Genomic DNA, 122,244 nt, shown 5'->3' on the forward strand with positions numbered 1-122,244 from the left:
TCCCCCCATATGGCTTTATTCTGTGGTAAACCTTGATTCTCAAAGGCTTTGCAAATTGGCATATTTCCTATCTTATTTTGGCAGCTGAAAAAATGCAGTGCCTGGCAAGCAACATTGGATGCCAGGAGAAAGGTTGAGAGGGAGATTTTTTCCCATGATTTTTTCTTTTTCTGTTTTTTTTTTTATTTTTTTTAAGATTTTTTATTTACTCATAGACACAGGGGAAGGGAGGGAGAAGAGAGGGAGAGAAACATCAATGTGTGGTTGCCTCTTATGTTCCCCCTACTGGGGACCTGGCCTGCAACCCAGGCATGTGCCCTGACTAGGAATCAAACACATGACCCTTTGGTTTGCACACCAGCACTCAATCCACTAAGCCACACCAGTCAGGGCTTTTAATTTATGTTTTATTGTATTCTTTACCATTTATCCTCTTTATTACCCTTGCTCCCCACAAACACCACACTGTCGTCCATGTCCATGAGTCCTTTTTCCTCGATCCCTCTGCTTTCTAACCCACTCTCCAGAGCCATCAGCCTGCCCTATGAGTCTGCTTCTATTTTGCTTGTTTGTTCAGTTAGTTCATTAGATTCCAGATATGAGTAAAATCATATGGTATTTGTCTTTCTCTAACTGGCTTATTTCACTTAGCATAATGTTCACCAGGTCCATCCATGCTGTCCCAAAAGGTAAAAATTTCTTCTTTTTTACAGCCAAGTAGTATTACATTTTGTAAATGTACCATAGTTGTTTTATCCATTAATCTACTGAAGGACACTTGGGCTACTTTCATATCTTGGCAATTGTAAATAACACTGCAATGAAATTAGGGGTGCTTGTGTTCTTTCAAATTAGTGTTTCTGGTTTCTTTGAATAAACTTGCAGCAATGGAATTACTGGGTTATAAGGCAGTTCTACGTTTAATTTTTTGAGGATCTCCATATTGCTTTACATACTGGCTGCATCAATCTGCATTCCCATCAACAGTGCAAAAGCCTTCCCCTTTACTCACATGCTCACCAGCACTTGTTGTTTGTTGATTTATTCATGATAACCATTCCTATCAGTATGAGGTGATATCTCATTGTGGTTTTAATTTACATCTCTCTGATGATTAGTGACATTGAGCAACCTTTCATATTTCTATTGACCATCTATATGTCCTCTCTGGAGAAGTGTTTATTCAGGTCCTTTGCCCATTTTTAATTGGATTGTTGGTGTTGGATTTTATAAGTTCTTTATAAATTTTGGATATTAACCCCTTATCAGATGTATCGGCAAATATGTTCTCCCATTCAATGTGTTGTCTTTTCACTTTGTTGATGTTTCCTTTGCTGTGCAAAAACTTTTAGTTTGATGTAGTCCCATTTATTAATTTTTTCTTTTGTTTCCTTTGCCTAAGGAGATATATCAGATAAAATATTGCTATAAGAAATGTCTGAGATTTTATTGCTTATGTTTTCTTCTAGAATTTTTATGGTTTGGGGTCTAACATTTAAGTCTTTAGTCCACTTTGGAAATGCCTAGAAACATACAATATTCCAAAACTAAATCAGGAAAAATCATAATCTCAATAGACATGTTACACCTAGTGAAACTGAAGCAGTAATCAGAAAAACTCCCAACAAACAAAAATCCTGGACTAAATGGCTTCACAGGTGAATTTTAGCAAACATTCTGAGAACTAACACCCCTACTTCTCAAACTATTTCAAAAAATTCAAGAGGAGGGAAGACTCCCAAGCTTATTTTACAGGGTCAGCATTATCCTAATTCCAAAACCAGATAAAAACATTACAAAAAAAATTATAGGCCAATATCCCTGATGAACATAGGGCTAAAATCCTCAACAAAATATTAGCAAACCAAATACAGTGATGCATCAGAAAGATCACACACCATGATCAAGTGGGATTTATTCTGGGAATGCAATGTTAGTACAACATTTACAAATCAATAAATGAAGGATAAAAGACACATGATCATATCAATAGATGCAGAAAAAGTATTTGATAATATCCAGCACCCATTTATGATAAAAACTCTCAGCAAAGCGGGAATAAAGGGAACATACCTAAACATAATAAAGGCAATATATGACAACCACACTACCAACATCATACTCAAAGGGCAAAACTACAAGTGTTCCCCTTAAGACCAGAAACAAGACAGGGATGCCTGCTTTCACCTCTCTTATTCAACATAATATTAGAAGGTTTTTCCATAGCAATCAGACAGGAAGAATAAATAAAAGCTATCTAAATTGGAAAGGAGGAAGTAAAACTGTTTTTATTTGCAGATGACATGATACTGTACGTTGAGAAGTCTAAAGATTCCACCAAGAAACTACTAGAACTGATAAATGAATTCAGTAAAGTAGCAGGATACAAAATTAATATCCAGAAATCAGTTGCATTTTTATATAGCAATAATGAACTATCAGAAAGGGAAATTAAGAAAACAATCCCATTCAGAATTGCTTCAAACAGAATAAAATACCTAAAAATAAATCTAACCAAGGGTGTAAAAGATCTGTACTTGGAAAATTATCATACACTAAAGAAAGAAAGTGAACAAGATTCAAATAAGTGGAAGCATATACCGTGTTCATGGATAGGAAAAATTAACCTCATTAAAATGTCTATACTATCCAAAGCAATCTACAGATTCAATGCAATTCCTATCACTATATTAATGACATATTTCACAGAACTAAATCAAATATTTTAAAAATTTATATGGAGCTGCAAAAGGCCCTGAGTAGCAACAGTAATCTTGAAAGAGAACAAAGTTGGAGGACTCATGCTACCTAATATGAAACTATATTGTAAGGCCACAGTATGCAAAACAATATGGTACTGCCATAAAAACAGACATGTAGATCAATGGAACAGAATAGAGAGCCCAGAAATAAACCCATGTTTTTATAGTAAATTAATATTTGGCAGAGGAAGCAAGCACATACAATGGGCTAAAGGTCGTTTATTCAATAAATGGTGTTGGGAAAATAGGACAGACACGTGCAGAAAGATGAAACTAGACCGCCTTCTTACACCACACACAAGAGAGGGAGACTTTTTATTGTATGCATTTTTTAACCTTTGAATTTTGAAACTTATGCATCTATTATCTATTCACAAATGTATAAAATTTAAGTAAGATGACACAATGGCAACTTAGAATGCTGCTCTTTATTCTGCTCTTATTTCCCTCCTTGTTTGTGGTGAGAATCCCAACATTGCTTTGCTTTGTTTATTTTTATAATATGCTCATTTGGCAAAATTAAAAGTTAGCAACTCTATGTCATCCTTCTTTACTCTATACTTCTTGACTTTTTCCTTTAATCTAGGTTTAAGGTTCTGACTCTTATTGAATCAGTGCCTTTTATTACCAACTGCCTCAGATTCTTATTGGAATTAGGCTAGGTATAAACACATAAATACAAGCACGTAGTACATACGTATACAAAGTCACACACTCCAATCCTAGTGTTAAAGTTCCCTGAAGAGCTCTTGTTCCCAAACCCTGACCTGGTGAATGAAGAAAACCGGCCAGCGGGTATTCCTATCATCCCCTGTTAATTGTCCACAATTCCCAGTCTATTGTCCTTTCCATTAACATTGAAAATACATTTTAAAGCAACACTCTACAAAAGGACTATTGCAGTGGTTCTGGACAAGATGGAGGCATAAATAGAAATACTTTGCTTCCTCGCACAAACAAAAGAACGATAACAACCAATTTAAAAACAATAAACAACCAGAACTGCCAGAAAATCAAACTGCATGGAACTCCAACAATCAAGGAGTTAAAGAAACATTCGTCCAGACCTTAGGAGGTGCAGAGACAGGCAGCTGGACGAAGAGGAGCTGTGGCAAGGCAGCCGACTGTGGGTGAGGTGGAGCTGGCTGATGGGAAAACTAAAGACTCAAAACCTCTAGCTCTAAAATCCTGTGGAGGTTGGGAAGGTGGGAGAAACTCCCAGCCTCACAGGAGAATTCGTTGGAGAGGACCCACAGGGTCCTAAAGCATACACAAACCACCCACCTGGAAATCAGCACCTGAAATGGCAGTATCAGCTTGTGGGTAGTGGGGGAAGTGATGGAATAAGTGGGGCTAGAGTGGAGCCAGTGACGGCATTGTTCCCTCTCTGGCCCCTCCCCCACAGACAGCTTCATAGCACAGCAAAGGGGGCTGCCCCACCCTGGTGGATACCTAAGACCCTGCCCCCTTACAACTTAACAGGTGTGCCAAGACAAAGAAATATGGCCCAAATGAAACAACAGATCAAAACTCCAGGAAAAGATCTAAGTGATGAGGAGATGGATAACCTATCTGATGCAGAATTCAAAACACTGATAATCAGGATGGTCACAGAACTGACTGAGCTTGGTCATAAAATGAAGGGCGAAATAAAGGCTACACAAAGTGAAATAAAGGAAAATATACAGAGAAAAAACAATGAAGGAAAGGAAACTGGGACTCAAATCAACGATTTGGAACAAAAGGAAGAAATGAACATCCAACTGGAACAGAATGAAGAAACGAGAATTCAAAAAAATGAGGAGAGTCTTAAGAACCTCTGAGACAATTTTAAGAACTCCAACCTCTGAATCATAGGGGTTCCTGAAGGAGAAGACAAAGAGCAAGAAATTGAAAACTTACTTGAACAAATAAGAAAGAAAAACTTCCCCAATATGGTGAAGAAAACAGACTTCCAGGAAGTCCAGGAAGCTCAGAGAATCCCAAAGAAATTGGACCCAGGGAGGAGCATACCAAGGCACATCATCATTAAGTTACCCAAGATTAAAGATAAGGAAAGAATATTAAAAGCAATAAGAGAAAAGGAGACAGTTACCTACAAAAGACTGCCCATAAGACTATCAGGTGATTTCTCAAAAGAAACCTCATAGGCAAGAATGGGCAGGAAAGAAGTATTTGAAGTCAAGAAAGGCAAAGACCTGCATCCAAAATTACTCTATCCAGCAAAGCTATCATTTAGAATGGAAGGGCAGATAAAGTGCTTCCCTGATAAGGTATAGTTAAAGGAGTTCATCATTACCAAGCCCTTATTATATGAAATGTCAAAGGGACTTATCTAAGAAATAGAAGAATATCAAAAGCTATGAACAGTAAAATGACAGCAAACTCACAACTATCAACAACTGAATCTAAAAACAAAAACTAAGCAAACAACTAGAACTGGAACAGAATCACAGAAATGGAGATCACATGGAGGGTTGTCAGTGGGGAGGGGGACGGGGAGAATGGGGGAAAGGTACATGGATTAAGAAGCATAATTTGGTGGGCATAAAATGGCGGGGGGGGGTGCGGGTAAGAATGGTATAGGAAATAGAGAAGCCAAAGAACTTAGGTGTACAACCCATGGACATGAACAAGGCGGGGGTCGGCGGGGGGAATGCTGGAGGTTGGAGGGTGCAAGGCGAAGGAGAGAGAAAAGGGAGAAAAAAATTGAGACAACTGTAATAGCATAATCAATAAAAATAAACTTTTAAAAAAAGACTATTGCATACCACTTGGAATAGCCTAGTAATTGCAAAAGGTATCTCTAAGAACTAATATTCAACCTTATAGAAAAATGAAATGAGCCCAGGTATATGTATTTTATTCTTTAGCAGTACTATTTATAGTCAGTAAGTTGTATTACTTTGAGGAAAAGACATTAGCTTAGTCAGTTTCTGCTCTGCTGGTTTCTCCCTCCCCACCATCATAAGCTAAACTACGCACTGCTTAGCACAGCCTCCAGGGTCCTTTAGTTTCCACTCTCCAGCCTCAGCTTTCAGCTCCCTGCTCCCCAGCATACCTAACTACTCCTGGGTCCCTGCGCACGCCATTTCTTATCACATTTTCATGTGTCTGCATATGCTGCCCCATCCACTGGGGACATTTGTCTTCCACCGAAACCACCCTTCCCCTCCATAACTCTTTGGTAAAGATTCAATGTCACTTCTGGAAAACATTCACCTGGCCCCACAGATATCATTGGTTGTCCCCTCCTTTGATTTCCCATTAACACTTTCTAAATACCTCTTCCAGCATTTATCTCACTGTACCATGAATATTTATGACATTTGTCTCCCTTATAAAACTGTACACTCCACAGCAGGCCAGCTCTTTTTCATAATTCTCTCCCCCTTTTCTACCTGACATTGTGTTCAGCGTATGGTAGGTGATCAATAAGTATTCCCAGAAGGAAAGGAGGAGGAGAGGGAAAAGGAGAGGTCATCATTCGGGATACAGAAAGAAAAAAGCTGTCCTGCATGTTCCCCTTTGGATTGTGGTCTAAGTAAAGAATGTTTGCCCCATGGCTAGTGGCCCAGAAATAGCTGCTTAAAAAGAAACTTTACAGAAAACGGTGCATTCTTGGCCTTGGATAAGAAAGAGAGCAGACACACTCTTTGCTGCCTTGTTCTTTTCTTCATGTCTAAGCACATGCCTGGGAGCTACTGCTTCGTGGATCATTCGCCTTGCCCTGCTTTGGGCTCCTATTAGCCTTCAGCACTGAGTGATGTGCAGAAAGACTGGAGCTATGCTTACATAATGGCTATTATACACAAAAGTGAGAGAACAGTGAGTGACTTTCCAGCCCATGCATGATGTAGGCCACCAATGCGTTTCACTGCTGGGCCTAGTCTCTTGAACTTTACTTAATGACAGTAGTTTCTGCAACTGGGAAGAAACAAAAGAAAAAAGTAAAGTCTGACAGCTGAGTTCTAATCCCCGCTGTGCCATATGACTGTGAGCCCATTTTTCCCTCTTTCTTCTCATTTCCTCCTCTGTGAAATTAGATGTCTGCACTAATGGCTTCCCACAACTCTTCTTGATCTAAAGACTATGGTATTGCACCAGAGTATTTTGAGGATGTGGAATTAGACACTTAACCAATATTTATTGCATTCCGATGATGTGCAGGCACAGTACCAAGCACAGAAGTGTATGTGAAGGACATAAAGAAGTCTTAGCAGTGGCCCTCAAAGGGCCAAGAATCTAATCAGAGCATTAAAACACAAAAGGTATGACAAATATTATAAGAGCAGATGTACGAAGTGCCAGCTGAGGCGAGAGATGATGAAAAAAATTTTGATACATTAGCAAACCTCACTCATAACAGAAGAGGAAGAGAATGAACCATCGGAACACTGACAATAATCCAGTTAGCTTCCCCATCCTCATGATGTTCATAAGTCAGGGAATAATCCATGGTTTTCTGCTAGGCATTTTAAATCAATTTCAGCATCAAATTTGAAAAGTGAGAAGATCCCTGGCCAGTGTGGCTCAGTTGGTTGGAGCATCATCCCACGCACCAAAATGTTTCAGGTTCAGTCCCTGGTCAGGGTGCTTATGGGAGGCAACCAATCAATATTTCTCTCTCATGCTGATGTTTCTCTTTTTTCTCTTTCCGTTCCTCTCTCTCTAAAGTCAATAAATATATATTTTTAAATGTTAATAAATAAAACTAATTGTACTTATTAATAAAAAGAAAACAACCCTCCAGCATTAACCCTCAAGGCCCTAATAAAAATAATGTCAGTAATGGTAACGACAGCTTTCCAAGGGCCGGTTCCCCAGCCATTGATAAGCATGTGCACCATGAAAAATCGGGAGTCTTAGATCCGTTTTCAATGACTTTCTCCGATGGAACATGCTTCCCTGACAGATGCATCTACCTCAATTTGGGGCTGGGGGGATACATTAGTTTTGATATATCCTGCCTTGGTCGTGACAAGAGCTTCATTTCCTTTGGCTGTGTTTTGAGAGTTACCCCTCCTTTCTCTTCCTTTTCCTCCTCACGTTTGTTACCCACATACCTCACGTTTCTCCCACGTCTTGCTGGCAGGACTGCCTGCCTCCTCTAACCTATTTAATGAGATATTATGAGAACCAGAGCTGCTTACAGGCAACTCCAATTTCACATTAGACGGGTTTTCGTACAACTTGCAGAATTGTGCCATGCAGAAGCGTGGGCTGGATCTCACCATGTTGAGGTCGCACCACACATTTGGGAAAAATATACTCCTGATTCTTTGAGTTCATTTTCAGCTCCTTATCTGTGAGGTAGGTTGTCTTTTGGTTGTTTTTTTTTCCCCCTTTCTCATATTGAATTATACTGCTTTGGTGGCTGAAATAGTACTTTTTCGCAAGTATAGGTTGTAACTCTGAAACTCTATAAAAAGGATTAAGTGTGTTGGTTTGCATGGCTCCCTAATTTCTTCTGTTTGTCTGTAAGGCTACTCATACCTCATTATCTCACAATGTAGAAAGCAAAATGAAAAGAGAAATTCCCTGTCAGATAACTAATCCTGAAAATTAAAATATTACCATCTGAGTATTGTGTTAGTCTCCTATTTGCCTTTTAACTTAATGGAGTTAGTAAACTAATTTCCTTTATGCATTTTGTCCAATCACATCATGAGTGACCCATTATTTTGCTAATATGTTAGGACAGTAATGCAGAGAAGAGCATTTCTAGTCACATGGTCAGCACTCCCACATAAAAAGGCTAATTTTGAGGCCCCTCAGCGGCTTTCTGTCACCAGAAAACCACATCCTGGTGGAGGGTGCCTGCCTGGGCGCCAGTTCCCAGGGGGTCAGGAAGGCGCTCCAAGCTGCTCTCGCCCCCTCCCTACCATGTGACTGCCTGTCTGAATTTTCAGAGTTGGTGAGCAAAACTCAAGTTTCCTTCCCGCCCCACCCCCCTCACGAAATGACACACAGCCACCATTTCACTATGTCCCCTTTCACATCTGAAACTCCAGAAGAAAATGGACTATAAACCTGGCAATCTCTGTGTGAAAGTTGTTCCTTTTTTCTACTTATAGCCCATAACCACACTACTGAGCATGTAATTTTTCTTCGTATGCTTGCTTGAGCTTCGTTTTATTTTAATGCCTCACAAATCCTGGGCTCAGGGTGGCAGTTGGGTCATGGGGTGGGAGTACAACTCGGAGTCATGGAATTATTTAAACTCCGACATCTGGGAACTTCTGCCCTAGCTAAAGCATTAGTGGGGCGGGGGCAGAGGGGCAGAGAGCTAATTTAGACATTGCAGGTCATAGTTGGAGATATTTGTGGAACTCCATGTGCTATCTATAGGAGATCTTCAAGCCTAGGGCCAAAAGAATAAGCAACATTCTGCAGCAGGAACTGCTACTTTTTATTAAAAGAAGAGAAAACGAAGTAAAATCTAAGATCTAGAGTTTCGGAAGCAGAGGACTGATTTTAGTTTTCCTTCAGTGATGCAACCACAAGTCCCCAATTTCCTCTTAGATGAAAAAGGAGAAAACAAAGCACCATTTTACCAGGATATTTCCAGAAAGGGCATCAGAAGCCATCATGTCACTCTCTTAAGCTGTCAAAGTGAATATCTTAGTCTTGGGTATCTCCACATTGCACAAAAAAGATGTGAAATAAAGTAGATAGGATCAACAGCAATGAGCAAAAATTCCCTCTTTCTCTTTTTTCCTCAGACTCACAGGTATGTGAAATCAGCAGTGTCTGGTTTGAAGTATAAATAAGGAAATCAGAATGAGAGAACCAAAATAAATAAAACACCAATCTGTTCCCTAGTCCAGCCCCTCTACTTTGGCGATGGAGGTCTGGAATTAACCTGGCTCCCCAGTGCTGGGTGTCTCCATGGGGCTCCACCACCCAGCAGCTCTGCCCCTCTCACACGCACGCCCCATTGGGTTTCACCCTGCCTTCTCCTCTACTCCCTGGGACTGTGCTCCACACTTGAACCTCAGCTACTATGGTTAAACGCTAGCAACCTGACACTCCCTCTTCTTGGGAGGATACACCTTGCCCCTAAACCCTAACTGCTGCCCCAACACCTTAATCTTTCTTTAGAGGTTTCATGGAACTCTTACGGTTCCAAGGAACACAGTTTGCTCTACCAGGGGTGTCCAACCTTTTGGCACCTCTGAACCACGCTGGAAGAAGATTTGTCTTGGGCCACATATTAAATACAAAACACCAACGAAAACTGATGAGCAAAAAAAAAAAAAAAGGTTTTAAGTAAATTTATGATTTTGTGTTGGGTCACGTTCACAGCCATCCTGAACCACATATGGCCCATGGGCCACAGGTTGGACTCCCCTACAGCAGTCTAAACTTTCCCAGAAGAGGGTAGGTACTGCTCTATCTGGAAGCACCTTTTTCTTTGGAATTCTTTCACATCACACTTTTTCCCTAACACCTTTTAAATATCTCTTTGGTTCCTTCTTATTCCATTTTGAAGGTTACTTTTTTTTCTCATCCCAAACTGAACTCACCATCTTCCCACACCAGATCTGACCCTGCTTTTAAGTTCACTCATGCCCCGGCCTCTGCCCATCTCTCCAGGCCCATCCCAGCCCCCACTCCCGCTCTGCCCTTGCTCCTCAGACTGCAGCCAGACTGCACTCTCAGATTCACCATATGCGCACTCCCCTCCTTACACATGGAGGTGCACACAAGCACACACATATATCTTTGCCTAGGTTAGCTCATCTTTTGTGTACCTCTTCTCACAGGAAGCCTTCCCTGCCTGACTATACCTCTGTCCCCTCCAGCTACATGGCTTGCCCCTGCTGTGCGCTACCAGAGAGCTCTAGACAACTCACTTTTTTGTAATTGTCATGTGCACTGTGAAGTAACTGTCACCAAGTGAAGTGAATTAAATTGCTCCTTCTGCAAGATGAATTTTCTGAAAAGTGAATGGAAAGATGATCTCAGAAACAGCCCCAAGAAACACATCGTCGTGTGCTCTTTAAGGATGTTGTTCATCATTTTTCTTTATGATGACCTGGGCTGGGGTGCTTCTTTCTGCTCTCGGATTCAGCAAACAGTTGTACTTCTCCAAACAGGACTGCTTTTATCTTGGACACATTTTCAGTTGTGTGAGAATTATGTAACCCTTGCTATGTCAGCCGCTAGAAACATGGAAGATAATTGTGGCCCAGGCTATCCGGGATGAATTTTATGAATTTGTCTCATTTCTGTTTCACGTTTCATACCTACTTTCAAATCATAGTTTCAAGTTCACTTGGTATATGTTCTTGTTGCATAATTACAATGGACCTAAACCTTTTTTTGGAATATGTTGTAGTATAATCCATCAAGTAAACAAATGAAGTGATAAAGGAGTAGAAAGTCGAACAGTGAAAAGCGGCTTCTAAAGGGATGTACCAGTTAGTATTCTTTCATTTGAAAGTCACTGAAACCCTAAACAGGCTTAAAAGGAAACAAAAAAATATTAATTTAACCTGAAATGTTCAATGGGAGGGTGTGTTTTCAGATAGTGTTCGATCCAGGGACTCAAATAAGATCCAAAAGCCTAGAGACTTTGGTTTACTGTTGAATTTCCAGCAAAGAGATACATAAGTGCTCAATAAATATTAGTTGAAATTACCGTTGTGAGATTTCCAAGAGTTCCTGCAAAATCCCAGGACCTGACTGGGGTCACATGCTAATCCCTGAACCAATCTTCTGATCAAGGGGTTCCAGTGCTCTAATTTCCCAGGACAGGGTCACATGATCCTAATTGCAAAACCAGGAATGGGTCGCCAAGGAAACCACTGACAGTGGGGGAAGGTGGTTCCCCAAAGGAAATCTAGGGCATTACAAAAGAGAAACAGATGCTGGACCGACAAAACAACAAATAAGCACATCAATGGACTATCAGAGAAGGCGATGCTTGGTTTGAAATATAAAGGATGAGCAGGAGCTAGCTAACAGGGCAGTTTTTAGTAGGTAACATTGTAGGTGTGTTCAAAGTATGCAGGGATAGACTAGCTTGATGCTTTTGAAGAACTGTAAATAACTGTTATGGTTAGAGCAAACAGAGTGGGGAGTGGGAGGAAAATAAACTAGAGAGAGAAGGAGAATGCAAAAATGAGGCACCTTTCTAAAAAAGATTTTATTTATTAATTTTTAGAGCAAGGAAGGGAGGGAGAAGGAGAGAGAGAAACATCGATCATTTGCCTCTTATATGGGCTCCCACCTGCAACCTGGGCATGTGTCCTGACTGGGAATCGAACCTAAGGGCTTTCTGCCCAACCAACTGAGCCACACTGGTCAGGGCTATGAGGCAATTTTAGGTTAATCCAAGGAGTGTGCACTGGGTCCAGAAAGCCCTGGGAAGACTGTGTAGGATTTAGAGCAAGGGAACATAACTATACAGCTAAGCCTAAGCAGGTCATAACACGGTCAAGACTGATTCACCCTGGAAACACTCAGTGGGGCTGAGTCTGCAGGCTGGGGAAGGAGTCCCAGATGTGGACAAACTAAAGAAACATGGACAAAGCAAAAACGAGGAGTCAGATGGACATGGGAATCAAATGGCCTGCCACACCATCAAGCTTTTGTTTGTTTAAGTCCCAGTCTTGTGGCCCAAACTGTTGTGAACTCATCTTCACAGGAAAGTACACTTCAATGAGCCAAGAGGCATTCATAGCATGACTTGGCTGGATGTTGAATTCATTTGCTAGGGTTGCTGTAACAAAGAACCACAGACTGAGTGCCTTAAGGACAGAAATGTATTGTCTCACAGTTCTGGAAGCTAGAACTGTCAAAATCAAGGTGTCAGGAGGGTTGGCTCGTTTTGAGGGCTGTAAGGGAGAATCTGATCTGTGTTTCTCCCCCAGCTTCTGATGCTTCCTTGGCTTGTAGACACATCACCCTGATCTCAGCCTCCATCTTCACATGGTGTTCTTCCTGTGTCTGTGTCTGTTTCCAAATGTTCCCTTTTATAAGGATTCCAGTCATGTTGGATTAGGGTTTACCCTAGTGACCTAATTTTAACCTGATTTCTTCTCAAACGGCCCTATCTCCAAATAAGGTTAAATTCTGAGGTATTAGAGAATATTTCAACATCTGAATCTTTGGAGGACACAATTCTTTTTTAAAGATATATTTGTTATAAAGGCTTTAAGAGAAAAGCAGATGCTACCTAAGTGAATTGATTTATTTATAAAAGGTACAGTGGTACCACTTTGGTTTGTAAAGACAAAGAAAATAATACCATTAATACAGAAGACCCAGAAACAACCCAGCAGTCCACAATGAAGATTTGTTTTTCAGATTAAATTTTAAAATGGTTCTTTTCTAACTTGCAGGGTTTCGCACGGAGGCTAGTGTAAAGAGGGGTGATTGTGAGAAGATGTCTGTAAACTGGCATTACGTAAACTTTCCACCCATTCAGTCTTTTCTGCACACCTAGCACTCAGCCTTCCCAACAGTTCCCAAAGGGGGACATTACTATTATTCTTACAAAGAAACTAAGCATCTCCTCAAGGTTAACTGCATTATTCTAGGCTACGCTGGGTAAGCCATGGGATGAGATTTGATTCAGACAGCTCTGGTGGCAAATCATCACAGGCAGCACCCAAACTAACTTTAGGAGAGTCCAGGTTGAAGGCCATGTGTCACAGTTGCATTGACTATGGAGGCGTTGCCCAGTACACACTTGTCCAAAGAGGCAGTAAGTCTCTTAGGGGAACAACTGTTGGCCCTACAGTGCCCAACATGTTTGCTCTGTGTAATAAACAAAACCTTTATGAAGTCACCACACAGCTATTTCCTCTGGTATCGGTATTATCATAAGAAAGGAGCATTTTCCACAATTAATAGAGAGACCCAAATGCAAGCTCTATACATATTCTCCTCAGGAGCTTCTCCATACCTAACCCTGCCTGCTACTAATGCTTACTGGTCCACGGAAGAGGACTTTCCCATGGAGATGTGGCTGTAGAAATTGAATGATGTCATCCTCTACTCCATCTTCCACTGGTTCTATTCCACTGCCATGTAGTTGGTTGGGAAACTGCTTTCATTTGAAGGTCCTGATTGAAACACTTAAACAGATAAGCACCCAAACATGCTAACAAGGAGACTGGACTCTTTGCTCTTGAAAATACTGCTTTTCACTACCTCCATGGATGAACTAAACTATTTTGTCAGTCTTCTTGGGCAGTTTTGCAGTTTAGATAGAAGCTAAAAATGTATCGCCTAATGGAAGCATCTGTAACCCAGGCAAGATAAACAGACACAACTTAGAAAGCAAACTCCAATAAAATGCTGAGAAGCAAGACTGCACAGGTTGTTTTGCCCATCAGTCACCAACACCACTGAGCAAGTAGAGTTACTTCAAAAGCAACATCTTTGTTTCATGAGTAATCTGTGCTCAGTGGTTTAGGAAAGCAGCCCCAGTATCTGCAGGGGAGTGAGTTTCTACAGTGCAGGGGAGATCTGAGTCACAGCAAAAACATTCCCCTGGATTTGTAGCGTTTTCTCCTCCTCTTGCCTTTAGATGTTATTACCTTACATCTCTTTCAATTTGCTCAGGTTTTGCTGAGAATTCCCTGTTTCACTCCCAATGAAAATCAGTGAGATTTGGAACACCGAAGAAAAAATCTTAAATTGGAAGTTTTGATTTTTCTTAAAGGAATAAAAATTGCATAAATCAACACCCTCCGCATTACCTTCCAGCCACTCCCCACGCTTCCGCGCGCGCGCGCTCACACTCACACACATACACCCTCATCTTCATGGAAGATAAAAACAGTATCTTAAAGGACTATGGAAGCGGTTGAGTGGTCAAGAAGCCCCAGGTTTCCAGAGACACCTGTCAAGTTGGGGTTAGTAGCTGCTGCCGTGGGGTCTGCTCTCTGCCACGGGGTGTTGGGGGTAGAGGGGAAGTACCCACAGAGTGTGAGACTCCACTGATCGGGAACTGGAAAGAGGGAGAGGTTTTAGGATGACACAAATGTCAAGGCAAAACTTTCAAACTGGCTGAGTTTTAGTTTATTCTGGGAGACTGTGCCTGAGAGCCCAGCCCTGGGAATTGGGCGGACTGAAAACATGGAGAAGAGTTTAACCAGTGAAAAATTATCGTCGTGATCAAACTAATACTTTGAACACCACTTGCGGTGCGCCCTGCTAACTTAGGTCCAGCTCTGAACATTGGGGTGGGCTGAGGTTTTCGCGTGCACTCCCCACACTTGAAGGTTTTCTTGGAGATGAACAGAAACGTCGAGGAGGGAAGAGAACGGACTAGAGGCTTAATCTTCTTCCTGCTACAAAGCAGTGCCTGTGGTATCACACCGATAGGATCGCGTCCAGGTGGGTCCCCGGTGCAGCAAGGCGCGCCGGAAGGAATCTAAGAGTTTAATTAACTATCTACCCACCCACCCACCCACACAAACCAAAGGAAAAGAAACCCAAAGAGGCAACCCTCAAACCGTTTGATCTGAGGAAATTGGCTTTGTCTTATTTCCCCTTCCAGTCTTTCAATCTATCAGGATTGTTAGTTAAAAAAAAAAAAAAAAAAAGGCATAAGATAGGGGGCGGGGCAGAGAAGACACGCCAGAACAGCACTTGAGAACCTAAGGCTGTGCCTGGGTGAACTTCTAGCAGATAACCCGCCGCCAGCTCAGTAGGGCCGGCTGCGCAAAGAGCCTTTTCTGCCCGCCTGGCCGCCCGCCCGCCCGCCTGCCTCGCAGCGCCGAGCACCGACTTCGCTTTTCTGGGCCGAGCCGGGGTGCGCGTAGGCGCGCCAAGAGGCCTGGATCCCGCTGTGGTGTCCGCGCTCCGCGTTTTCGCTCCCGCCCGGCCCGGGCGGCCGAGGGCGGGGTGAGCGGCGGCGCGGCGGCGCGGGGCTCGGAGTCCGAGAGCACTCTGCCTGCAGCCGGGTGCCAGCGCCGCTTCCCTCCAGCGGCCGCAGCCGCCCGACAGCGCGCCCCGGGACGTGCCAGCCTCGCGCCGTCTGCGCTAACTTCCCCGAGGGGCGCTGCGGCTGGCACGGCGACTTTCTGGGCTCTGGATGGTTCGCGTGCTGCCCACCCTCGCCCACCCCTGACGCCAAGAACCGCAGCTCCGCAGACCCGGCGCGGCGCGGCGCGGCGGACCGTCCAGCCGAGTACTGTCCTTCGCGCGGGGTGAGTGGCAGCCCGGCTCCGGGTGCGCTCAGCAGAGGGCTGCGGGCGCGGCGGTGGGGAGCGAGCCCCGCAGGGGAAGTGCCGGGCACCTTCGGTGTCACTGCGGGAGGGTCTGTGACACTGAGACTGGACCAGCGTGACAGAAAATAAGGGAGAAGGTCATGTTCGATTTGTTGGGCTGTGTCGACAGTGAAAGCAGATATTAGGCTGCAGCACCGGGAGGGCTGCAGATAGGCTGCCCGCATGGCTCTTGTTTGCTGCATCACAACCAACTCTTCCCTTGATTCTCTCCTGCGCGGAAACCCATTCAGTGGCCCCAGAGTTGGGGTGATGCTGCCGCAGGAAGGCGAGGGTGCGTTGGCATGCCCGCCGCTTAGGATCGCCTGTCACCTACTGGCGTCCGGAGGGAGGGTGCCGATCCTCTCCAAAGGCTCTAGGGTGAGGGCCGATTGCTTCTGGTCCGGGGCGCATCAGCTCACCGCCCCCCACCCCCTGCCCGGGCAATGATGTTTTCTCAATGTAGGACGTATATGGGAAAGAATGCGAGCGTCTTCCTCCCGTTAGACAGAAAAAGTTAAAGAAACTGGGCATGTTAACGATTAGCAGGACTGGGGCTCAGGATGCAGCAGAAAGCTGTTAAATTTTCATTGCCCTCTAAGAAAAACAAACGGCATCGCCAGTGCTTATTGGCAGTGCCGTGTTATTTTGGGACTTTGGGAAAATTGTCCACAGATTGTCTTCCGGAGGCTGAAGAACGAGGTGGGGAAGGGGGAAGGTCGGATGGCACCGCACTGAGTCCCAGATTGCCCAAGGAGGGTTCAGAACCACAAGACAAACACGTTTGCTTGCTGATTTTAAAACGCGGACGGGAGGCAGAACTGCAGCCATGAACAACGGGGAAGAGCACGCCATGGGGACCTGCATAAAGAAACGAACACCTTGCCTCTCGGGAGGAGTTCAGATGCATTTGTGCTGTAAAAAGCATGTGTGTATACGTGGCTTTTTGGATGAACTTTATGAAGGACAAATTATACTTAATGAAATTGTCTCTGTGCTCGCCAGACAGTTTTGCCTACCTCCTCATTTTAATCAGTACCTCAGAAGGTGGTGTCTGCAGTTGATATTACATAATTGATGGGGTTCACCATCAGATATTTTTTAATGCACTTTGGGAGTGAAAGGAACTTCCATCTGTCCCTTCAGACAGGCCCAAGGTTTAGACGGGCGAGGGTTGCTGAATGTTTGCCCTGATCCAGCTCCAGATGTGTGAGCTCAGCTGTTGCCTGTCACTTAGGTGACAACTGGCCTTTTCCCACTAAGCCTTTGCTGTCTCCATTATCCTCATGAAGTGTCAATGTTCAGCCTCCTTCTATTATCAGGAGTGGACTCCAGCCCCCTTGGGAGGTGGCAGCCTTGTTTGACCATCCCCAACAATATGTCTGTTTTCAGACTCGAGGAAGAAAAAAACAATCCCATGACAGCAAGATAGATACATTTTGAATTAAGCACCAACTTAATCCAAAGATTCTGCTTTAATCAAGACAGCTCTGGAAGGATGATGCAATATTTGTCAAGCCTTTTTCTCTGGAACAATATTTACTCCCACCAGGGGATTTTAAACTTAAACAGCAGCCATTTATCTTGCTGTCTGGTGGGGCCCTGTTCGGTTTGCCTCCGATGGGGTCCTAGCCTAGGTGGCTGGGCTTGGCCTGGGACAGAAATCTGTCATTGTAGCCCAGCTGGAGCCTGAAGAAAGCAAAATACAGCACCTGCTGGTACCAGAGGGTTTCTAAATGCCATCAACTGGTGAGTCAGGAAACACAGAAGGAGATATTTTACAAGCTCTTCCAGAAATGTTTGTACAAAGGATTTAAAGGTTAACAATGCATGTGCTCTACATATGAAAACCAAAAGGTGCTAGAAATAAATGGACGTTACCCACAGTTAAGAGTCAGCACACTTGCTGATGAACTTGAAAAATCTCTGCTTTAATACATCATGGCTAACAATAGTGACTCATTCTTGTGAATAAGCCCAGGGAGGAAGGGAGGGAGGGAGGAAGAGAGGGAGGGAGCGGGGGCAGGGAGGATGGAGAGGGAAGGAGGGGACAGGGGAGGAAAAACTGGGTGCTACATAGAGGTAGCCATACTGATGTAAATGAATGGTTTTCCATTCTTAATTTGGTACTAATTGGTGTTTCTCACTCTGTGAGCCTGTTGATTCATAGGTTTTTTAAAGAAATGTGATATATTTTATTAAAGTAACAGAGTTAATCAGTCCTGCCAGCAAAACCAATGAACTTTAAAAGTTTACCATGTTTCTATAATCAAGGTCCATGGAACCATGATTTGTTTCTATAATAAAGTAGGTTGTAATGAGTGAGCTTGGGTCGTCCAAATAAAATCTAATAGCAACTGTGGAGAAAAATTTCTTACAGGGTTAATAGCTAAACTATTAAGAGTCAGATGTGGGTAAAGTCTGGTTGTTCATAATATCCTCTCCTATTGATAACTCTGAAAAGACAAAAGAAAAAGGTAAGCTTAAATCTAAGTTTTACAAAAATGACATTTTAAGATAATTTCTCTAAAATCTCTTATGACTTAATAATATCACAGAGTTGAGTATAAGTAGTCACTCATAGTACTCAAGAGATAGAACAAGAATTTAAAAATATATATTTTCTAGCCCTGGCTGGTGTGGCTCAGTGGACTCAGCACTAGCCTGCAAACAAAAGGGTTATGGGTTTGATTCCCAGTCAGGGCATTGCCTGAGTTGCTGGCCAGGTCCCAGTGGGGGTGTGCAAGAGGCAACCACACCCTGATGTTTCTCTTCCTCTCTTTCTCCCTCCCTTCCCCTGTGTCTAAAAATAAATAAGTAAATATTTAAAAAAATAAGAAATTGTTTTCCAGAAATTAAGTAACTTTTAGTGGCCTATCCCTGTACTTTGGGTTGCCCAATATTATTGGGAAACTATTTTCAGGAAAGATTATCATTGTCAGTATCCTAGTTATTGCAGTTAATTTCCTGGTTAGAGTCATTTATGAAGAATAAATTTTTCCTTTTAAGGAAGGATAGTAATTTTAAAAGTCAAAGTGAGTCTCACTGGGGATAGAAATGTTGAAGATGTCACTTGACCAGGTTAGAGTGGCCTTCCTCTTAGAACAATGGCTCTCTCTTATTTCCCTTTCATTTCACATAAAATAATATCAATTACCTAACTCTTATTAGTGTAAGAATATTTAATTTGCTTAAATCCAGGTGTAATTATTCCACAATAAGTAAGAGCTGGGAAAGTGAATGAGCTATGTTTTTTGGTTGGTTGGTTGGTTAGTGTTTCATGCGACCATTCCTGCTTTCTCTTGTGGTCACAGAATAAAACATTACCCTGTTTTACACTAATATCTTTAGAAGGTTGGCGTGAGCAAATGAGTTGGGAGGGGAAAGTAAAATAATCCAGGTGCCAAGTCATGCACTGGTGCAGTTCCTCGAAACCTCAGGCAGCACGTGGAGCCGTGGAGCCGGTGCTCCCAACCGGAGTGCCTGGAGTGCTGGGGATGGAGGTGGCAGCAGGAGGTTGCAGCAGCCCCAGCCTCTGGACCTCTCCATCCTAGACACACGTTCAGTGTTGCAGCCTCCACTTCCCCAGTAAACAGTGTTCACGTCTTCTTGTTTACCGCTGTGCTGGACTGGAGTAAAGGACATTAACTACATGTCTGTTAGTGAAGCAACATTTTGGAGCAGTGGAAAAGGCCTGGCCTGACGTAAGGATCCACCTACACCTTCCTTTCCCCCACTCCCCTCTCCGCTGAAGGAGAGATGGTGGGAAGAGACATGCTTTACAAGTTGGAGCACGCTGATGTCATGACACTTCTGGCGCGGAGATACGAAAGAATAATCAGATCCCTTTCCTGTGTGCCAGAATGACACGATTTTTCCAAGAACTGTTCCCGAGCCAGGGGTCCACTGGCACTGACTGTTCACATTACTGGGGGGATCAGACCTCTCAACGAGAATGTAATAATTCTTCCTGAGTCTCGGTTTTGTGCACATGTTTAGACTGAACTCAATGCATTTTGGTCACTTTGGAAGGGACCTCTCTCTAGGAACAAGAATGATTGCCCAGCCTGAACTGATTAGACCCTTTCAGGGTCATTTCCCTATAAAAGGATATTTTAAGTTTAAAATAAAAAAAAATGAAGACGTTAGCAAGGCAGAAGCAAATGTAAACATTTTAAAACTTAGAGCTGTACACTAGCAAGCAGCTGTCATTTACCTTTACTTAACTTTTTCCACCCCTGTCCATCACTTTGGTCCTGAGTGATCCTAAAAAACAACCGACTAATTAAACTGAAGTTGCATTTTTCTCACTGGTGGAGTTGGGGTAAACTCTTGGGAAAGATGCCTTTCACTTCTAGTGGATTACCCTTCAGGAGGGAAAAAAAAATGAGTTGTGTTATTTCAGTTGTTCTAGTGCTGAAGTGTTGTAACTCCTTTCTAAGAGTTGTGTCCCAATTGCTGATTTATAGCACCCACCAGCTTTCTTTGTGTGTGCTTCTCTGTTTCCTTCTTCTCTCTTTGGGCCTCTGGAAAGAAAGATTTGTCAATAATACGGTGAAAATATTGCAGTCAGATGCAGACCCGTAAGCAGACTCCTCCATGCAGCGTGCTCTCACTCAGCTGCCCTTCTTTTATCTGAGGCTCAGATCCCACAGCTCGCAATTATGGTCTTTGACTTCGGTAACAATTCTGTTTGAAATGTTTCCAATTACACACAATATTGGCGGCATGCAGCAGCTGCATGCCAAAAAGCATTTCGAAGTGTGTTCCAAGAATCAGGCTGTGATTGCTTTTAATTTAAATAAAGGCTATTTGGTTTCCTGTGAAGTTTTTTATAACCACCTTCACAGCACCCTCCCCACTTCTGTTACCTTTTTAAAAAGTGATATAAAGTAGCCATCACTTAATGTGATACAGTATTGGCCCTGGTTTGCTCAGACAGCCCTTGGCTTTGAGCAGCCATAACCGAACTGTTCAATAAAGGCAATTTGAAAGAAAACATTGTATAGCAGTTTGGGTTTCCCCAAAGAAGAAAAGGGGAAAAAAAGGTTATCTGATAGCATACTATAAGTAGCTAATGTTTTCAAGTTTTTCCCCACTGTTTTTAAGAATCCGTCATCATAATTATCTTTTTAGGTCACTGAAGAGTATTTGGTATACTGTCTTTCCTTCGAATTCCTCTATTTTTCTTCTTGTGAGCCCATGAACGTGTGTTAGAAATGCACTGAAAGGGTAGAGAGAAGTCAATAAGGATATTTTTAAAACGGGAGATGGGGAGAACCAAACCCTCTAGATTTGCCCCCTCTGTGGGCTTGAAATCTCGAAACACTGAAACCTTTAAAACAGAAATGGTTTAAATCTTTTAATAGCTACCAGATATACTTGACTTATTAAATCTGAAAATAAGAAAATACACATTCTCAGGACTGAGAGTGGAGGGATTGGTTACAGGACTGGGGGCGGAGTGGGGTGGGGGTTCTGTTTCCAGCTAGTTGGCCCATTTGAAACATAACACCCCAAGCTAGAGGCTATCCAATAGCAAGGTGCTAAGATGGTCCTAATTAAGGTGTTTTCACATAGGCTCTTTCAATCCTGGCAAAAACATCCTATAGAATATAGTGCTTCTTTGGATTGAACAGTAGTTGACTTGCATAAATGCCAACGTCTCTTCTGGCATTTTTGGAACTCTTCCATCGTGTAATAAATAGTGCTGTATAATCCAAATTTGTAAATGCCATGTTTCATGTAGCCCCCGTAGAGACAGCTGAAATTAACCCAGGCTGCAGGGATCATTGAGACCCTGGAGGTTAGGTTACCGCCTAGCTCCAAAGAACCACCACTAATGAACCATAGTGGCGGCCTTTGATCAAATCTAGGAGAAGGTGTGAGGTTAGGGTTAGGACAGCAGTGTACTGTGAAGCAGTGCCCACCAACTGCTGCTTGGACATTTCCTTTATTCTTGGAAGCTGTCACTCAATTAAGCAAAGCTTCTTGGAGGAAATTTGCTCAGCTCAAGCTAAAATGAGGCTTATGTTGCCTTACCAGCTGAGCACCCCAGCCTGCCTGACGCGCACCCCACACAGGCCCATTGCTATAGTGACAAAACCCACAGTAACTATTGTTGAAATAGAACATCTGTTAAAACCCTTTTCTATATTGGCCAGCTCCTCTGCCCTCATTAAAATGCTGTTTTCTGGAAACACACCTATGGGCATGCGTGCAGCACACATATACACACACACACCACTTTCAGTCGAATAACAGGAAACTGATTTAAAACATGTTACAGTTTCACCAAGGCATGTATACTTCTTTTTTCATGTAGCTCACTGATAAGCAAATAATACAGTAATCTTCAGAAGAAACTCGTAACTTGTTAACTGTAATTGATGTTTCCAACTGTTATTTACATACTTGAATAATCTAAGTTCCTGAGTTAGGATCTGCAAAAGGGCTAGAGAGTGTGGCATTCATTTTTATTTAAAACATGTCTTCTAAACAATTTAGGGAATGGTTAAATTTTATTTAAGAAGACTGCTTAGGGCTCTGGTGTTGAAATACTTGTTAGAATGTGTGTTAAAAAGAAACGGCATTTTAAATTCTTCTGTGACTATGTAATTAATAAGTATGTTCAGTGCTTAAAGTGTATGCATATTACATAATTTTTAGCAAGAGATAAAGTTAGGCCTGAAGTGCATTAGAGAATCACAGATGTTTCTTGTAAGGAAATACATATGCTCCAGAGGAATTTTGAACTGCTTTCTGATGCTTAGCTCTGTTCATTGCAAAGATCATATGAATAATTTCATTGAGTTGCCTTAGTTCTTATTTACACAAGCCTTGAGAAAGGAGCTGAAGTGATAAATAGCTGGCCCCCCTCACTTAGTTCTGTAGTGCTTTACCCTTTTATGTTTTTGTGAATGTGGAAGGAGGGAATAAAATATACAGAAAAGACATTTGTGTTTAACTAAGTTAATCATATATGTTCCCTCAGTGGGCCTTCTATAAGCTTAAACGTCTTGGCAGGCTAATGGCCAAAAACACGTCCTCAAATACTGCCAAACGTGTTAAAAGCAGACTGGGCTTTCTGCATATTGAGGTATTGGAAATGGATTTTTTTAACCTTCTGAATTTTAAGGAATAAGCCAGGGGAAAAAATCACACTCTTCTTTTCCTTCCTTACCCACAGAAACCAAAACTATTATTCATTGCAGTGCTGAAATGAGACATTGATAGGAATAATGCTATTTGTGTGGGAGTGTTTTACACTGGTTTGATTTGGCTGGTTAAACAGGAAGCAGCCAGGTTACTGCGGTGTATGATGAATCTTTTCTTGTTATATATATGTTTGTGTTACCTGTAGACACTGGCTTTTTAACTTTGGTGCAGTAACTTTTAGCCAAGTAATTGTCATTCATCCTGCTTCTTTTTTGCGTAGAGATTCAATAGACAGTAGTGATGTGGTGTAACAGTACCAAAAAAAGACTGTTGTTCCATAGTATCTTTCTGAAAATCAGAAAACTTAAATTGCAGTACAAAAACTGTAATCTCAGGTCAGCCTCTGAGCTTCTCTGGGCCTCTTTTTCCTCATGTATAATGTGAGGGAATTAAACTAGATCAGTGCATTTCAATCAAAGGTGTGAATTGTATACACCTTATGGAGGTTTTTAAAAATGCAAATACACAGAAATTTTTAAGGCAGTAGGTTTGGGGTTGAGTCTTGTACATTTAACTTGGAAAAGCTTCCTCAGCTAATTTGATATATTAAAGAGTCGCTAAATTAGATGATCTCCAAGATTGCCTTCCAGTTCTAAAGTGTTATATTTCTAATCCTACTAGGCTACAGTTTGCCTGCCCCTCCCTCCCTTTCTTCTTTTCTTCCTTCCCCTTCTTTCTTTCTCTTTTGTTCACTTGTTCATTCATTCATTCATCCATCCATCCATTCTTTTTTCTTTCATTCATTCATTCTTAACAGCTATATATTCATTCCTAATTTGCTGTCAAAATATTATAGATATCAATGGGGAAAGAAGGGGAAGGGGCAAGCCAAGGAACTCATGGGCACGGGTGGGATAGGGTGGGGTGGGGTGGGGTGGGGAGGGGAGGATTGACTGTGGGAGCTTGGGGGCCAGACAGGGGTGGATGAGGCAGGGGAGAGCAATGCAGAAAGAGGTGGGACAACTGTAACTGAACAATAAAAAAAGGAAGTGGGGATATTCAAGTTCCCTACTAAAATGAATGAATGAATGAATGAATAAAAGGTGTTTGCTCATATCAGCATAAAAATATGATAGATATGACTTTAACGCAGCTGCAGGAAAATCTTTGTTCTGCTCCTGTGAGTAGGTGGTAATTAATGTGGGGGAGGAACCACTTTTGCTCACCGTTGCATACCCATGGTCTCACACAGTGCCAGGCACGCAGTAGACACTTAACATCTCTGGAGAGCCCCAAAAGTCGGGAAAATTTTTGAAAATGTTAGTTAAAGTTAGTTATGTTTTCAAATAATATGCTCAGTACGTTCTTTTTTTTCCAGTCTCCAGATACCTTTTAGATAAAATGCCTCTAAATTTAAAACAAAAGGTATAATTTTTCATCTGGAAATACATTATTTTCCTTATGTTCCTAGACTTTTGGGATATTCTATAGTGTATTGATTGTATTTTTTTCAGATTTACAATTGCTTTAAATGTGGAGGTACTGTACCTTATCTGAAAAGATGGATGATAGCTGGAGGTTGACCAGAAAAAAGATATTAAGTGTATTTTTTAAAATTTTATTTATCGATTTTCAGCTCTGACTGGTGTGACTCAGCGGATTGGGTATCTTCCTGATCAGGGCACATGTCTGGGTTGTGGGGCCAGGCCCCCAGTTGGGGGCATGCAAGAGGCAACCAATTGATGTTTCACTCTTTTTCTCCCTCCCTTCGCCTCTTTCTAAAAATAAATAAAATCTTTGCATTTTATTTATTGACTTTGAGAGAGAGAGACAGAGAGACACCAATAAAGAAGTTGTTCCACTTATTTATGCATTCATTGGTTGACTCTTTTATGTGCCCTGACCGAGGATTATTAAACCTACAATCTTGGTGTATCAGGACGATGCTCTAACCAACTGAACTACTAGGCCAGGGCAAGCATATTAAGCATATCACTTGAAAGTATAATCAACATGCTGTTGAATAATAGTTAGTCTTATGTTCGCATACTTTTCAGACTCCTGCATTTGTTGAATGAATGAATGAATGTTCAATTTTCTGTGGTCATCTTAAAGTGTGGCCATTTAAGAAATAGACCCACCCATATCACCATTAAGGTTTCAAAGCTTATCTGACAAATTTACAACTTTATTACAATTGTAAATCTTATTTTTAAATATTTTGATTTACATAGATAAAATATTTTAAATATATCTTTATAAGGTGGGGGAAAAGTAGGTTTATAGTTGTTCACATAGAATTAATAAATAGTAATATAAGAATAAACTCTGTGTTTCATGTACTCACAACTGTAAACCTACTTTTGCTCCACCCTGTATTAATGAAAGTTTTTCAATAAAATGTGTATGTGTGTATGTTTATGTGTGTGATTAAGCCCTTTGTCCTTCTCAACAACAGAAATGCTGATTTCCATTTCTTTGGATTAGTGAGGCAATCTTAAACTAGCTAATCATAAATTATTTTTTTAGTTAGCAATTATTCCCATCTTTCTACAGTCATGATTCAATATTATATCTGTAATATCATATAAAGGGCTTGAAAACTGTTCATATCAGAAGTTCATTTCCACAATGTATGCATATTTTTGTTCTAGGTAAGATAAATCAGAGAGTCTCAATAAAATGTTCGACACACCCAGTTTTTCTCATAACAACTACGATGTGTCTGAAAGTTTTATTATCAAGCATGGAAAATTCTGTTGCATAGTTTTGTGAAAATTGATTGAAATGATTTGTTGCCCATTGTGTTTCTTTGCTTTTCCTTCTTTGATCTTTGAAATTTTTGGTTATTTCCTATCATTATCTGTTATCACCATTATTGTAGAGCATAGATAGACACAATAAAAAGAACTTAAACCAGTCAATACTACTACTGACTGTGTCCTACACAGTTCAAAGGAAAGGAGAAATTTGATACCTAGTTTGCTTGCTGTTGTTGATGTATGTGCCATTCTTGGGGGGGGGGGGATTGTTTTTAATTAAAAGAAGAACTTTAAAAACCCACCATTCTAAAACCCATGTTACTGCCCAGTTTCCTTTGAGCTTCTTTGCTGTGTAGACATGGCCAGTTGCAAAGTCAGCTGTTTCAACATCTTTTTCATCCTGTATACCCATTGCCAAATCAAGTAATCAGGGCCTCAGAGTGGACATTTCTACCTGAATTACCTACTTAGGTTGTTTGCACAACGCAACTGGAAAACTCTCTCTTTCAGTGATGAGAGGAGGTACTGTGAGGAATTTTAGTCAGGAGAGAAGATTAACTTGTATGTACAGGGTGTAAGGATCATGGGAGATAAACTGAGAGCTGATTCAGGTATTGTGTAAAGGCTTCTTATTTGTATGTTTCACTTCCCTGAAATGTATAGCTAATCTCCTTGTCTGTGCTAGGCTTCAAGCTATAATACAAAAGGACATGTGTAGGTATCTCCAGGTGGGCTGATCGCTCACTCCATCCTCTCAGGTCTCTGCTCAAAACTCATCTGATATCAGGTAGGCCTCCCTGATCACCCTGTATAAAATAGCACCCTTGCCTTCCCTCAGACACCACCCAGCATTCCTGAACCCTTTAACCTGCTTCTCCATAGCACTTATTATGTGACAGGTGTTTACTTATATAGCTGTCAGTTTGTGAGGAAGTCTTTATGCAGTCTAGTATACTGCTTTATTCCCTGATCTCAGAATATGCCTAACACATAATAGGTGCTTAGTAAATATCTGCAGAATGAAGTACTACGGATATATTAGAAGCTAGCTATGCTTCTAATTGGAGCATCCCTTCCCCAATCTAATTATATGTAGTGCTAAGCAAGTTAGACAGTTTTAAGCTTATGGTCTCACTGTTATAGTAGGACTATGAAGTTAGCAAATGGCCACTCTCATTTTACAGAGTAAGCATTTGTGGACCATTTTAATGCTATGTGTATAATAAAGACAAACAACAGAAAGCAGTATTCTGTTTTTACCTGTGCAAAAATTTCTAGAATAGAGATTTTCGTTGTTGTTTTATGGGGGGAGGGGTGTTCGGGATTTTTTTGCAGCTAATGTTTCTGAGCTGTTTTCCCCTTTATCTGAATAAAACCGGAGAAATCTACCAGAACATGAGGAAAGAGACAGAGCAAATAAATACCCCCCTCCCTTCTCTCCTCCACAAAGCAATCAATGAAATGTAATCATATAGCAAATGGATGCCATATTAATAGAAGTAAGATTGAGTATTTGCGACAAGGAAGCTATGTGATTTCCCTCTTCCTAAAGCGCCCACACTACTCGGTAACCTTTAAAAAGAAATAGAGGCAGTAACATCGGACAGTCTTGTGGTACTGCTCTGTCTGTTAAAACAGAGTTGAGTCTTCCACTCAGGAAATCCTGACTTCAATTCCAAAGGTGGAAAGCTAATCCTCCAAGTGATTTCAACCAGCCTGGTAGGAAACCTAGTTGCTTGAAATTATTTTAGTGCCTCCGTTTCCAGAGCTAAATTGGCAGTGCATCAACTTTCCTATTAAGGGGCAAAGCCAACTTATTGGCCAGAAATTATCATGTTTTAACTCCAGGGTCCTTTACTAAAAATAAAACTAATAACCTCTGAAGTACACAAAGCACTCTCAGATTCATCTCATTTGCCCCCACTGCATTTTGTGTGGAGTTCTAACCAAGGTTATCCCCCCTTTCCTGGTGAAGAAGCTGCCTGTCAGTTCAAGTCACAGCTTCCTAAAGAGCTTTGGTTTGGCAGTTCCTATATGAGTTAAGATTTGCTGTTCAGGTTTTAGAAAGAAAGAAAAATCAACAGAAAGAGAGGGAAAATTCACGATCATTTGTAACTGATATAAAAATGTTTGATGATGTTTATTATTTTGTAAATATTGTTGTATACGTTTGTTCACAATTAAATGCTTTTAAATAGCCTCTCCTACTACTAGCTCGCACGTGATCTTGGATAAGTCACATAGTTTTCTGGACTTCTTACCCACTCTGTGCCTCAGTTTTCTCAATGATGATAAGGTAAGGAGGGACTTGATGAATGTTTTAGGCTCAAAATTTCTAAATTCTAAAATACTGGATTTGGAGACTAAGTTCAGGGGATATATGATCAATTGGAGCTGATAGTATTTTTTTATTATTAATGATCACTACATAAGTGTCTGACTAGAATTATTTAATGACCTACTCAAAATTATTCATACTACCCAGGTGCAACTTTAAAAAATGGTCTCTTTATTCATGCTTCAGTGTGGCCAATTCAAAATTCAACAATAGCTGTGTTTTAAAGATTTAAGAGAATATACACTTTCCCTTACCAAAGTCTGGCTTAATAGGTTACATTATAGTTTAATATGCAGAGTTTAAAAAATATAGTAATATTAAAGAGCAAATTACTAATCTGATGAAGTTACAACAATGGCATACTTATGTTCAGACTAAGAATTACAAATGTCAGTATCGTGTTTATGCATAGGAAATGTGGAAGGTTTTAAAAGTAGAACTCAAGGCAGTATGTTCACTTACTCATGTAATCAATAGTAATTATAACTTTAAAATGTGTGTGTTCATTGACCAAACTGGAATTAATTTGGGAGGCTTTAGAAAGAGTTTGCTGGCAAAGAAAAATAACATACATTTTAGTGACATTCCTAATATTTTTTAAAACCATAATAATATTCTTATCTCTCCCACTCTCCAAATAAAAGCTGGTGTAAATATGCAATAAATGGTGAAGCTCTTTCTCTATTAATCTTAAATACTACATTTTGGCGTATGCCACCACACCTACTGGCCTGGGTGTTCCATTTTTTTTGCAGCACTGTAATTAATTAAATCACCAATTTTTTAGCAATTTCTCAGGACCTTGGGTCTTACTCACATTCTAATGAGGCCGAGCCTGACGTCACAAATGGCCCACCAGGAAGTAACACAGCATCTGTGTTATATCTGAGCAGACAGAGTTTGGAAGCCTTTCAGATGGACACAGCAGTGAGCCAGGGCGCACCCCCCTGCGGGCTTGTAAGTGACTGTGAAGTCCTGTTCCAGTAGGAAGGACTGTATAAATGTGACATTAATAATCACCAGTTTGAATCTGGGTCACTTCAGCCATGACTCTGAGATCAAACGCTATCAGATGGTAATGAGTGTGTGAAAGTACTGCAGGAAGACGTTCCATTTCTTAATGACACCTTTGTGGGCCTTCTCAGTGACTGTTAGAGGGTGCAATCGAAATAAAGCCACACATTTCTCTTGGTCTGGAGGCCAGCCCTCCCAGTTGCAGCTGGCGCACTTTTGCAGAGATGTTTCAGGCACCGTTCACACTGGTTTCTGCTGTTGTAGCTCCTTGAGTGGATACACGGAGCCTTTCACCTTCTGCCTCTTCTCCTGACCATGTATTCACTTCAAAGTGATGGCAGCTCTTTTGCACATTCTCTGTCATCTTTCCTTTGAAAAGTAATGAGGAATTGCACTTACAAGTAAATGCGTGTCAACCATTTAATGTTAAATTTTCTTAGTTTTACTTCAGTTTGGAAACATCATTTTCATTTTGACATACCTTTATGGAGTCCCTGCGGTGTACCAGGCATTAGGTTAGGCTCTGGGAATACCAACATCAAATAAAAGAGGTTCCTGTCTTTCAAGACAGGAAGATTTGCAGGGAGGAAGGCATTTAAGCACTTACTTGCAAAATATTGTGGCAGGGGCAGGAATAGAGACATATACCAGATAAAATAGTGTCACAAAGGCAGAAGTCACTTGTTCTATGTGGATTGCTGAGGCAGGCTTCCAAGAGGAGGAGGTGGTTGGGCTGGGTATAGGAGATAGCTGAGCCATTAAATTGGAGAATGACCCAGGCTAGGCAGAGAGTGTGAGCAAAGGCAGGAAACAGAACACAGCGTGATGCTCAGTGAACTTCAAGTCTTTATATTTGGCTCTAAGATTAATTATGCTCTTGGTCGTGGACTTAACTACCACCTTTACAAAGCTTCTGTTTCTATCAGAAAGTGGATGTGAATTTTGACGTTTACTGTCATTCTCTCTTTTTCATGTGGTTGACTTTAAACTTCTGAATAAGCACTCTTTATCCTTAAATGTCGCCTCTATCTGGCCAGCCTACCAGGTATTTGCACTTGTGTATTTTCATTGCTGTGTTGGTACAATCTAAATTTATTTACTCTTCAGTTTCACTGTCAGGTTTCAATTTCAGCCTCAAGTGTTGAGACAACATTCTATAATGAGTATTTTACTTTTATGACGTTTACTTTAGTACTGTAAGAGCTTTCCATGAAGGCTAATGGTTGGAAAAAAAAAGAAGTGTGAATGTCACCAAGTGGCTTCCATATGTGTTTTATTGTGTTGGTATCTCGGTTTTTAAGCTAAAAACAAAGCAAAAAGCACCTTAGCAAGCAGGAATAGCAGACAATAGGGATGAGCTATTTTCTTCATTTCCTGATTGTTATTTTTTGAACTCCTGTTTAGAAAACTATGATTCAGCTGAAAAAAGAAGCCATAACAATGTAATTTAAAATACTGTACTTTGAAAAGCAAATTGCATACGTTTGTTTTTCAAAGATATACTCAATTCTTAAGTTGGAAGGTTCCCCTGTGTTTTCATCTGGGGTTCTTCAATGTGGTGATATTAAAATTGTGATTTAACATCTTTTGGAATTCCTGCCATCTATTGTTTGTTGAGCAATCAGTACAGTTTCAGCCAGTCTGGCGTGTGATAAATATTTCGCAGCATATGTGGCTGAACATGCCAATTTCAAAGGGCTTTACAAGCCATAATTAATTTTCACAACAGCCAGATGCCCTCTGCTTTATTAATGAAAGCCCACAGACAGTAGAGTTCAGAGTGTTGCTTGGAGTCTTCTAGCAAAGTGGTTTTCAGACTTTTTTGGGCCACCCGAACACGTTTCTCAGACACAAAATTATCTGGAATGCCATCGTGGAAAGTGGGAGTGCTCCCGCTGGGAGGCGGAAAAGGGGTTTGTTCTATAAGGGCTCTCAGATTACCCAAACAAAAACATACACCAGATGCAAAATTTGAATTTCAGCTAAACGATACTTTTTTAGTATAAATATGCTCCAGATAGTACAAGTCTTTACAAAAATTGTGGTCTGTCTGAAATTCCAGTTTCACTGGGCATCCTGTATCTACCTGGCAATGCAAAGCTCCTGGCGGTAGCTCCACCATCAGCAACTTGGGATCCTGGTTCTTCAAAGACAGTTTGAAAACCACAGATAGAAGATATCTATGCAGATGCTGAGAGAGAACTAATAATACAGATCAGTATCATTCCTTGGCTACATTAGAGAATCACCATGATCGTGCATCTATCGCTTTGCATGAAAATTTTAAAGAATTGCTGCCTTTCTTTTCCTTAGGGCAAAATATTTTAGTCCCCCAGTCTTTGGGAGCAATGCGTGTTAAGTCACCTATTCATGAAAGTCAATACTTCAACTCCTGTGAGTAAGGAGAACTGATGGTATAATCAGAATTGCAGGTTGGCCAAACAGAATCTGTTAACATACAGAGAAAAGTGGGTGGGGGAGCTTTGAGGATGATTCTAAAGCAGCCCGGGGGAAAGATGTCTCCCACCAGCTGCTTCTTGTTGCTTGGTCTAGTTGGCATGTACATGTTTTAGTGGCCCTGGCTTGATGACAACACCCATTAAAATAATGGGGTCATTTTGCTCCAATATTTTAAAGCAGCCCTTGGATAGCACTCTCATTTCTCAAACTGACTCGTCCATGGACTATTACTTATTTGGCCATTATGGTTCTCAGTGTAACTGAGTACAGTCTGATTAGGGATCACAAGCCATTAAGTTTGTTCAGGGCGAGACAATGGTCCAGTACTTAAGGGACTCCCTGGATTAACTGGTGAAAAATATTTTTTTAAATAGACAAGAAACCAAGGACCCTCTTTTGGATTTGTGGAAACCCAGGTGCCTCGGCTTTCCCAAAATTTTCCAGTTTTTCCAAAATTTGTACTATAACTGTGTTACTTTTAAAATCATAAAAACAATAGTGATATACAGGGTGGGAAGAAAAGTAGATTTATAGTTGCTTGTATGGAAGATAATATAATAATTAATAAGTAATAATATAAAAATAAACTTTCGCTTACCCACAACTGTAAACTTATTTTTGCCCCACCCTGTATTTTAAACATTTCTCAGAAATATTTAAATATGAAAAAATATTTGTATTTTTCTTTTAAATATAAACATTTCTCAGAAATGTTTAAAATGTAAAAAAGCTCATAAACAGTGTTACCATTTTTAAATATTTCAAAGCATAGAGCATCTGGGATTTAGATAATATTTTTTTAATTTGCCAATGCTCATATATATTTGAAGGTTAATTGTAATGTGAGCTCTACCCAAATGGTGTACACTTAAAATTTATCTCACATTCATTTATTTGTTTATCCATTCAATAATACTGAAGATACAAGTGTAGACATATTCTATATATCACAAGAAAGGGGATGGTGGATGGGAGGAAGAGAAAAGGGAGATCCAAAGATAGGACCCCCTGATCTCCATCCTTCAGGACTTGACTAGTTGGGGGCTGGGCTGGGGATGTACCCAGACAGATATATCTGAAATAGAAGGGATGGGCCTGTTAGCAAATGAGCTCTCTGACGTTCAGGAGGCTGTGTGTCACCCTCAGTACACGAAGATCTCCCGAGTCCTGTTCATACCCTTGCACCATAAAAACAAGTATGAGCCCCCATCCCAGGAGCTGGACCAGAAAAGCTATCAGTCAGAATCCCTGGTTGTTTCCACACCCAAGGCCTGGGCCGAGGCATCCGCCCCTCACTGCTGGCTTTTAGGTGCAGGCTAGATTTGTGCTAGACAGTTTCATCCTCCCCTAGGCAGGTTTCAGGGATTTTGCTTTTAATGAACTGTATAATATAAGCTACAGGGACATTTTCTTTTTTCTGTTGGCGTCTTTTTAAATTCTCATGGAGCAAGAAATAGCCTGTAATTTTATTCTTAGAATACCTCTTCATAAAATCTCGTTTACTGGTCTTTTTATGACTCTGAAACTCATGTGAATCTGTAATGTGGAAAAGCAAAAAATATTTGTATTTTTCTTTTAAATATTAACATGTGCAAAAAATTACCCATTGATTAAGTTTACCTCCTTTTCACGGTTCAAATAGGCTACATTTTACTCTGCATTTCTCAGTGACCTGATGAAGGTGGAATTTAACAGGCAATTTGAGGGGATTTGCATGATAAAGCCTAGGAAATTAAAGGTTTTGTATTTGCTAAGAGAACCTTTGGGTTAAGGTTCAATTCACATGAACTCTTGCATATTAAATTAAACTGAGCTGTTGTTGACATTAGCATGTAAATGTTTGTGAAAATAATCTGCCAAATAAACAAAATAGTTGCATTAAAATAAAGCTAAGTATGTTCTTCTTTAACAATGTGCATAAAAATTTATATAATAATTTTCAAGAACTTTATAAACAGACTTTTTTACTTGTTAAAATATACATTTGGATTTAATCCACAGAAATAAAAATACCGAAGAACTTTTTAAAACTTGTATTTTTCTTGTGAATAAATTAGGTATTTTCTAGAAACAAAAATATGAGTGCCATTTGGAATTGTTTGCCTAATCATAATTCTGGGAGCTGTGGAAATCAAGTAAATGTCTTGATCAGTTGAGCTTCCAGATGGAATTTTATCTCAAACCAGTACAGCGTCTTTCATACTTTAGGCCTCCTGTGCTTTTTATCACAACATCACGTCATACCCTATTTGAAAGACAGCCACTTAAGTGCAGACTATGACAGTTGTTTAACAGTGCATAGTAAAACTTAAATCATTTATGACTCATGGAATGGAACAGTATCCAGTTGAAACTTCCAGGGTAATTCAGGTAGGTGGACATAACCACCCAGGTGTTTTGGAGCGACTCCAGTTTGAATTGGCTAATGAGCTCTTCAGGCTGAGCGAGGCCTCCTACCGTTGCTGCTTTACTTGTCCATTAGCTCAGTGCCACCTAACTCCATACTGGGACATCGATTTCACATTGATTCACAGAGGAATGCCTTGGGCAACACTGTGACTATCTGGCCCATAGCAGGTGTCCTCTGCCGGACTCTGATTTCAGCATCCAGTGATCGAATCTTTCAGGCGTACTACCCAGAGCAGACTGCCCAATGCCACACTGCTCATCTTAAACGGAAACCTCGGCGGAGTGATATGGGTCCATTACCGACCCGTCTGTTCCAGGGATTACATACGTGACCACAAAGGAGTTCACTGGCCCTGTTTTGAATGTCATGTTTAATTGCACAGGTCAGCAGAGGATGACAAGTGATTGCTTTTTACTTTTCTTCGAGTCTGTGTCTCATTTTTTCTGTAAGACTGCTGAACTGCTGAACAATACAGTCGGTTTCCTTAATCGGCATAGCTGGTACCATATGAGTGACATACAAGCAGAAAAAAGTTACTGCTACCTAAACTCTGAGTTAACCGGTCCTGAAAGTTCGATTCAGCATGTGCTTAAACTGACTTGCTCACAGAGAGCCTCCCGAATCCAACAGAAAAAAAGGAGGCACTAGATGGCAGTCTTAAACAAACTTGAAATGACCTTCCTCTCTCAGAACAAATGAATTGTCTACAAGCAGCCAGTTCTGTTCCAGAGGAACTTGGAGTTTAACTCTACTTCATAAAAAACTGCAAATTTAAGGGCACCATGAAGTTTAGGTCACAGAATTTTGTTTTAATTAAAAACGATTCCAGATATACTTTAAAGCCCCTTTGCTGAACTGATTTATTTACGGAGGTATTTTAATGCCTATTTTATATTTACACTTAAAATGTTATCAGAAAGTTTATTGTAGACTTTAAAAAGCAGGGGGAAATGATGGTATGTTCAAAAGGTAGAAAATTATGCAGCTGTTAAAAATAAAGATACACAGGCAAATCGTATGAAAAGAGGTGCAGGATGCATGTAAGTAGGAAAGGTAGATTATAAAATAGTAAGTAGGGCGTGATTGGGGCGGGGGGGGGAGGATCGGGTGTGGTTATCTGTGTTAGTGTTTGTATGTGTATGTTGATCACTGGGAGATGAGATTATGGAATTTTTACTTTCTGCTTATTATTTTTCAACAAAAACCTATATATTTTTGCAGTACAATAGATTTCTTAAGTACACAAAACAGAGTTAAATTGTCTCCCTGGTTTAAGATGAGCTGCTTGAAAATACTGTCATTTTGTTTTCTGTATCAGGTGTATTTGCCACCCTACCTTGTCTGCTTCTTGATATTGCACATTATTTACCCTGGGGGATTTTTGTCATTTAAAATAATGTAGAAAGTGATCCTGGTGTTCTGAAGTATAGTGGAAAGAGATACTGCACATGTTAGCAAATTCTATACAGATCTCAAGGATGATTTATATGTGAATTTATTTTTTGAGTTTCATCTCCAGGTGGGTCCTTTTTGGACCAGATGGCATTCACAATCAACACTTAATGAACATTTTTTAAACACCAAAGATAAGCAAATCACAAATTATAATAATTGGGTTTTAAGGTTGGAGGTGAAGTTTTATAGGGGTATAATCACTTTCTCTTTCTGATATTTCTCATCTCTGTATGTGTATGCTTGTGTGTATATGTGTTTAAAGATGAATGCAGCCCTGCCTAGTGTGTCTTAGTGAGTGGGTTGGGCATTGTCCTGCAAACTCAAAGGTAACTGGTTGATTCCCAGTCAGGGCACATGCCTGGGTTGCAGGCCAGGTCCCCAGGGGGGGCCACGTGAGAGACAACCACACATTGATGTTTCTCTCTCTCTTTCTCTCTCCCTTCGCCTCTCTCTAAAAATAAATAAATAAAATCTTTTAAAAAATAAAATGGAAAGAAGTGTGATAAAAAACAATTGAAGTATTTTTTAAATTTTGTATTGATTTGAGAGAGAGAGAGAGAGAGAAACATTGATTTGTTGTTCCACTTATTGATGCATTCATTGGTTGAGTCTTGTATTGTGCCCTAACCAGGGATCAAACCCACAACCTTGGCATATTGGGACAATGCTCTAATACAGTAAGGCCAGGGCTGAAATATTCTTTTAAATCACAACAACAATACACCAGAAGTTTAATTCCATTTGGGAAATACTCAGAAACAGTCTGGCAAGACTATAAACTTCTATAGCAGACTGTATCCTAGTAACTTTTATTAAAAAAGCTCATAAAGGGCAGTTCCATTCAGGAGGGGCCAGTGCTAACTTTGGGCGACATTAGAAATTATGCACATAAAGAGAGTATCCTACCCTTAACAGAATGCTCAGCACAGACTATATACTCAATATATGAGGTCCAGCACAAATAATGCCCCTTTTTATTATAAAATCTTTTATTACAAAATCATAAGTGTGTAATTTTGTAACATAACAATATCACACTCAAGCACACCATATGACATTTTAAGTGAAATTCTAAAATTGCTGTCCATCTCGTGCGAGACATTCACATACCTTACCAACCGCACTCAAGCAAGCTTTACTTCTGCCGAACCCTATATATTGTTCACCAGTTGTGTCCATCAGGAGCATTTGGATTGACAGTCTGTATGTATTTGATTAAAAAGGCTTTAGAGAAAGGTTTTAATAAGTTTAAATCCGCTGGACATTTCATTATGTTGATTCCCCCACAAGGCCAGTTAGTTCCATTGCAAATAATTATTTTTTAAAGTTTAAACAACTTTTTAAAAATATTTTCTTTATTAATTTTTAAAGAGGGAAGGGAGGGAGAAAGAGAGAGAGAGAAACATCAATGTGTGGTTGCTGGGGGTCATGGCATGCAACCCAGGCATGTGCCCTGACTGGGAATCGAACCTGCAATGCTTTGGTTCACAGCCCAAGCTCAATCCACTGAGCTACGCCAGCCAGGGCGCAAATAATTATTTTAAATAATAATAATCTCTTTGTCCCTTATATATGGAAATTAGAATAGTAAGGAGATTATCTAACTCTTTTGCAAGGAGGATGGTATGTATATTCATCCAATTCATTCACCCTTATACCTCCATTACCCGTCTTAAGACATAATCTAAATCATCTTTTCATATTGTATTTTGAGTTTCTTGAGAATAACTGTGGGCTGCTCTTTCCTATTTTTATTTTGTTTTGTGGGTTTTTTTTTTATTTTTGTAACGTTCAGGGAGAGGTGCAAGGGAGGGAGGAAGAGAGGGAGAGAAACATCAGTGTGTGAGAGAAATTGATTGGTTGCCTCTCGCAGGCCCCCAGGGGGGACCTGACTCGAAACCCAGGCATGTGCCCTGACCAGGGATCAAACTGGCCACCTTTTATTTTGCAGCCAGCATTCAATCCACTGAGGCACGCCAGCCAGGGCTTGTTTCTATTTTTAAAATCAAGGGCATAATATGACCTTTCAATTGTTTTACTTGATGAGTAAGTAAATGTGAAGGGCAAAGTTTGGGACACCAGATTGTGATGAGTGTGTCAACCCCTGTGAGAGCCCATGCTCATTTCTGTGTCTCCGGTGGCAAACGGCACCAAGTTTGAAGAGTAGAGAGAAAGAGGTGGATTGGGGTGGGGGTTTCTTCCATTTAATTAAATGTATTTAGAGTTGAAGATTGCTTTTACAAACATTCTCATTTGATCCCGGGTCAATTGCATCATGTTATAAATGAAGAAGCAAAGACCACGCGGCTGCGAGAATCACTGTGGGTGGCACTGACTAAACAGTAGCACCCTTAGAATCCAGGTCTTCCTACACAAGTCCAGTCCATTGTCCCCATTTGCTTAGACCAACTCTTAGCAGACCCGGACCTGTACTGAGACACCAGTCACACAGCCACCTCCCCCCTCCAGCCACTCAGTTTGCCATTGATTGTCCTCAGACCTTCTGCACCATCTACATCTGTCCTTCTGGGTTAGTAGCTTCAAAAACCACCTAGTTATCCAGACTGGACTCGTGGACATTATCCTCAACTCCTCTTTTTTTTTTTTTTAATCCACATTCATTCAGCCAGAAGTCCCATCTAATTTACCTTCTAGGCATTTCTGGAACCAGCTTTCCTCTTATCTCCAAGGTTCTATCTTTTATCTTTGTTCACTAATTGACCACCCAGGTTTCTGGTCTGCTGTCTTGCCCCCTCCACACTCAGAGTGATCTATCTGAAATGAAAAGCTGACTGCCATTTCTTTGTGCAAATCGTGCTTCCCCTATGAGGCCTCCATGGCCTGGCTCTCTCATCCTTTCAAGCATCTTCCGACCCTCCCTTGCCTTTCACCATCTGGCAACACAGGCTAGATTAGTGTCCCATATAGCTTCCTTAAATTATCTCTGTCCAGGTCAGAGATATATTGTCTGCCCCCACCCCATCCCCAGGCTGTTGTTCTGGCCCCTTGTAGGTGAATATAGTAGCCACAGAATCTGACTGGAAAGCAAGAGACTTGGGTTAAAACGTTCCAGAGAGTAGCTGTAGTTCTTCCTTCAGTTCCTTTAGCTGAGTCCTTCTCCAGCACACTCGCCTCACTAGCCTCTGGGATCCTGAGATCAGAGCTGGTTTAAAAAGGGGGACGGGGGGAAAGCAGCAGCTAGGGAAACTGGCTATGGGTGATTGAAAGCAATGAGAAAAAACAGCACTTGTAAACAAATGCAACAACAAATGAATAAAACCACAGTGCTGGTCAAGCTCACCACTGAGGAGGTCTTGCTACTTTGGTGGTAAGGGGGACTGAAGCCCTAACAAAGGCTTCCCTTTTGTTTACCTCTTCCCTGTCCCTGTGCCCTCTGAGGATCCCGTCATAATTCCATGCCACTTTCTTTAAGTTCATCAGGGCCTTTAAGATCTTTGAAAAAGTACCACTTGGGGGATGGATGGGGCAGTTTTGGGGTGGGTCACTTGCTCCCATGTTCTTGCTCATCTCTCCTGTCCCCAAAACACATCCCCTTTCACACAGTACTTCCTGAAGTCTCTTAGTTCTCATGGTAACCCCAGAGCATCCCTTCCACCCAGACTGCTGCCCCCTCTCTCCCACTTGCTGCCTGATCAGAGTTTGGAGGATGCCTGTGAAACCTTCAGAGCTGATGGCCATCCTCAGGCGTCGCCCATGGTCCTGCCCTGTGGGCCAATGCTTGCTCAGCACAGGGAGCACTGCTGATCCCAAAAGGCTGCTGATACCAATGGCAACTCAGGTTTCACCAAATCTGGGAACCCCAACTAAGATATTAATGTAATATTTGTATTTGTTCTTGACCATACTGACTCAGATATTTATGAATAATATGTTTAAACATGTGAATATCTACGTTAACTCTTTTTAAGATTCTTTGTTTACTTTCTGTTTTCTAGTGCTAATGTTCTTGCCCCAAATACAATGTATTTAAATAAATGCAAATTGAATGCAGGTTAATCCTTTTAGCAGTAATTGAATTATTGTTCTTTATTACCCAGTGCCATTGAGCTCTAACTGTGGATACCTCACAGTAAATGGATCCTTTTGTTTTGTTTACATTCCATTAGGACTTTGCAATCCAAATGATTCTGTAATTGGCCAAAAAAAATTAAATTAAATTTTCTTACAACTAACTCTTTCAAGGATATTTCTTTGAATACTTCACTGCAGTTTAGGAAATGTTTGTATTCGTAGGTTTTAAAATATGACCTTGAGAAAGAGTTCAATAGCATTTTGAAAGGGACATTTTTCATCTTGTGAGAAGGGTGTCATGATGAGTTCAATTTTCTTGATGTTATTTCACTTTAGTGCTGCTGTATGTTTATGGTGTTCGTACATCCTGGTTTATGCCCATAGGCCTAACATAATTAATTGCACTGTAAAAGTGTCCTGTTTTTACAAATTTCTTCTTTGAAATTACAAAGAATTACCCTGTTTTGCATGATAAACTATATGTTCTTCCAATTTGCATTCTATTTATTTATCAAACACTTGATCAGGATTTTTGTCTGTAATTAAGTCTTGCAAAGAAATGAAAAACAATTATTGGCCTTTTAAAAACTCTATTATTTATGTAATTTGAGAAAAAAGCAGTCAGTATTCTTAACTCATCCTGCTTGACCTTGGCTTACCACAGGCAAGTTCCTTTGTGTGACAGTAACTTAGTTCTTGATCTTCCAGAGCCATGAAATTGTCCCCAAAAGCAATTTAACATTTTTAATAAAGTCTGCTGCAATTTGAATGCAGGCTGTGTCTTTTTTGGTGACCTAATCTTTCTGGCAGTAACCCCCATCTTTCCTTCCACCTTTATATAACGTGTGTAATTTATTGTTTCTCATTTCCTTCTGTGATTTAGGGAGCTGAAGCCATTCCTCACATGGGAATGTTTACATCCCTTCTCCACATGATGGACCTTACATTTAAATTTTACCTTTGTCATCTGCCTGCAGGTCTTTTGTCTTGCTTTGGTTCTTTTTCCCAGTTATTGAATCCTTACATCTTTGGCTTTTCTTACATTTATTCATTTCTCATTTCTAGTTTTAATTTTTTTTCTTATTTATTTTTCAGATGTCTTCCAGAGGTGCTTTATTTCAGAATTTACTGTAGTTGATACTTTATCAGCTGATTTCAAGTACATTGTAGTACATTAGCAACTTTCCTTAATTTCCTTTAGCTGTAATATGTAAATAATGTAATTTGAGCCTGCCTTTAAAAGAGGTTCTGGATATCTTATACATCCTCAAATTGAATTTCACTGCCTTCTACACACTCAAATGAGGTTTACCTTTTCCTCCTAATCTTTCCCTTTGTAGTAGTACTGCTAGCCAATACACTTTAATTTTCTAATACAATAAATGAGATAAGATATCTTTGCCTTTTAATTGATTTGAAAAATGGGTGAGACATTACATTTGCACCCCTTTATCTTGGAGCAGCCCTGAGATGGTCGCTCAGTGATTGTGCTAGATTCCCAGACGGTGGTTTTGAGTTAGTAACAGGCCTTGGCCATTCTTAGAGATGAGTTGTCATCGTTATTGTGCATAAGCATTGAATCATTATCACTAAAAATGGGCATCTAAAATGGAAAATAAGGTAAATTTCATTTTACACTCTGATGAAGTCTTTACTGAAGAAGTGTAATGTACATACTAGCCTGCAATTCAGAAGTATTTGGGGCTTCTAAAAATATGACCTTTACATTGAAACCACACCAGTTCATTCTTGGACAGAATGGAGTTAACTTTTTACTGTAAATAACTTACTTGAAAATACATATCCATCAGTAAGCTTTTCTGTAACTGAGTGTTACAAAATCTGTAAGTTCAGTGGTGCAGAAAAACAATAGTATTCAGGGGAAAAATTTAGGTGGAGTAACAGGAAAGCTTAGTGGCAGACAGAAGGTCGCAGAAGTAATGGGAGTGGTTCGATAGGGCTTTCGTAACGAAAAGTGCCTTTGTCTGCTTGAGACTTCTATTGTGTTATTATTATTTTTTTACTGGATCTTTCCCTCGCACACACACACAAAAGGAAAACAGACTAAAGGTTATTACTAAATATATAATCCCATTGTTGTCTCAGTACCCACCATCTTGCTGGAGCAGACAACAGTTTATTATTAGAGGTGGGTATGTGAAGGATGTTGGTTTGATAAAGTATAACCCCTGAGCCGCTTCCCTAACACATCCCCAATATCTTCAAAATGTTTCTGAGGCTTATCTCGTTCTAATCTTGTCTGGCAATGTGACAAATGCCTCAGGGAAGTGGGAAGGATATAACCTGTCTTCAGAGATTTATAGCATTTCAGGCACCACAAATCCTATGAGACATTTTTGTTCTTGGGGGGGATAGAACCGCATTAATATTTTTTATATTAATAACATGAATTAGCAGGATGATTACTGGTTATCAGTAACAGTGCATGAATTTTTTTGCATGAAGATGGTGCTTTACACCTGCCAAGACTGAGGGATATCTTTTTGCAGAATCAGCTGCACATCCGTTCTTGCCTTACCTTCCTTGTGAACAGTGGTGGCCATATGCGATGCAGCCGTCCAAGGCTGGGATGCTGGCTGAAGCCATGACAAAGCACAGATGTGACAAACAACTGCCTAATCCAGAATAAAATATTGAAATAATGCCTGTATTAAATGGAAAATTGGGTCACATGTTCTCTCTCTCACTGTTTGTCTCTGACACTATTTCCCTACTATCCAACAAATAGTCCCAGACAATAGAAATCGTATATAAATAAATTTGAACACTGAGTTCAAAGACAAAGAATAACTATATGTTGAAAGACTTCCCATTTTATCAGTAGAATCTAAAAATTCAACTCTCCACTTACCTTTGAGGAATTGTTTGCTTCTCGCCCAGTGTGTGTAGAACTATGGGTCAGCACAGTAATCTTGTGAAGTTTAGGGAGCATGGATAAAACTGTTTTATCTGCCTGCTATTTGAGGATTGTAGAGAATCCTTCAGCACAGGCTCCAAACTTACACCTGGAATATAGCTTCCCCACTGTGGGAACTTGATAAAGACCTGCGTGATTATGGTCAGTCAAATCAGGTAGAATCAGTACCAGAGCCAAAGGCAGGTCAGTTAACTTACAACTAAGGAATGAGAGATGTTTCCTTTCATACAGAAAGTCTTACATAGGTTTTATTTTGGTGCATTTTAATTAGGGCGGTGCATTTAAGCATCTTAACATCAGAATAACTTTTCTGAATACCAGGGCTCTGACAGCTCAGGTGCATTACAGTTTGAAATGGGATATGATAGCATTGACAGGGAAGGAAAATATTTTTTGGTAGTTTTTTTTTAATCCTCACCCAAGGATGTTTATTGATTTTTTAGAGATAGAAGAAGGGAGAGAGAGAGAGGGAGAAACATCAATGTGAGAAACATTGACCGGTTGTCTTCCGTATGTGCCAGCCCCCCACCTGGGATTGAACTCACAACCTTTTGCTGGACCGGAGGCCCTCCAACTAGTGCGGCCCGGGCTCTGTAGGAGTTTTGGTGCGTGTTCAGCACTTCACAGAGCTCTGAACTCATTGTTCTTTGATTTTCGTTTTGAAAGTAGAAGTGCTTCTTTTTCAAAATGCTTACTGCTTCCAATTTCTTAATTTTCTGCAGAAATGTGCCCTCTGCACTGCAGCCTAAAAGCAAAGTCTTCTCTAGCGACTCTAGTTAATAATCCTGTAATACTCGGTGTGGTATCAGATGGGTACCAGGCTTATCAGGGCGACCACTGTTTGCTTACTTTATATGTAATGTCTAATCACTGTGTTGTACATCTAACATTAATATAATATGGTATGTCAGCTGTGATTGAAAAATATTTTTTAAAATAATTTATTTTTAAAAAGCTAGGACTTCTCACAAATGAAAAGTATATATAATCAATCATGTAGTTTAGCATACACAGTTCAGTGTTGGGTTTTTTTTTTAATTTCCTGCCTGTTTGCTAGCTATTTGACTAAGAAAATTAACTAATTCAATATACTTGCACTTCCAACAGTGGTTTCTGCCTCCCTGATATGGCTCCCTTGGCTGCGGTTCATACCGTATCAACCATATATATCAACTCTGGCTCCTCCATGGGAAAATGAAGTTCTTTAAAAGAAAATAAGGTCATAAAAGCCAAGCAATAGCACTTTACTACTTCGTATAAGAAGACTTCAACAACAGAGTGTTTCTTTGTAGCTGAGTGACCCAGAGGCAACAGCAGTGCCCGTCCCTGTGGGCTGTGGTCCAGCGCCCACTCCTGGCCACCATCTGCGGGTGAGGCTCAGGGTGCAGCCAGCTGGGGTCCCAGACAGGCAGCATCCTGTTGGAGACCTTCACTGCATTTTCCACAACAGCATCGGAATTTTCCTAAGGCAATCTCACATCTGGAATTTTAAAGAAACTTTGCCCTTCAATAAAATGGTAGTAAATCTTAGGAAACATTGTGCAATTTTTTTTTGTTTTAATTAACCTGGCATTTCTGTACTAAACCATTAACGAATTATTGGTGGTTCCCTCCCTCCCTTTTTTTTTACCCTTACTGGTAATAATAGACAAAGAGAAGAATTATGAAATGCTCTTTTGTGTGTTACTTTTGAATTAAGGTGGCATAAATATTTCATAAAATGTCTTTTACATTTCTTACCTAAGAATATGTGTGCACTGATCTAAGGCATGAATATTACATTTTATTTATGCAAAATGGCATCACTCTATTATGAAGATGTAGATTTCTTATGACTGGACAATATTGAAACACACTCCTAATGGGCAGCCCGTGTGTGACATGTCTTTATTCAGTCTGCAGAGAAACTGTCTTCCCCAGAAGCCTGATTTGGAGGCTGTCGTCACTACGATATGCCAATTACTGCGTACTTGGAGTATCTGTCTAAGAGCCAATTTTAATGACTCCAGCCTGCTATTAGAATAGTGTAATCAAATTCTAAAAGCGACAGTTTATTATTTTAAAATGTCAAAGCTGTTCACTTTTTGATTGAAAAAATTGTGATGGTTTTGGAATGAATATCTTAGCGCGTGCTTGAGGAACCTTTGTTATAAAGAAAAACTTTGCACGGTGACATAAAACAGTCATGAAACCTAGAATTTTGGTTTGCCTGTTTTATAAAAACAAGATGACTCCCACAGAAGTCTAAGAATTGGGATAATTCAGGTGTTCCATGAATTGCGCATGACTGATAGCATAAGGATAGATCCAGCCCTTCCAACTCCTAAAGCAACTTTTAAACAGACAAACCTGGGCATCTTTAAAAATGCGGAAAGGGAGAGAGGGTGGCAAGTGAGTACGTGACCTAAAATCTGGAGTTCTGTTCGCTATTTTGGTTATTGATTTGCCTCTCACTTTTAAGGGAAGCATGTGCGTTGTGTGGGGGGTGGGGGAGTGGGGCACAAACTAGAGCTTGCTTATCTCTTCCAGTGCACAGAAAGACCTGAACTATGTGACTTCGCAAGTTATTCAGAATTTGAAACGTGTTTTCCCAAACAGTGTGACCAGTTGCAGTTCACCACTTCCTTCGTCCATTTAACAAGCTCTTCCTGAGTTGCTCTTCAGTCTAAGCACTGTCCCCAGGCCAGTCCACAGAAAGTTAAAGCAGAATGCATGTGTGTTGGATGAACTGACTTTATTGAAAAAGTATTCAACCTCTGTCTCCAACCCTCTTGAAGGCTTAACTTGGTGCAGCTAGGACAAGTTAACTGAGGAGCACCCAGTAGTCACAGCGGTAGACATTAATAGCCTGTTCTCAGTCTGTGTCCAGCACTGAGCTGTGAGCCCTTTGCAGACAGAGCATTGTCTCCTTCTGGCCAGGGTGCCTGGCACAGTGCAGGCGTTACTGGATGATGCCTTATCCATTACTGGGTAATCTCTGCCTCTTCCATTTGAATCCCTCTTTGAAGCCTACGATGAAGTTATACATTGTTGAAAATTAAGAAGTCAGGATTGACTGTATAGACTCATTGACTAATTGTGGAACTCATTTGTTCAGTCATTTAATAAAGATTTATTGACGCTGGACTCTGTGCCAGACTCTAGTTATGAATAAGGATCAAGAGGCAACAGCACAGGGCCAGAGCCAGATCGCGTGTGTTTGAATCCTGGCTCCAACACTTACTTGCTGGATGACCTCAGCCAGGTCATGGAACTTCTGTAAAGTGGAGGTAATCATAGTTCCTCCTTTAAAGCATCATTGCAAGGATTCAATTAATTGCTCTGTATGCAGTTCTTAGGCCCTATGCAGGTGTTAGGTATTACTGTTGTGGCTGTGGCTTTGGTGGCTTTTAGAAAGAGCAAAGGCAGCATGCCAGGAGATGAATGACACTGGACAGATAGGAATGACTAGGTCTCCCAACCTGGGGCTTCATCCTCTGCCCTGGAAAGCCACTGAAACCTGTTTGCTGGGAACAGGGGTGACGAAGTCTGTCTGTAGCTTTTTGCCTCTGCCAAGGCCAGAGAACCTCATTCAGTGAATTAACAAGTTTAAGGCACCCTTTTAAGTAGCCACTTGAACATAATCAATAGGGCTTTAAGTCTACTTCACAGAAAAGAATATGGATTGTATTGAGGAACTGAGTGGGGTGGTAAATATTTGCTTGCCCTTGGTAATATTACAGACCTATCTTTAAGCTATTTGTAAAGAAAATCAAATGTGGTGATTAAATACTAAAAGGTATAATTCTTTTTTCTTTCTGGGCTGTTTAGTATAATGGAAGGTTTAAGTGCACTGGGAATAGGAGTAAGATCATTGCTGATTCTGAGGAAGCAAGCAGCATATAAAGAAAATGTGTATAGAAATAATGGTCATTCTAGGACTCTAGAGGGTTGATTTTACAAACTGTTCATTAATAAGTAACCTTTATTTTTATTGTTAAAATATTTAGAATGTATTATAACTGACAAATACCTATTCATTATATCTCAAAATTGTGTGTTAAACCAAAAAAAACACAATGAGAAGGTTTTCAACTCTGAGCTCTTGTATCATCTAAAACTTGGCAAAACATTGGAAATAATAATTATTTTTGTGTTTCCCTATTTTTAAAATTAATTATATATGTGTAGTACTCAGGTAACTATACATTGTGAAAGATTTAAAATTTTAGAAATGGGGATAAGAAAAGCAAAGTAAAAAACATTGCTAAACAGATTTTATACTTGCACATAAAGATTATTGTTTTCCATATATTTGAACACAGTAATACTATTTAATCTAAAAACTATTTGGGCTAGGTTCATTCTGTTTTCCTCTGTATTCTAACAGAAAATATGCATCCTAAAAGAGTTTGAAGATATTTCTTTTTAAAGCCACACCCAAAGGGATACTGGTAAATGGACCCTTCCATTTAAGTGTCTGTATTGGACTACCCAGTAAGGTATTCTGGGTAAGAAAATAAACTCTATTCTGTTTGATTCAAACTAGAGGAATTTTCATATTAATACCCATTCTTGCCAAGCGCCTCAGGGAAATAGCTGATGAAGGAACGTGAACCTAGGTGTAAGGGGAAAGTTCTGTGTTTTAAAACCTCCGCTACAAATAGAACTTGGATTGTTGGCCTTAACAAATTAATTCCCTTTACCTTCTTGGCTTTGACTAAAAGTTTCTTTTAAACTTGACACTTCCCTTTTAAATAGGAATTTGCCTTGCTTCATGTCACACTTTTGCTGTCTCATAGGTTTTAGTTCCTCCATTGAATAACTGTGAACTGTTAACAAGTCTAAAATGTAAATATAGAAGTCATCTCTACCTTTGGAACACATCAGCATCCTATTCCAGACTTTTTACAATGGAATATTAGTGAAATAAATTTCCATAGTATTCTTGGAAATGGCATCTTTCTTCAGTTGCAGTTTTGGTCATTTTTGCAGGTTTTGTTTAATTCTAAAAGTTTCCATCTAAAAATGATGAGTTCTTTCACTTTTTGTTTCCATTTGTATTTTCTAATTTCTTTGTAATAAGAATGATAGGTACTATGTAATGAGCACTTACTATAACACACGCAAGACTTCGTGCATGTTTCTCTTGACAGTCATAATGATAAAACGAATTCAGTTCTAAGATGTTACATAATATTGGCTTATTTAATGTGTACCACAACTTGATGGGTATTTTTACCAGCCCCATTTTTCAAAGGATGAAACTGAGGCAGATGTCCAGTGATTTGCACCAGGCCACCTGAAGTTAAGTGGCAGAACCAGGCTTAAGCCTAGGTGGTCTAACTGTATAACCCACTCTTGTAACGGCTGTGCTGCGGAATCTTCCACTCCATCGTCCCATTCCGATCGCCTGCTAGTGTCTGCACTGTGCAGGTGAGGAAACTGGAGTGGAGAGAGGTTAGGTCACTTGCCCAAGGTGACATGGCTGGGAAGTGGTGGAGCTGGAGAGACACCAGGTCCCTCTGACCCCAGCGACCATGTACTTTTTGATAACAGCCCAATAGACATACCTGTCTGGAAACGCATTTTTGAAAAAAAGAAACTCAGAGTGGCATATAAGTATTCCTATTCTAAGACACCACTTCCCTGTTTGCCAGAAAATGTGTTGTGTTTACTCAATTTTAAAACAGGGTCTTCGTGTACATTTCTGATAGAACTCCTGCTTGTTGTTGCTGCTCACAGCTGCCCAAACCCAGCTCTTCATGCCCTCCCTCCATTCCTTTTTAAGGGAAGAGGAAGAACGCCTTCTTCCTGGCTGGGAGGCCTGGCAGTGGCAACCCCTCAGCTGATGCTGAGATGGTCCTGTCCATTCCTACAGTGTGGCGGCCGTGATGATAAGAAGAAGAGAAATAAATATAACTCACATCTGCGGGGCACTTTCTCTGTTCCAGGCCCTGGATTAAGCACTCTTCGCATGTGGTCTTATTTGATTTTCACAGCCCTCTATGGCGGACACTATCATTTTCTCTATTTTACAGAAGTAGAAAATAAGGTATCATGACATTAAGTAACGTTCTTGAATGTATATTAGTAGTAAATGGCTACTAGAGATTTCTATCACTATGTGTCGTACTTGATAAAACCCATATTCCTAACCCCATGCTGTTCTGTAGACTAAGGACCATGGTGACGATTAGTTAAACATTATAGAATGAGACTGGGGTTTTCTGGTTGGCTAGGGTGGTGCGGATCAGCTGCTTCTTACCAACTGGTTTTATAACTTCGAAATCCTTTGTTACACTGATTCTGTCTCTGCCTGTGAAATGAGTTGGGCTCTCACATTGCAACCATCCAAAAGCAGAACGTCTACTGGCTTCTTTGTGAAAGGGAGGATGTCCAAATAAACATCTTCTCCGTTAGGCCACACACAGAGAGAAGGGCCCACTCAGAGCTATTGGCCCAGTGTCTGTGTTTCTCTGTCCTCTGCTCGCCTCCTCCTCTATTTGTTTCCCACCGTCCCGAGATGGCACCCTTGTTCTTTACAGGTGGATCAATATTGACTGCCAGTCATAGGGGACGTTCATTCTTCCCCTTTTGTAGGCCGCTGTGTAACAAAAGTTGCCTGCTTTGCTGGGGCCATTCACATCTGCTGGCAGACCTGCATTCGGAATTACCAGGGGCTTTGAGAGATGGCCAGTTCAAAGGAGTTTTGTTTGGAGTGCTCCCAGCTGTCTTCCTGTTTGCTAGGAAAGGAAAATAAGCCTCCTACATGCAGGTATGAGCCCCAGAAGGCGATATGCGGTTCCGGGAGACGTTTATTTCTCCATCTTTATTTTTTCTCATGATTCCTCAACATTCTGATGTGTGATCACAACCATCTGTACAATTATAGTTATTTAACCTACTGTAAGTTTCAAATTGAAGGTTGCAGAGGTGCATATTAACAGGGGTGGTGCTGATAAATAAAAAATAGAGGCAGTTGATCACAACAGCATTTTTAAATTAATGAATGCGATTGGCTTTAATTATAAAAAAAATACATATGTCTAGCAGGCTTCCTCAGTAAGACTCTTTTATGCTGACTGCGGCACATTTTTCCTCAAATAATTGCAGAGCTCAGCTTTATCATTAAGCAGATGGTTTCTATTAATTCCCAAGGAAAGTAAATGATTGCAATTAACCAAATACTCAAAACTTGAGGATTTTAGAGTTCAGTCCGACGACTTCAGTCATGAATCTGTGTCACCCTGTTTTTGAGGGAGGCAAAGAAGAGGAACACTTTTGACAATTTCATTATATTTCCCACTCTACACAGGGTCTTTGAAAGTAATTTTGAGAGTCCTCAAAGCTAAGTTAGTGCTAAATCCCTGTTTCCTGGCTGGTTCTCAATTTTTGTGGTTTTTGTCTCTTTATCTTTGTTGCTTGGGTAGTGCAGAGGGGTTTGAGCATGTTCTAGATCATTTGAGTCCCAGCTGAAAGAGTTCAAACACTGTGTAAATTCAGGTAGCACCATACAAGTATTTCTTTTAAACAAATGCTGCTTTGCCTCTTCGCCCCATTGTACAACATGTGTGAGACTCTCCCACGGCATCTCCAAAGAAAAGATAAACTGATGGGGAATATCCCCATTCAGGTCCACCCCTCCAATTACAGAGACTAAGGTTGCCAATGGGTTTCTTCAAACTTGCCGTTCTTAACCAAATAATATTAATCTTCACTTTAAAGTTCCATCATTTGCTCAACAAATTTTTAAAAGATTTTATTTATTTATTTTTAGAGAAGGAAGGGAGGGAGAAAGAGAGAGAGAGAAACATCAATGTGCAGTTGCTGGGGGCCGTGGCCTGCAACCCAGGCATGTGCCCTGGCTGGGAATTGAACCTGCGACACTTTGGTTCACAGCCCGAGCTCAGTCCACTGAGCTATGCCAGCCAGGGCATGCTCAACAAATTTTTGTTTGTGTGGGCTACTGTGTGTGAGATACTAGAGCTGGAAAAAGCAAGGATTTTCTTCCTGATTTCAAGGAGCTTATGAAGCAGGTGCACAGGTAAACATTGGAAACAGTCTCAGTTCTATGAGCTCCATGGATGGACACCCCTGCACATGGGCAGGTCTCAGTAGCCAGAGCAGAGATAGTTCTTGAGCTAAGGCTGGAAGGATGAATAGAAGTTTCCCAAGGTGGCTGGGTTGGGAGGGGAGGGTGTACAAGGAAGGGAGGCCCCAAAGCAGGGTAGGTTCTGGGACCTCTCAGGTAATTAGATGTTGCCAGAATGCAAATTTCAAGGGAAGAGCGTTGGAAGCTCAGGTGAGACTGGCTGGCTGGGGCCAGGTAATGATGCCCTTTTATGCCTTGCTAAAGAAGAATTGAGATTTTATCCAGTATGTGATACTCTTTGTGGCAACAGTCCGGAGAATATTTAGGTTAGAGGAGGTGAGACCAGACTGGGGAGATAAGTGAACAATCTATTGCAAAATCCAGGGTGGAGAGAGAAGTCCACAGTGACTTTTAGGTTTCTGGTTTAGGCAGCTGTCGGGGGGGAGTCCAGAGCATTTTATGAGAGGGTATGTGGAAGGAGAAGGCAAAGTCTGCCTTGGAGCCATCCAGGTGGAGATTGTCAGTGTGTGGGGTGGGGGTGGGGGAGTGTCACATGGTCCAGAGCAGAAAGGAGACGGATGGCTTTGAGTCACAATAGGCTCTACCCTGAGAACTCGGCTTCTGATTCATGAAACTATGTCAAGATAAGCTTAACAACAGATATGTTAACCGTTGTTTCCCCTGTGTCTCTTAAACTTTTAATTTGTTTAAACACAAACTACCTCTGTGGATTCTGCTGTAGCTTGCTGGACATATGTTCTTACCCCTGACCAAGCTTCAGCGGCACCACCTGCCACCACATGTGCCTGAGAACACTGGGAAATGAGGAACGCTGGGGTGGCTGCAAATTGTTAACTAATGTTATTCCTAATACTTTTATCCTAGCTTCCTGTGGGGAGTGGCAACTTTTCTCTAGAAAGCTGGAAGCCACTTAAGGTCTCTCTTCTTCTCATACCAAATCACCGAACCCTCTGAGACTCAGGTTTGCATCTTTATCGCTAGTGTCAACTGGAGGTGAGGTCGGACAGGACAGTGCATTCTGTGCATCCAAAGTAACAAAATAACGACCTCCATCTTCTGCTCTTTCTCGCCTCCTCTCTGAAAACTGACCTTGAGGGCCCAGCTCACATTTGACCTCCACAATGCCTGAAAGTGAGCCCTTGTTCCTTGGAACGTATTGGTAGTATTTTATGCCCCTCATTTGCCACTGAGCTCCTGCAGCCTTGTGTGGTTAGTTGTTCTGGTGTGCATGGATGCCTTGCACTCCTCGATCAAGCTCCCTCAGGGGAGTGCCCTGTCTTTGTCTTCTGTATTGTGCTTAGGAAGCATACAATAAATATGTTGGTGTCAACATATTAGGGGAATTTAAAGGTATAGGGTATGTTTTTTCCTACTACATTTACCGTGGATGTTGAACCTTGATTTTCCTCTCTTATCAATTAAAATGGTCAGCTACTGACAGAGCTGCCCTTATTAGGTACGTAATATTATTAATCTGAGAAACTTGGGAGTGGGTTTATGCAGTACCTAACTTTTAATAATAGTAACTCATGTTATATGAGCATCATGATGTTATCCCATTCAGTCTTTAAAAGTAACATCACAAATTAGGTGTATCATTTTCTCTGTTTGACCAATGGGAAAACTGAGCCACAGAGAAGATAAGTCACCTGTCCAGAGACACACAGCTGTGAAGCGGCAGAGCTGGGATGTGTGCCCGGCTGGCTTCGGCCCCAGCTCCAAATCCTGGGGTTTTACCTATTGCATTGTGCGTTTATGCATTTGTTACATCACATCATCTGCCCAAGGACCTTCTGGATACCTGTTGTTAGCCTCAGTTACAGATGATTAAATCTGTCTCCCAACTCTTGCTGTTTACACCAACCACTTCCTCTTATTACCACTTGCTGGGAAGATGCCTCAGGTGGAGGTTTGAAGTAGCTCATTTCTATAAGAGCCTTCTTCTTCTAAGATTCTGTGTAATAAAAGATAAATGCATATGGGAAATAACATTACGTGGATAGAAATTACTCCAGCTACAGAAAGTAACTTCAAATCTGCTCTAGATTGCTTCTATTTGGGAGAATACATGAAGTCTCAGAGCCTGCAGCTAATGACAAAAAGCAAAAACAAAACTCAGGATATGTTTTGTCAGAGCTATTAACAGATAATCCAAATGGCTGGTTTGAATTTCTCTCCTTCTTTTCCCTTCTTGCAAAATAGTTGAAATGCAATGAAAGTGAAAGGCCCAGTGACCAACAACCACTGCCACCAAACAAAGAGGTAGAGTCCTTGGAAAATTCACAAAACTATGTAATTCATCCAATAAATGGAAGAGTTTTATTTCCTTGTTAGAAAAGTTGATGCTCACCGAGGTCAGCTTGAGAAATTCTTGAGTACTGAATGGATGATCCACTGCTTTAAAGGGTTCTGAGTGACAAAGAGTATTTAATTCTTCCATCAATTTGCCTCAAATATTCCTGAAAGCTGGATAGTATAGAGTCAGCAGCAAGTCAGGTGAAAAGTTCCTTCCATTATGAATCTGTTTTCATTTAGCTTTTATTAATGTCCACTACTCCCATTTTGTCTCTATATAACATAATTTTGTCTGTGATTGATTACCTGTCCATTTCAAATTTATGTATACTGTGATTTAATTAACTTTACCCTTAAGCAGTGTGTTTTGAGACATACTAATGAGGTGGGAGTCTTTTCAGAGTATTCATAATTTATGCTATTTTTTTTTTTGGCTGGGCATCAAACTTAGAAATTCTGCAAGGCAAAGGGCTGGACTCTGAGCCCACGTGACTCCAGGGACGGTCTCCCATGTATTTTTGGGCATGTTGCTCATCATTGTTTAGAAAAGATTACTTTCTTACTTCTAAATTCTTCTTTTCTTTGAAGCCGATTACGCATTTACTTGAAAAAAAATCTTTGAGCTGCAGATTTCTTTACTGAGTAATTCAAATTAGTTTCATGGTAATCCTTTTAGAAAATATCTTCATGTGTTGAATTTTAATGTTTTTCAAGAACACAGTAGAACAGGTTACAAATAAGTGATTTAACGTATGTGTCTTTGAGAGATCACGTATTTCTCCTGCGCTCTGTGCAGTGCACGCTTGCTCTGAGAAACTGCAGAGTCGGCCTGACTTTATTGTGTCGTCCATCCAACACATGTTTCTACGGCCCACTATGTGCTGGTTGCTCTCAGAATTCAGTGTGGTAGCCCTAGGAGTTCATACCCATTTCTGCTCCATACCAAGACACAGGCAAAGCAGGTAATCCTCATCTACTGCAACAGGAAGTCAGAGATGATGACTAAAATCTTAAAGTCAAGTATAATAGTTGTACATATTTAGAAACATGGAGATAAGTGTCCGAAGAAATAACTATAAGAGCTAACAGTGGTTGGCTGGTGCCCAAACAACCCGTTTCCGTTGTAAACCAGTGTTTTTTCTCTTAAAACATTTGCACATATATTACTTTGATAAAATAAAAATAACCAGTTTTGCCAGATGGTTGTTCTTAGAGTTGTGGGTCGAAATTGAATCCTGTCCTTACCCTGATGAATTCTGCCCTGCAAAGTGTAAGGCCTGGCTGTGGAGGAAAAAGCCCTGGATCTGGAGCTAACTCCATGAACTGCGGGGTGGGAGTGGGGAGATTCTGCCTCACCAGATTCCCAGGTCAAATAATGAGTGTTGCAGAAGGGTTTTGATTGGTGAAACATGGTAGACTATAAACACAACATAAAAATTAGCTACAAGATTGGGAAGATTGTTGAGGAATAGGATATCAACACAGTATGGAAAAATAACATACCATTAGCAAAGAATAAAATAATATCTTCTAATTGAGAAATACGGTGCTCACCAGCTTAACCAAGTGCTCACTCCTAGATTCAGTAATAATTGGGCAATGATATTTCTTGGATGTGAAGCGATAATGAAGTACATAACTTCACCAGTGAAATCTCCTCTCTGAGAATGCTTAACCTGAATCCAGTCAAGCCTTACACAGTATACAGGGCATTCGGGAGGTGGGAGGGGTGGGGTGGGGCTAGCAGCACGTGCTAAAGACAACGTAAGGAAGCAACCAAATCCAGAATGTGGGCCCTTCCACATAACAACCGTCCTGACTCTTCAAAAAGTTCGATATCATTTGAAACTTTAAAAAAAGTGGGAACACTATTCTAGGCTAAAAGGACTGAAGAGTCCTACTGACCAAATGCAATATGCAACCTCGATTGGATCCTGGTTAGGAAGGGGGGAAAAGCTGCTATTAAACACCTATTAAACAAATTGAAATTTTGCATATAGATGAAATATTTGATATTATGGAAAAATGTGTAAAACCCCAGTTTTATAATCTTACTTGCTTTGACAGCATAGAAAAACAAACCAAAGGCCACTGGAGTCCTGTCTTGGTGAACTCTTGTGCTGGTCACAGCCTCTCATGGAACTTCCTTCTGCGTAACTCGGTCCTCATGCCCTGCCCGCTGAATGGTGCGGATATGGCTTCCAGCTCTGACACTTCCTAGGTTGCTGATATTTCCCAGGCAAACCGTCTTCCTCTCAGAGCTTCACTTTCTTGGTAGGATAAAAACAACTGGACCAATCACATGAGGACTGGGTCCACGTGAGCTCTAGCCTGACTCTGGAAACAGAAAGTGCTCTGTGAATGTGAAGTCTCGAGCCTGTTTTTGCTGCAGGCCCCCCACACCCCGTGGAGGGGCATGTTCATTCTGTTCCTGACGAGCACTGTCGTGAACATCTTCAGCGAGAACATAACCTGTACTCTCCCTTCAGAGAAAGGTCAGAGAATGTGCACATCTGATCCCTTCTCGCCTGGTCGTGCTGCCACACAAGCCCTTTGGCTGATGGTGGGTGTTGGACTAGCATTTGCCGCAGCTGCTGGGTCCGCTGTCTATTGTGCCTGAGCAGGAAAGCGGTCCGGGATCTACTTCAGTCAGTTTTGAGCTCAGTAGGAGAGGAGTTGGCACATTGCTGGTATAGGCAACAACCAAACTAGATAAGTAAGGACAAAAATAATCCTCCTTTGAACCTGAGTAAGAAATTTCCTCTATACAAGGTCAAGTGTACAGTTAGTTGCCATCTTCTACTTTGTTCTGAGCTATTTGGGCCGCATTTCAGCACCTCTGTGACTTAAAGCTTTCTTCCAGAAGAGTGCATCTTAGATTGTTGACTGTGTCTCAATATCACTGTATTTCTTGAAATTATACTTCATTGCCTTTGAATCATTTTATCTCTGAATGGGGTTTATAGAGCAGTTCCCAGTGAACAGATAACATACTTGTTTTTAAAAAATAAATCCTCAAATACCTTTTTTATTTCTCTTTTAAATAGATTATTTTATATATCTTAAGGGAAGATTTCTAAATACAAAGCTCATGGCCCCTGAGCTATAAGTTTCTTTCAGATCTAACAAAAACAATCAACTTTCATTTGAAGTTTCCTGTGCGCTAAATCTGTGTCCATCGTGGTAGGTGCTATATCACGAGTGTGCACTTACTCGTGTGGTCAACCTTACACTCAGTCCCACTTGATAAATGAAGATATGGAGTCTTAAAGAGCTAATTTTCCTCTGGCCAACCTAGTAAGGACACTGAGGGGAGGATTTGTACGGAGGCAGTGGCCCCAGACTCGAGCTCTCGATTGTCATCACTCTGCCATCTTTCTGTCCCAGCAGTTTACTCACCTCCTGTGGCAGGGTGGGGCAGATGCTGTCATTTAGTTACCCCTGCCCTACCTCCCTGCCAGGTGGAGTGGGAGCTGGAGGAATCTCAGCGCAAACTTTTATTGGCTTAGGTTGTGTCGCATAAATAAAACTATTGATTCCACTCTGGAAGCATTTCTGTCTTTTAATGTGTCCAACAAGATCTTTCATGTCAAATGAAACCAGGGAAGTCCATGGTGTGCACACAGGATAACTCCCAACTAAATTGGCTAGGTGCAGTGCTGCCGTGTTGTAGCACCCTCTCATGATGCTGGAGCACCGACTGGAAGAGATGTCAGATGTTCTTCTCTAGGACGTCGGATCGTAATTAAAGGGCTCTGTTCCACTGCTTTTTTTAACATTCTCTGAAGTCCAAAATCAAAACCAGAACTCTAGCATACTTGACATTTCTTTCAGTCTTGTGCATTAATAAAACTTTTTTTTTTGGTGTTCTGTAAGAGATACATTTAAGGAGGGACAAAGGGCTCTTATGTCTTTAAAAACTTAATGCATAAATATGCGACTTTTAAATACAAAAATGACTGACCTTTTCAACTTAACTGCAGAGTTCTTAATAACTGGTTAAAAAGAGTAATCACTGAAGTTTCTAGAAAAATGAGAATTACTGATGGAAAGCTATGATAAGAATTTCAGAGGTGTCTGCTCATACCAAGGCTATGTCAGCTGTCCCAATAAAAAAGTTGCTTACTATTTTCAGGATGCGTTGTAAGGTCTCAGTAATATGAAGACACAGATAAAATTTCTGATTGTATTATTTTTGTGAATATTTTTATCATTTTCTAATTTTAAGACAGCTTGGATATCCCATTTGTTTGTACTTTCAGGAGACTATTTAACATTCCTTTAGTTATCAAATAAAAATTATATATTTATCTCAACTACTTATTAAATTATTTTAAGTATGTATGCTCTAGTGAAATATATAATTCCCTTTAAAGCCATTAAATAGAATTAATTCCCATGTGTTTTCATGAAGTTGACAGTGCGGCTGCCAGTATTTCACTTTGGTGAAGTCCAAGGCAATAAATGGTTGGATTACAGATCTGATGTCTTTGAAAGTTTTAAAAAAATGCATTTATGTGTAACATTGCAACAGTTAGCCCAAATGTTACGCACTTACAGGTAGGAAAAGTCATTATCCCTGTGCCCCCACACTGCAGTCCGTGACGAAAGACATGATGATTAAAATGAGTAAGAAGCGGCACTCTCTTAAGCAGCTTAGTGTCTAATTGGGAAGACAACAATTATACCCATTAAACTATGAGGGCAGTAAACCTCACAATATTAACTGCAGTATTGACTGGAATCTTGGTTCTCCCAGTGTGGCCCTCAGACCAGGAACATTTCTATTGCTTGGAGCGCATTAGGACTGCAGAATCCCAGGCCCTGACCTACTGTGTCAGAATCAGCATTTCAAGGAGATCCCCAATGAATACCACACATGTTAAAGTTTGAGAAACATTGAGCTAGAATAATGCAAGCAGTGTATTGTAGACCCCAGAGCACTGTCCCAATAGTCTATTTTATTTGCTGTTTCATATGATTGCTACTAGTTCCATGTGGCTGTTGAGCACTTGAAATGTAGGTAGTGCCATTGAGGAGCTGAATTTTTTATTTTAAATTTAAATTTAAATAGCCAGATGGGGCTAGTGACTACCAGATAGGACAGTGCAGGAGAAGATGCAGCACTGGATCAAGAAGCAAGAGATTTAATACTGTTTCAGCACAGATACTAACTCTATGGACTATCTCAGGGAAGCATTTTTAACCTCTGTGTGCCTCCCTTTTGTCATCTGTAGGTGATGTTGAATTACATTATCTTATAGTTATCTCTTAGTGTGACTGTTACAAGACTGCTTCTGCTGAAAGAATGCTTCTTTGCACAACTGGATCTTGCACACCATGTTAAGAGTATACTCTGGGCAGAGTCACCAAGGCAGGAAGGAACACAAGATAGGTTTACCAAGTGGTGTTTCCACAAAGGAGAAGAGCATCCTGAGATAATCAGTACGTGTGAAACACTCAGAGAATGTCTTGTTCCTCGCTATATCCCCAAGGCCTAGATCACTGCCTGGTACAGACTAAACATACACTATATTTATTGTATGAATGAATCCATGAGATGGCTAAGTGAATACTCAACTAACCATAGTTGGTATTCAAGTTCATTTGGTTTAGTCTGTATTACTGGGCTTTGTTTTTTATTCTGTTTTGGTTTTTGTTCCTTGGTAGGTTTGTTCAAGAATAGTCTCAGCTCAGTCCCCAGTTAAAACAAAACTGAAATAATTCAATAGGCATACTTGTATAGAGTGAGGTGTTTTAATTTAAAAACACTGAAGTAGAAGCTTTATGTTGAAACTTTGTAAATGTAAGAACTGAGAACCAAACAAGCCTTATAGGTAGACTGCATATAGTTTTACTTACTAATCATTTAATTGAATACTATTGTTAATGATATCTACACTTACCAGTACCCCCACTAAAGATGGATTAAATTTTCCATGATTTGGATATGAAACTTAATGAGTCTTTGAAGCAAATAGGATGAAAAACCTATGCACATGCACTCCAAGTAAGGAAGAGGCCTGTGATTTAAAAGTGTGGACAAGAGAAGTGGGAAGAGGTAGAAGAAGAAAGTGATATGTGACAATCTCAGGTTCAGGCAACCTCAGCAGAGTTCGAGAAACACAGCATCCTGCACGAGTATCTGGGGATGCACATTGGAGAAGCTGTGAGGACTGAGCAATGTAGCAGGGACCCACAAAATCCTCAGTTCTGAAGACAGGGGCACACAAACATGCTCCAGGAAATGAGAGCCCAGAAACTCTCAGTTAGTCCTGGGGCCCTGGACCCTGAGTATGGCTGGGCAGTTCATGTCCAACCTCACTGAGGAAAGAGCCGGATGTAGAATTCATCTGGGCAAATACAGGGGTGGGCAAACGTAGGTTTACAGTTGTGAGTACACAAAAGAGAATTTATTCTTCTATTATTATTTATTGATTTGTTATTGTATTATTTATTATTATTAACATACTTTGCCCACCCCTGTATAGTCATTGGTCAAGAGGAGAGGTCAGCTGCAGGGAACTGAGGGTGATAAAGGCCAAGAAAAATTCCCAGAGCTAACATTTGGCAGCAGCAGCCAGAGGCCTTTTTAACACTGGCACTCCTGTGGTGTCCCTCCTTCTGTCTGTCCTCAGTTTCCTGGTTTGATTTCCTTCTGTAGTAACTGCATTTCCAGAAGTAGACCAGAGTCCACTTCGATTCCCCTGCTTCCCATTCTCAGCCTTTCTGCCCATCACTACTGCTACTACAAACGCTCATCTTCCTTCTTTCGGGTCTTCTTACCCTTTGGCCTCTGCATGTTTGTGCCTTTCATTATACAGTTCAGTAGGAGATATTTGTGTCTGGACCAGAGAACCAAGACTTTTCTTTGTAATCAGATGTTGCCTTTTCCGCACTGTGTTCAGTTTACAGGTAATTTATGATGTAGGTATGCTAACCTGTGTTTCCTTCCTTTGCCCTCTCAAGTAGCTGATGGACTCCAAAGGGAAAGGGAACTATGACTTGTTCATTGTCGTCTTCCCAAACCTAACACGGAGCCCAGCACACCTGAAGTAGCCCGTAACCATGTGTTGATTGTTCGCTGTTTGCACCTGCGTTTCGAAGTTGTGTCTCTGTGCTGTTGGCTGCCTGCCTCCAAGGAGGAGGAGCAATCTCATTCTAACCACATGAAATCGTGGGTAGTTTTCTCAATGAACAGATAAGTTGGGATCTTTCTGACCACCTTTCTGCTTTTTTGCCTAATCCAGGCCTTACCGTGACCCTTTTTTCTAGCCCATCAGCTCTGATTCTGATCCACACCAGTTCTCTTCTTGTTGAAAAATCCACCTCAGAATGGCTTATCTGAGAAAGGGAATTTGTTGGTTTGTGCCACTCAGAAGTCTAGGAGTAACTTTTGCTTCCAACACATTCAAATCCCTGTGCTGGGTGATTCACAGGGCCTCCATCCTTCCATCCCAGGCATGGTTTTCTCTGCACCGGCTTTGTTCTTGGTGTATGGTCCACCGTGGAGGATGGCGTGCACACCTGCAGCTGTACTTTACGTCTTCTCAATGATTCAGGAAAGTCCCAGGACTGAGCTCACGTGCCATCAGTCATACACCGTCTCTGAACCAATTACTGGCCAAGGGGGCGGAATGTTCCAGTGGCCAGTGTTTGAAGGGTCATGTGCTCAGACCTAAAGCCAGGGAGTAGGATCTGCCCCACAAAACCACCACAGAGTGAGAGTGGGGAAGGGGGAGCTTCCCAAAGAAAAGTTGTTTTTACCAGGAAAAAAAAGGGAAAATGTATGTCAGGAAGACAAAACCCAGAGATATCTACTAACAACATGCTATGTGGACTTCTTTGTCCTTCCTCCATGGTTTAGGCATGAGTGAATTTGGTCTTTAGTGTCCATCAGATAGGTTTATCATCTAAACATAAATCTCAGTTGCTTTGTTTTTTCCCCAGTATCCTCTTTAGAAAACCTGCTCCTTTGCTCACAACTCTGGGGGCATGGGCATCATTGGGTACAGTACTTGGAAGGAGAGGCAGTACAGCAGAGAGGGTAAGATTCTGACTCTGGACTCAGCTGCTCCTGGCTCTACCCTCTCCTTCAGACTAGTCAGTCGCCCTCAGGTGGTTAACAATACCCACCCCAAAGGACTGCTGACGGGAATTAATCCATTATTATGTGGAAAGCTCTTAGCATGTGCCTGGCTTATCAAATATGCTGAATACATTTTATCTCCTGCTATTATAGTTAATAATAACAATAAAAACCATGGCTTACACACTGTTTCTAGCCTCTGTGCCAGATACCCACAGGCCAACATGGTTCCCTCCCTTTCCATAGTAGCCAACACTGGACTCCTGAATTCACCTAAGCCCCCTGAGGTAGTGCACCCACCTCTGTAGGAAGGCGCTTCTTCCCTCCTGCTGCCTCTCACCCATCAGGTCTCATCATCTGGGGTTTTTCCATTGTCAGTGAGGAGGTCTTTCCTGACCAACCCCCCCACCGCAGGTCTTCATCTGTCATTTTCTCTCGTAGCACTTTACTCTTTACCTTTATCACCCTTACCATCATCAGTCATCATCTGTGTATTTTTGTGGCTTTGTGTAGTTCTCCTACTAATTGTAAGCTACTACCTAAATGCAATTCGTAAAATCTCAGTAAATGTTTCTCAATAAAATAATGTCAGATGTGTTCTAGACCTACTTAAGTTGTTGGTCACAGGGACTTTGTGGAGGATGCAATGAGGAATGCCATCATAGCCAGACAGTGCAGAGCCAGCGATGGGGGCCTATTGAGAGAGCCGGTTGAAGAGGAAAAGTGGGCTAATTTTGTCCTAATAGCCTTTTGAGAGATGAGCGAAAAGGGTCAGCAGAATAAGCTTTCTGCCACGTGGGGGGAGGCCAGGCGTACAGCAGTCATTTCAGTTTAGTCTTACTTTTTTCAAGTGGATTTTGTCTGTGTTTAGCATCTTTGCCAATTTTATGTGTTTTCTCTTGTGTATGTGTGGTTTGGGGGTACAAGGAGGTGTTATGGTCACATTGCCCATTATACAGTTCCCCAAGTACTTTGAATGGAAACTTTATAAATAATGGCTATTTATAATTGTTGTCTAGACTTAAAAAACAGTTATTTAACAAGCAATGAAATAATTTACTTGCAGTTCTTGTACTATAATTACACCACGTTTAAGGGACCAGTGTTAGGGCTCCAGCTGAAAATGGAAGTCTTGTTCACAGTGGTGAATTACACACTGCGGACGATGAAACTCTGGTGTGAAATACAGAACAAGGACAACTGCGGTCACTTTTCAGGGGTCAGACTATCAGGGATGAATGTCTAAGGTCACTGTAATTCTAATCAGTGCTGATAGAAGAATATTAACATATTCACTTATTAACTTCAAAGTAATACAAGTTTATTGTCAAACATTTAGAAAATACAAAAAAGAAAATAACTATAATCCTGCTTCCCAAAATAACACTGGAAACATTTTGGTTTGCACCATTCTATGCTTTCTTTTTCTTGTTCATGGATTTTTAAAGCATATAATTAGAATCATACAGTACACGTCATAAAATCTTTTTAAATTTTAATGTAATGATTTTCTGTGTCTAAACATTGTCTGTAGCTGCTCTGTTCGATGCTGTAACCACTAGCAACGTGGGCTCTTGAGCACTAGGATGGCGGCCAGTTGGAATTGTGATGTGCTAGAAATGCAAAGAGCACACCAAATCAAAAGGCAGTGCAAAACAGTAAAATATCTCATTATTAATTTTTACAGTGACTACGTGTTACAGTATTTCAAGTGTATTGGGTTAAATGAAATATGTTAAAATTAATTTCACTCTTTTATTTTTTTAAATGTGTCTACTGGAAAATGTAAAATTAGAAACATCACATTCTGTTTGTGTTGGACAGCGCTGGTTCTATAGCCTCATTTTGTAGCTGCATAATTTATTACATGAATATAACTGTTTAACCACTCCTTAACCAATTCCATCTTGTTAAATATTCAAGATACTTCTTAGTTTTCAGTATTAAAAATTACTCTCTGGCCCTGACCAGGTAGCTCAATTGGTTAGTGTCATCCTGATAACACCAAGGTTGTGGGTTCAATCCCCAGTCAGAGCACATAGAGGAATCAGCCAATGAATACATAAATAAGTGAAACAACAAATCTTTCTCTTCCCCTCAATCAATAAATTTTAAAAATTAAATATTACACTCTGAACACCATACATAAATCTTTTTGCACACCCTGATGATTTCCTCAGGATTTACTGTTAGATGTAGAATTGCTGGGAAAATGGAAAATTTTAAGTGAGGAGTAATGTCATAAATAAAGAAAAGAAAAATAATGTTTTTCTTTTCTTTATTCAGCTATGTTCTCCTTGCAGAGTAAGATATGTTCCTATCATAAGCAATTGCTCATTTTACTTTGAATAAAAAACACTATGTCAACTATATTTAAATAAATTAAAATTAGCTCTGACAAAGTTGTATTTGAAAAGCCTTCTCTGAATGCTCATGTTTTACATGACTTGAAAAGTATTAAGGGTTAGAACTCAGCATTATTCTTCCTCCTGAATTATAACACATACACTTTAGTCCTGACCAGTGTGGCTCAGTTGGTTGGACATCATCCCTAAAGCAAAAGGTTGCTGGTTCATTTCTGGTCAGCATTGCGAGTTCACTCCCTGGTCGGGGCGTGTCTGGGAGGCAACCAATTGGGAGCAGGTGGGACGAAAGGCAACCAATTGATGTTTCTCTCCCTCTCTTTATCTTCTATCCCCTCTCTAAATAAATAAATAAATAAATAAATAAAATATTTTTTAAAAACCCTCATATACTATAGGTTGTTGATTGTAGATATTCATGAAATGGGAAAGAATAACAATATATAAATTTTTAAACCTTTCTAATTTATCTTTTTAATACTGCATGATGGGCAGGGGAAGGGATTATGAGTTTCAAAGGTCATTTATCAGAGTTCCAGAGTATTTTATGTATTATTTGTATAAAGATAAAACCTAACACTATTTAAACACTATTTATTGTTATGCAATAAAAACAAAGCCTTTGGATATTTAGCGATCAGGCATATATTTAATGAACAAGATTATATTTCTTGTATTATTAATTGGATAAACTACATTGAATTTTTTGTGTCCATGGCCAATGTAAAATCTTCCTTTCTTACTTAGGATTTTTACATTTTGTACTTTCCTGTAGTGTTTTGGGGATTGTTAGGGGAAATGTCTGGAACCTTTAGGAGTTGCTGAAACTCTCTTTCCTGTTCCCTGGACAATATTAAACTATGCTGACTCAAGAAATAGAGCTTGTGTTTGACTAGGCAATTCAGTATTATTCAGGATTTATTGGACTAAGCAGTGACTTGAATATAATTTAGGGGGAATGATTCATGGCATTTTCAGCGTTTAAACTAAAGAGTGTCTGCTCCTCTGTCAGTATTTTATTTAAAATAATGAATTACATTGTTTACCAATGGAATAAGAAGACATAAAATCCATAATTTAATCTAATTTGGCAAATTCTTCCTTTTTCCTAACTTTGGCTCTAAAGAATTTGAAGAATCAACCCTACCCCCACAAGGCAGAACACTGCATGCCTAATCTTTCTTTTTACTAGTGGGAGAAAAGTAGGCTAATTTTTAATTGAATAATACTTAGAACTACAAAGAAAAGATGTTTTACTTCCTAACATTAATGTTATATGAGACTCTACCATCTAGACATTTTGGAGTGATAGTTGCTTTGTTTTATCTTCCCTTTGTAGTAGTTCATCATTTTAAATAAAAATATTTATAATGCTCTTTTATTTATAACTTACAGTAAACCTTTCCCATCTTTGCCATCTGTTTGCAAAAGAGAGTTTCTCCATTAATTTAAAAGTGTGACTTTAGTGAACACCATCTCTCATATTCTTCGCAGCCTGCCTTCCAAACAGTGTGCGTGAGAGCTCACCATGTCCCACCAGCGTGTGGTCATTGTCAATTTCAGATCACACACACTAGCAACGCATGTGGGATGCTCTAACTTACGTAAGAATCACATTTTTTATCCTATGATGGCATTTTAAGTAAAAGCCCAATATTTTATTTCATATAAACAAGTAGCAAAGTAGAAACACCTCATTCTTATTCTTTTTAAAGAGTTTATTTATTTTTAGAAAGATGGGAAGGGAGGGAGGAAGAGAGGGAGAGAAATATCAATATGCTAGAGATACACCGAGTGGTTGCCTCTTATGTGTCTGCAGCTGGGGACCCAGCCCACAACCCAAGCACGTACCCCTAACTGGAAATGGAACCAGTAACCTTCCAGCTCACAGGCTCGTGCCCTATCCACTGAGCCACACCAGCCAGGACTCTTATTCTTATTCCAGCTTAACTCTTGTATCTCCTAGGTGTGCCGACAGGCAGCTGCCATTTTGCCTGTTAGAAGTCTGAAAAAAAATTTTTAGAGGTCCTTCCTTCACATTTCTTTCAACTTCTGCATACAATTCATAGCATAGCTTAATTCCATATTAGACCTTTGCCATCTGTGCGATTATCATGCAATGGTGACATAAAAGTTCCATAGGAACATGTTTAATTGAGTGATTAAGACTACAGAAAGTGCGTCCAGAGAAATATCTTGATTACAAATAAAATCAAACTAAACTAATATGGAAGGACTAGGTATTTTTCCTAAATTACAAAAAAAAAAAACCCTGTCATTTGTTTTAGTGTAATTTGTAAGAGTTTTGTGTACTGCCACAGAGCAAAAATTCATAAATCTCTGATACATCTATTCATTAAAAAATGAGTAGAGGAAGAGAGGCTGTTTTCAAGAGATGTACTTTAGAGGCAAAGAGTCATCTACATGAAGGTTATTTGAGAGGTGGCAAGGACTGTCTTCCAACTGTGATGATGGAGAAGAAGCTGTGCAGTCCTTGTGAAACTCTAAATAGCACAGCTGACTCACAGGTCCATTGGATAGCTTACATGCACACACTGGGTGTGTGGTTATTGTTTCTTGATTTCTGTCACACTTTGATGGATTTTTTTAAAAGGACTTTTTTTTAGAGCAGTTTTAGGTTCATAGCAAAATTGAGCTTGAGGTATAGAGATCTCCCACAGACTCCCTGTCTCCACACATACATAATATTCCCCATCGTGAACACCCCCCCCCCTGAAGTGCTATGTTTGTTACAAGTGATGAGCATATAGCAACACGTAATAATTACCCAGAGTCCGTGGTTCACATTAGGGTTCACTCTTGATGCTGAACATTATGTGAGTTTAGACAGATGTAGAATGACATTTCCATCATTATGGTAGCATACACAATAGCTTCACTGCCCTAAAAATCCTTCTTACTCTGTCTATTCATCCCAACCTTCCGCCCCCACCCCTGGCAACCACTGATCTTTTACTGTCTCCGTAGTTTTCCCTTTTTTGGAATATTGTATATTTGGAATTATACAGCATGTAGCCATTTCAGTCTTCTTGCCCTCAGTAATATGCATTTAAGTTTCTCCTGTATCTTTTCATGGCTTCATAGCTTCTTCCGTTTAGAGCTGAATAGTACTCCATGGTCTGGATGTACCATAGTTTATTTATCCATTCACCTACTGAAGGACATCTTGCTTGCCTCCAGGTGTTGGCAGTTATGAATAAAGCTGCTGTAAACATTTGTGTGCAGGTTTTTGTTTAGGCACAAGTTTTTAACTCCTTTGGCTAAATACCAGGAGCGCTATTGCTGGATCGTGTGGTAAGAGTGTGTGTAGTTAGGTGAGAAAGTGCCAGACTGTCTCCTGAAGTGGCGGTACCGTTCTGCATCCCCAGCAGCAGTGACTGAGAGTCCCCGTGGGGCCACACCGTCACCACGTTGGTGGTGTCAGTGCTGCGAGTTTGGACCAGTCTGGGAGGTGTGTCGGTGGGTGTTTTCTGAGCAAGGACTAGGGAGTCCAATAGAATCTGACTGACTGTTTGTTATATTCCAAATATTTCCGATTGCATCATTTTCTTCCTGATTGATAAAATATATAACAATTTCTGGCAATTCATTTGAAGGCAAATGTAAAACCAGGCTGTAAGTATTATGTTATTTTCTTTTTAAATATGAAGACTTCTTGCAAATGTTTGGTTTTCCTCAAAACTGGAGAGCCCTCCTTAAATAAAAATTTTCCCTTGCCACAGCAGGACTTCTGTACAAATTTAGCCTTCCCATGTAAATTTGACAAAGCTTGCGCTTTATTTTATTTGTTTAATTGCTTTATGGCAAAAAGATAGATGGTAGTACTTCAGACAGACATAAAACAGTCAGAATATATACAAAATATTTTTTAAACATTTTATTTATTAATTTTTTAAAGAGAGAGAGGAAGGGAGGGAGAAGAGGGAGAGAAACATGTGTGGTTGCCTCTCACGTGGCCCCTACTAGGGACCCGGCCTGCAACCCAGGCATGTGCCCTAAACTGGGAACCGAACCAGTGACCCTTTGGTTTACAACCCGCACTCAATCCACTGAGCTACACCAGCCAGGGCTACATACAAAATATTTAACAGATTATTTATCATTAAAGAACTTATATTATCCATTCTTCCCAACATCAGTACTTCTTGATCATGTCATAGTTAAGAATTTTCTTCCTTTATTTCCTATCATTTTTTATCTTCATTTCATAAATGAAGAAGTCAGGCACAGAGTGGTTCAGAAGATTCAGGGAACTTTGAGACCCATCCCACTGCTTCATTCACTTCCCGCCTAGCAGATTCAGGAGACAAGTGTTCATGAGGTGCCCTTCGCAAGCCAGTCGCAGGCCGTGTCTCCGTGGGCTCCGGTGAGGTCTGAACAGTTGTCCCTGTCATAAGGGCTTCCATAGTGCTGTATTCATCTTGTTGCCTGCTAAGTAACTCTTGAGTTGCATCTTTTTTTTTTCAATTTATTTATTTTTAGAGGGAAAGGGAGGAGGGTGAAAGAGAGGGAGAGAGACATCCATCGGTTGCCTTTCACACGCCTCTAACCGGGGACCTGGCCAGCAACCCAGGCATGTGCCCTAACAGGGAATCGAACCAGCAACCTTTCAGGTCTCAGGCCTGTGCTCATCCACTGAGCCCCACCAGCCAGGGCAGAACCCGCACTTTTATTTTTATTTTTATTTTTTTAAATATTTTATTTATTTATTTTTAGGGAGGGAAGGGAGGGAGTGGGAGAGAGAAAGAGAGAGAGAGAGAGAGAGAGAGAGAGAGAGAAAGAGAGAGAGAGAGAGAGATCAATGTGCGGTTGCTGGGGGTTATGGCCTGCAACCCAGGAATGTACCCTGGCTGGGAATCGAACCTGGGACACTTTGGTTCCCAGCCCGCGCTCAATCCACTGAGCTACTCCAGCCAGGGCTAGAACCCGCACTTTTAACCACAATGCCTTACTGTCTTCCAAACAAACGTCTGCTCTAGCAACAATCATAACGGATGAAGAAGAACTTTAGGAGAAATGGGTGGAGGTTGAGGACATTATGTTCAGTGAAGTAAGTTGGTGAAAGATAAAGACTGTATGATCTCACTTACATATGGAAGTCAAAAAATAACAATCAAACTTCCAACCAAACTCAGAGACACAGAGAACAGATGAGTGGTTGCCACAAACAGGGGATGCAGGTGGATGAAGTGGATGAAGGTGGTCAAAAGGCACAAACTTCCAGTTATAAAATAGGTCATGGGATGGAGTGTACAGTCTGGTGATTGCAGCTAACTCTACTGCACTGCACATTCGCAAGTAGCTAAGAGGGTAGATCTTAAAAGTTCTCATGTCATCGTAAGCAAAAGTATGGTTATGAATGTTAACTGGATTTATTTTGGTGTTTATTTCACAATGTATACAAATGTTGACTCATTGTGTTAAATACCTGACACAAATGTAATGTTACATGTCAATTATATCTTAACAGAAAAAGATTGTCAACAAAAAAAAGAGAAACGTACAAATGTAAACAATGATTATTACCAACAATTTTTATTCCACGGTTTAACTTTCATCCTTCTTTTATTATTTTAAGAAAACTTTAAATCTACTATTGGATTAATAAAAAAATACTTTTAAAAATCAAAGTTACATAGCTAAAATTCAGGTGCTTGCACTTTCTGGTTCTTTGTTTTTCTATCACACACAGTGCTTCAGAATAGCCTTGATTTTCATAATCTGACATTCTATACAAAACATTTTGCAGAGCTGCTATATTGTAGATGTACTTGCTGTTTCAAATTACCTATGTTGCACAGGCTATTTTAATGAAAATAAAATTAGCTTAAAGATAGGAAGTGCCTTTGATTAGCTCAGTGAAGCCATGGTCAATTCAATTAAAGTGTTAAAATATATTTCAGAGGAAAGAATGCTTAGGGTCATAAATTAATTCAACACAGTTGTTTCTGAACTCTTACTACTACCTGAAATGGGTACTGTATTTGGTACTTTGAAGATAAATGTTATTTACAAAATACCTAGTTAATAAAACGTTGCTTCAGAATGCTGTGTTTGACGTGAAAGATCTTTATCCTGAACTTTGTGGTTGACAAGGTGTAATTTCATTTAAGTGTGGGATAGGAGAGTCTTATTGGATAAGTTTCCATGTGTGTAAGAGTGGCAGGTTTATCCAGATCACCTGTTTTGACTGTGTTCATTGATGTGTTTCCACCTGTACTGCATACTGTGACCCCAGATTTTCATCCTGTAATACACCGAAAGGGTGCGTATTATAGCTGGGCATCCCTTGAAGGATCTGCGACACTGAACATGTGAAAGACATGCATGTGAAAGCCCTCTGCTTCTCCCAGTTGGTTGCGTGAAGACTCCATAGGGCTGGTTAATACCAACCTATTATTTCACACAACATTGAGAACAAATGCACTGGTGTGAAAAACAGTTTGTTGGAGTATTTACCAGGTGACCTCTCTGTAATGTCACCATGAAAAGACTTAGTTCCCTGTGTCTTGTTCAAAATTCAAGAGTTGCCCCTGTATAAATTGGGCTAGAGGGAAATAAAGAAAATGGGCATCTCAGTTAACCTTTAAATACCTATTCCAGGTTTAAAGGGGATTAAAAAAAAAAAAAAAGACCTGCCTGCCTGCCTGCTATGGCTCAGTGGATTGAGTGCTGGCCTGAGAACCAAAGGGTCGCAGGTTTGATTCCCAGTCAGGGCACATGCTTGGGTTGCAGGTGAGGTCCCCAGTGGGGGGTGTATGAGAGGCAACCACACACTGATGTTTCCCTCCCTCTCTCTCTCCTTCCTTCCCTTTCCCTCTCTGTAAAATCTTTTTTAAAAACCGAACTTCTATTAAAATCATCTTTCAACTAACATGGACTGCTTTGGGACGTGGTAGTCTTTAAATGTAAGTGCCTACGGATAAAATGGATGGAGTCGTGTAAAACTGGCTTCCTTCACTTGAGCTCACTGAAAGTTCCTAGATCTCTTAAGATGAAGTTTATGTAACATATTAACTTTAAAATAAGCTTGCCAATTTCTCGTTTTAAAGAAAGATTTTACTTGCTAATGGAAAAATACAAAACTTTATCCAGCCACCAAAGTAATAAAACCCAGTGGACGCAGTGGTGGGTTTCCCATGGCACAGCTCCACGCCGGGTGCCAAGGAAAGAGTGCTAATGTGACCACGGCCCCCATCCCGCCACGTGGGCCGGGCTCTCGTTTTCACCTTTTTAGGGTATTTTTTGACCATATGTTACACTTATTAAAACATGATACATTTTTCAGAGAAATATACTTTCTCTTGGCACGTTAGGTAGTAATTCTGCAGACGGTGCTGTGATATAATTTAGAGACCAGAATTACAATACCAAACTTGCAAATATCAAGGCCAAGGCAGCCTGCCTTAGCTGAGGAAAAAAATCAGTAAAACTTGCTGGGCTTTGATCTGGTTCTGTTGCGAATGGGCTGTAGTCACTTAATTCCACATTATTCTAGTTTTATAAGCAAAGTAGAAAATAGCAGTCCCTCCTGGCTGGGAAGCTCAGTTGGTTGCAGCGTCATCCCCATATACCAGGGTCGCAGGTTCCACCCTGGTCAGGGCGCATGCAGGGGTCAATGAATGGGTAGGGGCAGCGAATCAATGTCTGTCTGTCTGTCTCTTTCTCTCTCTAATCAATTAATGAGAATTTTTTTAAAAAGAAAAACGGCATTCCCACAAACCCCTGATTTCACTTGAAATAGACAACTAAAACCAAATTAGGCTGTTCTGAAGGTAATTGTCTCACTCTTCTCACTGTTGAGATATCAATACGGGTTTTACAGGAGACGTTCCCAGTGCTAGGAGAAAGGGCACAGGCTGCAAGACCATTTCTTTTTAATTGTAGCTGGTTAGTTAATTCTACTGTTACCACTTTTAACTCTATTCTGTTCATAACCATTTTGAAATTGAATTACATTTTAATTTTAAAAGTATTTCCCTTCATCCATTAACTATATAATTAACAAAGAAATATAATGTCCCTCCAAATGAGGTTTAAGGATTTTTGCCATCATTTTTTGACTCTCAATTATATAATCCATATTTCTGTTAACACAGTATAAATTGCCCAGATAGACTGTAAGGTATGTGTTCAATGCATTTACCCTCTTGTCAGTAGATGCAAGCACACACTACCACATTATAATGATACATCTGATTCAAATTGCACACACACTGAAGTTTCTTTGATTGTTACATTCAGATTTGTAACACACCACTCTACTACTGTTAGCCAACCAAATTCAGTCAACAGTTTGATGCTCTGCCTAAATCAAAGTACTTTTTAAAATTGAAAACTTTTTTACTTGAAAGTGTATTGATAGGTTAATGTAGAGAACGTGTAAGTTAAAATGAAGCCGCTATCAATTAAAACAACATAAAGGACTATTTGGCATTGTCCTATTCACTGTGCTTAGCACTTTTCACGCATCATCTCTTTAATCCTTATCACAGCCTGATGAAGGAAGTTTTCCATTTCCGTTGTGTAGCTGAGGAAAACAAGGCTAAGAGAGAGTGAAATGACTTTGCCCACATCCTGAAGTTAATTAACAGAAGAGTGAGCCTTCTGACTCAGGGCTGGCCTACTGCACAGTTCACTGTCTGCTGATACTCTTCCATGTACATTGTCCACCAAGGTCCTACCCACTTCCTTTCCGCCTGAAAAGCACGGTGAGGGTTCAGGTGCCAGTGTGACTGGATGGCCTCGTCTGTTCCCCTGGGGAGATGCCTGTACCTCTCCTACTTCCCTGACTCCAGGCCCACCACAGAGCCGGTGACTCATAGATACAGGGGGCCCTTATAATTTATTGTCCAAACCCGGACACTTGAGAGGGTGAAAGAGGGTGCTATCAATATTTTTACCTCAAAAAGAGGCACAAACTAAGATTTTCCAGAGCAAAATAGGATCTGTGGTGACCCTGTACAAAGCAGTGGTGGCAGGGAAGTACATGCCCTGTGAGAACTTAGGGGACTGATGTTCTTACTCCCCTATACTGGGGGCTGAATTCCCTATACTGGGGGAGGGGTATTGATGGGAGGGAGAGGAAGACTGAGAAATTCTGGTTTAGATCAGTATTGCTGAATTTCTTTAAAGCATATGCCTGTGTTGCTAAACACATAGGCCTTTAATGTTATTTAAATGCTAAATAAAGTAAACATTGAATTAAAACACTCAAAGCCAACAGTCAGAGCTCTGCCTTATTTTCAAGCTGCCCAACTTCAGCCTACCCCTTTGAGTCACTTCCTGGAGGTGTGTCCTCACCTGCCTCACCACTGGTCTAGAATTGCAGCGGGCAGTCTTGTGTGAATGTGCATCTGGCTGTGGACTAATCAAAAGAATAGGCCACGTCTCGTAAGTATAGGGAGGCGGCTTTGTTACCTTCACTACCAGTGACCAATGTCCACTCAGAGAAGGGCTCGGGGTTGGTCAGGTCTGTTAAGCCACATAGGTCCGGGGTATCTCTTCTACTTGGTGCAAGTCCAAAGCTAATGCCTGTTAACCACACAGTGGAAGCAACAATTTGGTCCCCTATGTGATGCTAATTCAGAATTAGCCATGTTGAAGGTATTTTTCCGTATTAAAGATGGTAGTGACTAGTCACTGAGGGTTATATACCACAAGTGAGAAGTAATGTAACTCTTTTTCAACATTAAAGGTTTGACTCTCCTAAATAAAGCAGAGGGGTATTGATTATGAAGCCACATGCATTTCATGGCACGCATGGTGCCCACATCAACGACTTTGTGATGTGGGTGCTGTTGTTGCCCCATTTCAGAGAGTAAGAAGTAGAGGCAGAGGGAGGAGGTACAGCCAGTGAGTGGCAAAGCTGTGTAGGAATCAAGGCTCCAAGCCTGTCATGTAAGTAAGTACAACGTACAGTTTTTCAGAAGGCTGGAGGGGTAGTATTGTGGAGGTTTTGAGGAACAAGAAGATGTGTTCGTCCTGCCTCGATCAGTAGATACATGCCACCAAATAAACTTCAAGGTCATTTCACTGGACACCAATGCTGAATACAGTTCCGTTTTAGTAAAAAATGGGATTAAAATTTATAAGTTTAATACAAGTGAATTCAATAGTGTTGTAGTTTTAAAATTGGAAGACAGATGCAAGAACAAATATAGAAATATCAAGGACCACTGATCTATTTTTATCACGTTCAAAAAAAGTTGGCAGCTGTCGTTAGTGTCAGAACTTAAATAACTTTGTTTTGTTAAAAAAATAAATCCACAACATATGGATTTCAACATGCTGTATGTTTTTTGTTTGTACTTCCTAGGGAAAGATACTTCAGTTAAAAAAATGAGAAATTCTCCAGGGTGTAAAAACCATTCTTGTTAGCAGGCAAGCAATCATAGTGTTATTAAGATGTCTGTCCTCAAATATGTTTAATGCTATTAATTTAGCTGACTTCTACAGTGAAATCAGTGCTCTTGCTACCAGAATAAAGGTATTGTATTAGGCTGTGTTTTAAATTCTCTTGTTTTTAGAATACAAACTCAAGTCTAGGAGAGACAGCGTGAGACCTTTTAATTCCTCCGTCAAATTCCAGAAACTCAGGTCTATCTGGTGTGCGTAAAGAAGCCTGTTATTATGGTTGGAGCATTGTCCCGTACACCAAATGGTTGCCAGTTTGATTGTCCATCAGGGCACATACCTAGGTTACGGGTTTGATTCCCAGTCAGGGCTCATACAGGAGGCAGCCGATCGATGTTTCTCTCTCACGTCAAAGTTTCACTCTCCTTCTCTTTCTAAAATCAATAAATATACTCTCAGATGAAAATAAAAAGAAAATATCCCACTCTTCAAGTGCCCAGTTAAGTGCTTAAGGACACACTTGCTTTTTATTAATTGAAATTCCTGTTCTCTTCCTTAGGGCTGCAAAGTGTCCTTGAGTTGAGAGGAGGCAAGAGGCTGGTATTTGGTGATGGCCTTAAAAAAGAAAAAAGCCTGTGGAAAAAATGAAATTGGTACCTCTGGTTAAAGATGGCAGATTGAATACACTCATTTAGCACTGTCCTCTTTCAAAATTTCACTAAAATGACAGTAAATAAGTTATTTCTTTAAAAGGTAAAGAGAATGGGAAGGAAAAGCTAAATTTTGGAGGCTGGAAACTGGGTATCTGGTAACTGGCTTAGAAGGCCCAAGGAGGCAGATCCTAATCTAGAAGGAGAGAAAGTTGAGAAGCAACCTGAGTTACAGCTTAGAACTCCTAAAAGGCTAAAGAAGGTTTGTCCTGTGTGATAGCAGAACAGAAGCCCTTGAGACTGTGAGACACCAGGCACGGCCAAGAGAGGGGCACCTCCCCAAACCAGAGGGACCCGGTGACACCCCTCAGCTTGGCTTCCGTGTGTCTTAGCCGAGTGTCACCCTGTAGGCAGGAGATGGGGTCTTCTCTGGAGAATCTTCTCTGGTTAACCAAAAGTGGACAAAAGATGAAACATAGATAGCGATACTGACTTTTGGGGTTCCCCAAGGACACAACCCAACCTACAGTATCTTAGCCTAGAGGGATGACTGAATCAGAAAGCTCCCTCCTCCTACCCGCCCCCCACACCCCATTCTCCCAAATACAGATAGCTTACAGTCAGCTTTGTAGTGTCTCGCTCTGAATTAGGAACAGATAGTCAAGGACCATCTGATTTGAGAAGAAATATCTAATATGAAATGAACAGAGAGAGAGAGAGAGAACCTATACCACAAATACTACCCAGGGAGAACACTTAAAAACTATCATTAATATTATCTGAGAAACAAGAAGATACTGTACCCAGTAAACAACAGAATGCTACAAAGAAAGATTCTTCATCTACAGATAAAAAAGCCTTTGGAAATCACAGATAAGAGAGAAGAAATGGAAAACCATTCACTACAAGTCTTGGAAGTATAATATAAGAAATCTGCTAGAAAGTAAACTAAAAACACCAATAAATGCAAAATAGGAGGAAAAAAAGATGAGAAAATTGGAAGTCCAGTTCAGGGAGCGAACATCTAAATAGGAGAAGAAAAAATGGAAAGAAGAAAATCATCATCAGAGTAATAATGTCAAATTTTCCTGAACTGAAGGACTTGAATTTCTGGATCAGAAGTTCCACCAGATGTCCTGCATAGTGTTTGAAAACAAACTCATACCAAGGTATATGATCAAGCAATTTTAGAATGCTAGGAACATAGTCCTACAACCTTTCAGAGAGGAAAGAAAAAACTGAGATTCATGTAAAGAAAGAAAAATCAGAATGGTAACACAGAAAGCTAAAAGACTGCAGAGCAGTGCCCAGGTCGGGTAGCTCATTTGGTTAGAGCACCCTCCCCATATGCCAAGGTTGTGGGTTCAACCCCCAGTCTGGGCACATATAAGAATCAACCAATGACTGCATAAACCAATAGAATAACAGATGGATCTCTCTCTCTGTCTCTGTCTCTGTCTCTCCGTCTCTCCTCACTCCCCCTCTTTCTCTCACCCTCTACCTCTCTCTCTCTCCACGCCCTCTACTCCCCAACACACCCCGCACCCTTCCTCTCTCTCTCTCTCTCTCAAATCGATTTTAACGAATGTAAAAGACAGCAGAGCAGTGCCTCCAAAATTCTAAGGAGAAATCAGTTTGGCTTCAAATTCAGCAGTCTACCAAAGTCCCATATGAAGTTAAGTGTACATCAAGGTAATATCAGGCATGCAAAGTTTCAGCAAGTTTACCCCCCGTGAAAGCATGCATGGGACAGAGTGAGGGTAGAGGTGAATAGATAATGCCTTAAAAAAGAAACAGAAACCAAAGGAGTAACATCTCTGTGCTACTTAGAAAAGTGGAGGTAAATGGTAAAAGAGTCAGTAAAAAGAGATGAACATGGTTGTATTTGGGAAACAGAAAAGGGAAAGAAACAGGGGCCAAGTCTTTTAAAATTGTATGATGTTTACTATGTGTACTATGTGCGTGTGTCATTTCAATGAAATTAAACTTCACAAAGAAATTTTTTCAGGAGTGTAGGCCAACCTGAGCACAGTAGCTTTGCTCTCACGTTAGTTTGGTACTGTGGATCTTTGGATTTGACAGGCCCTTTGACAACGTAAAGTAAACTGCTTGGTTCATTTTGGCTCATCCGCCCTCAAGTTTCCCAAGGTGTTTCTGGTGGTCTGCCCGAATTCGTGGGATCATTCTTTGTAACAGTAATTAAGCTGCACTTGTATAACTATTTCTTATGAGAACACTGACAAGAGATTCAGGAAAAAAGATGATCTTTCTTCTGAAGAACTGTGAGATGAGAGAACTATCTGGTAGGTGGTTTAATGGTTTCCCGGCACATGCAGAGGAAAATATGAAATGCAGAAAATGAAAGGTTCTTAAATCCCAGAATAGAAGACATAGTTTCAGTTGCTGCAACCTGAAACTAATTGCTTTTATTAGATCATTAATGTTTCATGATTTGGGGATATATTTGTGTGCCATACAACTGTTGGACTGTTTTATTGCAACGATGGTGCCTCAAAGGATTTTAAAAAGCAACAAATGTATTTTGGAATGGTTATAGTCTTGGGGATGCTGTGTGTACTAAATCGAATAGCTTCCTAATATACAACGAGATTGTATTCATGTTTTATTGCATAATAACTTCTAAAAAGAGACACACTAAAGCTTTGAGAGGGGATGATAAAAATGAGGAAAGCATTGAAGATATATAAATACAGGGAGTGGACAGTAAATTGCTTCAAAGCAAAGAGCAGCTGTTACGCATCCTTACACCCCATTGTCCAGCACAGTTCCTTATAGTCATTTATGTGACAAATATTAATGGAGTACCCATTGTGCACCAGGTTCTAGAGCTACATGAGTGAACCAAACCAAGAGAAATCCTTGCCTTCACAGAGCTTACATTCCAGTCGTGTGGGGGCGGCGGGGACCGAGACAGAGGCTAAACAAAGTGATTATGTAGAATATGTAGCCTGTCAGCTGGGGGCAGGTGCTATGAAGATAAAGAACTCAGGAGCAAGAGACCGAGGGAGGGAAGGAGATGCCATTGTAAATAGGGCGGACGCACAGTGGGCACACTAACATGCTCGTGGAAGTTATTTCTGGACGAAACCAAGCTGTCCATCTCTCTGGGAACTTTGAACTCTGTTTGGTTTAGTAGTAGGATCGTCCTGTTGGGCATTCAGGCCCATCATTGGGGGTGAAAGCAAGTACAGGAACCTGAGAAAAGCAAGGTTGCTGGAATAGCACGGCCCCAGTGGGAGTGGAGGGATGGTCGAAAGGAGAATCAGATGCAGATGCTGGCCTTCCAGACCTCACAGTCTTGTTGGTCCTTAGCAAGGCCACCGGGCTCTTTGCAGAGTACAAAGGATTCCCTGTAATAATGGAAGGCTGTTTGCTTGTTTTAAAACACCCTTGGCATCCTGGAATGTACAAAGCACAGGCTTTGAGAAATAAAGAAAACCTTACAACTTAACCTTTGATCCAAAAGGGATCAAGCTGTTCCTCATCGGGCCTCCTGCTTCCAGTATCTGAGTGCCTGCATTTCTTTGAAATAATGTTATTTTTACATGTCTCTAATACATATCTCCAAGACAGGGCTGGGGAACCTCAAAGGTAAGCTTTTCAGTCGTTTTCACAGATATTGGATTTCTGTACCCCTTCTCCTGTGGAACCTGCTTTGGGAAAGTCGGTCATTGGTTTTGGTTTTCGGGGAAGTTAAACAAGCAAGGCCGACAGATCAGAGCCCTCACCACGAGGCCAGACCCCCAGAGGGAATTCAGTCAATTCCTTTCTGTTGCCTTCCTCCCTGTAGGCTTTCTCTTAGCATCCTGCAAGCCAGTATAGCCTTTTATTCTTATTTTTATCCACATCTGCAAAATTCATGCGGACACCTGCAGATTATTCTGAGTTCTCTGCAGACATACTTCTCTTTTTTTCTCTCTCTCTAATTATGTGCTGAGGAGGCAGCCCCTAAACTCAGCTCTCATCCCCGGCAGCTTCCGCGCCCTAGTAGAATAATGAGACCCTGTCTTTCGAGAACACAGTGTTTAGAGTGGGGTTTAAATGGTGTTTAAACTGAAGTTTCCCCCTGGCTTTATTGGTAAAGACTGAGAGTCCTCGACTACTCCGTGGGTGCAGTGCCCTTGACTATCCCGCCGGCCTTTGCTGTCGGATGCGCTGAGCGTACACATCGAGGGAGGGGAAGCCTCAGGGCACCCTCTGTGCGCAGCCTGCTCCTTTTGAAGTGTCTGGGGATGTACCATTGTCATGCCAGCAGAAAGAGCCCTTTGTTTTACTTCGGCAGGGCTCTGAAAGGCCCGCTGATAACACTTGGGACCCTGGTGTGAAACTGACCCTTTGAACTAGGAAGAATGTTTTAAGATAAGCCAGCCTTGGCATCTTTATCACACAACTTTTCATTGTAGCCTGTGAGTGTCTAGCAGGTTACTGCCCTAGGTTAGTGGTGTTGCTAGGCATGCAAATAAGCTTTTTTCTGTATAAAGATTAAAATGTTCCAATTGTCCATCTCAATAAAGATTTGGGGAAAGGTAGTATCAATCTGGGGGAATCATTTATTTACTTATAAGAGATATTAATTATACCAGGAATAAAATCCAAATGGAACACAGAGACTTTTTCAAGAAAATGTGAGAATTTCTGACTGAAAAATGATCTCGATGATCTTTCAGACGGAATGGCATGGGTCGTTTCTTAGGAAAGGTCACTGGTAGAACAAGAAGTAGGAAATAGAATAAATAGTAGTCATGTTTGATTGGCACTTTAATATCCCGAGTGTTCCACGTCTTGGACAGTCGCAAATTGACTGCAGTCACTCAGCCACTCAGCCACTCAGCAAACCCTTGCAGGACTTACTGAGTGACCGCATTAGGCACGTTCTCAGGTGCAGCACCGAGCAAGGTGGCCTTGTTCTCCACCCTCATGATCTTCCAGCCCACCGGAGACCGCAGACATCAGGCAGATAACTGAGAGGGGAACAGAATATGGGAGGGAAGTGACAGGTGTTATGGGAACATTCCTTTTAAGTCCTTTAGAAGTTTCTTTTTTGAAAGGACTGTGCTTTAAAGGAAGAATTTCATTTTCCTTTTTCAACAGTTCTTTAAGAGTTTCCATGTTCTATGTTTGAGTTTCCTTTCCAACTTTTCCTTCATGCTAGCTTCAGTGTATCTCTATATGGTTTCCCAAAATAGAATTTTCCACTTCAGAACAAGGAGCTGCAGATGAGGTGGGGGAGTTTCGGGTACGTGCCTGGGAAATTTCATTTGATGTTTTATACTCTTTAAACCCCAAAGCGACAAGGAGGGTTCATGGGGAGTACTCAGGCTTGAGGGCCCAGCATGGTGCGCCGTCTTCCTGTGCAAGCAGGTCTGGGCCCCGCGAGCAGGCTGCCGCTGCTGCTCTAGGAGGAGGTAAATGCACTTGTTTGTACTCCACCCCCCTGGGGTGCAGCAACAAGTGCTAAAATAGCCTTTGGTTTCAAGTGGCCCCTATGTATACAGCTGACCCCTCTTTCTTGGTTCTCTGGACTAAAGAAATCAGAGTTATAGGACTCCACAGCCAAAAGATGTTACTGATCATCTACCATTTTGTGGATGAAAAACTGAGGCCCGAAGGGGTCACGGTTCCCGAGCAGCTAAGCAGCCGAACTACAGTGGCAAGCTCTGCCCTCCCCTCCACCCGAGACGCAGCCAACCGGGGACCCGGAGAGGGTACCCCACTCCACCTCTGCATCACGCCCTTTCCTTTGCGTTGGGTATCTCTCTGCCCGTCTGTGTTTGACGCCAGGCAATTCGGAGATATTTCCCATGTGTTTGACCTAATGCAGACTTCTTTCCTATTGTTTTTCTTTTCAGCTGACATATAGATAAATAATAAATCTATTTATAATAACTCTCTAAATAATAAATAAACAAAGCTCTAAAGAATGAAGCTCCTTATGCAGCAGTTCTTTCAATGAGTTCCACTGATGAATTGTAACACTTTTAATTTGGTATATGTTGTATACCTCTGTCTACAACTGTTGAGCCCAGACCAATAAAGGTTATACTGAAAACTGCAGCAGGGATTTACAGATTTATTACCATTTGCATTTTTTTTCTTTTTCCAAACAGTAGCTCATTTGTGGGAGTTACATTACATATAATGTTCAGGCATACTTTAATTTTCAGCCAAAAACAGTTCAAGGTAATGGTACAGGATATTCTAACAGGAAAGTATGTTGTGCTAAGATTATTGCCATATAATAAAGTTCATAGTGCCCTCAAGCAGTAGAGCATGGAGGATCCTTTATAAAAACACAGTCTAGGGCCAGCGTTCCACACCCTGTCCTTTTCCTGTTCCCCCCCTTCTCCTCAGAGCCACATTCTCCCTACTTCCCGTTTCTACTGTCACCATTATCTAAAAAGGATTATTATCTTTATCATGATTTTTGAAAAAATGCGGAAGTGGCCCTGACTGGTGTGCCTCAGTGGGTTCGGCATCATCCCGCAAACCTGAAGGTTGCCGGTTCGATTCCCAAGGAGCACGTGCCTGGGCTGTGAGCTGGGCCCCTGGTAGGGGGCACCTGGGAGGCCACCACTCCACATCTCTCATACCGTTGTTTCTCTCCCTCCCTTCCCCATTCTCTAAGGATAAGTAAAATCTTTGTTTAAAAATGCAAAAGCAGTATACTCAGTTATCAAAACATATTTTCACTTTTGTTTATTTATACAATTAGCTTTTATAAATCCCAAAAGTGACAAATTGATGGATTCATGCAAACGAGATGAACGTAATTGCATTTCTCATCCTGATAAAAGTCAATGTGAACAGGAGTCATAAGCGCATCCTACTGAGTGTCCTCAGCTGTGATTTACCTGAGGGAAGTCCACACTGCCGATGCTGTGATAAGTTCATGCATCATCGTTGCTGTGACCAGTCATCTTCTTCTCTGCACTAAATCAACACAGATGTACTGGCTTTGGAAACGTCCATCAACCTCTTTCAGGCTCCGCTGCCTGCTCAGATGCAGCCTTCACTGACGGTGTGATGGGGATTAGAGGTTGGTTCCACTGGAAGGATTCTTCCTTATACTAAAATGAAAATAGCTCAAGAAAAGTTCTCCCATGCCATAAAACAAATCAGAAGTCTGAGCAAGAAAAAAGTGATAAGAGCAGGTACAAGAAGAAAGGGAAAACACTGTAGCAGAGAAGAGCAAGCAATACAGCTGTGAACCGATTGATTATCAGTTGTCACTTTGAGGCAAAGAACTTGTTAGTTGTGGGATAGGGGAAACCTTTTTTTTCCTCTGCCAAGGCATTGCCGTCCAGGTAAATTAGAGTCTGTTTAGTTCAAAAGGGTTCAAACACCTCCCCAGCTTATGCTTGTAAGGGCCACATGATTTATCATTTTCCTACGTTGTCTACACACAACTTGACCTGCTTTTATATTTCAGTAAATACCCCCAGTCCCCCCAAATGACCTGTGATTTGCTTCCTCTGTGTCCATGTGCTGGATGCTAATGAACACAAAACTCAGGAGAGGACAGCTGCCTGGCGGCCTTCAAGTGGCGGCAGAGGGGCAGCGGCTCACCGGCACCTGTGGGGGCAGCCCCCACCTCTGTCTTCGTGGGCGTTTGGCGAGTGCACAGGAGGGGCGTAATTGCGTCAGCCACTGTGTACTCCCAAGACAATGGGCCTAAACATTACATGTGAATGGACTTTAATTTCTAAATTTCTCATTTCATGTTTTTTTAATCCATGCTACAAACATTTGTCAGAAACCATAGTTTTCGAAGGTTTTGTGGATTAAAACCAGCACCACAAGCCACACCAAAAAAATAGTTTCACCTAACATAATAAAAGAGAAGTTAGCTTTCACTTGAGAAAGATGTCTTTACTAAGGTGCGTTAAATCTCTAAAATGACATATTCTCTCAGGACTTTTTGTGAAAGAGATCTGAAATTCATTCATCAGCATAACTGCTTCCTGAGCAGTTTTGGAGATGTGGAGTGTGCAGATAGAATTTTACATTGACTTAACTACTCAGTAAAAACTTTATCTCCACCTTCTCATTCCACAAACGTACCATTGTCTTAGGAAAACTAGTGACTACAGTGAATGGTGTCTGTATACCAGTGTTTCCTAAATCCAATTACAAATGACAGTTTTCTAGGGAAATGGCATGAAATGCAAATTTTGGGGTCCAAACTGAATCAGACCCTTAGGGCTATAATGCAGGTGTCTGTATGTTTTAAGACTTTCTAGGTGATTGCCAGTCAGCTCAACAGTAATTGCTTTTTAAAAAAAATTTCCTGTAATAATCCTTGCTAGAATTAATCATCATATTACTATCAAGTTATTTTATTTTTTAAGATTTTATTTATTTACTTTTAGAGAGGGGAACAGAGGGAGAAAGAAAGGGACAGAAACATCAATGTATGGTTGCCTCTCATGCGCCCCCTCTTGGGAACCTGGCCTGCAACCCAGGCATAAGCTCTGACTGGGAACTGAACCAGCAACAACCCCTTGGTTTGGAAGCCGGTGCTCAATCCACTGAGCCACACCAGCCAGGATAGCAGTAATTGTTTTTGATCACCATTAATATAGGAAACCTAATTTCCATCCACATCTAATAGCAAATACTCTTGCCCCATTCTAGAAACTGAATTTTGAAAATTTATTCAATAGACATTTTTGGAGTATCTGTGCAGGACGGAACAATTCCACCTTCACTAGGGATTACTGGCCTGCAGCCCACAAAACACACACAGCCCAAATCCAAATCCATCTATCTTTACAGAAACATGGTGAAGGGGTGAGCCCCTGCTAGTCCTGTTGGGTTCCAACCACCAGACTGGGAGGGAGGTGGCTGTGTTTGTGACCTCACACACTGAGGAGCTACAAAGTCCTGTCTGCAAGGAGAGAAGCAGCAAGTGTTAACCAGAAAGAAGCCGAAACGGAAGCAGAGGAGAATACTGCCTGGACTTCTGAGGGCTTCCTCGTCTGAATCGAAGTCATTTTCTGAGGCTCAGCTACCTTCCTGCCCTGTGTTGCCTGAGACCTCTCTCATTTTTCCAATAAATTAACACTCCCCACCCTTTTGCTTCTTAAATTAGTTTGGCTTCTCTTACTTACAGCCACAGAGTCCTAACTAATACAGGCCTCTTTCGGTATTTTCAACACAGCCAAGTGTGCATCAGAAAACTCCCTAATGTCCCTGCCGCACTTGGATGCCACCAAAAAAGAGAAGTAACCCATTTGTGGAGTCAGTTTTGAGTGACGCTCGTTCCATTCAGATTTTCTGCCCACTAAATGTGCTCTCTTTGGAGGCAGGTGCCCTTTTGTCGCCCACCAGAATATTCTCCTTAAAGACACTAGAATTGTAACTGAGCAGTGTCCCTGTGCTGTGCCCACCAACTTTCCCTGGACAAGGTTTCCTCGCCTGGCGCCACTCCCAGGACACGTGCCCAGGAGGGGCGCCTCTGAGCTGACTTGGGCTCCTTGGCAGAATCTGCCTTCAACTTTTCTCACCCTCTGCTTTTGAAGTACCCTCATACTTTATGAGGTAGGCTTTCCTTAGGACCCCACTTTCATTCACATCTCATTTCACTTTTTAATAAACTGTCACCAGAATTGACACTTTAGTGTGATTGTTACGTACAACTTCTAAGATCCATGTATGATTTTCGTAAGGAAATGTGTTTTTGTTTTTGCAACAGACTCAAGGTTAAAGAGATGTTTGTCTAAGCTTCTTTTTGCCAAGAATCCCCTTTGTCATATGATTAAATAATGGAACCGCCTTTTGAATGATATGCAGTTGATGCTGGAAGGGCTAAATTTGTGTAGATTGTAGAAATCTCACATTTGACCTAGGCTTCCTCCATTTACTGAGTTGAATTAAGGTGTGAGGATAAATCAGAGATTCCCACAGCTGAGAATTACCCCAGCAGCTGGGAATACTGTGATGTGTCTTGATTTTTTTTAATTTTTAAAAATTGATTTGAGAAAGAGAGAGGGAGGGAGGAAAGGAGAAAAACATCACTTTGTTGTTCCACTTATTTATGAATTTATTGGTTGCTTTTTTTAAAGATTTTATTTTTTAGATAGACAGGAAGAGGGGAGAAAGAGATGGAGGGACATGTCAGTTGACCAGTTGCCTCTCGAATGTTCCCATCCCCAACCTGGGACCTGGCTTGCAACCCAGACATCCCTGGGGATAGCAACCCTGGGCAACCCCAGGGCAACCCTGCCCTGACCAGAGATTGAACGAGCAACCCTTTGGTTCACAGGCTGACACTCAGTCCACTGAGCCACACCAGCCAGGGCTGGTAATCTGTGCCTGACTGGAAATCAAACCTGCAGCCTTGGTGTATCTGGACGGTGCTCTAATTACTCAGCTGAGCTACCCAGCCAGGCTGATGTGTGTGGATTTAGGGTGAGGAAAACAGTAATAACACAAAAATAAAATGGAGTTTCTATCGCCCTCATTCCCATTTCCTATGACTATAAGACCCAGAAGAAAATTAGCTTGCATAATTTCTGTTACTGTTTTACATTTTTGGTTGTATAGTGCTTTCCTTTGAACATATGTTGAAGTCAGCACCTCTTAATTGTTTTTCATGTATGGGTTACACTGGAGAGCTCGAAATAGGTCATCTCCAGTGATGGCTCTGTAAGATCTGCATTGTGGTAGTCTATTTTGGGAAAATTCCAGGGATTTTAGTGTGTCTTAATTTCTTTATTACCCAGCACTGCAAAGAATCTATCCCCTGTGTAAAATGAGTGTGGGGGAAGTCTGGACATGCTCATCCCAGGTGGGGGTCACTAAGCCCAGGACTTTACTTGGATAAGGAACAGGTGTGAAGTGTTGTCTAAAGACTCTTCCCTTTGACAGCTGAATTGAGCCATAAAATTTTTGAATAATTTATGCCAGTCTGTGGGAGCCCAGATATAGGTTGTTAATCCAGGGTTCACAATGCACTATTGTCAATTTCACAATGAAATCCTTAAAGTTAATTTTTTATTGTGTCTCTTATCTGTGGCCTAGGTGAAAATATTCAGATTGCCTTGTAAGTCAAAATGAATCATGTAAATAATTGTCCATGATCTTAGCCTCTTCTCTTTGCTTTTAAGTACAATCAGAGTCTATCACATATGTTTCCGTTCATATTTTAAAATATTATAAGATAACTGAGTGGGGTTAAGAAACCTTTAAAACATCTTTAATTTTAGTTAACTGCTAAGTTTGCATAGTACTTGTAAGCTGGAATTTTTCCTTCTCAAAAAAAAAAAAAGGAAAAGCAAAGCAAAGCAACATGTGGTTTGTACATTCATTGCTCTTCTCAGCCTGTTTTGCATTAGGAGGCTATGGAAACCTAAGACTGAAAGCGCCATAGAGAAAGCCTTACGGCAAAGGAAAGAAATAGAGAAAAGAGACATCTGAAACTTGGCCCTCTTTCCCCATCTGCCCTAAAAATACATTCCAGTGTAAAATGTGGGTCCCTGGTAGCTGGAAGTAGAAAAGAGCAAAAAAAAAAAAAAAAAAGAATTTTTAAAAATCATACCTATTGAGTACCTTGGTTTATGTAGTCCCTATATGGGAATTCATTTCCCCTTTAAGAATATGTAAAACATAAAACCATCTGGAAGAAAACAAAACTGTAAATGCCCATCCATTCCCCAGCCATTCTGTCAATTTACTGTCCATTCCTCCTCCACTCCAAACAAGAATCACCACCAGGAGCCTGGCCTGGCGGGTCCAGCTGCCATACCTGCTGGCAGGCTTCTGGGAGTAACGGGGCAGAGACGCCTGCTCGTTTTCTCCTGATTTCTCCTCATAATGGCACCAGAAACATTTTCCTCACAATGCACAGAAGGTGTGCAGTCATCTTGAATTGTTTTTTCCCCTTATAATTCTGCTATAAATTAAATTTGTTGTTACATATCATCAGCATAATAATGCCTAGGTGTTCCTACCATTGGCCTTCAAGGATCCCAAATATTCACGTATGTGATTGTGATATTTATTCTCCCTAAGAACGATTTTAATTAGGCCTAAGAAACAGAGTGACTAGCATTTTATTTTGCAGATTTTAATTGCGGGGGGGGGGTGCGGGCGGGAAGGCTGCACTTCATGAAAGGTATTCTTAGGGATTAGACACTTGCATGTTTGAGAAAGTCATTTTGAAGAGGTTTGGAAAGACAAGATGGTCGTAAGTGTCGCTTGTCTAAGAATGTGTCCTCTTCTTCCATCTTTTGGGTGGTGGCTCCATTTGAAGACGTTGTCTAACAATCTCTGTCGTTGGATGCTTTCAAAAGCTTTTTACTCTTCAGAACCTGAAAACACGGTGTGTCCTAAGACTGTTTTCTAATGATATTTTCAGTCTCCGTGAAACTGCTCCCCCATCCCAAACATGCTTTTCCAAAAGGTAGAGAAAACATTTCAGAGCTTTCTGGACTCTTGTTCGAATCTATAGACAGAGAAGCTAAAAATGTCAGAAATGGTTAATAATGGAAATGTGGTTTGGTGTGTTATATAAGCAACAACATGGTCGACAGTCTTAAATTTTAACTGGGGTGTGTGTTACATGAAAATGTTTGCCCTTCTGTAGGAAGCGGATTACCTGCATCAGCCTATGTGACATACTATGAGCCTGCTGTTACTGGAGCTCATCTGCAAGAAATTTTTGTTAGGGGACACAGTGGCCATTAAAATTGCTCACAAATGCTGCCAGACAGATTATTAATTCTATTGCCTTCTTTTTTCATTTGCTGCAACTGAATTGAAGGACCTTAGTAAAAAAAGAAAATAATAATGTATTATGGTTCTGGGAGTTGAACTGTAATCCATTTTGTCTGACAAGTTTATTAATGGCTGCATTACTTCGGAGCCTTTTGCCTTCAGGACGTCATGTGAGGTGTGCTCAGTAGAGTGGGTTGCTCACAAACTGTAAATGGAACCATTCTCATGATTGGTCCTTTGTCCAGCATAATCCGCCTTTAAGTTGAGGAGGTGATGGTTGGGCTGCTAAACCCTTCCAAGAGTGATGCCCATATTTGAGTAGGAGCTGAGTACGCCTTGACACTGGTAATGACTTAGTGGGTGACAGAGCAACTATTGTATACAAATGACCCTCACATACAGGCTGGTTTTGTTGTGTTGAACAAGAAAATGTTTTTGTATCTATAGAAATTGAAATGGTTCAGTGAGCTGCTTTAAAACTCAGGGTCTTATCTGTCTGAGGGTCCCCAGGTTGGGGGTGGGGGGGATCCAGCTCCTTTGAGCTGCACCACTCTAGTCCTAGAGAACGAAATACTGTCTTTAAACTTCCCTTCATTTCTACCTAGAATAACACACTATTTAAAACTTCTAGAATAATTTTCTCTACTTTCTGATGATATTACTGAGGGACAAGCTGGGAAAAGCAGAGCATTTTATACTGCTATTTGTAAGAAGCTCTGCTTTAAAAGCAGGTCACAGTGGTTTAAGTCTCTGGGCTTTGATGTCAGGCTTTGAATCCAGGATCTTAAACTAATTTGCTCATGATTGGATGATTGAACAACTTTACTTTTCTCATATAAGATCTTATGTTATAAGGATTTTAAAAAATATGTACAGGATTTAGCACAATGGCTAGAATACAAGTACTTCATGAATTTATATCTGCTATAATAATAATAAGGGAGGTTCATTTGGTGTTATTGTATTCTTAGTATACCACCAAAGAAAATGAAGTAACAGCACACTGTATGTCCAGAAAGACACACAATTCTAACACATACTTGACTCATCATTCTGTGCTGATTGCACCACTGTCTTTAAGTCACTGCATGTGCCTTGACAGAAAGGCCCTACATGAGGTGCTCAATGGAATGGCCTGTGACACTGCTTTCTTTCACTAAAGAGTTCAAAGAATGTTCTCCAGATCCACCCAGACAAAGAATTTCACCATGAGCATTGTCAGAGAAAGCACACCCAGGTTCTCCTTTGAAAACCCTTGCTTTCTCCCCTCTCTATACCAGCCACTTCCCTCAACTGCCTAGAGACTGTGTTTTGTCTCTGACTAACCAAACTTCCAATGTCACTCTCCCACACACTCTGAGACTGATGTTATACATCTCCTATCACTTTACATTAATGTTTGCCTTGAAAATCAGTTCAGTGTGGTCTACAACAGGCTCTTAAGGACTTGGTTGTGCCATAAAGGTTTGGATTATAGCAGTTAAACGGGTGTTGGATCAGACAGTCTTGCATATGAAACTGTTACAGCCACTTCAGGGTGTGGCCCGTATGTAACTGACCGGAAAAGGATCTGCTCCTGTGGTCTTGGCTTCTGCACCTTACCGAAATTAACCGTATTTAACCAAAGCCTGCTTCATCAAGTCATCTTAATTATGCACAGGACTGTGACCAACAGAAGGGGACAGTTACTGCTCTCAGAAAGCAGCCAGTCTGGAGACAAGGAGAACATATCAAAATCAGGAGCTGAGCGCTCAGGAAGGGGCGTCGTGTTGGTTGTGGGCTCTGTCAGCCCGCCGCCCAGCGGTGCTGTGTTTGCCCAGAATAGCTGGGTCCTGAACTCTTTGGGATGGCTTCGCAGAAGGAGAATGGAATCTCTGGGAAAGGTCCTTGAATGCACTAGAAACACAAAAAGGTCTGTTTCTTGAAAATGTATCTCTTCTCTAAACTAATATTAACCAAAATAAATGAGTGTAGCCCATCCTTCTTGGCACAGCCATTGAGTGTAAAGGTTGAGCCCTTGGGTTATCCCAAAGTTATGTGCACATAGGAAGAAAATCCCATTCGCTCCAGTTAATACACTTTCTCGTTGAAAAAGAAACTAAATAGTAATTTTGGTGGAAGGACCGGCTTGAGTAAGATGGGCATATCAGATGGAGAGCCCTGGCACAGCGGAAGTGCAGCAGAGAAGCCCTTCTAGGGCTTCAGGAGACATGTCCTGGACCCTGAGGTAAGTCTTGAAGTAGGAGTTAGCCAGGCAAATTAAAGTGGGTAGCTAGCCAGCTCCAAGTAGATAAAGCAGCCGAATAAGGCCAAGTGGTCATGAAACAGCATGATATGGTTGGAAACCACCCATTCCAGAGCCAAAAGTGAGGTATGACGAGTGATGGAGATGAAGATGAGAGGTGGATAGGGGCCTTCACTGCAAAGAACCTTAGTTTTATCTTGCGGAGGTGGTGGGAGATTGCATATTCGGACTTGTGGTGGTCAAGTGAAGGAGAAAGAATGCAGAGATACGTAGACCGGAGGAGGAGATGCATTAGGCTGCTGCAGCATCCCAGGGTGGGGAAGACGGGCGGTTGCAGTCACTGGGGTAGGGACGAGGGGTCCAGTGTCAGCAGCGAAAAGTTGAAGGGTGCAAAGATCTGGTAAGTGACTGAATGAGGGTAGACAAGAAGGAGGGCACCTTGAGTGAAGAAAGCATCTGTGATGGTCAGTTTCTGACTGACCGGGAGAAGGTAGAGGAGGAAGGAAGACACTGGTGTAAGAGGTGGGTGAGAACATAATTTAGAAATGTGAGCTTTCTGAAGAGAGTTCAAGTTAGCCAATTAATTTGAGTTCATATCAGATCTTATCAGCCCAAAATGACAAGTGACCTAAATGATAAATTTGATGAGATTCCTTTAAATATTAAATCTGGAACATTGAACCCCAAATTAGTTGATTGACTTTTTTTTAAGGATCCAAATGAAAATGAAGAAAAAACCCCAGAATCAATGGACTGATAATTATGATATAAAGTAGGGTGCTTGGTTTGTGCAAGGTCTGAGCCAGGTTCTGTGGAAGATCAAGTGGGAACAAAGCAGTCTTCACCACTCAACAGATGTTTACCCAGAATCCACTGTGTACCAGGCAAAGTGCCTAATGCACCAGGCCTGCATGTCTCTGCACTTGGGGTGTAGCACAAAACAAAACAGACAGCATCCCTCCTCTGAGCGCTTCTATAATTCAGTGCGAACACGATGTTGAAAATACTAAAGATGCAAGCACAAAGGAGAAAGGAAATATTAAGACTAGTATCAGAAGACTGTTACTTATCTAGAAGTAGGTGACTCAAGACCAAAAGAACAATTTGAATTCCAAATCCTGGCCCTGACACAATCTAATTAAAGTTTTTAAAAGTCTTCACTACAAAGCCACCTCCTTTACATTCCCTTGGTTGCAGGGATCTTAGATAAGATAAAGAAATGTTAAGGAAAGCTTTGCTGACCTTTTCTTTTTGGGCAAAAGGCTTTTGGCTGCCTGAAATAATTCTTTGCTGACACCTCTCGAAGAATACCTTGATTAGTTACAGCACACAGAAACAGTGTTAAAAGCTGGCATACCTTTGTTGGCCCAGATTTTCCCTTGTGGAGAATTTAAGGAGCATAAGAAAATACACAGGTGAGCACAAAAGCTCTGAGCACTTAGGTCATGAAGTAAAACGGCAAATATTGCATATTTTAAAAATGGAAGATAGAGCAATATTTGTTGTTTAACGTTTTGTATAGAACACTAATGGCTAGATTGTAGACTCCCACTTAACACACTCACTTTCCCATGCTGTTTTGATTTTCCTGCAGTAGTTTTTCTACATAGATTATCTTCCAACCTGAAAGTCATGCACCTGTTTCTTTTAACACTAGAGGATGTAAAAACTGTGTTTTAAATACTGATTTTAAATACCAACTGGAAGATAAACTTTGAGCTTAGAAATGTAAGTCCTTCAGGTTACCTTGAGTTTGTCTCCCGAGGGCAGTGGAGCAACAGAAGGATTCTAGTGAGAGCTCCCCTTAGGGCGGAGCTGCTGGTTGTCTTTCAGGGACACTGTGGGACTGCTGACTCATTCAGGGACTGGGCACCCCGTCTGCCACCCCTCCACCCCCAGCTGTCCACACGGGGCTCCCTCAAGTCTGGTTTATTTGCCCTCTGACACACTGTCTTGTCTTTTCTGCCCTTGACAATGGAAGCAGCTTCTAGGCTCTTCCCACCTGCTGCCCTGCACTGTTCAGCCCACCCTCCCAGGCAGAGCTATAATGGTGTCACTTTTCTTTGCCTAAATTCTGTGGCTCCTCACAGCCCCTAGGATAGCTTAGAGGTCCTGGCCTGTGCAGCCATTCACAGCCCGGTGCAGCCTTCCTTTGGGCCCCTTCCTCCTACCTCCCTGTCCTCCCATCTCTTCACTGCGGGCTCACTCGGAGATGCTCACTCTTTGACCATCTGGGCCATCAGACTTGGATTGACTCAGCCTGGACTAGGCCCTGTTCCCTATCCCAACTCCATTAATTACCCTGACCACCTCCTTCTGATCCCTAAGGGTTCCGGCTTAAATGTCACCACCCCCCCCCAGCCTGCCCTTTCCTTGAGCCTCACCTCCTAACCAGAATCGATGGATCAACATGTCCTATTATTCCTATATTAGAATTTTAGCCACACCTCAACTGTAGTATAATCAGTATTTCATGATTTGTTAGGTATTTTGGAAAATAAATAGAATATGAAATTTAGAATAGGAAGACCTTAAGTTAAGGGGAGGGTCTAGGTCTAGTAATGCTATCCTCCAGCAAATACCTTTTGACTCAACCAAAGAATCTATGAATGAGTCAGCGGGTGGGTGGGTACGTGAGGATCGGTTGGAGCGGCCCCTGCTTCGTTGTGTCCTGCTCTGTGGAAACTCGGGACTGGTGGCACCCCCTTCTCAAGTGCTAAAAATAAAGGTGGCAGAGGTTTCACTCTTAACGTTTGAAACAGGAAGGAAGAGAGCAGGCAGAGGAATTATGTACGTATTTATTTTCTCATATCAACTAATTAAGTCAGGAACGTCACTTTCTGCTTCTGAATTTTTCTTCCTTATAATTATAAAATATATTGCAGTATATTTTCTTTATTGTTTCTTAAACTACTTACAAAAGTCTTTTTTATAAAAATTTTATTTATTTATTTTTAGAGAGGGGAAAGAAGGGAGAAAGAGAGGGAAAGAAACATCAATGTGTAGTTGCCTCTCTTGTGCCCTCTACTGGGGACCTGGCCTGCATCCCAGGAGTGTGCCCTAGAATGGGAACTGAACCCGCAACCTTCTGGTTTGTAGGCGGGCACTCAGTCCACTGAGCCACACCAGCCAGGGCCATTTACAAAAGTCTTCTATGATCACTATGAAAAGAAAAAGGTTATACGTAATGTGAAAATATGAAAATACACTTAAAAATAAAAAGTAATGGTTTCCTATAGTCTACCTGCCCCTAGAAAACATATTAATACTTTATTATATATTCCTCTAAATAGTTTTTCTGTGTATACTAGCCTATATATTATTATAACAACATGATTATCCCATATATTTTGCATCTTAATAACTCTTGGATATCTTTTTATGTGTAGATCGATCAATGTTTATTGGAACATTTATTCTTCATTTCTTACCATTTTGACAGTTTTTCAGTACTATAGTCTTAGAATGTTTACGTTAAGCCACAGATCTCTACGGGAGTTGAGAGTGTTGAAGAACTCCAGGTCAAGCTGCTTGAAGACTAGTTTAAGTATCAGTCTGTGAAAAGCAAGAAACATTCCCCGGGCCTGGAAGGGTTGTATCGCAATAGTTGGGACAGAGGAGTGAGGCAGGCAAAGCCGGTTGCCGATTATTACTGGAAATCGTAACCCTGAACGAGAGTCAAAGGGAGAGACCTGCTCCCTCTTCTCCCACCTGGCTTGGGCTGTAGCCTAGGCTCAGCACAGCTGTAAACACCATCTGATATTAGTGTCATAACCAGCTACTGAGTGTTAAGAGACCCAGAAAATAATAGAACAGGCAGAGCCTCTGGCAGCGTCTGGTTTCAGGTGGAAGAGCCTGGGGGCCAGCTTGGAGGAACGGGAGGTGAGAGGAGGAGGTAGCCGTGGGTGGTGTCTGGGAGAAACCAACCCAGAGCTTCAGCAGAGCAGTTTCCCTTTCATGTTTCTGTGTGAAGATTACTATTTTAGTCAAGATATGGATTGTGTTTCCTCCTTATGTTCTCACTATTGACCTAGCCCATTTCATTTTTAGAAAGGAAAACCAAAACAAAACAATCCTCAAACCTTTTCAGAAGTAATTTATCCAGGTGTCACAGAGCTAGTAGTCAACAGAAAATAGGCATTTAAGTCTTCTCCCTCCAAAACCCATGCATCCGGGTACATTGAAGGGAAGGTTTGCCTCCCTCACAAAGGAGGTTGGAGGGGAGGGGAGGGGACATTGACTGGGAGGACTGGGGTAGTAAATCTAAAGAGGATTGCGTGAAAGAACCAGTACTCTCTAATCACATTGCTTTAAATATAATCAAAGGGGAAAGAAAGTAATTGGAGACCTAGAGAAACTGCAACCTATTATAAAACACTGTAATGCCTGTTAACTCCTGGAAGGGCTGATACCTGTTTGGGGCCCTTCCCTGGGGGTGGGACAGACGCAGATAATGGCAACTGGAGTTTGCAAATGTTCCGTGACCCACAGGGCAGAGGGCCCAACCTGAGATACAAGAGAAATGTTTAAAAGGAACAAAAAAGAAAAGCATTTTACATAAACTGTCAGTGGTAACAAATTTGGAAACAAGCATGAAGAATTTTTATGGTTATTCCTCTGGATTTCATTTCTTTATCTGGACAAGAGAGACATGGTGGGCAACTCTAAAAATGTGTGATTTTGTGATTTTTAAATGAATTTTAAAAGCCAGTTAATTAGAAATTACATCCTACATACAGGTGTTATTTGCACTTCTTAGTTACCTATCCTACATGGTCAGAACCACCCATATTCAGAACAACCAAACTGCTGTCTTAAACTATGCCCTTACTGAAGACTGAACCTGTCACCCTACTTAACATTGTATGTGCCGACTGCCCCCAAACTCAGCAAGATGTCATTCGATGAACATTAGAGCCCTTTATCTCTCTTTCCTATTAAGAAACTTAATGGCATCCAGTCATTCCAACACACTCTTCCTAGATTGCTGGCCATTAGTTACAAATCCTTCCAAATGCCTGAGACCAAGAGCAACTCTGACTCTTAAAAGTAGAAACCGGGTCTGTTTTGCACATGAAAAAAACAGGCATGGAGCAGAAAGACCTCAAGGTCACTCACTATATACAGATCACAGGAGAATCAAGGAATAAGTACCAAGGTTTGCTTTATATTTTGTAGTTTATCTCGTTCTTCCAGACGCAATAGAGCTGGCTGGCACTTGACAAACAAATGCCCTTGGCATTTTTATGTTTTTCTATCCTACTTGCCTCCCATGGAACATTGCAGTTCAGTCTGAATTTAGATTAGAAATGGAGTTCCTTGTACAAGTACGTTGGAGATGTGAGGGCCTGAGAAGGATGTCCAAAAGTCATCCCTTCATGGAACTCATGTTCATTGAACTTGTATGCTACATGCCCGGCATGATTTTAGGTGCTGAGAATATGGGAGTGAATCTCCAAAGGTCCCACCTTCTAGCAGAGGGGAGAGACAGCAAACATGAACGACAGACATCAAGCAAAGCTAAATGCTTTGAAGATATTAATACACAGCAACAAGAGGAGGGGGTGATACTTGGCATTGCCTCTCTAAGGAGATGACAGTGGAGCTAGACCAGGATGGGGTGTGGGAAAAAAAAGTCCTGTGAATTCGTGGGCCTCCTTTCCCAACCTCCCTTCAAGTGTGATCTGTAAGCAATGAATATTCCACAAAAAGGCTGAAACAAAAAGGTGCTCGTGGGGGTTCTTGCTCTCCATCCTGTAAGTTCACTCCTGACAATAACAATGCCCTTCAAAGCAGACGACATAGGCTGTTGCATTCAGATTGAACATTAGTTGGAAGCTTTTAGCTGCTTCACCACTAAAAAACACTTACAGTAGCAATAAAGGGCAGTATCTGTTGAAAATGTAACAGTGTTTGTAAGTGACTGGGTTATAGGAAGCACTCTTACAATGGCTGGCATTTAATACTGGGAAGTGTTGCTATGGTTTATAATTGGGAGGGCTCTGTGGCCTTGGCTACTGCTATTTCAAAAAGGACCCACCTGGCTTACAGCATCGTCTGCTGATCCTTCTTTATCATAATGGAATGATAGTTTAGGGTTTCATTTAAGTCAGTAATTGACTGCACATTTGTCTATTAGAGACTGTCAGTTGATGACTTCCCTGAGGAAGCTTGAACAGAATGAAATAGGAAAACGAACAGAATGAAATAGGAAAATGGAAATCTAACCTAGGTATTCATGGTTAATTTCACAGCTTTACAGAGGTCCTTTGAAGTCCTCTCCCCTCCCTCCCACAAATCCTCCGGCAACCGGAAGGCTAGAGGAGCTCTCTATCTTAGAGCTGTTTGGGAACTGTCTTCAAAACTAGAATCTGTATTGGCCAACAGAGAGTCAATTTGAATTTTAAATCCTGTTGTTTCACTCAATATTTCCAAACTAACACAGCAGTCACAATTTTTTTTTGTCTCTGCCACTTTAAAAGACTAAATAAAAAAAAAAGCAGCAACTTCTCAGCTGCCTTGCTTTGCAGCAGAGATAATAGAAATTGGCCAGAGTTATTTACTTGACTGCTATTTATGGCAACCTGTTTGTGTATTTTTAAACCACATTTACAATGGGCTATTGTTCGGTTCTATACTGCAGAGGCATATATGGTGCAAACCACTCCCAAGGAATCCTGATGGTACAAGGATTTCTTTTCTTTTACCTAATTTTTTTTTTAAAAAGTAGGATACTGAAGGAAATTGACCATTTTAAGCTGCTTTTATTTGCTAGCCTTTTATAAAATGGCAAAGCTCTAAAAGTATTGCCTCCTTTTCCTCTCCATGCCTTTGGCATTTTATCACCATGTGATAAGGAGACTATTGCAGAAATTAAAATTTGTAGTTCAAAAGAGATTCAGACCTCTGCTGCAGATACTAATCTACCATTTCTTTCTGGGCTTGCTTTGAGGTTTTTGCTTTTTGCTTTTCTTGGCCCTTTCTGTGGACATGTAATGCCAAGCTTCACTCTCTTTTAGTGTACCTAGACGTAGCTCTGAAACAAGATTAGACTTAAGTATGGGGCACATTCTTGTGTTTGAGTAATGATATTCACTTAACCTATTTACAAAAACTCTTATGTACTTGATTAAGTGTATCCTGTGACCTGGCCCCTTTTCTTTTGTTGTTATTTACTGATAAAAATAAATCTCCTGCGCTAAGCAGTAGGAATCACTTCGAAATGCAAGAAGAGTCTTGGGGGGGGGGGAATTCATATGTTAATGATCCCTTCCAAGGGAGAACTTGGTTAAACGTGCCATTTGCTGACATCATTGTTATGGGCAGAGTGAAGATGATTTCTTTAAGAGGTGGCTTTGCATATTCTCCCAGCGTTTTGTGGTCCGCGCGTGCACCTGCGGGAGGGGCGAAGTTTACATAAGCGTCCTTGAGGATTTGCCTCTCAGCTGCTCGACTCACTAGGGCTCGGGGCAATGGAGCGGTTGGACTGAGGTAGGTGCTGGAGGCGCAAGGCTGGCCGAGTGGGTGGGTAGCTTTTTGAGAAAGAACGTGCTAGCGGGACCTCGTGGAGACCTGGCAGGTCAGCAGTGACAGTTCCTGGAAAGAAGGCGGCGGCGAGATCAGGTTCGGCAGGCGCCTCCTGCGGACTGGAGCGGAGAACCGAGCTGGGCTGGCATCGCGAGCCGGGCAGCCGGTCCCCTGCGCTTCGCCGAGGGTAGGACGGGCAGGAAGCGAAATGGTTACTTTTTTAAAAAGCGGGCTCTGGTTACTTTTGAAGATCTCCGGTCCCGGGCGGGCTCCCGGAGCAGAGTAGAGACGGTTTCTCTCTCTCTCCCTCTCTCTCTCTCTGCGGTGGAGGATCCTGGGCTGATGCAGAGCCGGGGCGTGGGGGCTGCGGTAGCCTGGACGAAGCGAATCTAACAAGGGGAACAGAGTCAGCGACACCAGCGGGGACTGAGGGCCCCTGGGGAGCAGAAGGACCTTTTGCCAGACACCACCGCCCCCCCACGTTGGATGGGGGCTGCAGGGGTGAGAATCGCCGCGTTGTACCGAAAGTGAGCCAGACGTAGACTGGCCGGGGGTAGAGTGCGTCACGGCGAGGCGGGGGAGACCCCCTCGCCCACCGGGTGGGGCCAGCGCTGCGCCCAGACGGGGGAGGAGGGGAGCAGCCCGCAGAGGTTTGGTGGGGCCCTGCGCTCGTTGCTCCCGCCCCACCGTCGCCCCCCTGCCAGGGTCTCCTCCGGAAATGGGTGGGCGAGGATGACCTGGAGGGCACCCAGCCCTGTTTTTTTTTCGGGGGGTATCGCTCGCGGGCCGGCAGCTTCGGCCGGTCGCAGAGCGGGTGGGCGGCGAGTGCCCGCCGAGGTGCCCAGGGATCGGAGGGGCTGCAGGCCGCGCTTGGCCCCGCTGCCCGCGGCCGCAGGTGGGGACCGCAGTCTGGGTCCCGGGGCTGGATGGCAGTCGGGCGGCGGGGAGTGAACACCCAGGGCTGCAGGGGTGCGCGAGTCGGTGTGCGCACATAGGGAGGGGCTTCTCTTTGGAAGTTGGGGTATAGACGTGTGGCCACCCGGTACCGCCGAGCCGCGGGGCTAGTGTCTTGTTGGAGGTGACGCTACGTTTGAGAGGCGGCGCGAGGCTTTCTCCTGCAGGTCGGTAAGAGGGGTTCGAAAAGGACTCTATCCGGGGGGCGGGGGCTCTTCTCCGTGAGTCTCACCACCGCTGGGTCTCGAGCTCGCCCTTTGGGTGCAGGAGGGTAGGGAAACTGAGGGAGTCGGGGGACCGAAGCGCCCCGCGGCCCGGGGGCGCCCCCTGGCGGCTTGAGCAGCTATCGCCACGCAGAGGGTAGGGATTGCGGGGCGCAGGGGGCGCTGGCGCCTGCTCCAAGGTTTCCCTTCCAGATATGGGCATGGGTCGACCCAGTGGATCACCGAATTTTCCCAAAGAAAGGTGACATCCTTTCCCTCCGGCTCCCCTCCCTGTCCCCTTTTCAAAAGCTCGGGTTTTCACATTAATCTATGTCAGTATAAACCAGGCTATGTGTGGAATTTGTTTTTACAACTCTAGTCTTGTGACTTCTCAAACACTTTCTTGAAGTGTTTTCTCTGGAAACTTGTTTCAAATGAGTGCTGTAAGTTTCACAAAGAGGAGTGTTGTTCGGGAGCCAACAGGTGACAGGGTGAAACCTGAGTCTCTGTGTACATTGGAGTCAAGTCTAGCTGCCGTTTCCTTGGGCCGCGGTTGAAAATAGAAATTCTGAAAATCAATAAGAGACTGGCTGGAACACGATTTTGAGAAAAGACCTGCATCCCCCATTATGGAAAATAATGAATTCATTGGAACAGTGCCTTGCGTGGTCCACCCCACAGCACAGCATGCGTTTTGTATTTTGTCTTTATGTACCGCTTTGCAGCCAAATAACCTGACCCCCGAAATCGTCGCTTTGGCAAAGGACCACGCTTTGTCATCACGTTTCCTCCTTTTGTTCAGCAGTCTGTGGTGCTGTCGTGGAATGTATTTGTGCATGAAATCAGAGTGCTTGGCGGCCCTGCAGAGCCCACATTTCCTCTTGAAAAAGTGGATCGCTTCTTGGCAATTGGATGGGACATGACGGGCCACTCAGTTGTTGGAAAATGTACAAGCTGGATGGGGCTTTACCTGGAAAATACTGAAAGTGCCAAAGGGCATGAGGCCTAATGCTGCTAATTGGTAGTATGAAGTAGTTTCAGTAAAGGAACGTTTCGGAAGCAGTGTCTTCAGATACCTTCATTATGTTTTTAGTTTTTAGATAAAATGTGCTTACTTTTTATGACCATTATCTTTAGAGTTCATGTCAATGTAAATCGAATTGGATTGTGCTCTGGTGGCAGTGACTGTTGCCTTCAGCAGACCACAGGCGTTGACTGACTGCTCTTTGGGTATGTGAAGGCTTTAGAGGGGTAGCAGTTCAGCGTCTCTTTGCAGAGAAATTTAAATCTTGATTGTAATCATTTTTGTTAACCTATGGCTTTTATGGGTGCCAGGGTTGTTGTGTTTTTTTTTTAAGTTAAAAAGCATCATAAACTGGGAAATACTTATATCCATAAGGGTTATATTTTGTGTATTGAGAAGAATGGAAGTGTTTTCCCACTTTTTGTACGACCAAATTAGTCTGTAGTTAAATTTAATTCACCTGCACATTTAGCCTGCAAGAAGTAGAGTAACTTGGCTGCATACGTGTGATCTTCATCCTCTTGTTAACAAGCAGTTGAATAAGAAGTTGTTACACAGGCTGTGGCCTGCTGGATGGCACTTAGCAGCAGGGGACACCTCGGGAATGTTAGCCCCACAGACTTCCCAAATCAGTATCTGTTCTGGTTTTGGTGATCAAAGGATTTCCAACTCCCCTGGGCATGTTCACACATGAAATACTTCTTCATAGGGCTTTACCATGCCAGGTTGGTTGGTCTTCACATAGGAACTAGACTGGGATTACACTGGGGAAAACGTTAGTAATTAGGGGTGTGACCTTAGACTTCATTTACAATAGCAGCCACTGAAAATTATTTTGTTTTCTCTTCACATGATTTTGATTTGATTTGGTGACTTGGTCCAAGAAAATGATGAGTACTATAGGAACTGTATCAGAACTGATGTACAGTTGTCACCTCAGTATTAATCTGAGTGAATTGATTCTGCTCAACCCCCTCAAACCCTTACTCTCTCTGATTTGCCTATGTACTATTTTCACATTGGTACATAGTCTTTCAATCACTGAAAACTCCAAACTATCTCTGACGCAGTTTCTCCCTTTCCTATTCTTTTACTTTCTCCCCCCAAGTCACCATGTTCAGGCTCTTTCAGAGATAATGAGTTAAGAGGCCTGTCCTAGGTTTCCTTTCTCTGTCCTGACCATCACTGTCCCATTAGTTTTCCCTACGACCTGCAGTGGCACCTTCCTACTCACATGCCTTTTGTCCTCTCCCATTGCCCATAGGGTTAACTGCAGTCTTCTTCCCGGTAGGTACTACTCGAAAATGTTTTTCACTGCTGCCATTGCCATCTGCTATTGCTTCTTTGGAAGACTCTGTCTTCTAGTGAAACTGTCGACTCTTTACTGCCTCTTGACCTTCATATACTGTGCTGACTTACTAAGCTTTTCAGGGAAAATTAGTAAAGGCTGGACTTTATATACATATATGTCAAGGTCAATCAAAATAATAAAATCCTTAGCTGCCCTGGGTGCAGCACTAAGCTCATCAGAAAATAAATGATCTCCAGATGACTAAAATAGCATAACAAAATAATAAAGCTGCTTTTTAATTTGAATAATAGCTTCGCATACTGTATGTTATCTTCTGTAACCAGTGATAACTGTGTTATAGGAGCAGTGCCTGAGCCCTTGTCCACAGCATAATCGTTCTATATATTACTTTAGACAAACTTTTTCAAAGAAAAGTTGCCTAATTTACAAAATATTGAAAGCAACAAATTTTAAAAGATTTGGAAGTTGTTGGTTGTGGGCAAAGTTAAAAGGTTACTTAAGAAGAGACTCGTCCTGGCTGGCGTAGCTCAGTGGATTGAGTGCGGGCTGCGAACCAAAGTGTCACAGATTCGATTCCCAGTCAGGGTACATGCCTGGGTTGCAGGCCATGACTTCCAGCAACCGCACATTGATGTTTCTCTCTCTCTATCTCCCTCTCTTCCCTCTCTAAAAATAAATAAATAAAATCTTAAAAAAAAAAAGAAAGGACAGAAAACCTATGAAAACATGTCTCATTAAAAAAAAAAGAAGAGACTCAAGTAGCAGGATCCCAAACATCATGAGAGCAGGGAGAGAAAAAAACCTATAAAAATTCGTTAACCATCTTAAAGTGGTGGGCCGTGCACTTCTGGACATCAGCTACGTTGTGAGGGGGCCCATGAATCTCCCATGTGTCCTAGTTGAGGTTCTCAAGCCACACCCACCTGGACGGCTGGATTAGAACTCCTGCATCTTGAATCCTGCTGCCAGTGTTCTTTCTGTTGTTCGTTTTTTACTCTGAAAACAAATGATCAGCCAAAGGCTAAATTATACATAATTTACACACATACCATCATTTAAAAAAGCAAGAGAATGTATGATGGAATTTGGAAACATTCTCCTCACAATGGATACATTTTTTTTTAAGTTCTGGCTTTTAATGGAATAAATTCAGTTGCTTCCTTTCTGATATTTCCCAGAAACACTCAGTAATGCTCTTTAAAGATAAGGATGAATGAATGAATGAATGAATGGAGTACTTACCTAGACAGTAAATATTAGGAGGAACCTCTCCTTACATCACTGTGTTGGATGAATGAAGCCATACTCTAATTTGGGTAACAAGTGCTACCTCACAGCCAAGTGTATACTGGGTGATTACAATTGTTGCTGTACCTAAGCCAACCGGAAAGATGCTGCCTGCTCTGTAGACCATTTATACATGATGGGTGGGTGCACACGCAAGTGCATGCTTGCATATGCGAGGTGTGTACTGGTGTCAGAGATTTTATGTAGGGATTGGTTGGAAGCTGAGTCCAAGGGAGCTGGGAATTGTGGCTAATAGCTTGGCAAAATTGTTTGCTCCACAGGAAGGTAGGGCCTTCCCAAACTAAAAAAAATGATGAAACTCACATGGTCACATGTCAATGTTCAGTCTTTTTTATAGTAGCATGTTGTTCCTACTCCAGATGTCCGTGGTCTGCTTCAGGAAAGTCTGTGTAGTCACAATAGAAGTAACAGTGCCGGTTGGTATACATCAACAGTAACTTTAATTCTTTATATTCATATCATTTTTTTCTTCCTTAAAACTCTTTCATATCCTTAGATCATATTTGGAAGGAAAATAGTTTTCATCTTTGAAGAACCAGGCCCCACGATATTTGGTGTCTTGTCAAAGGCACCAGATTCTGTTCCCTAAGCATCACCCTGTCCCTTGGGTCAGGTGTTCTCTTGACAATTATGATGATGGAGAAGGCACACATCTGAGAGCTGTTCATCTTTGAGTCTTTTTAAATGGAAAGAAGTAGCTCTTTGACTGTTGTGGAGGAAGAAGGGAGAGAAAGGACAAAGGAGGGACATGGAACTCTTCCACTTTGTGTTGGGTGGCTGGCATGGGGTTTCTCCCACGACAATCCTTGTCTTTCTGAGAATAGAGTATCTCATCTCTCCATACCCAGCCTCAGGCCTCTTTCTCCCCTCCCTGTGTCCATGCTCTGCTCTTCTGTTCACCATTAATTTCTCTCCTTGACTCCTGTAGTTGGATTTTAGCCTTCTCTTCAAAGCAGCATCTGCAAATACCATAACCTGCTCGAATATAATTCAGTACTTGCCCTTTGTGCATGACTCCAGTGCCATTTTTGATGGTGTTCATTCTTAAAGATGTTGCCTCCTCTCACATTTCCTTAGTGGCCAGACTCTGGAACATGAACAAACCCTGAAAACTTGTACTTCTTTTCCCCACATTATGAGACTTATTTACATCCAGAACTATAAAGAGATGGTGGAGAGGTGGGGCTCCTACTGATTCATTTCCTTAACAGGGGCAAACCTAGTGCAGAACTTGGGTAATTCATAATTGTCGTTCATGTGTAATGTAAGTTCATTCAGCGTATGACAGCATTTCAAGACCAGGATAATAAACCTGCTTCCCCATAATCACAGAACTATTTTGAACTATTTTGGCTTTTCATTCTATTTATTTCCAGCATCTAACATGATGCCTTGTCAACTGTTTTTTCAGTAAACATTTTCTAAACAGATATGTTTAATTGATCTGTGGTTAGGTAAGAGAATGTAAAAATATACACACTGTGCAATGGTTGCCACAAAATGTGTGTGTTCACGAGAAAGTAGAGGAGAAAGAGGATGAAAAAGCAAATGGAGCAAAACGCAAACAATTGATGAGTCCGAGTAATGGCTATATAATGGCTATATACTTTCCTTGCAAGTTTTCTAAAGTTTGAAATTACATTGAAATAAAAATTATTTACCAAAAGTACAAAACAAATAAAGGAAGGGCCATCTAAGTGGCTCTGCAAAACAACAAAACAAAAATCCCCGCTTGAAAAAAATTTTACCCTATATCATAACCCTGTTTGTAATCCTGATCTGTGTCCCTCTTTCACATGATTGACCTTAAGAGACAACACCTGGAAATGAAAGTAATGGAATTTTTCTGTTAGATTTAATTCACCCACGCTTTCACATTCGGCCCAAAAGGAGGTATTTTGGCAGACAAACACAGTCACATTTTTGTGTCATTAGAAAGGCCCTTCCTCATGCCCCAGAGCGTAAGTAATGGCCAGGCTCCTCTTTTGTGCTGTCAAAGCAAATACCATGTAGGAATGTAAATGCCTGCGTAAGGGATATTTGTAAGATACTTTCATTACCATTTTTATTATTTCAACCTTTTGCAAGCGCAAGAACCATGCCCAGCAGTCAGCTGCTTTCGTATGATGCAGTATGAGACAGTGATATACTTAAGAATAGGCTTTCTGGGTCTGCAGACAGGTACAAGTAATTTTTAAAAAGGAAAAAGTAAGAACCCAAATTCAAGGGTTTTTGTAATCACGTAAAGAGAAACAGTAACTAGTGGTAATGCAGCATCTCTTACTACAACCTGGTAAGTGGAGGTCATGCTATGTATAACTTGTATTTTTTTTAATGTTTATTTTTTGGTGAGCCCTCAGAACCTTCTAGTGAAAATGTTTGTCATTTTATGTAATTAGCCTCTGGTATACAGGAAGAAGGCTTTCTTCAAAGAATAAACCCTGAAGCAACAACTCGTGAGGCAATTGAATTTTTATATTCCTTTTAACTGTCTTCTTAGGATGCCTTCTCTGGGCAAAGTGGAGCATGTCCCACCCAGCTGTGTCCTTTCACGTGCCTGCAGTGCGGTCTCATGCGAGTTCACCAGAGGAAAGGGGAGTGGCACAGTCAGGTCTCACCTGCAGGAGGCAGTGTGGGGTTGTGGGGGGGTTTGAGGTCAAGGGCCCCATTCTGAGGGTGCTGCTTGTTACCTTACTGACCTTGGACAGTTGACCCGTGGCAAATCACTCTGAGGCTTTATATTCCTCTGTTAAACAAGATATACCCTGATTGGGTTGCTTGATGTGGTGATTAAATGCCTTAACACTAACAGGCCCAGAAGACCATGTTAGTTGTCGGAGTGCCAACAAGTGAAACTGAAAGCTGTGCCTATGAATAAAACAACACTGTCACTCATGTTCCTTCAGATGTTCTCTTCACACTGTTAAATAGTGACAGCCTTCAGTGTAGGAAGACTGGAAGAAATGTGTGGGAGTTGGAGGCTTGAGATGTGGCCGGCATATCCAGGAGGTGGGAGATTGTGGCATTCAGTGCTAAAGTTGATTCACCTTGATTAGGGTGGTAATTTGCTGTACATTTTCTGCAAGAGGCTAATCAAGGAATATAGCTATAAGAGTAACTTAGATCTTTGGCAGTCGGCACCTTTGTGCTACCTTGGAAAACCCATGGTTGGTCTTCATTTGTGTTTCTTATTTTATAAGATTGTGACATAATTAGATCTCTATTTAATATTTATGTTCTTCGTTAGAGTGTGCAGAGTAGGTACCTGAGTGCCTTCCTCCTCAGCCAGACCGGTCAGGGGACACAAATGTGTCATGATTTGGGTTAAATTGCAGTGAAGACCCCCCTTCTCCTGGGGGAGGGTTTTGAGTTAAATTCTTAACCTCTAGTACTCTTCCTTTGACATATGGGAGTTTGTTTGTCTGTTTGTTTTAAACAAAAAGGAAAGACTAAATCCAAGAAACTTTGTCATTAACACACACTTTTTTCTTTATTGAGGAGTAAGAGCAACTCGCCTATATTCAGAAAGTTCTTCCTAAGTCAAGACATGAACGAGTTGCACCTGTGTGAAGTGATGACTTGTTTAAAAGGTCACAACCTCCCAATGGTAGTGTAGGAAATGAGGTCATCTTTACTTTTTGTTTGGGGTGGATGAAAGTTAAATTTATTAGTTGGAATAGTATATACTGTGTGGTATGGCTTCTACTGCTAGTAAAGATCACAGCCATTGAATGTGTGGCCTCCTATTTGTGAAGTGTTAGTACTTTAATTTTTATGTCCTTTGAGTTACAAAAGAAAAACTGTAAGATTTAATAATCATAGGTTTTAGCAGGTAAGCTTTTCTAACATGTATTTAGAGTTGCATTGAGACAGTCACGGGAAAATGAGAGTCTTAGGTTGGAAGTGTTTAGGTTTTCCCTGGTTATTTAAGGAAACAAGGGAAGTTTATAAGATTGTTGGAAGTCTGATGTGTACATAGTGTGATTAGACTCTGGCTTTTATTTTAGCTGTGTGACCTTGGGTAAGTCACTTCACTTCCCAGAGCCTTGTTTACTCTAAAATTGGGTTGGACTATCTATAAATTTCTTTTTTGGTAGAGAGAAAAGGGCAAGTATTAAAAGCTTCATTGGATTCTGAAAGTCTTGTGTCTGTTTCCTCTTAGGGCCTTGGGATGAGGGATATTTTTAAAAATCAGAAGAAACTGACAAGGAACAAATGATGACGACAAAGTTCCTGGGTTGTAGGGCAGGGCCTGTTAACCTTGACACCGTCATAGCCCTTCACCTGAGAAGATGTCAGTCAGACCTGGACTTCCATCCTCCTTTGCCCCAAAGCAGGCAGACAGATGGCAAGGCGCACGTAGTAGGTGCTTCAGTGAGCGCCTACTGGTACTGCACTTCAACACCGAGAGTCACCAAGCTGGCTTTTGTTTTAAGCTTGTGCTTGGCTTCAATTACTTTTTGTTGAAGGAACTCATCATTGAATATCTGGCTGACTTCAGTTCATAGATAGTAAGGGCTTACAGATTTAACATGTTCTAGATTTAACTGTGCTATTTCTACTCAGTGAGCAAACTAAGTTTAGGGTCTCTCAAAACTTAACGAGAAACCTGAAACCTAAGCAGGTGGCCCAGTGCGCCCATGCTGCAGGTAGCAGCGCCTTGGTGGGGAGTCAGGTGGGGCTCTGGAGCCACTTCTCGTGGCACATAGGGGACAGGGCAGGAGGAGGCGCAATCCCCAATGCTTCTTTCTTCAACCCATGGGACTTCACTGGGATTTCATTTGTGGGGAATTTAACCTGATGTGTCAGGCAAAAACAATTTCCTTGAACCCTTTCAAGGAATAATTGCGTAGAGAAGCACCTTTTGAAGGCAGCTGGAACTAACTAATTTTGGTGGTCTTTTCTGAAATGCTGAGATGGTAAGGTGGCTATTTCTGAACTCGGGAGCCCTAGATTTTAGGTTGCAGCAGGCCTGGGGATTGGGGTGATGAACCAGCGCATTGGGTACCTTCTGAAGGCCACAGCATGTGTAAACAAGCATTCAGCAAAAGCTCTTGGAGGGTAAGAGCAGTGCCTTCAGGTCCTTAATTTGTTTTTTCTCCTGTTGTCCACAGCAGCCATTGTTTGATGTCCTGTGACTGAAAAAAAACCAACTTTTGAGTTTTATTATGCCTTTGGAGATGGAGCCCAAAATGAGCAAACTCACCTTCGGGTGCCAGCGGAGTTCCACGTCGGACGACGATTCTGGCTGTGCGTTGGAGGAGTATGCCTGGGTCCCACCGGGACTTCGACCAGAGCAGGTGGGAATCTGACCGTCCCGTGGTATATTTTTCAATGAGGTTTAAGATTTTTTAAAGTTTTTTAAAATTTAGAGACCAGCACAGCCACACTGACATGCTACCCACCTCAGTCCTTGCTCTTCTTTGGATAGTTGTACATTTTTTGCTTGTTAAGGTCATATTTAGTTTCTCCGTGAAAGTGTTCTATCCCTTTTGTACTCTTGGGTCCAGAAGCCTGTAAGGATGCGCTAAGGAATGAAATCCAGAGTACTGCATATGCATTTGTTATGTGGATTTCTGATGAGGCCCTTTGGAGAGAATAGGAGGAATTAACCTTTTTTGAAACTTCTATAACCATAAAAAGGTAATACAAAAGGAAAGTTGCCATGCCAGCTCTCAGCAATGCTTTTTATTTTGGAAGAGAGGAACCACAGAGCTCTGAGAAACCATCTTTAGTGTCATTGCTTAGACATTTGACCTTTGATAACCCTGCACATAAAAGAATCTGTCACCACACAGTGTAGACTGGAAAATTAAAATTGAGGGGCTAACTTTGTATTTGTTTGTATTGTTATTTTAAGGAAGATGAGAACCTTCTACATGTCTACTTTTGTTTTCCCAGTAATGATGAACTTGTTAAAAATTGTGGGTGACAAATATTATTGTAAGGGCCAAGGCATCATTTGAAGTGGAAGGTACCAACTGGATATGCAGTTGCTTGAGTTACAGCAACTGCTGTAAAATAGGGGCTCCTTATTTTTCTAGGCCTAGCATAGCACCCAGCACACATGCGTCTGGTAAGTGTGTATCACTGAAAAGCCTCTATAGCTGATTCGAGGAGTGAGGGGAGAGTGCTGGTGCACCAGTTAGGACAGCGATATTTTGATGAACTACGCATTAACCCTTCTAGCAGTTCAGGGTGGGTAGGTTTTGTGAGGTGCCAAGATATGGAAGCAGAGTCCCAGTGCCCCAGTCTCCTGTCTCTTTTCCTTCACTCACTTTCAATCCTTCTCAGCACTGCAGTACTCAGTAAGAGATGCTCCTTGAAATGAAATAGGAAGAAAATTGAGTTCTCCTTTCAGAATGAACCAAGTATAGCTCCACGTGGCTCCCCTCCAGTTTCTTGGGGGAAATTGGCTCCAGGTATTTGGAATATAACAGCCATGGAAGCAAAGAAAAGCTGACACTTGGAGAGAACCTGATAAGAGAGAGTGTATAGAGTTTAACAAAACAGCTTTTGTCTTTGTAACGTGTAAAATTCAGAGATCAAGTTCATTGCGTTTGTGTACTGGCTGGGTTGTGGACACTGTCACATAGCCTGTGTGGCCATTGGTGGCATTCACCCAGGTCTCTTCTTGGCTGAGGAAACTGGCTGGGAATCATGGCATTAAATGTGCATATTTTGGTGTGTCATTTATGATGGCCCTAAATGTCACTACAAATGACATTCCTGAAGAGCAGCTTAGCAGCTGGAAGCCTGCTACTTGAAGGGTTGCAGTTCTGCTGAGCTGGCTTGGCTGTCCTTTCCATTAGCTACAAGAGGCCAAATCTTGTACCTACAGGGAAGGTGACTTTTTAAGATGTAATAAGCTAAGATGTGCACTTTCTGTATGCTGATGTTCTTCTCTATCTCTTACTTAGATCCAGCTTTATTTTGCCTGCTTACCAGAGGAAAAGGTTCCGTATGTAAACAGCCCTGGAGAGAAACATCGAATTAAACAGCTTTTGTACCAGTTGCCACCACATGATAATGAGGTAAAACAAAAACAAACAGGAAGAAGGCTAAAAAAAATAAACACTAAGCATTGAGATGTCCCCTATGAACCCCAGCTCTGGCTGTCTTTTGCTTTTCTTCAGTGAAAATTTGGCTGGAGAATACAGCTTTCCATTCTTTAAGAGAGAAAGGGTGTTAGCGCAATAAACTTAACACAAGTTGGTTTTTATAGTGTTTACAGCCACCCACTGATTCTCAGGAGCCTGCAGATTCCTGAGATTGCCCTGCCCCTTCATCCAGACTCAGTGCTTTATGGTGGTTCAGACCACAGTTGGTTGAGTACCTGTAGAATGTGGAGCAGAAGTGGCAATTAACAAGTTTAAACCTTTTGTGGAAAGGTTAATGTCTTGCATTTTTTTAGTGTCTCTGCTGGTAAGAATTTAAATTAAACATTTCATATTTTTTTAAAAAGTGTTCCTTTAAATTGCTTTTCCCTTTTGCTAAAGAGACTGTGAGGTTTGGTGTCAATTATAGGTATGGTGGTATTTCTGAATGGGGATCCATGGAGGAGGGTATGTGGTGGCAGGCCATCTAAACTTGCTGTTTTATTTCCTGAAACTCTTAAGTCTGGAAGTAAAGAGTGGGTGAGGGAGACTTTTGCTCCAGCATGGTGCTTCTGTTTTCCTTTTTGCGAAGGTACGGTATTGCCAGTCTTTGAGCGAAGAGGAGAAGAAAGAACTGCAAGTGTTCAGTGCTCAGCGGAAGAAAGAAGCACTTGGAAGAGGGACAATTAAACTCCTATCCAGAGCAGTCATGCATGCCATGTGCGAGCAGGTAGTGCTTTCTAGAATGAGTAGCTCATGGTGGTGATGTGGATGGAGTGAGCTGGGTGGTAGGTGACAGGGCTAGCACACATCTGGGCCCTGAAAGCCTCCAACAACTAAGAAAAGGAAGGTAGCCTCACTTTTTATTAAATGAGAGTCACTGTTTATAACTGGCTACACTGCTATGTGTGACAGGCAGTCTGCCCTTATGTAAATATCAGGTGAAATCTTGCTTTTCCTAGGACCCTGACATGTCGGGAGGTGCTGGGGTCCACCTAGTATTCAAAAAATGCAGAAACATAATGAATACATCCAGATCCTTACTGGCTCTTCTTGGTGTAGGAAATCCATCCAGCAGAAGGCTGGCTGAGGAAAACCACTGTTAATGTGAGTCAGATGAAACCATTCTTAGAAACAGTCTAGTGGGAAGTCGATATATCTGAGGCATGTTCGTTGCAGTTGAGAATCACACATAATCCAGCATTAAGGAGCTACTTGACCACTAACAGGAGGGGAGAAAAATAAAAGCTTTCCAGACAGATCTTTGCTTTAGTGTCAAGTGGCAAAGGCTGAGAATCCAGTCACTGAAGAAGGAGCACTCTAACTTCAAGTCCTCTTGTTTTTAGTGTGGCTTGAAGATAAACGGAGGGGAAATTGCAGTGTTTGCCTCACGTGCGGGCCCTGGAGTATGCTGGCACCCGTCCTGTTTTGTCTGCTTCACGTGTAACGAGCTGCTGGTCGATCTCATCTATTTTTATCAGGATGGAAAAATTCACTGTGGCAGGCACCACGCTGAATTGCTCAAACCACGGTGTTCAGCATGTGATGAGGTAAAAAAGTTGATCCCTTAACACTGGAAAAAATAAGCTTCCAGGAAGCCAATATTCCACTGTTCACTGCTAAGCAAAATATAAATATCTCCTGCTTTTGCTTTGTTTTATACATTTTAAAGCTAACCCTGTACATTCATACAGTGGAATAAGATGTAGCTAATACAGAACAGGCAGCACGTGTCTTTGTGCATTGAGATAAATAGGAGGTTGTTGATGGTGAGAAAAAGACAAGCTGCATGAAAAGTGTACAGCAGATAAATAAAGGGTTAAATAAAGAACAAACCAAGATTGTATACTTGTATACATTCAGAAACAGTATAGAGAAACAACACTAAATTAACAGTGGTTACCCATGGGGCACGGGGGAAGGGATGGTGGCATGAAAGGAAGTTTTTTTCTTAAGCTTTTTATTTTAAAGTCATTTTAGATTTCAGAAGAGCTGGAGATGTTACAGAGTTCCTGTATACTCTTCTCCCAGCTTTCCCATTGTTAATGAACATCTTCACAGTCCTAGGATGTACACTGAAACTGAGAAGTTAACATTAGTGTCATGCCATTAACAATACGTTTATTTAGATTTCCAGTTTCTGGACTAATGTGTCTTTTCTATTCCAAGATCCAGTCCAGGGTACCTCAGTGCATTTATTCTTCTTTTCCCATCGATCAGTCTTCTTCGATCAGTGACAGTGAACACTCAACTTTTACTTATATTAATTATTTTTTAAAGTTTTTTCGATGATGTGGTATTTGAAATGTTTTTTGAAACCAAAACCAAAAACTATGAAGTCTTTAATCTGGAGATGGCAACCAGGCCAAACGAAGCAATCACGATGCCAGTGTTCTCTGCACAGCCCAGCGCCCAGGCAGCTGTAGCTGTCAGTTCCACCGGCATCTGTGTGAGTTTTCTGTTGAAGCACAGGCCATTGAATTATTCCAATGTTAATGTGTTCTTTGCCAGATTATGCCAATAAAATGTGATTAGGGGATAAAAATAATGACAAATTAATTGTCCCTAGTGGAGAAATCTGTTTAATTTTTTTTTAACTTTTCAATTACACTTGACATTCAATATTCTATTAGTTTCAGGTATACAGCAGAGTGGTTAGACATTTATAAAGTTTAAACAAGCACTTAGTTTCTTTTTTTTAACATTTTCAATTACTGCCCTTGTTTTATAGCTAAAGCAAGTTAGATGAAAGCTTGAAGCTATAAGAAACCAGCTTAGCTGTCTAAGTGACTTGGCCTTGAAAATAGCTCAGAATGATTTTCTGTCATCCTGCGGTTTCATATTCCTTTTAAAGATCATTTTTGCTGATGAGTGCACAGAAGCTGAGGGTCGCCACTGGCACATGAAACACTTTTGCTGCCTTGAGTGTGAAACGGTCCTCGGAGGGCAGAGGTACATCATGAAGGACGGCCGCCCTTTCTGCTGCGGCTGTTTTGAGTCTTTGTATGCTGAGTACTGTGAAACCTGTGGGGAGCACATTGGTGAGTGCCTGACCCAGCCTGTCTGCTCTGTCATGTTCCCCTCAGTCTATTATGATGGTCCATGGTCTTTTTTTTTTTTAATTGAGGTATGAATTATATACAGTGAAATGTAGAGATCTTCAATGTTTCAATTTGATGAGTTTTGACAAGTAAACATGTAGTTAGTTCTTGTTATTTGAGGGATTTGTATTCTATAAAGTCACCCAAATAATCGAACACTGAGCTATTGCTCCTAGGGGAAATACAGGGATAGGTTCCGGCCAGCCCCCGGTGACATGTACTGTTGATTCATTAACACTGAACTCACAGCCAACAGCACTACAACTTGTGCCTGAATGAAGCTTATCTGGCATACATCTTTTTCTGTAAGGCACATCACAGCCTTCTTGCACTTAAGAACACTAGACAGCACTTCAACACTATGTGTGGTGGCCATTTAAACAGCAAAACCAACAAAAAGCACAAAAATCTGAAGAAAACATGGCACTAAATAGACCTCAAACATGCTACTTGTTGAAAGGAGAGCTGAAACAAACATCACCTTGCTGGACCTCATCTGGGAACATGTATGTCAGTTGACAGAAGTGTTCCACTCTACACACATCTACAAATGACTTTCAAAGCTCTGTAGGTATTGATTATGGGGTTAATAAATTTTAGCCGGTAGGCAAATTCACAGATATGGACTTTGTGTGACCCACAACCCTATCAAGAAACAGAACATTTCCATCACCCCCTTTCCTATTTCTTCCTTATCCCTTTGTTTCAAGGTTGAACTATAGCCTACTATTCCATACTTTTTCAAAACAGGTGTCGACCATGCCCAGATGACCTACGATGGGCAGCACTGGCATGCTACAGAAGCCTGCTTCTCTTGTGCCCAGTGTAAAGCCTCTTTGTTGGGGTGTCCCTTCCTTCCCAAACAAGGTCAGATTTATTGCTCAAAAACATGCAGTCTTGGTGAAGACGTCCATGCCTCCGATTCCTCCGACTCTGCATTTCAGTCTGCTCGATCAAGAGACTCCAGAAGAAGTGTCCGGATGGGCAAGAGCAGTCGGTCGGCGGATCAGTGTAGACAGTCTCTCCTTTTGTCCCCTGCTCTAAACTATAAGTTTCCTGGCCTTTCAGGCAATGCCGATGACACCCTTTCTCGGAAATTGGATGACCTGAGTCTCTCCAGGCAGGGAGCAAGTTTTGTCAATGAAGACTTTTGGAAAGGCAGAGTAGAGCACGAAACCCCAGAAGACCCCGAAGAATGGGCCGAGCACGAAGATTATATGACGCAGCTCCTCCTCAAGTTTGGTGATAAAAGCCTCTTTCAGCAGCAGCCCAATGAGATAGATATTCGAGCCAGTGAGCATTGGATATCTGATAACATGGTTAAAAATAAGACTGAGTTAAAGCAAAATAACCAGAACCTTGCAAGTAAAAAATACCAATCTGATATGTATTGGGCACAGTCACAAGATGGATTGGGAGATTCTGCCTATGGCAGCCACCCAGGCCCGGCCAGCAGCAGAAGGCTCCAGGAGTTGGATCTGGACCATGGGGCTTCAGGATATAATCATGATCAAACGCAATGGTATGAAGGTTCCCTGGAGTGTTTGTCAGACTTGAAACCAGAGCAGAGTGTCCGGGATTCTATGGATTCTTTGGCTTTGTCTAACATCACAGGTACGTAATCTAGGGATTATGCGGTATTTGAAAAAAGTCACTAAAAAGTCTGTTCTGAAAATTACAGCTCAGCACCAGTAGGGGCTATGTTAATTAAAACTGTAGACCAAGGGAAGGAAGGCGTTTCTGTTAAATGCCAAACACTATATAGTAAAACAAATATACATATGTGTGTGCATATGTATATAACCTTAATATAACCTTTCTGAATAGGTATTGATTTATTTTGGTAATGGAGTCTGCATTTGTGTCTGAAAGATACTGTTCTCTTCGGATTGTGTTGTATGAATTTCAAGTTATTAAATCAGTCTGCACACTTTATACGCTGATAACATTTTTTGTATTTCTCTGAATTGCCGTGTGGCAGCAGATAGCTCAAAAATAGCTGAATATTTTTTACCCAGATTATAAAATAATTTCACTTTAATGTTTTCAAAGCACATTCATATCAGTTATCCACATTTCATCCTTAAAATGAACCTGAGCTGTATACAGTGGATATTATTGCATTTTCTAAATGAGGAAACTTGAATTACCAGAGGCTAAATGCCTAACTTTACAGAGGTTTTTAAAGGCAAGATCAAACCTAGCATCTAGCCCTCCTGAATCTCACATTTGGAATAAGTCTCCGGATACAAAAATATTGCTGTTACATGGCTAGTTTTATAACCAAACTAAGTGACATCTAGTGCTTTCATAAACCTGATAATTACTGGCAATGTAGACAGGACAGGCTTTAGTGGCTGCCCACTGCCAGAAGGGACCCTGTGCCAGGAGCTGCAGCCATAAGGAAGGATAAGAGAGCAACTCTCCCAGTTTCTGTTGGGGTTGTCCAAGGAGAGTTGAGGAACAATGGATGAGACAATATTATTTAAGCACCTCCTGTTTTCCGGGTCCTATGTTAGCTGTTTAACACTGATCAGAAATAGACATTATTTGGTACACATAAAGGGTTACTGCCAGACGTTCCTTGACTAGACAGGCAGAAAAACAGAGCTCCCTTTAGAAAGTAGGAAGTTCTTTAGTACCCACTCGACAAGAGTCCACACCGGTCCTCACTGTCACTTCCATTCTGCTGGGCCATCCCTATTTATTTATCTTCACTTGCTTGGGCCCTGTTGAAAAGAACAGTGTCAGTTTGGGGGGAAGTTCCAAAGTAAGATTAATCTGGAACTGGCATGTTATTGTACAGGTTGCAGGGGAAGAAGACTGGATGACAGCCTAGGTTAGGGGTTGGCAAACTTGTGTAAAGGGCTAGAAGGACTTCCCAGGCCAAACACTGTTTCAACTACTCAACTCTGCCACTATAGAAAGTAACCAAAGAAAATATGTAAGCAAATCGGTGTGGCTGTGCCCCAGTGAAACTTTATCCACACATAGGCTATGGGTGGGATGTGGCCCTTGGGCTGCAGCTTACTGACCACCACCTAGGTGTAAAATAAGGAAAACGAGTCTAGGTGTAAGGGAAGGATCATAATGGTGGTCATGTGGATGCAAAGGAAGGGATGGATTTGGCTTTAAAAGATTGAGAGGCAGGAGCTTCTAACATGTCATGTGTATAAATTGATGATGAGACTTTTATGGGCATTTAAATTGCTGCTGCTCATGCCATGTGCTGTAACTAATATTTGGCTCCAAAACAACTGGACTCCTAAGAGAGGCTGTGCCTCTTGGATTGGTAAGAAAATTTGTATCTCCTTTCTATATGTATGTGCATGTTGATTTTACCTCGTGGTTGTTAATCATGATACTGGAATTTAGGAGAATTTTCTTTGAAATGCTTCCTTTCAGTAGCTTCCTTTTAATAATTGTCAGAACATTAGGATTATCGAGAATCACATCTTGTTTTGGCTTTCCTTGTAGGGGCGTCGGTGGATGGAGAAAGTAAGCCGAGGCCATCATTATATTCTCTGCAAAACTTTGAGGAAATGGAGGCAGAAGATTGTGAGAAAATGAGCAATATGGGGACTTTGAACTCTTCCATGCTGCACAGGAGTGCAGAGTCCTTAAAGAGTCTAAGCTCAGAGCTGTGCCCAGAAAAAATCATGCCTGAGGAGAAACCAGTACACCTGCCAGTGCTTAGGAGGTCCAAGTCTCAGTCCAGGCCGCAACAGGTCAAGTTTTCCGATGATGTCATTGACAACGGAAGCTATGACAACATCGAGATCCGGCAGCCCCCAATGAGCGAGAGGACTCGGAGACGCGTCTACCATTTTGAAGAGAGAGGATCCAGGCCTCACCACCGTCGCAGGCGGAGCAGGAAGTCGCGCTCCGACAACGCCCTGAATCTCGTCACAGAAAGAAAATACTCCCCCAAGGACCGCCTGCGGCTTTACGCCCCTGAAAACTACGAGAAATTCATCCAGAATAAGAGTGCCCGGGAGATCCAGGCCTACGTCCAGAACGCGGACCTGTACGCGCGCTACGCCCACGCTGCGTCTGACTACGCGCTGCGTCACCCGGATGTGCCGCGGTTCCTGGGGCTCTACGGCGAGGACGACGATTCCTGGTGTACCTCCTCCTCCTCTTCCTCCTCCGACTCGGAAGAGGAAGGGTATTTTCTGGGACAGCCGATTCCTCAACCCCGGCCACAGAGGTATGCCTACTACACAGACGACCTTTCTAGTCCGGCATCTGCACTGCCCACGCCTCAGTTTGGCCCGGGAACAACCAAATCCAAGAAGAAAAAGGGACACAAGGGCAAGAACTGTATTATTTCTTAATCTAGTAGCTGTGGAGGTCCTGTTTAAATTTAGCCATTAACCATCTTGAAGCGTATCTTTTTTTTTTTCTTTCATAGGAAAGTTGCTAAAATAGCTTAAAGTGCTTTGCCCATGTAAATGAGCCCCGACTGCTGTTTACAATGTCAGGTTAACTTTGAGGAGGTGTGAGTGATTTCTCCAGTTTACCCTCCCCGGATGGTGCCCGGTAGCCACAACCAGTCAGGTGCATTACAGTTTTACTTTGCTGCTTTGGTCTCCAGTCCGTAAGAGAATCTGACAGACACTGTCGTGAGCTGATTGGACGGGGGTGTTGATTTTAGACAACGGAGAACTTCAGCCACCTTTGTAAAGCAATAGTGTTTGTCGTCCGTGTTAGCCAGGTTGGCGCAGGTCCCGATCGGTCTGTCTTGTGCGGCATGCACGTGGTCACACTGACCCAGCCAACATTGTGCGTCCCATCCCACGAGGCCACCCAGTCCCCACTGCAGTCCTCTTTTAGCCAGGTAAACATTGTATTGTATTAGCTCCAGATTACAGATTGGGGTGGGGGGGGGGGAACAAAAAAACTTTGCTATTTATAATGTAGTATTTCATAGACTTAAGTGTATTCCTAATTTAACGGTGCAAATATTAATGTACATACTGTACAGTTCAGATTTTAAAGCTGATATTTTTATATCCCTGAATTGCAAGATGTTTGTTACACTGCAGTGCTAGATTTGTTAGGGAACCAGAAACAGCATTTATGGATGAAATGATTGCTTGTATTTTAGTCAGGGTTTATAAGTTTAGATGGTCAAATTTATATTGCCTAGTGATGGAAAGTTTCTTTTTTTTTATTTTTTCAATATTAAAAAGGCTCTGTATGCATGGTGGGGCTATGTAAATACTCTTAAAACTATGGCCCTATTAATCTTACCAGTGTTATTTATGGGTCAAGCAATGTAAACTGTATAAATGTAAAAACAAACAAAAAACCCATATATACCCCTGGAATATATGGTAAAAACAAGTAGAAACTGTTTGGGTGGATGTTTTTTCCCCCTGTTGGGGATGATCTGTGTGTGTGGAGGGGGGTGCCTTTCCCATTTTTAGCAAGGTGGTGATTATCTTTTGGGAAGAGACCAAAACTACAAGGATCTGCTTTTTTGTGGCAGAGGACTTTGCAGATTTATTATTTGAAGAGAGGTTATTCCTTTTCATCCCTCCCTTCCAGCTAATTTGTTGGCTTTTAGCAGCAATTTTGAAAACTGGGCCTTCTGATTATGTTTTTCTTTTAAAAATCTGTAAATTAGAGGATGCTGTACCACCGACTACTTCAAGTTAATATGAGGTTCTATTTCAAGGGAAAATTATCTTGGATTTGAACTAATGAGCTGATATTTTGTTATGTGCCATTCTTGCACATACGTTTCAGTCCTAACTAAAGTCCTAGTGGTACTTTGGACCTTTCAGAAGGTATTTAATAAACGATAAATAATAAACTACCTACCTTTCTGAACACAGATGTTTGCAAACATACCCAGATAACTTGCACTTTACTCCTGTGTTCAGGCACACTTTATCTTGCCGTCCTTCTGCCAACAGACCACCATTTGACTCCTGCAGGGGCCCTGCCTCTCCTAGTAGGCGGGAAGTGGGACTTGTGGCACAGAGGCACAGTTGTAGTCAGTAGAATGGGGGAAAGCTGCTAGGCCTTGGGAAGAGCAACATGAATCCAGCAGGTAAACCAGTGGAGGACAGCGTCCCCTATACACATCACCTGGATATAGCAAGGCTTTGTATCTGGGCTAGACAGAGGCCCTTCAGAAACACCACTGGTGTGAGCTCTTTGCTTAAGAACACGACCATCAGTTCCCTAGTCTGGCTCATTAAAAAACATGTAAGCAGCGAAGAGGAAATACATGCACATGGTAAAAAAAGTTCAAATAAGAGTGGAGTTTATCCTCTCTACCCTTTGTCCCCAGTCCCTCCATTCCCCTCCCCAGAAGAAACCCTGGTTATCCATTGCTAGTGTATCCTTAGGCTGTTAAAGCATATTTCTATAAATGTGTCTCTTTTAAGAACAATAGCAAACTATACACACTGAGACTTGCTTTTTCATTTCATATGTGGACACTTCACATTAGTGCATGTAGGTCTACCTCATTCTTTCAAGGACTACGTGATACTCCACTTTGGGATACACCTTAATTCACTTAACCAGGGCCTTGCTGATGGACTTGAATTCCCTCATAGATGCCTTATCCTGCACTGGCACATGCATATCTATTCTGAGCAGCATAATTACTGACACAAAGGTTATGCATGAAAATTTTGATGGGTATCAACTGTTTTCCTCCAAAGAAATAATCTTAAATTACCCTAACTGTATGTGAGCCCTTATTCCAATACAGTCTTACATCATCACATAATAAAAAATTTCTTGATTTTGAAAACCTTTTCGGAACCTAATGCTGCAAAGAGTGGGCAACCTTTTAGAAAAGACTGTGGCTACAAGTTGCTTATAAAGGATGGGTAACAAATAATAAACAGGTATGCTTAGGCTGGGTATAAACTGAAGTCACTGTTCTCAGTGGTTTTCAAATCATTCTCACAAGATTAATTCCTTTTGCTTCTCACCATATTCATCCTTTTCGTTTCCTTATATAAGGGTTAGAATGCCAAAGGCTTAAGGAAATGCAGAAATATTTACAATAATAATAATGTAACCTTTAAAGCTTATCTACAAAGGAAGAAAGGGAAGTGACTGCCTTGCAATTCTATAAAGAACTGGCAAGAAGATTAAGCATAGCTACTGAAAGATCTGCACAAATTTAGTTATTAACAAGAATGCAATATATGTGGTCATTCACTAAGGGATCAGATGTTAAAACCACTTCTAATCTCTAGATAGGTGAAGCAGAATTCTAAGGATTGCATTTTCCTCACTTCAGACCAAATTGAGGAACATTCTGCTTAAGACCACATGGACAGACACTGATAAAATGACAACAGGAACTCCTGTGGTGTGTGTTACTTGCCATTGAGTTGGCTTCAACTCCCAGGAACCCTGTGAATGAATGATGTCCACAATGTCTTGTCCTCAACAGCCCTGCTTAGCTCCTATGCAAAGCAGCTCATATCTATGGCTACTTTTGTGGAGCCGCTCCATCTCACATTTGGTCTTCTTTTCTTGCTGCCTTCTATTTCTTGCAGAATTAATGTCTTTTCCAAAGAACCCTGCCTTCTCCTGATGTTCCCCAAGTAGAACATCTTCAGTTTTGTCATTTTTGCCACCAGTGATGTTTCATGCTTAATTTGCTGTAGGACCTGCTTGTCTTTCTGGCCATTTAAGGCACCTGTAGACCTCTAACACTATCTTGAAAATGAATCAGTTGCTTTTCTCACCAGCCTCCTTCACTGTCCAACTTCTGCATCTGTACGTAGTAATGGAAACTGTGAAGGCGTGGATGATCCTAGGCATGGTCTCTGATAGCACATCTTTGTTCTCAGCGATCAGTCCCTAATTCTTCTGCTGCTCTTCAGTCTCAGCCTTCTCTTGACTTCTCAGCTGCAGTCCCCATGTGAATGACTGAGCCAAAATAAGCAAAATCCCTAACGTTTCAAAATCATCATTTTCTCACATTTCAAGGCTGTATATTTCTGTAGTCTTGATTTTTATCTTCTTGATGTTCAAATGCAGCCGTTTTGGCACCTTCTTTCACTTTCGTCAGAATTTTCAAATTGTTGCCACTTTCTGCCAGTAACATGCTGTCATCTGCATATATTACTTATATTTCTTCCACCAATTTTCATGTCTCCTTCCTCTGAGTCTAGCCTAATATTTTATATATGTTCTACATACAGATTAAACAGAGAGAAAATGCACCCTTCCCTGACACCTTTGCCTGTAGGAAACTGTTCTTTCTATATCCTGCCCTGACAGTGGCTTCCTGCCCAGTCAAGTGCTGAGGCATGCCCACTTCTTTCAGTACAATCCATAGCCTTTCCTGACCCACACAGTCGAAGGCTTTACTGTCTATAAAACACACACCTTCTAAAATTTTCTCAAGCACTCCTTTTTTCAGCTCTCGTTAAAGAGAATGATTCATTTTGTGTGTGCACTTGCTATTCTTGACATTCTGTTTTCTAGTTCCCAAATTAAATAAAGTTCCAGAAGTGAAAGGAGATATACTATCATTTGCTAACGCTTTCACTTTATACGATCATGGGCCTTCTTAAAAGGGTAGTGACATTGCAGTGGGCACCCGTGGCTGCTGGACTTCCACGTGTGGCACACACCCCTTCCTAGCGTGGTCCTTGGATGATGGGACGTGGGGTGTTGGTGTGGACACGTTTCGGGAGTGCCCAGAACACTTCAGCACAGGCGTTACGAACATAGTGTGGGCACACTCTGGTTTATTGGGCTTCTTTTCTAATGGACACTTGACTGCTGCCACAGAAAGGAAAGCCAGGTCGCTAGACCTTCACATTTTTTAAAGAGAAATTGGGAATTTGAACTTTTGTGAACTATCCCAGCTTTAAAATCCTAGCAGCTAATTCAGCCACTTCTGAAACACTGAACAAAATGAGCCTGCCATCAGCAAGTCTCCAACGCATGGGTTAGAAATGCAGAAGCCTGACGCTGATCCCCTCGAACCTTGGGGCTGTCTAGGGGAGGCACAACTAATTACTGCATATAGGAGCACACCTGACATTCTTTTGGTACACAAAGAAGAAAAACTAATGGGATCGAGAAAATTTCACTAAGAACCTGAGTATCAATTCAATGTTAGTAACATAATTATGATAAAAATCTACTTTAGTCAAAAGAGGAAATCGCTAATTGTCTGGTTAGATTCTCTAGCCATTCTTTGGACCTATTTAAAAGCAGAAGGCTTGTTCCTGTACAGTCCGCATGGGTTTTCTGCAATCTCTCACCTTAGGAAGGCTTCCAGGTAAACTGGGCCAAGGAGAAATGAGCAGGAACAAACTGAATTTTATAACTCCGAGCTCACAGTTTGCCAAGGCCTTACAATCCTGAACCTTTCTGGGGGAATAATGTTTAAGGGTGGCTTTCACAAAATGAAGCGCAGAGGAAAAGATGCTTGGTATATAGACTTGGTCACAGGATTAGAGGCAATTCTCTGTGAACAGACCTACTACAATTCCCATTTTAGGGATCAACTTCAGCCTCAACTTTGTTTGTTGGTTTGTTTCATAAATTACTTCATTGTTCAATTATATAGCCTCAATTTTTTGCAAAGGGAATTCTACGTCTCTACTGCTGTACAGGTGCTGCTAGGCCAGCTTGAGAGGTAACTTGCAGCCCATTCTTGGCAAGCATTTGATTCCAGACAACATAGTACCATTAACAGTATGAACCCAGTTCTCTTAAATACTAACACTTGTTTCAGCATTTTTATGTAAATGAACCAAGCAGCTGACATTGGAAAAGATGATTACTAGGCTTACATAAATCCACCAGAAAGTCGACCTTGGAGTGGTACAAAGCATACTGCACTCCAGGAGTCAGGAGATGCAGGTAAGGAGACTCACCTCTCTCATCAGCTTGAGCAGGTCAAGTGCTCTGACCCAGTTTCCACTTCTGTAAAACGAGAGTGCCAGACCATCTCAACGGCTTCCTTCCAGCTTCAGTATTCTTTGGAGACCGAATTTTTCAGGTCAGAAAAACCTTCCCAGTCAGGATAGTGTTGTTTCCCTTTTCTGACTTTCTTTTACCAATATACCTGTCTGGCCAGGATCCCAAAAAAGACGATCCCTCCAAAAACCATGACTCCTGGGAGCTGGAAACTAGAGAGTTGGTGTTTCTTAATATCAATGATTGGATTCTGAATGGACAAGAAGTTAAACTGAATCATGAAAAAGTTTGAAGATCTCCCCCTCAAAATGCATATGCTTCAAATTGGCTTTAGCTTCATTCATTAGACAGTCTGAAGATGACAGCATCATCTTCCTCATGTTATTT

General features: G+C 41.4%; 2 protein-coding genes across 8 annotated transcripts; one reads left to right on the top strand and one right to left on the bottom strand.

Annotated features, from left to right (window-relative positions):
• Positions 1-15,698: 15,698 nt before the first annotated feature.
• PRICKLE1 (prickle planar cell polarity protein 1) lies at positions 15,699-119,223 on the top strand. Of its 7 annotated transcripts, none has more exons than XM_045829652.1 (8): positions 15,699-15,934; positions 106,853-107,038; positions 108,659-108,772; positions 109,428-109,565; positions 110,182-110,385; positions 111,690-111,876; positions 112,687-113,550; positions 115,414-119,223. In XM_045829652.1, exons 2-8 carry the CDS (start codon positions 106,907-106,909, stop codon positions 116,271-116,273), a joined length of 2,499 nt encoding a protein of 832 aa, XP_045685608.1. In that variant the 5' UTR covers positions 15,699-15,934; positions 106,853-106,906; the 3' UTR covers positions 116,274-119,223. The 7 variants fall into 7 exon arrangements, with proteins under 7 accessions (XP_045685608.1, XP_045685611.1, XP_045685614.1 ...); XM_045829655.1 differs by having other exon boundaries at positions 106,856-107,038; XM_045829658.1 differs by lacking the exon at positions 15,699-15,934 and adding an exon at positions 17,637-17,740.
• Positions 96,962-98,317, bottom strand: LOC123812637 (protein SPT2 homolog). The gene is made up of 2 exons (XM_045829419.1): positions 98,146-98,317; positions 96,962-98,052 (listed from the first exon to the last, which is right to left on the bottom strand). The coding sequence occupies exons 1-2, from the start codon at positions 98,315-98,317 to the stop codon at positions 96,962-96,964; spliced, it is 1,263 nt and encodes a 420-aa protein (XP_045685375.1).
• Positions 119,224-122,244: the final 3,021 nt, after the last annotated feature.

Source organism: Phyllostomus hastatus, unplaced genomic scaffold (assembly GCF_019186645.2).
Source record: "Phyllostomus hastatus isolate PE091 unplaced genomic scaffold, TTU_PhHast_1.1 phas_scaffold_93, whole genome shotgun sequence".
Classification (NCBI taxonomy): domain Eukaryota; kingdom Metazoa; phylum Chordata; class Mammalia; order Chiroptera; family Phyllostomidae; genus Phyllostomus; species Phyllostomus hastatus.

Excerpts from the sequence above, each read along its gene's own strand:
- PRICKLE1 (XM_045829652.1), top strand. The coding sequence starts at position 106,907 with ATGCCTTTGGAGATGGAGCCCAAAATGAGCAAACTCACCTTCGGGTGC. Across the intron at positions 108,773-109,427 it reads TGCCACCACATGATAATGAG|GTACGGTATTGCCAGTCTTT; the intron begins GTAAAACAAAAA and ends CTTTTTGCGAAG. Across the intron at positions 111,877-112,686 it reads AACCTGTGGGGAGCACATTG|GTGTCGACCATGCCCAGATG; the intron begins GTGAGTGCCTGA and ends TTTTCAAAACAG.
- LOC123812637 (XM_045829419.1), bottom strand. The coding sequence starts at position 98,317 with ATGCCCATATCTGGAAGGGAAACCTTGGAGCAGGCGCCAGCGCCCCCT. Across the intron at positions 98,053-98,145 it reads TACCCTCCTGCACCCAAAGG|GAGAAAGCCTCGCGCCGCCT; the intron begins GCGAGCTCGAGA and ends ACCGACCTGCAG.